General features: G+C 48.0%; 13 protein-coding genes, 1 long non-coding RNA gene and 1 other non-coding gene across 16 annotated transcripts; 10 read left to right on the top strand and 5 right to left on the bottom strand.

Moving 5' to 3' along the window:
- Positions 1-1,119: 1,119 nt before the first annotated feature.
- LOC137893987 (plasma membrane calcium-transporting ATPase 1-like) lies at positions 1,120-12,557 on the bottom strand. The gene is made up of 21 exons (XM_068739442.1): positions 12,542-12,557; positions 11,436-11,728; positions 9,957-10,154; positions 9,392-9,649; positions 8,892-9,017; positions 8,113-8,322; positions 7,954-7,980; positions 6,468-6,611; positions 6,152-6,366; positions 5,705-5,947; positions 5,065-5,306; positions 4,758-4,995; positions 4,477-4,656; positions 4,164-4,251; positions 3,868-3,974; positions 3,206-3,397; positions 2,789-3,002; positions 2,400-2,611; positions 2,219-2,326; positions 1,881-2,069; positions 1,120-1,503 (listed from the first exon to the last, which is right to left on the bottom strand). The coding sequence occupies exons 2-21, from the start codon at positions 11,629-11,631 to the stop codon at positions 1,120-1,122; spliced, it is 3,771 nt and encodes a 1,256-aa protein (XP_068595543.1). The 5' UTR covers positions 11,632-11,728; positions 12,542-12,557.
- A 1,196-nt stretch (positions 12,558-13,753) lies between these two features.
- On the top strand, positions 13,754-19,862 carry deaf1 (DEAF1 transcription factor). Its single transcript, XM_068739966.1, has 13 exons — positions 13,754-13,916; positions 14,813-14,910; positions 15,446-15,575; positions 15,772-15,921; positions 16,066-16,205; positions 16,295-16,360; positions 16,595-16,639; positions 16,894-17,017; positions 17,198-17,329; positions 17,725-18,032; positions 18,119-18,214; positions 19,021-19,110; positions 19,345-19,862. Exons 1-13 carry the CDS (start codon positions 13,754-13,756, stop codon positions 19,438-19,440), a joined length of 1,638 nt encoding a protein of 545 aa, XP_068596067.1. The 3' UTR covers positions 19,441-19,862.
- Positions 19,863-20,440: 578 nt separating this feature from the next.
- LOC137893932 (D(4) dopamine receptor-like) lies at positions 20,441-25,476 on the bottom strand. The gene is made up of 4 exons (XM_068739385.1): positions 25,240-25,476; positions 24,100-24,212; positions 21,607-22,196; positions 20,441-20,655 (listed from the first exon to the last, which is right to left on the bottom strand). The coding sequence occupies exons 1-4, from the start codon at positions 25,474-25,476 to the stop codon at positions 20,441-20,443; spliced, it is 1,155 nt and encodes a 384-aa protein (XP_068595486.1).
- Positions 25,477-26,731: 1,255 nt separating this feature from the next.
- LOC137894359 (uncharacterized) lies at positions 26,732-27,738 on the bottom strand. Its single transcript, XR_011105478.1, has 4 exons — positions 27,684-27,738; positions 27,323-27,381; positions 26,979-27,241; positions 26,732-26,857 (listed from the first exon to the last, which is right to left on the bottom strand). It is a non-coding gene; the product is annotated as an uncharacterized lncRNA (long non-coding RNA).
- Positions 27,739-27,832: 94 nt separating this feature from the next.
- Positions 27,833-34,879, top strand: LOC137893838 (GRAM domain-containing protein 4-like). Its single transcript, XM_068739277.1, has 21 exons — positions 27,833-27,996; positions 28,536-28,715; positions 29,001-29,097; positions 29,483-29,603; positions 29,703-29,764; positions 29,869-29,880; positions 29,970-30,102; positions 30,207-30,232; positions 30,519-30,610; positions 30,811-30,902; positions 31,063-31,111; positions 31,222-31,293; positions 31,369-31,412; positions 31,509-31,618; positions 31,726-31,880; positions 32,188-32,205; positions 32,658-32,805; positions 33,065-33,158; positions 33,296-33,386; positions 33,517-33,585; positions 34,028-34,879. Exons 2-21 carry the CDS (start codon positions 28,551-28,553, stop codon positions 34,133-34,135), a joined length of 1,758 nt encoding a protein of 585 aa, XP_068595378.1. The 5' UTR covers positions 27,833-27,996; positions 28,536-28,550; the 3' UTR covers positions 34,136-34,879.
- A 1,670-nt stretch (positions 34,880-36,549) lies between these two features.
- On the top strand, positions 36,550-46,312 carry ticrr (TopBP1-interacting, checkpoint, and replication regulator). The gene is made up of 21 exons (XM_068739691.1): positions 36,550-37,224; positions 37,444-37,657; positions 37,877-38,115; positions 38,208-38,451; positions 38,557-38,699; positions 38,812-38,932; positions 39,052-39,255; positions 39,341-39,486; positions 39,725-39,825; positions 39,914-40,007; positions 40,118-40,200; positions 40,314-40,547; positions 40,679-40,766; positions 40,868-40,940; positions 41,047-41,178; positions 41,317-41,407; positions 41,994-42,052; positions 42,264-42,538; positions 42,764-44,804; positions 45,063-45,191; positions 46,194-46,312. The coding sequence occupies exons 1-21, from the start codon at positions 36,550-36,552 to the stop codon at positions 46,310-46,312; spliced, it is 5,505 nt and encodes a 1,834-aa protein (XP_068595792.1).
- Positions 46,313-47,525: 1,213 nt separating this feature from the next.
- On the top strand, positions 47,526-51,806 carry LOC137894158 (creatine kinase U-type, mitochondrial-like). The gene is made up of 9 exons (XM_068739633.1): positions 47,526-47,665; positions 47,901-48,099; positions 48,757-48,852; positions 48,961-49,182; positions 49,353-49,438; positions 50,607-50,730; positions 50,879-51,013; positions 51,348-51,473; positions 51,693-51,806. Exons 1-9 carry the CDS (start codon positions 47,526-47,528, stop codon positions 51,804-51,806), a joined length of 1,242 nt encoding a protein of 413 aa, XP_068595734.1.
- A 1,604-nt stretch (positions 51,807-53,410) lies between these two features.
- pdia3 (protein disulfide isomerase family A, member 3) lies at positions 53,411-58,625 on the top strand. The gene is made up of 13 exons (XM_068739015.1): positions 53,411-53,721; positions 54,615-54,693; positions 54,805-54,922; positions 55,050-55,157; positions 55,231-55,357; positions 55,456-55,572; positions 56,475-56,600; positions 56,695-56,874; positions 57,134-57,236; positions 57,415-57,543; positions 57,663-57,742; positions 57,921-57,978; positions 58,071-58,625. Exons 1-13 carry the CDS (start codon positions 53,588-53,590, stop codon positions 58,191-58,193), a joined length of 1,482 nt encoding a protein of 493 aa, XP_068595116.1. The 5' UTR covers positions 53,411-53,587; the 3' UTR covers positions 58,194-58,625.
- An 815-nt stretch (positions 58,626-59,440) lies between these two features.
- Positions 59,441-61,940, top strand: LOC137894134 (interferon-stimulated gene 20 kDa protein-like). The gene is made up of 4 exons (XM_068739607.1): positions 59,441-59,469; positions 60,001-60,564; positions 60,685-60,885; positions 61,148-61,940. Exons 2-4 carry the CDS (start codon positions 60,064-60,066, stop codon positions 61,346-61,348), a joined length of 903 nt encoding a protein of 300 aa, XP_068595708.1. The 5' UTR covers positions 59,441-59,469; positions 60,001-60,063; the 3' UTR covers positions 61,349-61,940.
- A 1,549-nt stretch (positions 61,941-63,489) lies between these two features.
- On the top strand, positions 63,490-65,884 carry rlbp1b (retinaldehyde binding protein 1b). Its single transcript, XM_068739017.1, has 7 exons — positions 63,490-63,501; positions 63,998-64,126; positions 64,246-64,450; positions 64,683-64,861; positions 64,952-65,110; positions 65,211-65,321; positions 65,554-65,884. The coding sequence occupies exons 1-7, from the start codon at positions 63,490-63,492 to the stop codon at positions 65,680-65,682; spliced, it is 924 nt and encodes a 307-aa protein (XP_068595118.1). The 3' UTR covers positions 65,683-65,884.
- Positions 65,885-66,042: 158 nt separating this feature from the next.
- On the bottom strand, positions 66,043-69,871 carry LOC137893991 (monoacylglycerol lipase ABHD2-like). The gene is made up of 9 exons (XM_068739448.1): positions 69,663-69,871; positions 69,362-69,537; positions 69,007-69,174; positions 68,677-68,860; positions 68,495-68,587; positions 68,319-68,420; positions 68,171-68,240; positions 67,736-67,820; positions 66,043-67,152 (listed from the first exon to the last, which is right to left on the bottom strand). Exons 1-9 carry the CDS (start codon positions 69,869-69,871, stop codon positions 66,944-66,946), a joined length of 1,296 nt encoding a protein of 431 aa, XP_068595549.1. The 3' UTR covers positions 66,043-66,943.
- A 3,324-nt stretch (positions 69,872-73,195) lies between these two features.
- On the top strand, positions 73,196-85,662 carry mfge8b (milk fat globule EGF and factor V/VIII domain containing b). Of its 2 annotated transcripts, none has more exons than XM_068739101.1 (11): positions 73,196-73,275; positions 77,752-77,874; positions 77,960-78,091; positions 78,414-78,446; positions 81,114-81,227; positions 81,316-81,497; positions 81,753-81,908; positions 82,013-82,157; positions 82,806-82,990; positions 83,071-83,226; positions 83,392-85,662. In XM_068739101.1, exons 1-11 carry the CDS (start codon positions 73,206-73,208, stop codon positions 83,533-83,535), a joined length of 1,440 nt encoding a protein of 479 aa, XP_068595202.1. In that variant the 5' UTR covers positions 73,196-73,205; the 3' UTR covers positions 83,536-85,662. The 2 variants fall into 2 exon arrangements, with proteins under 2 accessions (XP_068595202.1, XP_068595200.1); XM_068739099.1 differs by having other exon boundaries at positions 82,788-82,990.
- A 4,336-nt stretch (positions 85,663-89,998) lies between these two features.
- On the top strand, positions 89,999-91,824 carry LOC137894488 (hyaluronan and proteoglycan link protein 1-like). The gene is made up of 4 exons (XM_068739965.1): positions 89,999-90,125; positions 90,619-91,014; positions 91,124-91,426; positions 91,541-91,824. Exons 1-4 carry the CDS (start codon positions 89,999-90,001, stop codon positions 91,822-91,824), a joined length of 1,110 nt encoding a protein of 369 aa, XP_068596066.1.
- A 3,263-nt stretch (positions 91,825-95,087) lies between these two features.
- Positions 95,088-102,631, bottom strand: LOC137893825 (aggrecan core protein-like). The gene is made up of 20 exons (XM_068739264.1): positions 102,559-102,631; positions 101,746-102,141; positions 101,397-101,571; positions 100,956-101,083; positions 100,585-100,878; positions 100,233-100,481; positions 99,676-99,850; positions 99,430-99,557; positions 99,026-99,319; positions 98,854-98,943; positions 98,449-98,523; positions 98,230-98,337; positions 97,608-98,090; positions 96,726-97,535; positions 96,525-96,638; positions 96,287-96,445; positions 96,043-96,125; positions 95,819-95,963; positions 95,368-95,550; positions 95,088-95,179 (listed from the first exon to the last, which is right to left on the bottom strand). The coding sequence occupies exons 1-20, from the start codon at positions 102,629-102,631 to the stop codon at positions 95,088-95,090; spliced, it is 4,254 nt and encodes a 1,417-aa protein (XP_068595365.1).
- Positions 102,632-108,016: 5,385 nt separating this feature from the next.
- Positions 108,017-108,088, top strand: trnae-uuc (transfer RNA glutamic acid (anticodon UUC)). Its single transcript has one exon. It is a non-coding gene; the product is annotated as a tRNA-Glu (tRNA).
- The last annotated feature ends 7,177 nt before the right edge of the window (positions 108,089-115,265 follow it).

Below are 115,265 nucleotides of genomic sequence, written 5' to 3'. Positions count from 1 at the left end.
GAGAACCTGGCGATGCTACGTTAGCTCCTGCTAACCGCACTAACCGCGAGGCTGCGTTTCTGAGGCCACAAACTATCTTAAATCAAACGACCGACGCGCCCCTAACTGTGTTCCTGAGCTCACGGGGAGAATATGATGATAGAAACGACTACAAACCTCAAGTTTATCCAAGAAGTCACGAATGTGTTCTCTTTCGCCGTCAGAACGAAACGAGAAAAACACAGCACCCAGGAACATTTCAAATCTCCCGTTCCGCTGGACACGTGGCTCAGACACACGCTGCTATTGGTCACAAGCCAGTGACGAAACAGTGAACAGACATGTGGGGATTGTAGTCCTTAAGACTAAATAAATGTTCACATTCACATATAGGCATTTATAAATGTATATATTGTATATGTATATATATATAGTATACACAATGGAATATATATACATACATCATGAAGGGCAGCTTGAATAGATTTACTATCTGACTTATTGTTGAGCCATTAGATGTGACATTATCTCAATGAGTTACAATCTTATAATAAAATAAAACATTTTACACGGACGAATGCATTTGTATTTACGTATATAGAAAAAGTCAGTCCAACTGTCATGAGCTGTACTACAACTTGATATGTGACAAACATCATGCTCCAGAAGTTGTTTTAATAATTGTAATAAAATCCAATGTCAGACATTTATTTTGACACTTTTCTGTCTACAAATACACCATCTGTAAGCAGCCCCCCCCCCCAAGTTAAAGATGACTGACTAAACATTCCAGTCACAGATTAGTTAAACCTCAACACAAACTAGTCTGAACTCATCACTGTCATCTCATGTTAGCTCGTTTGCTGAAGTCACACAGAGATCTGGCTACAACATGACATGAATATTTACATGTCATTATTGATTATTGATCGGTCACCTCACGGACACTCTTCACCTAAACAACTGCAGAGTTCATGTCTATTAAAGAAAAGAAGCAAACACCAGTCTGTGTGAACACCTGGCAACGTTTCTAAAAACCAACAGGTGAGTTCCCAACAGGAACCAGTCAGAACCCGTCTGTTTGAAGAGTGTTTTTGTTCTGTCCAGGAACACCTGACCATCAGGTCAGAGGCCGGGGCTTCAGAGTGAGGTCTCCAGGCTGTGCAGGGGGCTCCCGGGACACGGCGGCAACCCCGCTGAGTTGGACAGGACCAGCCCGGGCCTGGAGGCGTCCTTATGCAGCGGGAAGATGCAGTCCGTGGCGTTGTTGTTCTGGTTGGGGGAGGATGGGTGAGGCGGCGGGTTGGACAATCCAGTCGGCTGTGGCAGAATGAAGATGGCGTTGCGTTGGGTGGGGGCGTCGTCCTCACCCTCCACCTCATCTATGAGTGGTATCTGATTGTCAGAGTCCTCGATGCGGAACTCCGGGTGGCTCATGAAGTTGTGGATGGAGCTCCGGGCTTCAGCCGTCTCCAGGCCTTCGTAGGGGGACACGCTGTCCCTGAAGGCGTTGACGACGCGAATCTGAGACACGAAAAGGAACGAGATCAGGGTTTCATTTTTTTCATGTTATTCTCATTTGTGTCCTCCGCAACGATGGGCCAAATATAGCGTTTGATATAAATGTGTAGGAGGACATACATCATAAGAATGATTTTAATGCTAAAAATAAAAACAAAAACGGTGTGGGGGTCCCCGCTATCTTCAGACACCCCTGTATAGGATTGTGAATTTTTATAAACTTGTAACATTTATCAAGTGTTTTTCACTACAGGTAAACTGTTTTATGAAAAAAATCTTGAAATCATTAGTTCAGATTTATTCTTATTCATATAAATAGACGTAGAAAGGCTCATGCTCAAGTCAGAATGAAGATCACAAAGAAGATCAAAGCCCTTTACCTGTGTCTGGATACGGTTCAGGCCACGGCACCACAGCACATGGCCCCTCTTCAGCTCCATCTCAGCATGGTCGATCTCATCCATGTCCTTCATCTCCTCCAGCTCCTCCTCGGGGATCTCCTCCCGCTGCGTGCCGTGACCCGCCGTCTTCAGGAACTTCAGCCAGCTCGCGGGGACGCTGGACATCAGCTGAGAGAGGAACCAACACAAACGCTACACTCATGTCCCGAAGGTTTAGAGGGTTTTATTATCATCTAGTATCGTCAGTATCAACTTCGCTTTCTGTTTCACTTCCTGTCCACTGTCCACTGCTATAACAAAGGACAAACGCGTTTCACCTGTCCCCATAGGAGGCTGCCCAGGCCAAAGAAAGCGCACCACAGCCACTGCTCGATGGTCAGACCCACGCAGCTGAACGGTTTCCCACCAAACTGCACGATGAAGATCTACAGAAAGAGAAGTGACACCAGAAGTGTTTTGGTCTCATTTTGCCGTGCAGGTGTGATGACTGCCTCATACCTGTATGAGGAAGGTTCCCAGGACGATGGTGCAGAAAATGGGGTTGTTGAAGACGCCATCAAAGATGTTTCTCTCGCCATGAATCTTGCGAGCGTTGAGCTCGTTAAAGATCTGCATCAGGACGAATGTGTTGAACACGATGGTGTAATGCTCGGAGGGCGGGCCGTGGAGGGGGGCGTTCCTGCCGCTGTCGATGTCAAACATCTTCTCACCTGTGAGTGGAAGACTTAATCACTACTGAGTAAAAGACTTTTCAACAGATAACGACTTTCTCCAGCCAAAGTTCCTCTTCCTGTTTATTCTCAGCGCTCTGATTCTGGTTTCACGTGGATCCAGAATTAAAAACACAAAAAGGTGTGAGACCATGGAGCCGTGGTGCATTCACTGACCAACGAAGAGCAGGGTGAAGATCACAGTCAGCTGGTAGACTCCGTGACCCAGGATGTTCTTCATCATGTTGCGAGAAATGAGCGGCTTTTTCCGCCCATAGGGGTTCCGGAGCAGCAAGGCCTCTGTCGGAGGCTCCGTGGCCAGGGCCAGCGACGCGAAGGTGTCCATGATGAGGTTGACCCATAACATCTGCACGGCTTTCAGAGGAGAGTCCTGGAAGCGCACACACACACACACACACACACTGGCTTTGATGGGCTCCTAAAACATACATTCACACATCTTTACAAATGAAATGGTTCTCAATTTGTGATTTGCGTGTGTGCGACTGGGATGAAACCCGACAACACTCCAGACTGAACTGAAGCTGAGACGTGACTCTGTTCCTGCGGCTGGCAGCGGCCGGCGGGCCTCACCTGCGTGATGCAGGCTCCTGTGAAGGCCACGATGACGGCGACCACATTGACAGTGAGCTGGAACTGCAGGAACTTGGAGATGCTGTCGTAGACGTTCCTGCCCCACATCACGGCCTTCACGATGCTGCTGAAGTTATCGTCAGTTAAGATGATGTCAGAAGCCTCCTTCGCCACATCCGTCCCTGCAATGCCCTGCAAAGCGCAGCATGTAAGCTAGCTTCCATAAATGTTACGCTGAACCCAACCCCTGAGCCTCGGTCTGGACCAGGACTGATCTCTGGAGGTGGGCCCTGAGACGAACCAACGTCCTGTCCTGGTGCACCAACTCCACCAGGACAGGACATTGGTACACGTTAACGGGTGGATGGCTCCATCTGTAAAAACACAGGGCAGTGGTTCCGTGATGACAATGGGTGTCAAGTGTGACAGGAAAGGTCACCGTCGCCTTTTCTGACTTCATTAGTTTTGTCCAAACACATCGTACACACCGTTATTGTGTATTCATATCTTTGTTCCCTGAAGTCCGACCCTGGCACCTCCGTCAGAGTGACGTCACATAGTCTGAACGTGATCATGTGAGCGATGTGTTGTCAGGCCATGAGTTAAGGACGTTAACTCATGGCCAGAAGGAGTTGTTTAATGATATCAGTGAAGTTCGTTACCATTGCAAAGCCAACATCTGCTTTCTTCAGGGCAGGACCATCATTTGTTCCATCCCCTGTTACCGCGACAACCTGCCTCTGCTCCAACACAGTGCTGTCGATGATACCTGAGATGATGGCACAGAGACACACAACTGAGAGACACATATTGACCCAACGAAGACAGGTATGCTCTGAATGTGATCGCCTTAGGATGCGTGATTATCACCTTTATTTTATTTTAATTTGTTTTTTTTTGGGGGGGTATTATTTTTACCCTCTTTAAACAGTATAGTTCTCCAATCACTGGCTCTTACCTTTAACCAGAGTGTGTTTGTCAGTTGGCGACGACCTGGCGAGGACTCTCAGCTTTGGCCAAATCTTATCAATGCGTTCTTGCTCAATCTGGAGGAGGAGGAAAGATATAAATATGATGTCATAAATATGAAGTCATAAATTCAGTTCAGCGTCTAGCATGAAGTAGTACTGTAAGAGTAAAGAAGTGGTCGGGCTCAAGAGATTCAAAGTGATGATGACATTAAATATTCTTTGATGGCCAGAATGTGAATGTGATGTCTTCAGGTCCATGCGACGGACTTTGCCGCCTTTCCGTCCAGACATTTCTCTGACCTCCCCCAGCTCATTACGGATGCGTCGGTTGAACTCTTTGCCCTCCATACACAGGAAGTCATCCCCAGGTTGCAGGATGCCACATTTGGTGGCGATAGCCCGGGCAGTGTTGACGTTGTCTCCGGTCACCATGCGGACAGTGATGCCGGCCCTTTGACACTTTCTGATGGCTTCTGGTACCTGATGAGGACACCAGAGAAAACATGTCAGTGACACATGATGATGCTTCCTGACTACATTTTCAATGAGCCTGGTTGCCTCCTTGTGTGTTGCGGTACCACCTCAGGACGGACAGGATCTTCAATGCCAACGACGGCGATGCAGGTGAGGCCAGTGAGGATGTGGGCTTCATCATCCCAGTTAGGCTCTTCCTCAGTGGTCGGGAAGTCTCTGTAGGCAAGGCAGATGGTCCTCAGCCCCTCTGATGCCATCGGCTCAATCACCGTCTTCACCAGATCGTCTCGGTCCCGCGGTTTGAAGACTTTGTCCTCACCGCTGGCCATCAGGATCTTACAGCACCTGCAGGCAGGATTTACAGGTTGTGACTTTGATCCGAGTCGGGAGCTGCGTGAGCTGCTGTAAACCTACTTCCTGAGCAGGATCTCAGAGGCCCCTTTGCTGAACATTCGATAGCTGCCATCGTGGTTTTTGATCACGGTGCTCATGGACTTTCTCACAGAGTTGAAGGTGTAGACCTTGAAGAGTTTCTCCTCTGGCAATTCATTGCGAATGGTCTGGTAGTCCCGGCGCAGCTCAAGGGAGAGTCCCAGTAAGGCACATTCCGTCTTGTTCCCAACCTGGCGAGGAAGCCCACCCTCTTTCTCCGGAGGCTGCAGGAAGCAGAGGAACAGCCAGGTAATACCTGCTTGCTGTTCCTAGATCAAAGATCATTCTGCGCAGCTCGGGTTAGCTGGAAAATCAGCCCTTCCTTTAGATCACTTTGTGGTGTGTCCAATAGCAGGTGAGACGAGTGAGTTGGGTTTAGTCTTCTATTGACAGACTAGATAATTGGGTTAGGGTTAGAGTTTTTATATTCTTTATGTCAAAAATGCTTCAAACACTGAAACTGTTTTCATCTCATTTACTCTCATCACCTGCCGGACCGATTTATCTCCCCTGTGTTCTGAAAGCAGAGACCAGATGAGTCCTGACCCGCGGTGGCGGTTCTCCAAACCAACATGTTACACTCCCAGAGCTTCCTGAATGGATGACTATTCTCACAGCTCACCATAATCTTGGTGGTGTAGGCGCAGTTGACCGCTATGCCCACGTCGAGCAGGTCCAGGATCTTGGCAGGAATCAGGTCCCGCTCCGGAACCTTTTTGTAGTAGCGCCCTGCAATGTGGGCCTGCACCACTCTCATGCGGTTCATGGTGAGCGTGCCCGTTTTGTCGGAGCAGATGGCGGTGGCGTTGCCCATTGTCTCACAGGCATCCAGGTGGCGGACAAGGTTGTTGTCCTTCATCATTTTCTGAAAAGAGTTAGGAACTTTTTTTATCATCAGACATTTAAAGCAGCAACAGATTGATCCGGGCTTGTTCAGACGGGGCTCCCGAGGTTCCCCCCCACTGCTCCAACAATTAACAAGACCATACCGCATAAAACAAAGGTAAATGTTAGGAAATGATAGGATCACTGTGGAAAAGTCAGGATGTGTGACGCTGTACAAACACACCTTGACTGAATAGGCTAGTGAGATGGTGACGGCCAGAGGAAGACCTTCAGGCACGGCCACCACCAGCACCGTCACGCCGATGATGAAGAACTTGACCAGGAACTGCCCGTATATGGGTACACACTCGGCAGTCCAGGATACTCCCTGAATCCAGAAGGTATCTATCAGGAAGCGAGTGATGAGGATGATGACAGTGAGAGCTGACATGAACAGACCTGAAGACAGAGACGGATGGAGACAGAGGCAGCTTAGACCGGTCTGGACATGCACTTGTTAAGCAGCCCTGCCTCAGAGAATTAGCAATAAAGTTTTGAACCTGCTTTGCCGATTTGAACGGCCAGCTTGGTTAGCTTCCCCTGGAGGACAGACTTTTCCTTCTTTGGGAGGCTTTTCTTCTTCTCTGGTCCTCCGTCCTCGTTGAGTGGCTGCATCTCCACAATAGCGCCGTCCTTGTTATTTCCTACAGAGGATGACAGAAAGTCAGTAAAATGTCCAGGTGAAAGGCACCAGTCAAAGAAAAGCCAGGATGAGGGGACAAGGTGGTCGATAGCAGCGAGCTATTTCACATTAAACGGTGGAAGCAGGTATAATATACAACTATAATGAGTAACCATGGCAACCCAAAAAGCAAGTTACACCATCCTATATATGCTATAGCACATTGTTGAGTCCTATATGAGCCGCTGTTCCAGTGTGTGTGTGTGTGTGTGTTACTTCTATAAGGTTAAAGAGCTCCAAACTACACTACTCATCGCCTTTGCTGCTCTGGATCCTCACAGCACAGGTAACCACACTACAAAAATAACCAATCGCCCCTGGTGCTCCGTGACACCGGGAGGGGCGTTTGTGTGTGACGCTGATCCCAGCTCAGTAAAGAGGCTATTAGTGGACAGGCAGCAGCAGCAGGCAGGAGAAGAAAGCAGCTGCCGAGCTTAAGGTCCATAATCTGCTTGGTCCTAATCACCATCAACAAAATCAGGAGCGCCTGCTGCTGCCGGTCAACCACAGAGACGCTCTGAACCAAGACGGACCAGCAGGAACTGCCGTGAGACACTGGGACCCAAGCCGGAGCCTGGAACATCTGGAGAAGAGGAACGCACGGGTCCCGGATGCTGTTCGTTTAATACCACTATCCGCCAGCATCTGGTTAATAAACTGGGCCCACTGGGTTTGAACACACCACTTCAAAACTGGATCCTTGCCTTTGTGGCAGACAGACGGGTGGGGAACAACACCACACTGCTCAGCACTGGTTCTCCCCAGGGCTGCGTCTGGAGCCCCCTGCTATACACTTTCATGACACGTGACTGCTGTGCAACATTTGGCAGCAATCACTATTAATTATGCAGACGGCACTACAGTGGAGGACCAGGAATTGGTTTCAGGAAGAAGAGCCCCCCCCCCCCCTGCACGGTTCTGTGAGAGCTTCTTCCCAACTGCCATCAGACTTTTAAATAATTCATCTCTGGAATAAGGCACGCAGAATCCCTTCTCTCAGGAATATCCTTTTAGTGCAGTTCTGGTTTATGCGCAATTATTTTACCACTCCTCTATTTACTATATTGATATTTATATTGCAGTTTTAAACCATTTCCCTTTTATGTTTTACCATTTCACTTATTGCTTTGACTGCTAAGATGTTTTTATATTTCTTGTTTTTTATTAACGGCCGAGGAAACGTACTTTGGCTCGGCACTGTATCCGTTGGACGGTGTCTGAATGACAATAAAGCAAATCTAGAATCTGAAACCAGTCAGTCCTGGTCACTGGGCAGGTCATAAAGGACACAACGCTGACCTCACCTTTCTTGCCTTTGTCATCTTTTTTACCTGACGATGAAAAACAAAAAGCAGGTGTCAGTCATAAATAAATGGCGTGCCATCACGATCCTTGCACCTTACATGGCAACATGCGTGCGCCAATAACAGCATCACTGCCAAGCGACTCAGATGAGAGTTTACTTTTCTTCTCTTTCTTCTCTCTCTTTTTCTGCTCCTCTTTCTTCTTCTCTTTGTCTTTCCTCCTCTTGTCTTTCTCAGCCTTGTTCTTGTTCTTGTCCTTGCCGTCTCCTTCCTCGCCAGCCCCCAGTAGCTTGAAGATGATTCCGGTCTGAGAGTTCACGCCCACAGCAGTGACCAGCATCTTACCAGAACCCTCCATGACATGGGTCCCTGTTAAGAAAGAGAGCCTCAAAGTGGGCGGGGGGTCATGTGACTACGGCACCAAGCAAAGACAGCACTATACAGATATACAGATATAGATCAGAGACGTGCGGGCAGGGGAGGCAGAGGCATTATGTGCTTGCAGTGTAACATATAAAGGCTTTCTTCTTCTTCTAACCACTGCGCCACTGTACTGATCACCTACTACTAAATTAATTCCTTCCTGGACAAGTTCAACAAGGGACCACAAACCCTAACCCTAGCCTCCCATTACAGTCCCCACAGCACATGTTTCTGGACATGGGAGGAACCCGGAGAACCGGGATAGAACCCGCAAACGCCACACAGAAAGGTCCAAGGAGGATTTCAACCCAGGACCTTCTTGCTGTGGGGCAACATCTCATCTCTACCCAATAATCAATACTAGATAGAGATAGCCGCATACTTTTTTTTTGTTTGTTTTTTTTACAAATTGATTACAGGTGAACGAGTCTGATTGAAGAGCACACATGGGCTGGTCCCGGAGCTGCAGGTCACTCTGGACTCATCTGCCATTTGAGGTGAGTAGAGTCGAGTACCTGAAAGCAACACGGGGTCTCTGTTCAGACTCTTCCTCACGTGGTCCGACTCGCCGGTCAGAGAGCTCTCGTCAATCTTCAGATCGTTGCCCTGGATCAGGATTCCATCCGCTGGGAGGAGGTCGCCTGGAAACGCAGAGAGATGGTCATTCCTCCTTCACACCTTGACTGCAGGTGGAAAACATCAGCGAGCAGCAGACGTTAGGCGTTATGAACACCAACCCTGCTTTTATCACCTTCTAACTGCAATCAACAAACGGGAATATAAAGACGATCACCAGGAGACCGTTTGGAATCCCTGATCGGAAACTGACATCATTCCTCTGTGGCCTTCAAAATAACTTTTAAGCAGTCCCTCAGAACCATAACGGTCCATAAAGTAAATCTTAAACACGCAGGACGCAAACGAAGAAGTAAAGCTCCGATCATGACCAGAGTCTCCTCCAATCGATGCGCTCCCCACCATTAGTGCCTCCTCTTCCTCCTCTTCCTCCTCTTACCATACTTGACTTGTGCAACGTCTCCCACGACGATCTCGGACACTTTGATTTGGATGGTCTGCCCCGCTCGCACCACGGAGAACTTCTGCTCCTGCTCGATGCGGCTCTGGAGGCCACGGAACTGCTTCTCTTTGCTCCAGTCGTTGAAGGCCGTCACCAGGACGACGCACACCACCGACAGCAAGATGGCGGCGCCTTCGATCCATCCGGTCTCTGCATCGCCCTCCTCGTCCAGGCTGCCGACGGCACTGCCGCAGTCTGAGCAGAGACGGCAGAGATGCCTTTACTCAAATACGCGTGTGGATGCGCGGTAAACCCTGCTTCTCAACCTGTTCAGCCTGAAGGGATGTGACCTCTGACCTCCGTGTGCAGGAGGCCGAACCTATTTAATCTGGGGTGATAAAAACAGATCTCTGTTCTCAGGATTTATTAAAGCAGGTCGGTAATCTGTTGGAAAAGACAGCGCTGACTGAAAACTAGTGGGCTGGGCGTTAAAACAGAGACCCGGCAGAACATCAGAGACCTTTTCCTTTTCATACACCAGGTAGAGATGTTTGACACTCACTCTGTCTGCCAGCGTCCGGCGGCCTGTAGAACGAAAGGCCGAGGGAGATGATGGCGGCCACCTCCAGGATGATGAGCGTCACGTCCTGCAGGGCCTCCCACACTAACTGCAAAAACGTTTTTGGCTTTTTAGGAGGGATGAGGTTCTGTCCAAACTCCCTTTGTCTCCGGTCGATGTCCTCCGTGGCTCCATCTAACCCTGCAGCATCGGACACAAAGACAGAATCAGTGACGTGTCCTCCGTTTGGCGTCTTGACTACGTCACAGCACTCGATGATTGATCCATCTGCCACCGCTAAACATGAAAGTCAATCACTATTTTAAGACGCTTCGCTGTCACATCTTCAGAAACTCAAGCATTTGCTCAAACTCAGAAGTGTATTTTAAATCCGAGAGAAACAGACACCCTTAGGTCCTTTTGCCCTGTGCCCCCCCCCCCCGGTTATTGATCTCAGTCAGCAGCAAGCAGGAAGTAAGTGTCGGCTCCTCCACCTCCACCTGTTGAGCTGCTTCCTTTATGTTCTTTAACGTGAAAAACAACCGAGCAACAGATCCAGTCAGGAATTAGACAAAGACCAAAAAGGAACTGGACGCACCGTTTTTTGTTTAATCTGGGTTTTACAGGCCGAACCGCTGATCTGTGTTTTATTTCAAATTCACTATAAACAAATCCAACATCGGATTAGGTGGCGAGGCTCGGAGAAACATTTGAGGCAATCTTCAATGAGCTGAATTTGAGGCAGGGATTATCATGGCGGTGCGTTCGTGTCCCTGCGGGAGCGTGGCGCTGGAAGCAGGCAGCAGGACACGCGGCTGAAGCTGACCCGAACGTGGAACAGGATTCTGAGCAGGATTTCCTGTCTGAAAATGAAAATCAGATCCTTCATTGCTTCCAGGTGAGTGGGATCACATCCCCCAGCGGTCAGACACACACACACACACACTGATTTAAAGATATGCTGACATTTTATCTGCCAACAGGAGTCGGAAGCGCTGAAGGTGTTTACTGACAGAAAGCCGACGGCATGCATTAATGATGAGCAGGTAAATGTCAGAGTGCAGACTTCTGCTCCGACACGCTAGAGGCTGACATTCGGTTCCGTAGGTTCCAGGAGTCGTTCTAACCATTTGGAGTTTATCAGAGAGTCCATTGTTATGCACCGAACACACACACACACACACACACACACACACGTGCAGCCCCGTGTTCTTCTCTTTAACTCCTCCTCCGATCACCTGAAAGAGGACACACCCTCCCAGGCGGCCCTGAATGCCACTCACGCATTAGTGATTGCCATGTTACTCAATATTCCAGTCATTTAGGCGTTTTTTCTCTTTACTCGAGGCTGACGCCGCCTCCCTCCAAAATCCACTGAACGTTTTCATTCTTTTCTGCAAACAATGGTTTGATCTGAGAGGAAGGGTCCATTTTCACGATGCAGCCACGAACATAAACAAACAAACAAACAAACACATTCACCTTCCACGGGCGACGTTCCCAGTCTGGCACACATTCCGCCGACGTCTCCGTATGACTCCTGGATCCTGGCGGCAGCCTCGGCTCCTCTCAGCTCCATTAACAAGCGCAGCTCCTGCAGCGAGCCGCTGGACTCCGCCTCGTGGTTGGCCTCGCCACGTCGGCCATGTTTGGAGCCACCAGAAGAGTTGCCGGCCATGTCTGCGTCCCCTGGGACTCGACGGGGGACTCCCCCAAAAAGCAGCGACTCAGAGGGCAGCCCAGGTTGTAGAGCTGGTCTGACGGGGACTTAGAGACTGTTGGGGGGGGGGCACCACACAGGAAAAAACTTTATTTTCACTGATAATAGAACCGAACAGTTGGATCAATGACATTAGTTTGTGGTGGAAGGGTTCTAATTGCTGTATTGATTATATGATCTGGGCTATATGATGATGGAAAAGCACAGGTTCAATTCAGTTCTGGATCTTTTTCTAAATCAGCTTTCATGTATTTGACAATTGAAACCCGAGTCTTGCTAAGAGGAGGCAGGAAGATGTGTTGTGTGTGAATAAATATCTCTTCCATCATCCAAACCGACCCAGCTCCGCCTGAGAACCAGCGAGTATACCGCCCCACATCAGGCGGGTCCAGGTCCTGAGCCCCAAAAAGAACAGCCGGGACCCGACAGGCCCCCCCCCCCCCCTCCAGGGATATTCTAATCCTGAGACCGCTATAGAGTCTGGTGCTCACTGGTGTGGGAACCGAAAGCCTTTATGTTTGTTCTTCAAAAGGTGCCAACCTCTGTGCCTTTAGCTGTAATCTGTCAATCAGTCATCCCAGGCTTAATCTGAGCAAAGGAGAAACAGCCTGAAGGCCGAAGGAGAGAGAGAAGCGCTGAACACAAGTCGCCACCACAAACTTGATGAACGTCCAGAACATAAAAGGCTTCAGTTCACGCTAAAAACCTGCACATGTAAGAGAAGGAGCCGAGATAAGACAAATCTCCACCGGCCTCCAGTGGAGGAATAATCCCAGCAGGACAGGAAGACGTGCAAACTGTCTGTGGGAAAAGACGGATTCACTGCCTCAGAGGCAGAGACAGGTCTGAGCAGAAAGGCTTTACTTACAGAAGCTTCCCCCATCGCCTCCCGTTAGCGGTCCGATTCCTCCGGCAGCTCCGGGACCAGCCCATAACCCGGCCACAGCTCCTGGACCACGGCCCACAGACCCGCTCCAACAACTCCAGCTCACAGCCAGAACCAGTCCGCTTTCAGAACCCTCGGTCCGAGCTTCAGCGAGCGTTCGGCCACAGGTAACGCTCCATGAGAGGGAAAGAACAGGAGCAGTAAATGATTATCTGTGGAAAGCCTCGCTTAATCTAATTAACAATCTGTGGCTTCGGTGAGGAGCAGAGAGGAGGCTGCAGCTCCTCCTGCTGGGAGTAAAACCACCGGCTGCTGCTGCTGACGGGGACGCAGAACCGCCCCGGAGAACAGCACCCACTTTACGCCCCCCCCCCGCCCCGCAGGCTGACGTCAGGTCACGCTCTCACAGGTGGATTACAGCCACAGGAGGATTAAGGGAGCACACACGGAAAAACAGGCGATGGAGCCGTTCACATTTACATCACGCTGAGACGGCGTGACCTTTGACCCCGTGGGTTCTGTCTGGGTTCTCCAGCTTTGCTCCCACCACCAAAAACATGCATCTTAGGTCCAGGTCGTTATTATAAATGATAATTAGTTCTTAATTAATGTAGCTGGTTGGATAAAATAAATGAAGGGTCGCCCATGACGACCAACAATGAGCATGTCAGCATCAGAACCGGACCACGGATCAGTGGATCAGCCGGTGAAATGACACTGTGTGGAAAAGGATGCTGAGGATGGAGCTGCCAGGTATAGAGAGGAGGAAACCCAGAGAGGGAGGAGAAGGTGTTGACCCCTAAAATGAGGAGGACAACAACAACAACAACATATTTCAAAAACAATAATAAATGTTCTGCAGTTCAGATAATCGAACGATAATCAGAATGCTCTGTGTTTCTGCCTCCTGTAACGTTCCCGTTGCTTCAGATCATTTCGTGTTCTTTCGTATTCTTTCGGCAGTCTCCGCCCTCGCCTTTCCGACTGATAAACCGAGAGCCCGAACAGTCTCCGGAGGTGTTCGCGTCTTTCGCTGCGGTTTCCCGTCATTTGTTATTATCGTTCGTAAACGCTGTTGATTTTTGTAGCTCGTCGGTTCCGTATTCGGAGTGCTTCGCTGGTTCGTGCCAACTCGGCTGTTTTCGGAACCCGCTCTGCCTCGTTCACGTTCGGGTCTTCTCGTTCTCTGGCGGAATGGACGAAGCCGAGCTCGGTGAACCGCCCATCGGCACGCCGCCGGTGACTGACTCGGATACCGAGTCGGAGTCCGAAGTCACGACGATGGCCGATCCGGAAAACATCGGCATCGGAGCCGAGTCCTTGCCGAACACTCACGAGGCTGAAGCGGAATTTGCAGGCAAGGCGGGCTTTAGCTAGCAAGCAGGCCGCTAAGGGAGAGCGCGATGATAACGCATGTACGGAAGAACACCGGCGCCCGGTGACTCCTCTGTTACCGGTGGCGTTCAGCCGGTAACGACAGTCACGCAGGACATGCACAGTTCTTCAATAAATCTGCATTCACCGCTTATGACGGTCATATTGGACTGAGAATCCTGCTGCCGAACTCTGTTCAATGTATGTGGAAGTTAACGATTCATAGCCTATCGATAGAATAAAGCCGATGCTTAATGCGGTTCTTGTATTGGATCTGATAAGTTAACACGTTTTCAAAATTTCGGCTATTAAGGACATCAAAAATAAACTTTGCTTTAGTAGAATTCCAACTTTAGTGTTCGTCTCCCCTGCTAGCCCGGCGCACGATTTCAGATAGCTTAGTGTCAAAAGGCCATGTTTTGGTCACATGATGTATTTTAATCTAAGCGTGTGTGTGTGCATTTCGAAACGTAAAGAAAGACGTCATTTAAGTTAATCAATACGACGTATTGATTCAGTTAACTACGAAATTGTAGGTAAATTGTTCGTGTCAATTCCCCAACTGGCCACAGTGTGTCGCCAGATAGAAACGCAGTGACATCATGCCCTTTCATAATTAAATACATTAAAAATAATACATTTCTGCTTATGTTGTATTTGTTTGATGATAAATTCTGAATAGTGGAGTTATGACAAATGGCATTTCACCACTGAGCGTCTCGGGGCATCAGCTAAACCGTCCTTCCAGGATCTGACTTAAACACAGATTGTGGTTAATTGCCCCCCCCCCCCCCCCCCCCCCCTTGTGCACTGTGGTATTAAACTCTGATTCAGAACATAAATGACTTGAAGATGACTAAATATGTTGTGTTTGATCAGAGGTGACGACTGTGACGATGGGAGACGTTCAAGCTGCAGAGGACAATGTTTTTACCACAACCGTTGCTACATCGGGAAGCCTACCGGAGCACGTGCTGGTAGGTCAGCACGCGGCGATGGGCCGTCACGCTACTTGCTGCACATGCTCAGTGTTGCTCTGTGCTGTCAGATCGGATCCGAAGTCGGCTTCACTGGTTTCATTCCGGACCTCAATCCTTCAAATTTGAGCCTGTGTTTCAGCCGCAGCCGCAGAGCGCTGTCGGTTCTGCTTTCAGCCAGAGTCTGCTGCAGATTACATTCAGTAAAAGCAAACCTGGGCTTCACGTTTCTGGGGGCAAACGGAATGCAAATCACAGACAGAGAGAGAGAGACCGTCTGGAATAACCACCTGAGGGTGAGCAGAAGAAACCCGTTTGGCTCGGTCCAGTCTCCATCTGGTTCCTTTCAACACTGGTGGGGCGGCAGCAGCTCAGTCCACAAGGACCGGATGGTGGCCGGTTCACCTCCCGCTGACACGCCCTAGAGCAAGGCACCGAACCCCACCAGTGGCTGCTGGGGCGCTGCCACGAGGCCGGCCATCACTCCACCATCTCTACATTAATGTGTGTGTGTGTGTGTGTGTGTCTGTCACAGAGCGGGAGGACCACCCTTCAGCTGGGTGAAGGTCTCGGCACCCAGAAGGCCACTTTGATCGTCGTTCACACTGATGGTAGCATCGTAGAGGCTGCTGGCCTGAAGTCTGCCACCGCTGCCATTACATCAGGTGTGTGCGTGTGTGTGTGTGTGTGTGTGTGTGTGTGTGTGTGTGTCTTTATGATTTTAATGGATCATAAAGTTAAGCTAGTTAATCCCCTAACAGCCTTAAAAAAGCGCTAAATTAGCTTGATGCAGGAAAAGCAGGTCTATTAGCGTGTTAACCGCATGTGTCTGTTTGATTCATCCTCCGGGGCGTCTCTAAGGCCCACAGAACCCACCCACCCGGCTGAGTGCCCCCCAGGACAAAGGTGCTGCTTCCAAATACAACTGGGACCCCTCGGTCTACAACAACGAGTTACCGATCCGCTGCAGGAACATAAGCGGGGTCCTCCACAAGAGTCGCCTGGGCTCAGGTGATCACACCTGCACTGAGGGGCGGGGCAAGGGCACCAGATTACCCGTTTACCGTGGCGACAGACCAGCGGCAGTATCTCAGGCGGCTGCTGCTCCAGGGTCGTGAGCGTGACTCGTTTCCACTCGCACCGTGTCGTGTTCAGGTGGTAAAGGTCGCTGCATCAGACACAACCAGCAGTGGTTCGCGCCCACGGAGTTCGAGGCTCTGGCAGGAAGAGCGAGCAGCAAAGACTGGAAGAGGAGCATCCGATACGCCGGCAGACCCCTGCTGTGCCTCGTACAGGTCCCACCGCCCTCCCCCCCTCTGCATCGTTACACCACACCGACACGCCGCGCATCGGGTTGTAACGAACGTTGTGTGTGTGTGTGCAGGAGCACATCCTGAACCCCCACGCCGCCTCCTGCACCTGCTCTGCCTGCTGCGACGACCTGACGGGGGTGAGTCAGCAAGGGGCGGATCAATAGTCACTTCGTCAGCTAGTTATCATCGATAGCGGAAGAAACATCCGCTACCAGTGAGAGTTTTAGGAGCCGGCTTCGTTCGCGTGTTTGTCCACGCGATGCGTCGCCGATAAGTCCGGATGGCGTTTCATAAAAGGACGGATCATTTTTTGCCGGTTTAAATACCATAATTTGTTGACGTGTAACGTCCTTTGTGTTTGTCTCGTTCAGTGTCCGAAGGAAAGCAACTCTGTGGTGCCAGAAAACATCAATATGGTACGTAACCGTGACAACCGGAATGACATGTCTGGTGTCAGATCATCCGTGGAACACGTTGGACCCGGCACCACAACACGTGTTTGACCATCGGCTGGCTGAAACCTGAACCTCCCATCAACATTTGATATTGATGGGGCGTCGTCTCCACCTCTGGAGACTCTGAATGTCAGACTTGAGTTTTGAACCCAGGTCTAGGGACAGGAAGCGGGTCGTCTGACTTCTGTCTTCTTTCTGTGTTCTGCCCGCTGAAGACCGGTCCGGTCCGCCTGTTTGTTCCATACAAGAGACGGAAGAAGGACAACGAACCCCCGGCCACGCCTCCCAAAAAGCAGCTCCCTGTCACCAAGAGCATCACGCTGGCCCCCGGGACCACGTGTACGTCAGGTGACCTCCGGCCGGCGCCTGATTGGAGGAGCAGTGCAGCAGTAAAAACAATGCTTGTTCAGAGCGCCGCTCTTCCTCCCTTGACCTTTGACACCTCTAACTAGCATTCAGTGTCGGATCGATGAGACGATCTGTCTGTCCCAACCTGAAACCTTTGTCCTCCTTCCACAGTCAGAGTCTCTCCATCAGGACAGTTCACCTCCTCCAGCACCTTGACCTTTGACCGGACTCCGCCCAGCGATGCCGCCGCCGCCGTCATCTCAGAAGGCACGCCGCCGAGCGAAGTGTTCGCCAGCACAGCAGGTAGCATCCGTCAGCTGTCTTCAGTGATCCGGTCCAGTGGATCGGAGAGCCAGGGGTTCTGTGGGTTCTGGGTCCGTTCCAATTCTGCTGCAGTTTTAGGAAACTATTGGGAGCAAATAAAAATATATGAATAAAAGCTGAGTCACAAAAGTTTCAGGTCGAAGTTCAAGGTCATTTAGGTGAAACTTTCAAATCGCTGAAGCGATCAGAAGCCTGCCGTTCTGATCAATAATATCTTTTAGATACCCTTTAAGAGCATCTTGATGGCAGTGTCGTTTTTTTTTTTTTGGGACCATCTCCATACGAAAGGTCACAGTGGAGGCGGAGTTTGGATCTGTGAACAAACGGAACCGGCTCCAGAACCGGAACCAACAGAATGTCTTTTCCTGTCTCAGTCCTCACAGCTCTGCCGGCGCTGGCGCTGGCTGTGACTCCTCAGCTGGTCCAGGGGAAGAACGACACAGTGGCCTCCGCCTCGGTGAGGCTGATGAGTGGGCTGGAGGTGGGCCCGGTGGGGGGCGTGGGCCCGGTGGGGGGCGGGGGCCCGGCGGTTCATGATGCGCAGAAGAACACCTGGCTGTACCTGGAGGAGCTGGCGAACACCCTCCTGAGCAACGTCCAGCAGCTGAAGGTTCTGATCGAACAGGCCAAGAACTCTCCAGGAGATGTGAACAGGGTCAAAGGTCAGCGGGCCAGGAAGGAGGTGAGAACTAGACCAACAGCATTAAATCAGGAGAAAAACTCCTCCTCGTGGTTAATGTGTGTGTGTGTGTGTGTGTGTGTGTCCAGTGTTTCAGTCAGACGTTTCAGAATCAGGTGACGTTTCAGCAGGTGGACGACTTGGAGGCCAAGAGGGGCTCTGAGTTAACTGAGATTATCATCAATGTAGGAAACACACATACACCCGCACACACACCCACACACACACACAGATCATTTGCATCAGACTGTAGATCAGGGGTGTCAAACTCATTTTCTCCAAGGGCCACATGTAAACCGTAACACAGTAAAAATGTAACTAAATGTAATGTCATTTAATGTAAAATAAATGTAACTACTCCTTAACATGCTGTTAAATAACTATTTATCATTTTATTTAATTCTTTAGCCACCTTTTTAAAGGTTGTAACTTTAAAATTGTTAGAGATAAAGCCATACTGTAAATGAGAAAAATCATAAGTATGAACCAAAGTTTGTGATGGGAATAAATTAACACATCTAGTAATGTGGAAAAGTTCCATTCAAATGCAATCATCACGCAGGAACAAAGATAATCGATACAAAATCAAAGCAAAACCAAAAAGCCACCACCTTGTCTTGTCATGGACATGCACAAACCAAAACAACCAACCGAAGTGGGCAAGATAAAGAACATTACCGAGTCAACGCCGCGGAAAAGATGTCACTTTCAGGATCAGCACTGGACAGCTCCATATCCTATATCCTATGGAGCTGTCCAGTGCTGATCCTGAGCGCCATATGTAACCAACATGCTGGAAAAAACAAAAAAGTTCAAATAACTTTCAATAGTCACCACCAGCAGATTATTAATTTCCTGACTGCAGCTTGTTGCTATTGTTATATAAGTTTAATAACGGTCAACTCAGCAGATTCCTCTAGTGGCTGCTGCATGAACTGCGCAACATTTTAACATTTAAAGAGTCGCTCTGTGTTCTGACTCGGTTCTGCAGCAGATGTGTGTGAACTGTGGTCGGATGGCGATGAGCGAGTGTACGGGTTGCCACAAGGTCAACTATTGCTCCACCTTCTGTCAGAGGAAGGTAAGGCTCTTCATCGATCGTCCGTTCTCAAGATAACTCAGGTTCATCTAATAAATGAACCTTTTCTCTCTAGTCTTAATCTAATCTATCTGAAGATGAGGATGAATGCAAATCAGAAAATCCGTCATGATCAGTTTCCGGCTGCTTCAGACCCCGTGGTCGTCTCTGGTGTGATCAATAAGTGATAATCAGCTTCCACTGACTCATCGGTATCCATTTTTCTTTGCTTTGCAGGACTGGAAGTATCATCAGCACACCTGCTGTCAGTCAGCAGGGGGTGTGGCTGGTCAGGAGGAGGAGCCAGTGTTGTCCATGGACAAGGTGAAATGAGGAGGCGGTGAGGTCATCAGACAGGAAGTACTTCTGGAAGCGAGGGGGAGGAGCTTCTCCTGCTGGAACTGGAACTGCGAACATTTCCCTCCAGAACCAAAGGATCTCCTGAGACTGATTGTAAGAACCCGCTATCTGCAGACGGCCGCTGGACATTTGTCCCCACACCCACTCGTCTGCACAGGAAGGAGGGACCGTCGTTTAATTAACTACCAGTTTATCCTCCGCTCGACAAGAGGATGGTCAAAAAGGTTACTTTCAGAATTGATTGATCTGTCGCTTGTTTCCTCTTTAGTTCCTGCTTTATTTAATGAGTTACCTGAATGAGGTGTTTCATGTTTGTCCGTCCAGGTGTGTCCGTCCAGGTGTGTCTCTTATCTCTTTATTTTATGCTGGATTAGTTTTAAGACCTTTGAACTTTCAACAGAAATAAAAAAAAAAAGTAAGATTCTGTTAACCCTGCCCCTGTCCAGTACTTTCACGTGAGCTGTCTGCTGTGATGGTGTCTGTTATTTTAAAGATTAGAAATCTGGAGGTCAAAGGTCGCAGTGATTGTAGGCGAACCCTGCTGCTGGGTGAAGGTGTTCAGTCTTCCACATTTATTGTCCAACATGCAGGAAAGTCGCATTTAATTTGTCCTCAGCGACGTTGGACATGAATAATTAGGCATGCAGCAGTGGTCCCGCCTCCAGCTCCACCCCAAGTCCCACCTCCTGCTCCAGCTCCACCCCTAGTTTTACCTCCAGCAACACCCCCACATATGCACGTATGTTTGGTTCTTTAATTCAGAACAATAAACGCAAACACAAACAGTTTTTTGTAAAAAAAATTATTTGCTAAAAGATGAAATGTACAAAACGAGTTCTTGTATCTGATCTGGAGCTGAAGAGTATTCACAGCAAACGTGAAGCTCAAACAGCGGCGATGATGTCGCACCGCGGCCTCCATGACAGGGGCGGAGCCTCCGTCAGCTGCTGCTCATTCAAAGGCCGCGTCCTCCTCAGGTTCTTCTGGAACAGCAGCGATGCAAGAACTTTCTGAAAAAGTTTCTGAACTCGGTGTTGAAGACGGTGTAGATGACGGGGTTGAGGGCGCTGTTGACGTAGCCGAGCCACGTCACCACGCTCATCAGCGCCGGCGGGACGTGGCAGTCCCGACAGCGGGCCTGTGTCGTGTGGAGGACAAAGAAAGGAGTCCAGCAGAACAGGAAGGCACCTGCAGGAGGAGAGGAAGGAGAACCAGCGTCGACGTTGAGTCGGAAACAACCAAGAAGCGGGCCTGAATGTGACACGATCCAGAAAACACAACGGAGACACAAACAAAGACGTCCGTCATCTCGTTTTAGAATCCGGTCTGCTTGTTAATTTACCATCTCAACACGTCCTGATGTCCCTGCCAGCCGTCGGACAAACATGGGATCAGTTTGGACAGGGACGACAGGTGGGGCGGGTCACCGGTGGACCTGCTCGGTGTTTCACGCCGTTAATGTCTGCTCGCCGGCTGCAGTGGGTGGGCGTTCCCGACGTTCCCTCACACCGACTGATTCCGTAACGAGAGGATTTCAGACTAAGGAGCTGCAGGACCAGCAGGTCCAATGCTGGCCGCCATTAATAAGTCGACCTTGTCCAACACGTGTGTCCGTGGCGGTGAGGCGTTCAGGTACCTGCAGCGTTTGGTGGATGGATAACCTTTTAATTAAGCCTGTCCTACTTGTAAAATGACTTTAAATATTAACTTTAATAACTATCGTCCCCTCAGACCAAATATTGCATCCGTGCTGTCGAAACTTCAGCTGTTCTTTTAGTGCGAGGAGGATTTTAATGAGAGACTGGAGGCGACAAGCAAAGCTTTATTTTGTCCTTCAAAAGGTTCTCAGTCGTCCTTCAAGATATGACCTGCTGCTATTCTCAAACATTTACTGGGTCACCTCGTTCCCCGGTTCAGCAGTTTGGGATCATTTTCAGGAGGGTCGGAATGTTTGGTTTGAGCTGCTCCGGTGTGGATTGATCCAGATTCAATGTCCCTGCAGAGACGGACAGTTCTGGGATATAAATACAAACGGCACCTCTTCTTCACCTTCACCTGTCTGCAGGTCCGTGGAGTAAGCTTCAGTGCCCACCTGATCCAGTGTGTGTGTGTGTGGGGGGGGGGGGGGCATCAACTCACCCACAACGACAGGAAGCACCCTCATGGCCTTCCTCTCGCGGCTGTTGATCTTTGCCCTCTTCTTCCGGTGAGGGTCCGGGTTGAACTTGATCTCTGCGAAACCGACCACCGGCACGGGGCTGTCCTTGAACTCCGGCAGGGGAAAGGGGCGGTCTGGGGACGGGAAGGTGGACAGCTCGTCCCGGGTGTCCGTCTGTTCGCCCTCTATGATCGGCGGCAGCGGCGGCGGGAGCGAGGCCAGCAGCGGCAGCGCCGCGGGGGCCTCCTGCAGCTTGCGGCAGGCCTGGATGCTGCTCTTCAGCTTGGCTTTACGCGCCTCCTCCCAGCGCCTCAGGCCACGGAACATCCCGCAGTACAGCAGCAGCATGATGGGGCAGGGAATGAAGAAGGAGCACACGGACGAGTACAGCACGTAGTCGTCGTTCTCCAGTTTACACTCTCTGGGGTCTCGGCCCGGAACGTCGTTCACGCCGAACATGACGGGAGACGCCACCGCCAGGGCCAGGATCCAGGTGGCCGACAGCAGAACCGTCTGCCGCAGGTCCACGTGCCGCCTGTTGTAGTTGAGAGGGATTAACACGGCGATGAACCTGCAAGAGAGAGTTCACGATGAGCTGCACCGAACAAACTGGGACATCAGACAGCAGGACTGGTGGACTGGTCCGTTGGGACTCAAAGTCCAGACTGGTACTGATCCTGCTGGCCTGCAGATGTGATGGATCTACAACCCCTGGAACAAAGGATGGCATCAACGCCGTGTCTGCTCGGTGAAGCAGCCCTTCAAGGTGTGGAACTCTTCATACCTGCAGACGATCAGCACATTTAATCTGAACACCGAGGTGTTTACGACGGACCTGCAAATTGCTGGGGGGGTTGAATGATTCCATATTTTTCTCTCTGAACTAAAACAGAATTGTGACTGACTAGAACATCCATCCTTTCTTTCATTCATTCATTCCAGGTTGGGTTGGATGAATGGACATCCTCCAGGACTGATCGTGCTTGTTGGTCTGATTTTCTTGATGAACAATGAATTTTCACTAAAATGTCAAATTCCAGACTCCAGAATGAAAATCCAAAATTCAGTGTCTCACAAAAGTCAGAATATCGTGCAAAGCTTCAATATTGAAGGCGCCCGGTGCCACGCTCTAATCAGCTATAGTTAACCCAATTAAATGGTCTCGCAGTCTAGTTCTGCAGGCGACACAATCACGGGGACGACTGCTGACTTGACGGTTGTCCGAAAGACGACCATTGACACCTGGCACAAGGAGGGCGAGACACAGAAGGTCATAGCTAAAGAGGCTGGCTGTTCACGGAGCTAACGGAGGGAGAATAGTCAACCATTATTCAAACATAATAAAGAGCCCCCCCCCTGGGCGGTCCTGTACAGTAACCCATCAAGCAATGACGGCGGGCCATCCGTCAGAGGGACCAGCATGTCCCCCGCCGCCCTCTGGTCAGCAGCAGCAGGACTCTGAAGACTTTCAGGATCTCTTTTCTGCTCAGTCTGCTGAAGTATTCAGGCTCGGTCATCCAGTTAAACCTGGAAAGAGCTTCAGATCATCACCATCAGTCCGCGTTAGCCTCATTGCCTCCATCAGTCTCTGATGTAATCACATTTTCTCGAGTTGGGACATCAAATTTGAGGAACAAGGCTGGATTTTTCAGCTCGGATTTTCATCCTTCAACATCAGCCAGGAGTTCAAATAATCACATCAGGTTAAACTAATGAGCGCAGAGTCGAGCAGGCAGTTTCATCACAGCAGACGTATCCTCCGACTGAAGCTTAAATTGTTCCGTCTGCTCTTATTTTTCATCTTTTACAGGAAACACAGAAAAGGTCGAGGTAATATTTCCACATCAGAGCGAACAGCGGCGTGACTGTCTGACCCAGGTGACCTTCAGGTAGTCTCGTGTTCTCCTGACCGGCTGCTCAGGGTTCCGCCTCGATTAATCGTCTGCTTTTCTGAATGACCCTCAGCTGAAGCCAATTAAAGCTGCGGTTTACGACACAGAACTGTGAGTTATGGCTGCCCTTTGACCTCTTCCTGCACGCAGGAGGAACTTCTGGGTTTGTTTGCTGCAGAGATACATCTGAATAATTTGCATTTTGTGTTCTGAATTAAACTTTCTCTCTTGAAACTCTTTCTGCCTCAGATCAAGGCATTAAAGCTGCAGGGATTCAGGGCCGGACGATGAAGACTATTGTCTTCCTCTAGTATTAACTTTCATCCAGCTTCCGGGTCACGGGTGTTGCTGCAGCCAACCCCAGCTTTTATATGGGCGAGAGGCGGGGTACACGCCGGAAGCATCACACCAAATGTCGGCCAACGGGGGGGTTTCATTTAATGGTGAAATGGTTTAGCGATGGGGTCTTCAGAACGTTAAGTTAAGGACCAGCTGTACTTGAAACTCCAGTCCAGCAGTCAGGCAGACGTCTACTGACGGAAACACAGCACCGCGTACCTGTACAGGTGAGCGTGCACTGACCTGTCGATGCTGATGGCACAGAGGTTAAAGATGGAGGCGGTGCAGAGCATCACGTCCATGGTCATCAGTCCGTCGCACACGGTGGTGCCGAGGGTCCACACGCCGTCCTGGAACTGAAGAGTGGGAAAAGCTCAGTATAAATAAAAGTCCAATAAAGAAGGGGATAAAGACATTGCCCAGACACCCCATTGTCCAAACACCCCATTGTCCAGACACCTCATTGTCCAGACACTCCATTGTCCAGACTATCCGGCTGGTGACTGTGCAACACTCATTCTCTTCAAATAGTGTGTAGCTAAACCCCGGCCAGACACTGAAGAAGATAACTGGTTCTCTGAAGCCTTTCATGAAGCTTTGAGAACGCTAGAGAACATTTCCTTGCTGCTAGAGAACATTTCCTTGCTGCTGAAGAACACGTATTTCCTGCTAAAGAACATTTCCTTCCTGCTAGAGGACATTTCCTTCCTGTGAGAGAACATTTCCTTCCTGTGAGAGAACATTTCCTTCCTGCTGGAGAACATGTATTTCCTACTAGAGAACATTTCCTTCCTGCTGGAGAACATGTATTTCCTGCTAGAGAACATTTCCTTCCTGTGAGAGAACATTTCCTCCCTGCTGGAGAACATGTATTTCCTGCTAGAGAACATTTCCTTCCTGTGAGAGAACATTTCCTTCCATACAGCAATACGGGAAAAACAGGTATGCCATATATCACCCGTCATCGTAGCATGACAGAGTGGCAAATAAATCTGAACTAATGATTTCAAGAACAATTTCATAAAACAATTTACCTGTAGCAAAACATACTCGATGCATTTTCCAAGTTTATAAAAATTCATAATACCATTCTACTTCCATTCTACGTTTCTGGCTCATATTTGCTTTTCTTTTTATCATTCGTTATTGTGTGAAAACTCTTGACAGGGATCTTTCCACGCATCCACGCAGTAGGACTCCCGTGGGATCTGCTCGTGTGTTCCCTATGGGGAGTTCACTCAGCATGCAGTTACCTGCGGGACTCACCTGCGGGACTCACCTGCGGGACTCACCTGCGGGACTCACCTGCGGGACTCACCTGCGGGTCTCACCTGCGGGACTCACCTGCGGGTCTCACTTGTGGGACTCACCTGCGGGACTCACCTCGGAATAAACGAAGAGCGGCAGCACGAGCACCGCGAGCATCAGGTCCGCCACCGCCAGGCTGAAGATGAAGTAGTTGGTGGTGGTCTTCAGCGCCTTCTCCGTCAGCACGCTCAGACACACCAGCAGGTTCCCGCAGGTGATCACCACGATCAGCAGCACGCCGAGCACCAGGGCCGGCAGGTCGCGTTCCGTCGTGGCCGTCTCCGCGGCCGCCGCGCTCACGTTGACAACCATCCCCCCCCCCCGCCCCCCAACCCGCTCCTCCGGTCCCCGCCGTCCCGGTCCGAGCCGCAGCAGCTCGGCCAGCGGGCTCTCATCAACACGATGGACTCCGGTCTCCGTTCTGTGGTCTCATTATGGTCGCACGGAGACTCTGCGCAGAGCTCCGGGGTTCTCCGGTGCGCACTTTACGCGTCAAACACGATGGAAACGGGTGAAGTTGGGTCTCATTTACAGAATGACATCATTTTCACGCTTGTCATTAAATAATAACATGATGGAGTTTTACTTTAGATTGTTATCGAGAACATTACGCAAAAAGATAGCCCACAACGTGTGTGGGGGGTCTTCTAGAGAACTTAAATCCTCCAATCGATTAAAAGTTGATCCATGTTTCCTCGAGTCAGCGCTCGGGTTGCGTGGTGAAGCGCGCCAGAGCGTCTCAGCCACTGGGTGCGTGGATCTGCGCGTGTTTTCGGCTCCCGGGGTTTACCTGCAGATTGGAGGAGCACCGGGGCCAAATTAGACAATAAAGCCGCTTATCAGAGCTCTGTGTCCACGGCGTCCTTCAGTCCTTGAGCTCCTGCAGGACATCCACCCGTCCGTTCAGCTCTCTCTCTCTCTCTCTCTCTCCCTCTCTCTCTCTCATTGCTCTCGCTCTCTCTCTTATCCCTCTGTGTCTCTTTCGTTCTCCCCCCCTCTCTCCGTTGTATTCCCCTTCCAAGTCATTTTTTGTGGCCCCCTAGAGCTGCGTGCAGACATTAGTTTTAGTAAAATGCTGCATCTCCCACACATGTTCTTAACCCACATTTGTTGGTTGTTCTGCAGTTCTGCCCCTCTCAACTGTGACAAAAGAGTTTTGAACAAAGTTAATGCCATAACTTGTGTTGGATGATGTTTTTGCTGATCGCCATATGTAGCCGGCTACACATGGTGCTCAGGATCAGCACTGGACAGCTCCATAGGTAGTCAGATCGGGACAGTTCGGTCGTCAGACATTTAGGACGCACCAACCCACATTAATGGAAAGATTCTGCTCATTAATCGAGGCTTAACTTTCATATTGTTTGATCTGTAATAATCTATGATTTGATCACTTGATTTGACTGATTGCTTTGATTTCACTGAGCATGTTTTCATTGCATGGACGCGGTGGAAGTGTTCATCAGGATGTTACAAATATGTTTTAAATAACCGAAACCACACACGATGTACTCCGGGGCTTATTAAAAAGAAACTTCAAATAAGAAAAACATCTTTAATGAAAGAAACGCCGTGAAGGAGTTCAGCAGAAATGAGACGCTGCTTTGTAAGAACACCGACCAACCAGACGCCGCCGCGCCGCCGTGGTCCATCAGTGAATCCGTTTCTCCTTCAACGCTGCATCGTGAGGCTTCTATCCACAGGAACACACATTTCCTCTCATCAATAACGTGATCAGATCTCAGAGGTCTGGGCTGTAATCATTACACACATCTATTTTAAAACGGCAAATGATTTAATAAGAGGATTATTACATTTTAAGGCTGGCTTTCCTCCGATGCAAGTCATGTGACATCCTGGAGGCCGCTCAAGCCTTTACCGAGCAGAAAGTGAGGTCGGCGCTGGGACATGATGGGCCCCCCGTGGGGCCCCGGCCAGGCAGCACGCCTCGTCCACGCGTATCCCGTGCGACCGTAGAGTCCTCACGGCGGCGCCACAGCTTTCCCTGCCGCCGTGGAACGTCACCGGGACAATGCTGAGGGGGCTGTCGAACACGCCGAACCTCTGCCGAGAAGATCTGGAGGAAAGAAAACATCCTTTAAACGTCTCAGAGTTACAGAAGGTTTGAGCGGACGACAGCGTCTCCACAGAACATTACTCTGAGCTGCTCTGATGGACAGGACACCATCTGCTGGTCCATCAGCGACGAGAGCACACCTGGACAAAAGATTGGGACGATTCATTTCAATTTTATTGATGTAGCGCCAGACCACAACAGGAAGTGATCTCGAGGCACTTTACAGGTGTAGCAGGGAAAGACAGAACCCAACTTGACCCACAAGAGCAAGAACTTTGGAGACGGAGGAAAGGGAAAAACTTCCCTTTAACAGGCAGAAACCTTGGACAGAACCTGTCCAAGGTAGAACATTTATTTCAAAATAAAACACTCAAGGTTCTATCCCGCTTTGATCTAGTGAGCAGTGAAGCTCCAAACGACATGCGACATGAAGCCGCCTGACCTCTTCCGGATGTCTGCCGCATCTCGAGACGGTCCATCTGTTTGTGTTTACTCCGTGTTGGGCGTTCCCTTTAAGAGCGCAGTTTGATGACGTCACTTCCTTGTTTGTCTAGCCACAGGCGCCCACGCCCACAGTAGCGAGAGGAGCCCCGGCCCGCTTTGAGGCGCGTTCGGGACAGTTCGCTTCGGCTTCCTGCTCCAGGTGAGACGCGTCTTCCCTGCTGGCCTCGCCTTGCCGTCCGGGTGTGTCTCAACCTGCACGCTGCGGACGTGGACGCTGGTCCGGCTCAGGTGCGAGTCGGGAGCAGAGGTAGGTTTTGACGAAGCCACTCCTTTAAATGTTTAAAATGTAAAGGCTCAAAGGGAATGACGCAAGCAGTTTGAGACGCAGCGTTCCCCGGAGGCAGGTGAGGACACCTGGGCTGGAGGACTCGCGATGTCCCGCCTCGGTGTCCGAGGGAGTCCAAGGATGTGTTGTCTCCCTGGAGTGGACCGTAATCCAGGTCTGGGAGGGAGGGGTCGCTACCTGAGAGGGTTCGGGACGGGACCGGGATGATCCAGATCTGTCGCCGTGGTGAAATCATACTGTTGTTGATCAACAATAAATAACCGATTGTAAACATCATCCCAAATAGCAGGAGCAGAACGAGGTAATCCTCCTTGACTGATCCGGACTGAACATCCTTGTTTACACAGGTTCAACAGCACATACAGGAAGTGTCCGGCTTCGGTGTGGAAGCTCAGCTGGGATGTCTCGTGCCAGTTACGAACGTATAATCGATACGCTGCTGTTTCTCTTCTCCTCTTCTCTTCCCATCTCTCCATCTCCGCCCCTCGGTCCCGTTCCAGGTAGACACCACGCCACGCCATGTCGTCCATGCGGAAGCATCTGGACAGGATCCGATTCCGGGGCCAGAAACGGGACGAGTTCCTCGATCTGGCCGAGTCGCCCAACACGTCCGACACGGAATGCGCGGAGGAGGCCGCGATCAACCCGGGCACCTCCGCCAGAGAGTCGGAGGAGAGGAGCGAGGTGGACGGCGAGCTGCAGCGTGACGCTCAGGTACCAGAGACACCTGATCCGTGACGGGTCCTCCTTGGAGTCGACTGAATTCTGTCCGAAGTTCAGGCTTCGCGGAGCCCGAGCAGTGACGCAGGGCGTTGGGCTTTTGTCTTTTTGGGCCTCCGTGGCGTCTGGATTGATGACGAGACGTGGAACATTTGGTGTGAGGTCCATTGTAATGTGATTACAGGACATGCCTGTCACCTTCATGTCACTCATTCTGCTGTTGTCCGTCATGGTTTCTGTTTGACCCAGCCCGGTCCGGGACCGTTCTCTGCCGATGAGCCACGCACGGATCTCAATGAGGTCAAAGGTCACCTAGAAATCGCCTTATTGGAGAACCACTACCTACGTGAGTATTCTGGCGGGACCTGCAGCCTAACGTTTCATTGAAAGGGCATGAAATACACGTCCGAAGCGAAGCAGAACCCGGACGGAACCTCCCCAGCGCTTTGCTTTCTCCGATCTCTTTTGACCTTTCATTTGTGTGATTGTAAGGTTTAGCTCTGAAACACAAACGCAGAGCTTCACCGATTGGTGGAAACAGAAGGAGCGCTTGTTGCTCCTGGGTTGTCCTCGGTGTCCGGACACATTAGAACAGGGGACGGATGTCTGTGAGCTAGAGGAAGACGGACAAACATCCACTGGGACCCCGCCCATCCCACCTGTCAGAACCTCATCGCTGGACAAAACAATACAATTTAATTTAATTGACTTTAATTGAACTCCTGTTTCAGAGGAGGAGCTGAGGAAACTTAGAGAGGAGTCCAATATGGAAGCGCTGAAACAGGAGCTGGAGAAGGAGCGCGGCAGAAGCGCCGAGCTTGAGCAGAAGATCCGTGACATCTCGAGGGGCAGGTGTGTGTTTGATGAAAACCGATGCGATTGGCTGCTTTGAGACACGAGGCGAGCAGCTTAGTGTTCATTGGCTGTTTCTGTCTGTTGATCACATCACAGCTTTGAAGACTCGCCTCCTCCGAAGCCTAAACCCTCACCTCCACCTGCAGACGGCAGTGCAGGTGAGCTGCACTCGCCTACTTGCAGCAGCGAGGTTTCAGATACGAAGCTACAGTAACAACTCACACCTTCTTTCAACCTCCCCATAATATCCCCCTATATTAAGGTAAAGAGGCGGGTCTCCATCCCACACACAGGACGTGTTTGGGAGAGAGCCTGAAGCTGCAGGTGCATCTCAACCTGTCTTTGCTTCTCTTCTGTTCCCAGACAAACAGAAGGACGCTCCGTCCGACAGCCTCCTGAAAAGGATTTACAATCGCTGTGCCGTTTATGTCGAGGACTTTCGCTTCCAACCGGAGGTGCAAACGGTGGAAACAGAGGAGCCGCTGAGCGCCAAGAGGTGAGGAGGCCGGTGTCCGGCCGTCCGAGCTCGGCGAGCTGACACCGTTCAGGACACGCCCCGGCATGTTCACAGTAAACACAGGTGTGGTTTCTCATCCACAGGTTGACTGAAAACATGAGACGACTCAGTGAGTGTTTCCGGCCCATCAGAACCTCATGAGAACTTGAGTTATTTTTCAGAGATCTAAGGCAGTGTGGGGCACAGCTAGGATGGAAGGAACGCGTCTATCAGAGGACATTAAGCTTCTGAAGGGACTATTTCTATAATCAGGCTCCTGGACCTAAAGTACAGGGTGTCCACTTACTTCTGGCCACCATGTGCCCCTGCTGAAACGGCTTGTGCAGTTTTTTAAGATGGTTTCTCTGTGAAGTAGAAATTGCTGCTCTGTGATTGGTCTGTTGTTGCATTCCCAGAACGAGGATTCAAACCCGTGACCAACTTCAAGAGGAACCTCTCTGCCTTATCCCGCTGGTACTCCGTCTACACGTCTGCCATTGCCTTCATTGTGAGTCCACACACAGAACCGGGTCGCCGAGGTGACGTGTTATTCTTCCTATTGGACTTCCTCCAGCCTGTGTGCAGATGAGAAGGAAAAGGAACACATAGTGTAGTATATAATACGCTGTGTGTATACGTTGCCGTTTTTCCATGTTTCAGATGTTTCTTCTTTTCATTCATTTTCGTGTGTGTGTGTGTGTGCCACAGGTTTACATGTATGCAGCCTGGTACGGCTGGGTCATCCCCATGTTCCTTTTCCTCGCCCTCCTTCGCCTTTCCTTAAATTTCCTCATTGCCAGGTCAGTGGAAGCCCCGCCCACTCTGTCAGCCAGGTAGAATCAGAATTCTACCTGGCCACAAGATGAGTCTGATTGGCTGACGGTTTGGTTTTAAGTCTTTGCCACGACTTGTGAGTGAAATTACCTGACCTTGTATGTTCCCATGATGCACTGCTCTCAGAGGGTGGAGGATCCAGTGGAGCATCGTACCTGAAGTCGCAGAGCCTGTGGTGAGTCTTCCTTCACGGCATCGATTGTGTTTGCTCTTCATCTCAACACCAAACGGACCCATGGACGGGGACGTGAATGGGCTCGGGTCTTTGTGTCCTCTGTCTTCCAGGAGCCCCCTAAAGAGGATCTGACTGTGTCTGAGAAGTTTCAGCTGGTTCTGGACGTTGCACAGAAAGCTCAGGTGAGACACGCCCCGCCCCGCCCCGCCCCGCTATCGTTTCATAACAGCTCCTTTTGTTCTTCATTGTTTTCTCAGAATCTGTTTGGGAGGATGGCAAACATCCTGGAGAAGATTAAGAAGTGAGTTTGTTTGCACATAAATGAGGATAGAGAGAACAGATACTCTTAAACAGGGTGTGCGTGTGCACGTGTGTGTGTGTGTGTGTGCGTGCGCAGTCTGTTTATGTGGGTGCATCCGGAGTTGACTCGGAAGCTCTACGTCGGTCTGCTGGTGGCCTTCGTCTCCTCCTGCCTACTGCCATACAAACTGCTGGGATTCATCATAGGTACACACACAGACGCGCACACACACACACACACACACACATCAAGATAACGGTTTACCTCATAAAATCTCTCGCCTCCTCCTCCTCCTCCTCTTCCTCCTCCTCAGGGATGTACGCTGGAATAAAGTTCTTCATCATTGACTTCATCTTTAAGAGCTGCCCCAAACTGAGGCAGCGTTACGACACCCCCTACATCATCTGGACCAATTTGCCCACCGACCTGCAGCTGAAGGAGCGCAGCAGCACCACAATGAGCAGACGGGTCAGTAGAACCTCCAAGTAGAACCTCCAAGTAGAACCGCTAGTTTCAGCGTTTTTGGATTTTCAGGCTTTTCCAAAGTTTGCGACATAAAATGTGATCAAATGTTCTGATGTGGCGCACAAGCAAAAACCCCAGGAGGTCCAGTCCACTGGTTCTGGACCGACCCGGAGGTCCGCTTCACTCGGGGTCGAAGCAGCAGGTTCTGGCTTCAGCATCAGTACCGACTGGGTCGGTGCGTTACAGGTTCTGACTGGGCCCTGGAGCTGGTCCGGTCTGTCTCTCAGGTGTCTGTTGTTGTTTCTCTCAGCTGTCGGAGTGTGAGCAGGTAGGATTCTGGCATGCGTGCGTGTGTGTGTGTGCGTGTGTGTGAGTGTAGAGGTCGGTGGTGTGTACCGTAGTTTAAGATTACGTCAGTGAATCAGCTGCTGTTATTAGTGATAAGTTAGTTATGAGATATCCCAGAACCAGTAAACGCCTCGTGCTGCTCTAATGCTCGCCACGCGCCGTGTGATTGGACCATAGCTGAAGTCACATGGTTCCGCTTCATGGTGGGTCACGCAGCGTCCGGGGAGAGCGTCGTGGCTGGATCGGCCGCTCCCATCCGACCATCAGCCGGGTCAGAAACCTGAGTCCATCACTGATGCAAACTGAGGTGGCTGATAGTGGCTGGATGCTAAAGGCAGAACCCTTTGTCCGTTACCGGGTTGTTCTCTGTCTGCTCTGTAATGTGCGTCTGACTTTCATCTCCCTCCCCCCCCCCCCCCCCCCCCCGGTTAGGTTCCTGCCACTTTGGGTCGAGGCAGCCTGAGTGCAGCAGCTCCTCTGGGCTCGGGCCGGGACGAAGACGGAGGACGATGCTACAGCACCAAGAGAGGAGCTTTTCACGAGGTCTTCAACCTGCCAGAGAGCGAGCCCCCCCTGACAGGTCGGGCGGAGCTGCAGACCACACCCACTGTCACAGCTGCCTTTAGCGTGTTTGGGTGTCTGACTAACAGTGAACCAATGAGCTGTTAGATTGTGGCTGTCAAAGGCATGACCTCTAGAGGGACGTTCACCTCCAAGCAGACGCCACCTGTATCCGGAGCCGTTCAGTCCACCGGACTGCTCAGTGCTGATTGGCTGCCGCCGGTCTGTGGAGACGTACAATGGAAGCTAACGGCGGCTTGCGTTGTGTTTCCTGTCAGTGTGTGAGAACGGCTGGCGCTGCTGCCTCATCAACAGAGACAGGAAGACACCGACAGACTACATCCGTAACGGCGTCCTCTACGTCACCGAGCAGTAAGTCTCCGCCTCCATCCCACCACGCTCGCTGCACAACAGAGACGATGGAGCTTGGTTCTGGACCTGCTCTGTGACCAAACGGTGATCGGCTGACGAGTCCGACTGAGTGACACCTGAACCCGCTGTCTCCTCAGCCATCTGTGTTTTGAGAGCTCCAGCTCCAGGTCTGGGTCCTCCAAGAGGAACAAAGTCATCCAACTCTCCGACATCACTGACATCCAGAAGGTAGGCAGAGCGCCCTGGGCGACCCGACCCGACCCGACCCGAACGGGATAGTTCAGAACATTTTGATTTTTGATCTGATCTATGCAGATGATGTGAATTCCGATGCATTCTTCTTCTCTCTCCATTACAGTACAAAGTTCTGTCTGTGCTGCCTGGATCTGGGATGGGCATCTCCATAGCAACACCATCCACCCAAAAGGTGCCAGCATGAGCCTCTGATTTAATGTTCAGGATCTGACTGTAAAGAAGACGGGACATTTCACCAGATAAAAAGATGACAATTCTTAGAATTTAAATGTCTGGCTTCTGGCCTTTAAACCGGACTCAAACTGGCAATAATTCTGGTTCTGGTTCTGGTTCCGGTGGTGGGCAGAGAGCATGTGGGAAGACACTTATTCAAATGGACTCAAATGTCATTTCCTCAAACTAGAAGCTTTTATGTGGTGAGGAGAAGTGAGCACCAGTACAGCGTACCTGTACCTGTACCTGTACCTGTACCTCTGGTCCTACGGGTACGGGTACGGCTATGCCCTCCTGCAGGAGCCAGCAGCGTGAAGGTTGCAGCAGGATGGGGGCTGTGTTTTCCACCACAGATTGTGAAGCTGCTAATGAACATTGCGTTGCTCATTTGTGTGTTGCAGCCGATGGTGTTTGGTGCAATGCTGCACAGAGACGAGGCCTTCGACGCCATCACCAGTCAGCACATGAAGATCAACGCCATGGCCGCCGCCTCCAGCCCGGACACGTAGCGACACCGGAGCTAAACGGCTAAATGTCTGTTCTTTACTGAACGCTCCATCGCAGCGGTCAGTGGGTGTCGCAATACAAATCACCTCCATGAGTAAAGAGCAGCTAAAAAGAGCCTCGTCTGTCCTGCTGCAGTAAAATGGACGTTTCTACACCAGAACTTCCTGCACCAATGTTTCACATTAAAAGTCTTCCAGCCACCCGTCGCTGCCTGCTGCGCTCTTAATGTGAAACATTTGCTGGGAAGCCTCACGGTTTCGTTGTGCGATGGATCGTTGGTTTTGGTTGCCCGGCTGGGTCATTGGAAATGGCCGCTTTTGACCGAAGGGCGAAACACGGCGTCGCCCCGGTGTCAATCTGTGCTCTGATCGGGATGAAGACGGAACGTCTAAAGTTCTGCTCTACATCCCAGCAGAACATTAACCATCACACATGTAAAGCTTTAGAAGGTTCTTCTGATAGAATCGGAACTCGCTGCTTCTTTTCTGTTGCTGCCACATTATTCTGCCTCTTTTTGTTAATGCCGTTTTTTTTTAACGCCATGGTGCCTCATGCGGTGGTGTTTTAATGGCTTTTACTTCCTGTTCTTTCTGGTTCCTCAGGTTTCTGAATGTTTGCATAAATGCTGTGAATATTTCTGTTCACATTTAGCCATTTTATAGGTGTACTTGTTTCACCTTAATCAATAATCACTGTTTAAATGAAATGTTTTTTTTTTTTTTACTGAAGTAAAAATGGAACACAAACACAGAAGATCTTTTGTTTTTGTTGTTGAAGGTGTGCTCACCTGAAGGTGAACTCGGATAACTTCATCCAGCGGCACTAAATTAAATCCCCAGGTTCGTTTGGACAGATCACCACGTTGGCCCTAATTGCATTTTGAGAAATCTATTGACATTCATAGAAAACAACGCACAATGACAGCAACAACAAACAAGTCATGGTTGGTTGGATGGAGCAGAAGGGCTTGTCTTCCAATCAATGGCCGCTTCAGGACTGGTTGAACTCACCTTAGATGGGAGGGGCTGACAGCGACAACTGATTCCAGTTGTTCGACTCATCACATGAGATTGAGACAATCGATGTGATGAAGAGACATTTAACGGCCTTAGTTGCTGGACGATCACCTTTAAACTAGGAAACCATGAGACCTCTCTCTCATTCTTGTTTTGCTCCCCCAGGCAGAGTTTACTCTAATCATCTCACTCCTGTTGTGTCAAATGTGAACTTTAACCCCTGGCAAAGATCATCAGTACTGAGTGACCATGAGATAACAAACAGTGTTATCTCATGGTCAGCATACAACAGCGTGTGACCTGTATCATGGACTCGTGACTCAGGGCCTGCCGTCTGATAGGGCAGAGAAAGAAAAGTGGAACATTCAGAGCATCGCTGCTGTAGAAAAGAGGTGGTTAAGATGCAGAACAGGAGCCGACCTCCATTTAGGTCTTCCTGTGTTCTCCTCTTGTCATCTTTTGTGGTTTGACATCCAGCACTAAAGAGAAAGACTTCCCTGTCCGTGTGCTCTGACAAATGATCTGAACAAATTAGAAATGGGCTCCAACGTAATAATAATGTTTACTTCAAGGATTTTTAACAAGTTTTTGATGAAGACAGTGACAGTAATACCTGTTGTTTAATACCAGCTTAATAAATCAATTTAGTCTTGCAAGATTTATTATTGATTACTATTTATTTTTTTTATTTTACCAAAATAGGTCATCTGTATTCCAGCAATTTTACTGCAAAAACATATTCGGAACAGTTCAATATTTTGAATCTGATACCTTGACTGTATTTTTATTTATTTATCCATGTCGTAAATAATTTTATATTCATAATTTCTATCGCTAAGACTTACATCCCCACGTACAGAACGGTACTACTTATTTTTCCCGTTTTCAAATGACTAGTAACGTCGTGACGTACGTAACGCTGATGAGTTGATTGAAAGCGCATTCGCCCAATGAGATATTGCCATGAGGCGCGTGACTTATTTTGGACCAATCGTGTTATTATTTCCGGAAATCTACCCAATCACAGAGAAGAGGAAAGCTCTCACACAAGGCGCGCGAACGGTCAAGCAGAAAATGGCGTCAAAGCAAGAGTCGGGCTATTTGAAAACAAAGTAATTTAAACCATTGATTAGTTTGGATATTAACTAAGCAGTTTAGTTCCATTCAAATAACCGCGAAGTGGATTTGTAAGTACATTAACAATCGTCGCTGCTATGACAAGCTAATGTTAGCCGGACAACCTAGAAGCATCGTCCTAATGTTTGCGTCCCTGTGCTCACACACGATGAACAAACCTTCAGGAACTTGTCAAGTCACTGACGGCGGACTTGAAGGTCGAGCGCGTCCGATGGCTTACCGGTGAGTTAACGGGACGGGCCCCGGACGTCGCTGTGGACGGTATGGCTTTGCACAACTTGGTTTTCATAGTAGATGTGGATTATAGAGATCACGAGTCCGGAGAGGACCTGGACGTCAGGAATCATTTCGTAAAACGAGGAATATTGCAGGTTCTGCTGCATTTCAGCTGTCGATATGGGTTTGACAAAGTGCGCTGGGGTTATAAATTCTTCCGTACCCGGACTGGTCGCGATTCCAGGATCATATCGAGAGGTTCGGACTTTAAGGAACTTCGCCCCAAGCCGTTTGAGGATTTTGAAGCTGCGTTTGAAGCCCGGTTTGACCTGAAGGATGATCGTCAGCTTCCCCACCAGAAGCATCTGCCCAGTAAATCTGTTTCAGTCCAGAACGCCCTCAAGGAAGCCCTTCTGGACTTCCAGTGGGACAGGCCTGACATCACTTCTCCTACTAAATTGTCCCTGAGGCCCAGAACGTCGAGCCGAGCCGGAACCTTAAGTGTTTCGCAGGAGGAGGATAGTTCAAGCAACGGGAGAAATCTGGTGTTTGTTGTGTCGGAGTGTCCGCGGTCCAGGACGGAACTTGTGGATTATCTCTTGTTGGGAAGCTGTGAGCTGCCTGCAGATGTGACGGAACACGTGATATCCAGGGGCCTTCGCGAGATCTTGGTCCATCGGCAGGTTACGCTGCACTGGATGGACCGTAAATCGCACGTCCAGGTGAGAATAGCTGCGCAGGTTGGAAAACAAATCATGCGTGAGATGTAGACGTGTGTCTTTGTTTAACTGAGACAAATGTGTGAATATTCAAAGAGAAAAAACAATTAAAAAAAAAGCAGAAACATCAGGAATTCTGCTTCAGGGCAATTCAAGTCTTTGATTTGGCTCTGACGTAATGAGCTGTTTCTGGGATGAACATTTTGTTTCTCCTCCTTGCAGGTCACGAGGAGCGAGGATCATCTCGGCTTCGAGAGGTTGTCCGAGGTCTTATCGCAGACGGGCGGCAGAGTGATCCCCAGCGTCGCACTGCAACAGCTCCGTTGCCCCCGAGAAGGTTTTGCATTGCAGGCCAGCATCGGATACCTGCTGTCTTCTGCAAAGCTCTACCGCCTTGCTTTTCCTGTCCTGGGGGGGGTTCTGCGGTGGGAGCAAGGTTGGTAAAAGATTTGAAATGAACTCCGTTTGTCATCTGTTACATTTCTAAACTACGGGACAGGTCCGGGTTTGTGTCCTCTCGCTCTCGAATAAAAGTAAACTCGATGCACAATTGGACATTCGGAACGTCAAACGTTCTAAACAAAGAAAGTGAAGCTCGCGAGGCGTGAAACTGAATGTTTCTTATGTGTGTGATGTCATCCGCCACCCGTCCCAGCTGATGTGACACGGAGCTGTGGCATCACGGTGCAGCCGTTGTCACGCAGGCAGAGGCTTCTCCCAGAGTCTGTGCGCGTGTGTCTCAAAGGAGTCCTGCTGGGCCGGGACGCGTCGTCGCTAACGCAAGCCCCCACCGAGGTGTGGGCGCTCCAGAGCGCCGGCGGCGGCGGCGGCACGCAGGATGTTGCCGCCTTCCAGCGACTCCTGATGGAACTGTCTGCCCACGCGCTGCACATGGTGAGCCGAGCTCCGGTCACACGGTCCAGCTGTCCCCAGAATTCTATCATGGAAGGTTCACCCTTTTTCCTGCCTTTGCCTCGTTTGCCCAGCTTTCTGAGGTGAGTGACGGCGGCGCGGTGAGCACCGCCGTCCTCTCTCCCCTGTCGCGATCGACGGCGCTGCTCACCGTTCTCCAGCCGGGAATCGCTCGGCGTGAACGCGAGCTCCTGATCGGCAAAAGCATCGCCCCCGCCACGGCGGGAAACGCCGCTGACCTGCCAGATGTTGTCGGCGGCGTTCTGGGGGTAGCGGATGACGCCATGGAGGAACACGACGAGAATGGGATAGTTGATGGTAATCGAGGCTGTGCGGCTAAACGTATCCTAAACGTAGCCGAGTGTGTTTCGGAGCCATTTTGTTTTTGCCCAGCTGATTATTGCTGATTGCTACATTCCTCAGGTCAGCCGGAGCATCACGACGTTCCTGAGTGGGCTCAGCAAGAAGTCAGCCGTTGCCCGCCGGCCGGAGCTGCGTTGGAGAGCTGGTTCCCTCAGTCCGATCGGGCGGGAGCGAGTTCCCGCTTAATGGAGCTAATGAGGCAAGTAGAAATGAGATCTTTAGCGCCTTTGTGTCCAGAATCGTAACAATACTTCAACAAAGTACCCTAAACTCCATCTTGGCACGAAATGCTGTCTTCTTTTTTCGGTCAGGGAGCTGCATGCGGCGCCAGAGCGGGTCGAGGACGACGAGTCGTCCGCCCGTCAGCAGGAGTTGATCAGTGGTCTGGCTGAGTTGTATCAAACGTCCCACGGTGCAGAGAAGAGGGGCAAAAAACGTACCAAAGCTTCTTCTCGCTTTCTGTGGCACTTTGAAATTCCATCTGCAGCGACATCCAAGCAAAGCAGCCTCTCGTTGAAGTTTTTCCTCTTCTCGTTTCCCGTCCTCCGTCGACAGGTGGAGCCCAGCGTACGCCCGTCAAACAAAAGATGAGAACCATGAGCCGCTCTCTGCAAATGTTGAACGTGGCACGGTTGAATGTCAAAGCCCAGAAGAGCCAGAGCGATGCTGAGCCCTCGTTGGTGGAGGGCAAAGGCCGAGACAGGAAGGGAAAGAGACGCTCCAGTGGGCGGGGCAAATCTGAAGGAGCCGAACCCTTCAGTAAGTAAAATGTCAAACTACGCTGAATGGTCGTCCGACGCTACCTTAGTTGTTGTAGCAAACGAAGTCGTGTTCCTCTGCTCAGACTTCTCCAGTGAGGCTGAGCTGCTGACCCATCTGAAGTCCGGTTATGAGGAGACGCTGTCAAAGAGAGGCTTGTCCCTCGTCTCTGATGTCCAGCAGCTCCTGTCCGCTGTGAAAACCTTCCTCATGGCAGAATCAGACCTGGAGGTGAGGGACGCTGAAGCGCTGAACGTATTTAAGACTCTAAATGGGCCCACTGACGTGTTTCTGTCTGTTGGCGAGGAGGTCGTGCTGCAAAGTGTCTCAGTCGGTCGATTTCAGTCCTGCGGCCTCATATTCCGGAAGAATCCACAAGATGCTGAAAAACCGCTTCATTTAAGGATGATTAAATATCTTTGGTTCATTCCGTGGTGAATTCGCACGTCTGTAATTTTCTTTTTTTCAGGTGAAAGCGTCTCAGTTTGTCCAGCGGCACCTCCTCAAGAGCAGCAAATCAATCAGGCAGCTCTACAGCTCGGCCGATGACGGCGACGGCAAAGTCAGGGAGTGAGTGCTGGCAACCTTTTACCTTGGACCAGTCAAATGTGAAGCTGAGCGCAGCGTGTGTATCAGTAACCCTGGTTACCACCGACAGGTGTCAGCTTCAGGTGATGCTGAGGCTGGAGCTGTGCAGACTTTTCTCTTCGGGACATCCGGGATCACCGGATGTCGATCGGATGGCCGAGGAGGTGAGTTCCTCCCGTTGAAGGAACTCCACGCTGCTGAGACTGATCTCCTGCTGGATGGAGCTGCAGAACAACAGCCGAGCCGATAAATTCTCACCGCTCTTGTTTGTCAGGTAGCGGAAATGCTCAGGATAATCTCCCTGACCAAAGATCCAGGTTGCCTCGCACGCTTCCTTCAGGAGGAGGTCCTCGCAGGGTGAGAACCAGAGATAGGGGGCGCTTTGTTGCTGGAAGAAGCGATGGCGCGGTTTAAAGCTGACAAGCAAAGTTAAACATTAACGTTTCTGTCTCTGCTTGTTCCTGCATCAGGTTCCTGGCTGCCATCCCCAGAATCCTGGCAGACATCTATCACAGTCTGGGCACCCAGGTCCCCGAGGAGCTGGTGGCCGTCCTGCCCGCCGACTTCTTCAGCGACGAGTCGGTCGCCAGGGACAGCGTCTCTCCGTCGGCCTCCTCCCCTCTGCCCGCCACACACAGCCTGCTGTCAGACGGAGGAGGCGGCGGCCTGCAGGACCTGCGGAATCGCTCGGCCAGCAAGAGGAGGTGAGCCGGAGGTGGAATTAAATTAGACCAGACACTTGAGTGGATTTTTAGTTTTAGAGAGATGATTTATAGGCAAGTATGTAATTTGTGTGTGTGTAATATTTAGGCTTTTGTTTCTCCTGTCTTTTCAGGAGTGGGATGCTGACTCGTCATCGCAGTATGAATGAGTCCTCACAGAGTCTCCGCCAAATAGAGATGCCCAGCAAGACGACAAGAGCTGTAAGATTACCTTTTTAGAAACCTTTATCATAATACCGGTACTCATTTCAGATGAGCTAAGCAAGTTTTTCCTGCTTTATCGTGTGTTTTTTTTTTTATAGTCCAAATCAAAGGTCTGCCCTGCTTTGGACAAACCTGTCGGAGAACCACAACCCCAGAAACGAGAAGCTCAAGGTGTGCTCACGCACACACGACTCTTTCAGATCCGTCTGCTGAATGGGAATCGAAACCTCTGTTGGCTTGAAAGTACTAAATACAGACTGTTCTAATTGATCCTCAGAGGTGACGAAGGTGAGGAGAAACTTGTTCAACCAAGAGATCCTGTCGCCGTCAAAGAAAGCCAGGCTGCAACGGAGCAAGTCTGGGTCCGCCGCGGACGGACCGAAACGCAAGAGAGCTCTGGAGTCTGAGGGTGAAGGAGGTTGTTTTGTTCAAACAGCAGAGGAGGGCGAGCGAAAAGGAGCCTTATGCGTCAGATGGTCCCTGTAGAATGACAGAAACGTCTGTGCTTACATTTCAGGTCATCTCAAAGAAAATAGTTCTTTCTCAGAGAGGCACAAACTCCTAACAAAGAAAGTGTGTGAAACGCCTCTTCACAAGCAAGTGTCCAGTCGCCTCCTCCACCGGCAGAAGATGGGAAGGTTTGTTTGTGTTAGAATTCTGACGTTCGTCCACAGCAACAAGTTCAGCGTTCAATACTTGCATTGATCAGAAAAGTGTTCTTACTGTTATTTGATGTGTTAACTTACAGCTCTTTATATGGACCCGATTTAATTACATTTTCTAATTATTCGGAGATTGACAACAGAACACAGCAATACTCCCCCTGGTGGTGGAAACTAAGTGTTTCAGGCAGCACCGAGGACGAGTCGCAGATACAGCAGAATGTAAATGGATGGACTGCGTCTGTTAAAAACAATAAATGACTTTATAAAACTACTTTCAGTTATAAATCAAGCTTTTGATCTGCCACAATAATGTAATGAATTTAAATGGCAATGCCTCAAGTTGACGGCTTTTCTCAGCAATCTTTTGGTGAGATTAATTAATTACAGATGATAATTAATCTCTCACATCTTGTAATCTCTTGACAGCAATGATTTTGAGAAGCTTTCCGGTTCATGTTTGGGTTTCTATTTGCATAGCTGGAGAGTCCCGTGCTGTGGCTCAGCATTGTAAAATAAAAATAATCTTTCTGGGTTTTTTATTGTAATAATTATTTTTCAGGAGATCTGTCCCAAACGAGGAGTGTGTTGTCGAGGAGTCGCCATTCAAACCTGCAGAAGGTACGGTTACAATCATTTCAACATATTTCTACATACGCGTGTATCTTCCAATAGCCTCTAATAAAATAAAAATAAACTCATGTTTAAATAACATTTGTAACATGTTTCCTGCTGCTTTTATTGGTATATTTGAAATAAATATTTTTGTAGTTTTCTTGGACATTTAGAAATATTCACAATGCCTTTTTTTGGGTGTGGGGGGGGGTTGTAGCAGTCCTGAGAAGGAGCCCAAGGATAAACGAGCTTGCCAGGAGACACACTTTCTACTCAAGTTCTCAACCTCGCTCACGCAACCTGGAGAGGGCGCTCTCCTCATCCCAGCTTTCTGTCTGCGGCGGCAAAACGAGTGGGACGAAGGTGAAAGGGCTTCAGTGTCCCATGCGTCTGCTTTTTGGGGCTGCAGTTTCCCCTGGTTGTCCTCCTGAACGGGACGATGCAACCAGGCCCACCGGATCACGGCTCTCCACCGGCTCCAGTGTCTTTGAGGTGAGTTTTCTTTCCGATAACGTTCATCAAATCCATCGCAGGCATTGTTGGCTGTGCTACCAAGACATTATTAGCATCCTCAAATAAGTACCCCGCCCCCCACACCCCGCATTTAATGAATTGACTCGATGCCCATGAACACATTTAACTTGTTTTTATTACCACAAATTGACCAAAGAACGGTTATTGCAGAGATAGCAACTGTTTTTCTTTGTTTTTTTCCAGAGTCCAAGTAAAACACCGGAAAGATCACCCAGCGGACGATGGAATGCCGTCCATGGCCCGTCTCTCCGAAGCCCTGGGACCCCAAAAAGCAGCCCCTCATCGAGGATGCGTGTTGCAGAGAGCCCTGGAGCAGGCAGCTCTCAAGAACTCGCTATGACTCTTAGAGGCAGTCCGTTCAGATCTCCGGCCAGAAGGGCCCTTGTGGTAGAGACGCCGATGAAGCAAAGCCCTGTGAGGAGTCCACTGAAGGGAATCCTTAAGACTCCAGTAAAGGCCTCTGTCCAGTGTTTCTCCTCCCCTGGATCGCAACTGCTCAATAGCCCAATTTCCAGGGTGGCCAAGAAGAGTGTCACCTGGTCTCCGTCCCCTCAGGGATGTGGATTGAATAGAAATGCACTCAAAGTGTCGTTGTCTCCGAGACAAGAGCAAGCGCCAGATACTCTCTGCAGTCCCCGAAAAGGCACAAATACGAAAAGAGATATTTTCAAGACACCTGAAAAGTTTTGCCAAGAAAGCCCAGGAAGGGAAACTGCAAATAGTCTTATTTTGACCCCCGAAAAGCCTCGGAGCTCCTCTGGAAAATGTGGCAGCGGGGCAAAAACGCCTCTAAGAAGTGTTCATCCACTGGAAATGCTTCTTGCACCGGTCGCATCACCTCCAAAAAGTCGCCCGTCACCCAAACCTGATCCTACAGCCAGGACACCGAGTCCCAATCACCAAATGATCACTCGTTCTGGAAGAACTCCAGGCAAACGTTCCGGCATGTCTTCCCCACGTAGACCGGTATCTGCGCCAGGAGGAGGTGCGGCTGTTTCAGAAGGATCGGTCATTCCAGTGACGTCTCCGAGAGGGAGGAGGTCCGGTCGGGCTGTGGGACGCGCCAGACGTGGTTTGAGGTCGCGGTCTGGTGAGAGCGTTGCCTTCGGACTGGGAACGGCAGCTGCTGACGAGGTGATCACGCAAGGGGAGGCGGACGCCGAATCCTCCCAGTCTGAGAAGGACTCGTCACAGCGCACGTCTGCGTCAACCGACGACGAGAGCGTGGACATCGTGGACGCCGCAGTCGTGAAGACGCAGTTCAGTGGAGGTCTCAAGATGAACATTAGCTTTTCGCGGAAGCCCTCGCAATCCAATGGAGACTTTTTGCAGAACGCCGCGTCCGTTAAACCACTCGTGCCGCCGGGCCGGAGCTACAGCTTCCGGCAAACCCCGGACCGCCAGCAGAGGGAGGCCGCGGCCCGTTTGGGATACGGGGACGATTCCCCTCGATTTTCCGGTCCCCGGGGCCCAGCGAGACTTTGTCTGCAAAAGGATACGGCTTCTTCGAACTTGACTTATCAAGTGGAAATGGAGATGCAGACGTCGGGACTTCCTAAGCTCAAAATCAAACGCACCGATTCGATGAACGCGGGTGAAGTGACCTCAGGAGGTCAGAGCCCCTTGGTTTGTGTGAAACCCCTTCAGCTGGAGAGCTCTTTGTTTTCTAAGCACAGAGATCCCGGCTGTGTCTCTCCGTCTCTTTGTGTTCACGCCACCCCTGCCAGGAACACGCCTGGAAAAGGGGGAGGCGTCCAAACATACATCTGCCAGTCGTACACCCCGACACGTCTCCCTGCAGGAATGATGTCTCCAGTGGCCACCGCAGACATCATTTCTCTGAGTCCTTCTCCTCAAAGTGTCGGCAAAGTCACCCCGGATAACTTCAGCAGCTGGCCTCGGCGGAAGAGACCTCAGACCGGAGCGGTTTCAGTGAAGGACCGCGGCCTGAAGGGGGAGCCGTTGCTGCTGGAGCTCTCTGAGGAAGCTGAGCTGGGAGTCAGCCGATTGCAGGATGCCGAGGATGCAGACGAGACTTCAAGCAACAAAGCTGAAGTATCCGCGTCGACGTGGTCGCCCTCTGCTGGACCAGAGGCGTCTCCACGCTCGCCCGTGGAAGACTTTTACTGGATGGAGAGGCTGGCCCAGCAGACCGGCTGTGCTGAGCCTCAGACGGCAGAAGAAGAAAGCAGCCAGCCCGCTGTAAAAGGAGACGTCAAGTCGTGTAAGCTGGTGGTGACAGAATCATCTTTACTCTTGTGTTCCAAGCGTTTTTAATTTTATATATATAGTGTAAAGAAAGAATAAGTCACACATGAAGCTCAGAATCAAATATAATGCTTATTAAAGTTATTTAATGTGTGACTTTGGGCCTGTTGCTAAACTTTAAACTATAGTTTAAAGCAGATGTTTTCCTTAAAATGATTGCATGAAGTGAAAGAAGAAAACCTTAATCTCGCCACTGTTTTCCGCGCTGTGACAGGGGCGACCCCCCCCAGCTCGAGCACGAGGAAGCCGCTGACAGTGAGCGGGATTCTGGCCCTCACTCGGTCTCCGTTGTTGTTCAAAGGCAAGCCGGGCTCTTCCAGCAAGAGGATGGCGAAGTTCAATGGTAAGACGTACGTATGTATAATCTGATCGATTATATAATAAAGAATTTAAAACTGTTAAATTTATCTTGTAGATGGGATCATTTCAGTTTACTAGATTGTTAGTAGTTAAGTAATATATTAGCGCAGGTCGAATGATCAGCGTTCTGTACTTAATCAGTCAGATGGAAATCTTCCATTTGAATCCGGTTTATGAAAGTAAATATTAGTATTTATTTTACCAGGACTGGAAACATCCTGCTGGCTGCAAAGATCTGACTCTGAATGCGGTCACAACTATTAAGGGTTTTTAGTTTCGGCCCATCGTTTCAGTGAAGTTTGGTTTTCGACTCTTTTATCGGCATTTTCTATCATACAATCAGCAATGTGGGATTATTCCGAACCGTAATTCAACCGTAATCAATGGATGGTCCCCTGAGGACCGAAGGTTCTGCACCAGCGTTCAGAGTAAACTTGTTTCGGGCTGTTAGAGGAAGTTCATCAAAACATTCAAGATGGCGGCCGCAAGAAAGATCAGGACGAGAAAAGACGTAGATTTGCGTGAAGCTGCTTCCAAAGTACGAAAACGAGGATAAATGCCTTCGAATGAGAAGTTCTAGTGGGTCCGTAAATCTAAACGGAACCATCGTAGTGCTTCCTGTATTTATTGATTCACAGAGATCAAAATCGCGACTTAAAATTTAAGCCTCTGCTATTATTATTCGTGAATTCTCTTAATTTATTCCATAATATGGAATATGCTTTTCTATCTAGAACACGCTAAACGGACAAAACGAATCCACTTTTTCTTGATTATTGTTAAACAGGTCTGCCAGTGTATGAATCACACTCGACATTTAGGTCAAGATACGTTTTGGTGCATGTCCAGGGGGAAGAGAGAGAAGTTCCACAATATTTGACTTTTCCCCACCGGCCTTTTGAGTATTTTCTGTTTGTGCAGTTGAGTGATGCGGAGCTGGAAGTCAACACCCTGACAAAACTAACAGTGGTTCTGAACTTCATAGATGAGGCGGCGCCTGGAAGGAGGATGGAAGAGGATGGCGTGGAGCTGTCCCCGCTAAGCCTTCCGATGAGACGCTCGAACGCAGGGACGTCCTACAGCAGGAAGAGACTCCTCCAATGAGACTGTTGCCTTGCTCAGATGCATGCACTCTATGCCCCCCCCCCCCCTCGACAGATTTGACCCTGACATTTTTCTTGACCTTTGGATAGGATTTACCACCAGGATAAAATCTATACAGTTCTTCCAAGATGTTGTTATTATTGATGTTGATTTTATCGTTCAGATTCTGCTTTTAGCTTTCAGGAATTTTTTTTCAACATTGCAATCGGGAATTTCAGAATTTCAAAGCCCAACTTTTAAAGTCATGAATACTATTAATGTTATGTTAATTTATTTGTTCTTGCCATAAACCTGTTCTTAAGTGAAGCTCTAATAGGTGAGTTATATTGTATATATTATATTTTGACATGTTTTATGTAAATAAATACCAGTCTTCTGTGATGTTGGGTTTCTCCTTTCTCCCCTCAGTTCTTTTATTATATCACGTGTTGGAGGTGTTTATTCAATAAACAAAGCTGCTAAGGAAATACAGCGCTGGATTCTCCCACAGACGCGTTTAGCGGGACTGTAGGAGAGTCCCGATTGATCTACTCCGGCGGTGATCTTTATAGTGGGTGTAAAACACCCTCCTCCTGGGATGGGCACTGACTTATTCCCACCGTGTATCCGTTAACCCTATGTGATGCTTTATATGTGATTAATATATGTGTGTGTTTGCCACAGAGCGTTTGTGCAGCCTGTGTGTTGTGAGCGTGCATGCATTACTGAAATATCTATCGGTATTAAACAATCAAAATAATTTGATTTACTACCGGTAGGTTGTTCTGATGACGAGCAATGATTCGGTATCACTCCTGAGGATAAATCGACACACCTTTTAACTCATTGTCTGTTGAGATGCACAGAAGATTATTCCTGACTCCACCCCTTTATCCAGAGCCAGTCCATAAAAGCAAAAACGAGTGGTTTGTTCCTGACTCTATATTCAAACCTTCAAACTTTTAGTGCTAGTAGCAGTAGTAATACTACTAGTAATACTAGAAGTAGTAATGGTTAGAATTCGAAGAAAATGTCTTCAAAGAGGTATGTGCTTTTATTTTGGAGCGTTGCGTAATTTCCGGTCTACTTGTCTTCACCTGTGCGTCTTGGCGTCACACCTGTCATTATCCCATCAGACGGGTCCCAGCGCTCCCGTCCGGTTCTCCATCCCTCCCGGTGTTCGTGAACATTGTTTTTATTTTTATTTTTTACATTTTTAACGCAAGCAAAAACAATGGCGACCGGCTTCTCGAGAATCTTTTCCCGCCAACGTAACATAAGGATCCTGTCGTTCGTTGGAGGCTCGGTGGCGGCTGGACTCCTGCTCCACCGGGAATGCACCGGCGTCCCGGTCCGCAGAAGGTACCCGGCCAGGTAACGATGCCCGCCGGCTTGTGTGTCCATTAAAAAAAAAAAACACAAAATTGTTTGTGGTTTTTAGAAGTCAATAAGACAATTGGTGGTTTGATCAGCAATATGAATCACGAATGTTTGACAGCTATAGTTTAGGGTTCTGGAGAACCCAGTTCAAAGGAAGAGTTCTTTCCATTCAGAACCCGTTTGGTTCCACAGATCGTTGCAGGAATGTTTGCTCTTTGTATTCCTGCAGCGCCGAGTACCCCGACCTGAGCAGGCACGACAGCTACATGTCCAGCATCCTGACCCCCGCCATCTACGCCAGGCTGTGTGATAAAGCCACCCCCAACGGGTTCACGCTGGACCGGGCCATCCAGTCGGGCGTGGACAACCCTGGCCATCCCTTCGTCAAGGCCTGCGGCATTGTAGCCGGAGACGAGGAGTCGTATGAGGTCAGACTTTTTCAAACTGGCTGGGTGAAAAGGAAGGGACTCGAACATATCCAGGCCACCGGCTGTACTTCACAATGATAACGACAATCCAAACTGTTGTGATGCTCTCGGGTGGCGTTCAGTCGAGTCTCGGTGAAAGGTTGGCCTCTCGGGTGTTACCTAGCGACCACAGCGGACATTGGAAAAGTAACCAAACAAGTTAGAACTCCTTTATTGTCTTCTTCAGCATGTCCCACGTAGGCTTGCAAGTGGGAGCCGATTCCGTCTGATTATCGGTGGGAGCCGGGGGTCCGCTCTGTACAAGTCGCCAGGTCACCGTAAGAGCAGATTAAAGACAAACGAGTCTCATCAGCCACGTTCAGGAGAGATTAAACGCATGATGTGTTGCCAGGATGGGGTTTGGAGAACTTTTGTGTAATTACCATCCTAGAAACTGCCCCGAGGAAGAGGGAGTACGCACTTGTGTTCTTCCGTCGGCATTGACCTTGTGGTTAAGAGTAGTTCAACAAGTTGTACAACGGTCATTAAAAGTCATTAAATGTGAAGGAACACGTAATTAGATAGGGAATAGAAATCCACCTGTCCTTTTAGACAGGAAGTTCGTTCCTTGCTGCCCTTCGTGTTGTACTGTGACGTTTTCCTGCGGATCGGCCTCAGGTGTTTGCTGATCTGATGGACGCTGTCATCAAGGAGAGGCACAACGGCTACGATCCCCGCTCCATGACGCACTCCACCGACCAGGACGCCAGCAAGGTAACCAGAAAAGGTCCCAACCATCCTGCTTCCCCTTCCTTCATCGATTTGTGCATTTATCTGAAGGCTTCCCAGTGAGAGCGTTTCCACGCCTCGCCTTCGTTTCAGCTCCATTCGGGCCAGTTTGACGAGCGCTACGTGCTGACGTCCAGAGTCAGAACCGGCCGCAGCATCCGGGGGCTGAGCCTGCCTCCCACCTGCACCCGGGCGGAGCGCAGGGAGGTGGAGAGGGTGATGGTGGACGCCCTCGCCGGCATGAGGGACGACTTGGCCGGGAGGTATTACGGTCTCAGCCTGATGACGGACGAGGAGCAGCAGCAGCTCATCGATGTGAGCGATGGTTCTCCTCAGGACGCCGCCTTCCACGAGCATCACAGATCTTGAAGTTCGAGTCTCGCACTCGTTTCTCTGTCCGCGTGGTGACGCTGTCCTGCAGTCACTCAAAGCCACGGTTTGGCCCGTTGAGTAAATAAACTCCACCTGTCTGTGTTTTTGAACAGGACCACTTCCTCTTTGATAAGCCCGTGTCGCCTCTGCTGACGTGTGCCGGCATGGCTCGGGATTGGCCCGATGCCCGTGGCATCTGGTAAGTTGGGTTGAGAGTGTGATAACCCTAAAACCCCAACACAAAGCCATAACCCGGAAGCAAGATTAGAATGTCCGTGTGGACCTCCTGAGAGGTTTTAAACAAAGGAACCCCTCTCTCAGAGCCGATCTTGTTTTAGAACCCTGTTATCCACTTCACCTGATGCTGATGTTTCATAAAGCATTCCTGGGGCTTCACAGCGAAGCGTGTTGCAGCTTCTCCTGAAACGCCGAAGAAGGTGGGACTAAAACGTTTCTCTTAACTTGAAAGCTAAAAGTCTCCTTTTGAGCTCAAAAAACGCACCTCATTTGCATTTAGGTGAGAATGAAGTGACATAATTTATCGTTATGTATGTTTTTTTACATACAGTTTTGTTCTATAGCTTTCCAGCCTTGGACAATTACTTTCTCTATTTATTGATGACACCTGTATTGTGGCCTCACCTCCCAGTAAGAGAGGCTGTTTCTGATTGGTTCCTTCCCAGATGGTGAAGTTCTGCTTCTCTCTGCTACTTGAGCTTCAGGCTGACGATGATTTTATCTTGTCATTAAACCCGCAATAATTTCGGAGGCCCCTTTACCTGCAAGTGTTTTCTGCAGGTTGACTGTTTGTTCGTGTGGATTCAGGCAGATGTCAAAAATCAAACGGGACACAATTTTTTCAGTTGATTTAACAGAGCAGGTTCCAAACATTCCAGATCACACAGGTGAGACAGTACGTGGTGAAGATCACTATTACTCAGTCCGGTTCTATCGGCACACAAGATCTTCTTTTTTTGCAGTGTTAGATATATGAGTCAGTAACCGGAAAGCAAAAAGCCTCATTTGTTCTGTACGGCATGAAAAGTCTGCGACAGAAGGAGTTGGTCTGTTTGCTTAAAATAAGTCAGCAAGTCAAATAAACGAATGGGTGAGACAGTTGTTGTTACACGCACGGTAGTCACAATCACGTTATTTTATGTTCTGTGCAAAAATAAAGTCAGTGCTGATGGGGGGAACCGGTCAACCAGCCAAAATCAATCGGCTGCACCTTCCACCGGCCCCTCCTTGATGGCACGATGACTTCATTGCTCCCCCTCATCTCTTCTTTCAGGTCCACCGGCAGCTTTTTCTGCTCTACTTTTGTTCATTCTTATCCCGCTTCCCTCTCCAAACTCTTCCCTGTTAAGGTACAACAATGAAAAGACATTCCTGGTATGGATCAACGAGGAAGATCACAGCAGAGTCATCTCCATGGAGAAGGGAGGCAACATGAAGAGAGTCTTTGGCAGGTTTTGCAGAGGCCTCAAGGAGGTGAGCGATTGTGTCTGATGTCTGCGCCGTTCCTGCAGTGCGTCTCCAGGTGTTTGTTTCTGTTCACCAACACCCTCCTAGAGGTGGAGCTGCAGGCGTCTCACGCAATGGACATCATTTTGGTGAGAGATTATTGTGCTTCTCCCAGGTGGAGCGTCTGCTCCAGGGGAAAGGCTCCGAGTTCATGTGGAATGAGAGACTCGGGTACATCGCCACCTCCCCCGCCAATCTGGGCACGGGGCTCCGGGCCGGCGTCCATGTGAAGCTGCCCCTGCTGAGCAAGGTGACCCGAGTTTGTGCTAGTGAAGACGGACCACCGTCTCCTCCGGTCTTATTGTCGGTTCTTGTGGGCATGTTGGATATTGCTGTGCGTAACGCACGTCTTTGCTCCTCACTGTGATTCACTAATTGTGTGGTCTAACTGGAAAGGTGAGTGACTCCACCGGAGGGTGACGGATAATGTTTATTCATCCTCAGACATCTGGTGACCTTGAGATTAATTATCTCGCTGACCACTTTAATGTTTGTTTTAGTTTCCCTTTTACTAACCTACGTACTTCTGGTTCATTTCACTAGTATTACTAGTCATTACTAGTCAATAATGTCTCTCGTCCCAGGATCCCCGCTTCAGTAGGATCCTGCAGAACCTACGCCTGGAGAAGCGAGGCACCGGTGGGGTGGACACCGCTGCTGTGAACGATGTGTTCGACATATCCAACCTGGACCGCCTGGGACAGTCGGAGGTAGAGCATCCATGCTTGTAGTCCGACATGTTTGTAGTTCCTCCCACTGTCACACGCTGGGAGGAACCTGATTTATTATTTTCCTGTTCATGTCAGAATGTAAGATTTGATCCGTGGTTTTATATAGCTTATGCGCTAACGCTAGATGCTGATGAGAGCGGCGGGGGGGGGGGGGTCTTCCGTTTTACGTTCTGCTGATGGCCGTCATCCCTCACTCAGGTCCAGCTGGTGCAGGTCATGATCGATGGCGTCAACTACCTGATCGAGTGTGAGAAGAGACTGGAGAAAGGCCAGGACATCGAGGTGCCCCCACCCATCAAAACGTTCAAGTAGACACTAAACCTCACCTCACAATCCTCTGGGGGGCGCAGGCACTAATTCAACCAGTCGGATGTTGGTAGGGTGGTCTGCCCTTCTCTGCATCGCTCCTCAGCCCGCTAAACCCGGCTTCGGCCAACGTCTGACCCGCCTTGACGCATGTACCGCATACGGCTGCGTGTGGTGTGGTCATCACTATCACCGGGTGGTTGCTTAGCGACGCCGTCCACACCATTTACAGCTATTCGGCGATTGCTGCTTTTCACCCTCCTGAGTGGATGCGGATGCAAATGAACAGAGACCTGGTATGTTTGTTGGCACACCGGTGTCAAAGCGTAAGCAATGTCCTTCCACCGCACCGCTGAATGTCACCCTGTCGTGTATTTTATTAAAGATATTGAACAGCACCTGCTGTCTGTCTCGTTGCGTCGATGTTGGTTCTTAAAGTCTCTGCCACCAGCTTCTGAAACATGTCGAGATGATCTCACACTTCAGTTCAAACTGGGTTTTTATTATTTATTATTAACTATAAAAATGATCAGCTTAGAATGGACAGGGTTCCATTGAGGGAGAAGCATTCTGTCTTAGAGCGCCCTCTAGTGTTAGTTATTCGTAACAGCAGCTTTATTAAGAACCAAAAAGTTGATTGTGTTTACGTTTTCTTTAATAAGGAATTAAAGGACATTTAGTGCGGATTGTAATAAGAACCAACAGTCCATTTTAATGAAAGTAGCCTCTAAAATATTTTCTAATTGTTATCCTAACCTTATAAAGACTGTGGCCACTGTGGGTTTGGTCTGTAACACAAATGTGTTCATTGATGAAAAGCACATGATAAAGTAAAAAACCCAGATAGTCAAAGGAAACAAATCAGATCAGTGCCTCCTGTTTGTTATTAACTATTCGCCTCATATCAGCATGTATTTGTATTTATGTTTATCAGCTTCCTTCCTCCAACGTGGAAGCTGGTGCTGATGCCGAGTTAGTATTTCACTTGAGAACATTGGGAATTGTAAATGAATTCTGTGCCTGAAGGAACATTGCAAAATATGCATTAACTGTTAAAGGGATTTAAAATTAAACTAATTGATATAGTCTTCAAAAGTTGGAAATTGTGTTTGTGATTTGTAACAGTATCCTAATCCAAGTGATTAATTAATTAATCTGATAAATTAACAGATAAATCTATTATTTAAAAAATCCCATACTTGCATAACGTTGTGATTTCAGGAATTTGAATAAATAAATTTAAAATAATTAATAAGTGGATTACTTGAACTTTTACGGTTTACAGGAGATTTAAGAGTGATTATTGGGGTTTTTATTCATCCATGGGAAAGTCACGTGTGCGTCATCTCAAAAAATATAATTGATTGACGCATTTCAGTTTTTTTTATTCAATATAAAGACAGAGTTTTATTCAGCGAACCATTAACAAAATCACTTCCGCTCGTGAGAAGAGGGTAAAGTTTTGTTGAATTGTGATTGGTCCTGAGAAATGTCGGGTCGTGTTCGAGCGTGTTATTGGTCGATAGAAAGAGACTGACACATGTTTCGGACCAATAGGAGGCTGCCACACATTGTTAGGCTACGACTGCTGCCTGCCTGAATATTTTTAACCCCGCCTTCATCCCTTTCTCTTTCCATACAAGTGTGCGTTTGTCCCTGTCAGAAGAACACACCGCCTGGGTTTAGACGACACGGAGGAGCTGAATTTGTGGCCATCACGGACGCGGTTTGGCAGTCGGAGTTTTGTTTGAGGAATAAGTGAAGAGCTTTCGTTATACCGGCGCGCTATGTGGAAGCTAGTCTTTTTAGCCGCTCTCGCTGCGTCCACCGGGGCCAGTGATGTGCTGGAGTTCACGGATGACGATTTCGAAAGCGAAATCGGAAAATATGATCTCATTCTTGTGGAGTTTTTCGCACCTTGGTGAGTCTCCGGACGTGATGTGTACTTTATCAAGGTGAAATAAATGTGTGTAAAGTTAGAATAAGCTAAGGTTGGTGCTAGCTTAATTGCTATTTGGTGGACAGTTTAGCTACATATGACGTCAGCTTGCAAAACGTGAATGTATCGGGTGTTTTTTTTTAAGTCTTCAATTGATTATTATATAAAACGCACAACTTCACCTCTAACAATAAAAAAAAAAGCTTGCTAATGTCAAATTGTCTCATTCTCGGCGAGTGACCAAACGTTAGCATTTTAGCTAGAAGCGGAAAACCCATTCATATGTCTTGTTTATAAGTTGATGATTGACTTCCAAAGACGACCGCAGGTTGACGGTACATCAAGTGAAACGTTAAACATTGTTAGTTTAGTGCTGTAGCAGTCGGGAGTCATTTCCTATTGGAACTGCGTGCAAACAAGCGAGGCTACCAGGAAGTTAGGGGTGTGTCATTTTACTGTTGTAACAGTCTGATTGGCCAGTGAAGTTTCGGTGTACAACGATGATTGGTTTGAAGGAGCGGTGACGACGCATTACGCTGCCAAACGTGAATAAAATAGAGATTAAAAGTTAAACCTTAACCAACTTCATCTCTGTCTAAAATGGGGGGAAAAAAATAAAAATACCCCAAACTCCCTTATAACATTTTATGGATCGATAACATTTACTGATTGGCTAAGTTCTGTTTGATAATGAGAATCAGGACTACAAAGTAAAGTTTAAGTTGGGCTAACTTATTTTGCAGATCTTGATGAATTATTTTCACGTATCACATTCTAGTGTGACTCGCTGGATCCCTCCCCACGCTAAAGCCTCTGAGCGGATCATGTGTAATTTGTCCCTTTTGGCTGATCCGTCTCCTCCTCCTGTGCCTCAGGTGTGGCCACTGTAAGAAGCTAGCACCGGAGTACGAGAAGGCAGCTACCGGTCTGAAAGGAACTGCCTCACTGGCCAAGGTAGGGCATAACGCAGGCCGTTTAACGCTGTATTGTTTAGCTTAGCTTCCTGCACTCTTTGCTGCGATGCTCTCCATCCCTCTTTGTTCAGTGAATGACTTTGTCCTTCAGGTCGACTGCACTGCTAACACCAATACATGCACCAAATACGGTGTCACTGGCTACCCCACCTTGAAGGTCTTCAGAGACGGAACGTTGTCTAGTCCTTATGAGGGTCCCAGACAGGCTGGTATTTGCCTCTGATATAATTTTGAAGTTTATGCTTTTACATGTCTTGTCAGTCTCGGCTTCACCATGTATCTGCTCACGTCTCTTATCTCCTGCTCATTTCCTGCTTGCCTCTGGCTCCTTTTTAGATGGGATTGTCTCTTACTTGAAGAAGCAGGCTGGCCCAGCTTCTGTTTTGCTCGAGAATCCAGAGCGGTTTGAGAAATTCATCCGAAACGACGATGCGAGTGTTGTCGGTGAGCCAAGGTCTAAAATTCAGTCGTTACCTCGAACCCACGGCGGTCTGACCTTTATTTGTCTTTCCTCCAGGATTCTTTGCTGATAAGAGCGAGGCACAGAAGGAGTTCGTGAAGGCAGCCAACGCCTTGAGGGACGACTACCGCTTCGCCCACACCAACTCGGAGGCGCTCCTCCAGAGCCAAGGCATTGATGGAGAGTACGTCGCTTTGGCATCGTTCGCGAGAAGTCGGGATGATTTGAGGTCGCCCGCATTGATGCTGTTCGTGAAGTAGCATTACCTGTTTTGTTTTATAGGGGCATTGTCCTGTTCCGCCCACCACACCTCAGCAATAAATTTGAGGACGGCTCCGTGAAGTACAGCGAGGACAAATTCACCAGCAACAAAATCAAGAAGTTCATCCAGGACAACATGTGAGTCGATTATCCGTCCGTTTTCTCGTGGATGAGTCTCCGCTATCGCCGCTTTTCCACTTTGCATGTGACAGGAGTTGCTGGAGCCTATCCCAGAATCCCGGAATCATTCATCATCTTTATATTTAGCCAGCAGAAGTAATCAGAATACTTTAATAGTCCCATAGGGAAATTATAATGGCTCTATTTACACACAAAGAATTACAGTGGAAACTCGGTTCTCTAATGTTTGAAAACCGACACTTCCCATAAGAACTAATGGAAACCAGATGAATCCGTTCCTACGCACCGGATAAATGCTCATTTGCATGCATAGTTATATTAATATGTAATAATATGAAAAGCATAAATGTAAAATGGATCCAGTTCTGTATCATTTACACCCCGTTCTGATGGGATTTGTCATATAATGACTGGGTAACTGTCCTCCTGGGTTTTATTCCGTCTTTCTTTAGCTCGGCTTTCTTTAAAGTCTAAATCGTCGATTTAGACTTTAGCCTCGTGTCGGCGGGGTGTGGTCTAGTTTCACTCGTCTCACTAGTCGGTTTAATGCAAAGAACTGAGCAGCAGACTTTAATGGTCTATTTGATTTAATTCTATCTTTATCTCCATTGTAATGAAACTTTATTTAACCAACTGTTTATTTGTTTGAGCCTGAAGGGCCCCGTTACAAAGCGCTGTGAGTTTCCATCCCAGCCTGCTGCCCTCCGTGTGATGAGGGTTTCATTCGAACCATTGGTCAACGCAAAAGCAAAGAAGCTTGGCTTCCACATTCAGATGAAACATCCCCTCCCTGTTTCCCTGCAGTGGACCTTCATCACCGGATTACCTTCATCACCTACACAAACGTTAGTCTCGTTTTTATTCTGATTATTAAGCCTCGTGTTCTTTCTCCAACCCAGCTTTGGAATCTGCCCCGTCCTGACGACTGAGAACAGAGAGCAGCTGAGCGGTAAAGACCTGCTGGTGGCTTATTTCGATGTGGATTATTCCAAAAATCTCAAAGGCACCAACTACTGGAGGAACAGGTGCGGCGCCGGACGGACTTGAAGCTTCTTCCCCAGTTTGAGTCGATGGTTTTCCCTCCCGAACTGTGAAGCCTCACCCTGTCAATCTCTCCAGGGTGATGAAGGTGGCCAAGAGCTTCCTGGATGAGGGCAAGAAGCTGAACTTTGCCGTGGCCTGCAGGAAAGCGTTCCACAGTGACGTCGCCGACTTCGGTCTGAAAGACACCGATGGCGTGCCCGTGGTCGGGATGCGCACCGTCAAGGGACAGAAATACGCCATGACCGAGACGTTCTCGTGAGTCAAGCCGTGCTCGATCTCTCGTTCTGCAGGAAGACCGTCTGAAACGGACCAACGTCGCTGCTGTTATATCTCGGGAGTCTTGACGACTTAATTATCAGCAATGAATCGTAAAGATAGGCGGTTATTGAAAGTTTGTCGTGTTTATTAAAACGCTTTAAAAGAACAGACGGGCGGACGCTGTCCCGCTCGCGACGGCGAGATTCTCGACTAACGGACGTTCGCCGGTCGCCTGAACGCTGTGTTCTGCTGACAGGATGGACGCGCTGCAGAGTTTCCTGAAGGACTACTTTGCAGGCAGCTTGAAGCCCTACCTGAAGTCGGAGCCCGTCCCGGAGAGCAACGACGGCCCCGTCAAGGTGAGGCGCCGTTTAGTTTCCAGCGAGACCTCTGGAAGTTTTCAAGCGTGAGCTGCTGAGCCCGCAGAGCGAGAGCTTCCGTGTTTCAGCCCGGTTTGTTCTTCTTACTGCCGGCTTTCTGTAGACGTCCGTGTTTAGCGCTATAAACGAAGGGATTTGACCCGTTTTCGTCTTTCAGGTGGTGGTGGCTGAGAACTTCGATGAGATTGTCAACGACGACAGCAAAGACGTTCTGATCGAGTTCTACGCCCCGTGGTGCGGACACTGTAAGAGCCTGGAGCCCAAGTACAACGAGCTCGGGGAGAAGGTGAGCGACGAGTTCAGCGATTAGCTTCCGTTTTAATGCAGCGTTTAACTTCAGAGTAGGAAACGGAAGCCGTTTGATGACCTTGACCGACCCGGATAAAATGCTTGTTCTCTCCGCAGCTCGCCAATGATCCCAACGTTGTTCTTGCCAAAATGGACGCCACAGCCAATGACGTTCCAGCTGCATATCAAGTCAGCGGGTGAGTTCCTGTATCGGGTGGTTGTCGGTTCGGTGAGCTGAGGAGCGGGTGGAAGTGCTGCTGATAAATGTTTATTGCATAATCCTGATCAATTGGAGACATAAACTACTGGCTGAATGAAATGCTGGTCAATGGGGCCACAGATTCTGATCCGTGTCCATGACTTCTGCTCTTCCAGTTTTCCTACAATTTACTTCTCCCCGGCTGGAGGCAAGATGAACCCAAAGAAATACGAGGTGATTATCTGCTTGATCAGTTTTTAATAAACCAAAGCTTAGGTTTCCGTGTCCGTTCGACTCATCGCTCTGTCTCGCCGCTCGCCTTTCAGGGAGGGCGTGAGGTGAGCGACTTCATCTCCTACCTGAAGAGGGAGGCCACCAATCCCTTGGTGGTTCCAGAAGAAACCACCAAGAAGAAGAAGAAGAGGATCGAGGAGAAAGTCGACCTATAAAAGCTTCAAACGGGAACTCGCCACATCGCTGGGGAAGGGTCGGGGAAATCCATGCAAAGAAAGAACTGAATTATATTCCACTCTAAGTGAACTACCGAATGCTCTGATGCCAAGTCGCTAAGACTCGGATCTCCCTTGAGGTCGTTTGCTGCTCTGAAAACTGGGAGGTGGGAAAGGTGATGGTCAGGGCCTGCCCGATGCTTAAAATTAATTTTTTGGGAAGAGGACGAATTATGAAAAGCTGGGGTTCTAATTTTCGCCGTTCCTTCCACCACACCTCGGGCTGATGCACTTTGGTTCGACAGCAGTCTCCAGTCACCTGATGGGTTAATGGATGGTGGTGATGGCTTTTTGTTTTTTCCTTTTTTGTTACATGTCTTAGTTTTTGTACATTTGGAAGGATTGTGAAATAAAAAGGCCCACAAAACAAAATATTCGACTCCAAGAAATGTTTTTTATGCTTCCATCTTGGGCTGAAAGAGATCATTTATTAAATTGCAATAACTTAGTTTTAAAATCTCTGAACGTTTGGTGACAAATGGCGCCGTCTGCTAGACGAATTGTGATCGTAGACTCGAGCACAGCCAGACGTGCGGGTGGGTTAGTTACTAGTACCGATACCAAAGATCATGTAAAGAGATTAATCAGGGAACGCTGAACATTTTGCCCGAGAATTAAAGTATTTGTACAAAATCTGTCAAATCGGACATGTTAATGTATGAACACAGTGTAAATGTTTAATGGAGTGAAAACCGTCTGTCTGCTATGTATTTGGATATGACGAGGACAGTCAGGGCAATTCATCAAAAATGCTGGATAACTAAATAAATATAAATATTTATAGTTATTTGTCTTTAGTTTTTTTTTTTTTTTTTTTACAATATTATCAAGGGATTTTAATAGGCGCCAAATCATTTGTCATTTGTGCACTCCAATAGCAACCAGTATTTTGTTCTTGGATGTGTCTGCGATCGCTAAACCTGCAAGAAAACAAAAACAGAATATTTTTATTTTTATTAAGGTTCGCGTGATCTAAAGCAACTTGAGTTCAAAATATATTTTCTGCGTAACTAGTAGTGCTTGTTGCTGAAACCAATTTTTTTGAGCATTAATTCATCCAACCAGTAGGGGGCAGATCAGCAGACAAGGAGGAGTTGAGCACTTCCTTTAGAGCAGCGAGCGAGGAAGAAAATAACCAATCAGATGAAGAGTTGCGTGTCCAGACATGTCCAGAATCTCCACGTGCGAACAGTGAATGAAAGACTTTCCTCCGAAGGTAATGTTTAATTTATTGAATCTTCACGTCACTGATTTTGAAAACTTATTCCGACCTCGTTTTTTCCAGGATGATATTTTGTTGTATTTTGAGGTTGAGTGACGAAGTAAAAAACCAAAAAAACAGCGTCTTTTTTTACCACCGCCGAGGAGGTTCTGTTTTTGACGGCGTCTGTCCGTTAGCAGGATTACGGGAAAACGGCTGGATGGATCTTGATCTTGGTCTAATTTAGGCCCCATTAAATTCTGAGAGCGATCCGGATTCCCGTCTGGATACAAAAAACAATCTGGCTTTTCCCATTTACTTACAATGGAGGCGTTTTCAAATCCTGCTTTGTAAAATCTGAATTAAATTCACTCACCAAAAATCCCAGTCATAAAGGGGTCCGATATGAACCATCATGAAACGTGTCTTCTGGTTCTGATCCAGAATGAGGTCAGGAAAAATAAAATTGTAACATTAAAACCCATTTTTTGATTCAATAATTTCTCTCCTAATACTAACCAGGGTGTTCTTGTTTGATTTCCACAGGACGTTTTTAATATTTAAAGACAGCAAAACCGTCTGGCAGGAATAAAGCCGCCTCATGGAGCCATGGTGCTCCGCGTCATCGAGGGGACGAGAGCCGGGAAGACATCCCAAAAACCGCTGAACGGTGCCAACATGAAGAGGAAGATCAAGGCGACCCACAACGAACCATGTCCCGCCGACCATTTGGTCAAACGATGTAAATCCCGTGACGTTGGCGCGGCGAGCCCGAGCCCTCTGAAGTCAACGCCGGCCCTCGGAGACGGATGGGAGGAGGACAGCGGCTTCTCCTCGGAGGCCAGCCCTCCCGCCAGTGGGCGGAGTTCGCCGTGTGTCGGCTCGTGCTCCACCGCCGTGGTGGCTCTGGACTGCGAGATGGTGGGGACGGGACCCGGCGGGCGCTGCAGCGCTCTCGCCCGCTGCAGCGTCCTGGACTATCACGGCAACATACTGTACGACGAATACATCCGACCGTGTCGGCCCGTCACGGACTACAGGACTCGCTGGAGTGGCGTCCAGAAGCATCACCTGTGTCATGCCACGCCCTTCGCTCAGGCCCGGGAGGAGGTGCGGCGTAAATCATTCTCTAATTATCTCCTCTGTGTTTGAGTTTGACGTGTGTTAAACGGTCGCTATGGCGCCCCACATCCACCTAACGGCGTTTTCCTTTCCGCTTCTGTCCTGCAGATTCTCCGTATACTTGAAGGGAAAGTGGTCGTCGGCCACTCCGTCTGCAACGACTTCGATGCGCTGGATATGCTCCATCCAGCTCACATGGTCAGGGACACCGGCACGGCGCGTCTCCTCAGCCGATTGGCCGGTTTGCCCCCGAGGCGCTTCGCCTCGCTCAGACTTTTGGCCAGGAAGCTGCTGAACAGGAAGATACAGGTGAGTCTTCATCACGCCGGCTTCTCATTGAAAACCGAGCTTCGTGGCCGATGCCAGGCCTGCAGCAACATGATTCCTGACCACCGGGGGGCGTTCAGCGGTGAAATAACAGCCTTCCTCGTTTGAAGTGAATCAGAAGTTGATTACGGGCTGGTAATTCGCTGCTTAGGTTCCCGTCTGGGATGGTTTGTTGATGCAGCGACCGTGTTATTGCTGCTGCTGGTACTATTAGATTTAAGGGGTCTGTGTTTAAACTCTCCAGGCTGGGAAACGGGGTCACTGTTCGGTGGAGGACGCCCAGGCCGCCCTCGACCTCTACAAGCTGGCGGAGGGCGAGTGGGAGCAGGAGCTGCAGAACGAGCTGAGGGACGACGGCGGCCCGCCGGGGCCGAGCTTCGCCTCCTCGGATCACTACATGCAGGACGAGTACTGGCCGGATGATGTCGTAGCTGACAGACGATGATGGAAGCGGGACAGCTTGGAGTGAGTTCAGAAGATGATGAATGAAAAACATCCTGGAGGTTCAGACTTTGGCCTTATATCCACGGTCATTTATGAGCGGCTGTACTGGAACAGCTGGTTCTGCTGAGGTAGGATTATAAAGGTTAATGATTTGTGCCGACAGGGGTCGGACGGAAAAGACTTTCATTGTTGAATAAAGTTTGTGGTTCGACTCATGACAGGCGGAGTTTGAAGTTGATCCACTCTAATTTGACGGGTACAATTTGACTATAAATAGTGTAAGATCAGCTTTAGGTCACAGATGCATGAAGTTTTATGGAGAACATTTTTCATATTTGTGTTTTCCTCCAAGAAAACGTGCAAATAAACGCTATGAAGACACTCAGCAGTGGAGAAAGTTGCAGATTTTAAAATGTTTTTCACTTCCCGCAAGGAAAAGGCATTTTAAAAATGAGGCGATTTCCATGTTTGAACTGTTAACAGTTTCTTCCGTGTATGCGTGGCCTTAATGTTTACTATTGGAATCGTGTTGAATGGAAAACGTCTAATTTATTTACCTCTCATCCAAGCTGCTAAAGATGTTTGAATAAAAATGGGGAAAAAATGACGTTTCAACCTTTCATCCGAAAAAACGTTCTTAAGAACATAAAGGTGTGCAGGTCACATGGTGTAAAAGGGTGTTTGTTGGGTTTTAGATGCCTGAGCTCTAATACTGCTTTCCTATTGGTTGCTGTAAGTCACGTGGGGACCCCGGCTGAGAGGAGGGAACAGAGGACGCTATTGTTCCCCCAATCCATCTAACTTTGTTCCCCAAATCGCTTTACGGCGCAGATCAGGACACATTTCAGCAGGTTGGCATCCGACAGCGGCAGGAAAACGTGAGCCGGCGCTGAAAGAGACGACTTCCAAACATCACAGGAGGACAGCCGGTAACGGAACAGGACATTATGACCTCACCTCTGTGTCCAGAGTGTCTGACCTTGTTCGGTCGGACGAACTGATGGCCTGAGTGGCGATGCTGTGGAGGTGACGACCACGTGTCTCCTGTCACTACGGTCCGTGTGTGTGTGAGAGCTAATCTGGTCACCGGGTCCGTGATCAGTGAGATGAACGTGAGTTCACGAATGTTGTCTCAGAACCTTTCTCATACAATTTGCTGGATTAGATTTTGCAGTTGATGAAGAGGATTATTTGAAGGATGATCCGGGTGCTGCACGTTGGGCGATCCATTCTGCCTAAAAACATTTAAAGGAAAGAACAGAGTTCACGCTGGTCCCGGTCCGGTCAGAACCGTGACCATGTGAAAGCGAGCGTGATCACGTTGCACAAGTCAAACGGGATTCTGACGTCACAAAGGTCGCTTTTCATCCGACCAAGCCCCCCCAACCACTGCTCAACATTACATCACTGTCTGCATACGGCATGGAGGCACCTCCACCATCCACCTCCCCCGTCTCCACCCTCATTTTATGCTGATTGAAATGAAAAACTAGGCTGTTGGATGTAATCTGGTGTGACGACACTAATCCCAGCACTACAAATCCTCGGTCCGGTCCTCCTCGATCCACACGGACTCCTGGGACTCCCCGCCGGCACCTTCACATCAGGTAAGGCTCAGCCTCCTCCTCTAATGACGCATCTCTGCTTTAGTTGAACTGTTGTTCAATCTAAAGTTCTGGAGGTGTCGTTCAGTGAAGGGTTCTGCTCAGCAGGTGCATCATGGGATATTCTAAACCGCATTCCTGCTGCAGCTTTGTATTTATGCAAGAGGAGATTTTTTTAATTAATACAAATGCTATTTAAATACAAATTCTCATTGCGGGAAACCGACGGGAAGTAAAGCATCAGTTGACTTCAGACAGGAGTGCGTGTCTGTGAATAATGGTACACAAGACATTTGAGGATTAATTAACGATTAATTCCATCAGTTTCAGAATTTTGGTCAGTAAAATGCTTCTTTTAGATTTGTGGAGCTATTTGAATATTGCATCACAGTTTCTTGGGTAATTTATTCACGTTGTTTGATGTAAAACCTAAAAGCTTTAAGCCAGGTTTGATTCTTTTGTGTTATTTCATGTGAATCTCTCTCTGCCTTTCCTTCTTCTTCCAGACACCAGGAAGCTGAAGCAGAGAGCAGGAGCCATGGCCGTGGTTGTAAGTAGTCAAAGTGAACCTAACAACAGTTTGCGCGCGTTTCGGATGAACGGTTGAGTAAAACGCACACAAAGGTAGCGTGAACTCGGCTGCAGCTCAGCGTTCCTCAACGGCTCCATTGTTCCAGGTGCGAGCAGCAGCGGCTAATCTCTGATCCCTCGGGTCTGCGACCGGGCCTTTCCGGCACCCATGTGGAGGAGATTAATGAAACACTGAGGCCTATTGATTATGCTCCTGCAGCAGCGGTGGATAGGCCTTTTGTTTCATGTGGGTTAGATGCATTTCAAACCTCAGCCGAACCGTGTGAGAGAATTAAATCCACGTGGACGTTTATCCAAAGCAACGTGCAGGGGTGGGAAACGGCCGCAAGCAAACCGCGTGCAGCCTCCTTCTGGATGACAATCAGGTTTCCTGCCCCGTGACGCTCACCTGCTCAGGTGTGCTTCATGATGCACTGAATTTATATTCAACCGCGCAGCATCCTTGGTCTTTTCAGAGTGGAACTTACCGCATGGTGTCGGAGGAGGAGCAGGCTCTCCGGGCCAAGCTGGAGCGCCTCACGGTAGAGGACCACGGGCCGGTGTTTGGACCCTGCGCCAGCGTGCCGGACCACACCATGCAGAAGGTATTAGCCAGGGGGCATTAAACCACAACTAGGGCTGTGGCAGGTTGCAGGAACAACGCCCGTTATTTCTTCTCAGCCGTGTGACTGTTTTAACCAGTCCGGTGTGGCGCCCCCTACAGGCCAAGGACGAGCTGAACGAGACGGAGGAGAAGCGGGTGGCGGCCGTGAAGGACCTGAGAGGAATGATTAAGGAGAAGGCCGACGGAGGAGACAACCTGGCCAAAGGGGTCCAGGAAACGTTCGGGGACGGACCGGATGGCCTGCTGGTCCGCTTCATCCGGGCCAGGAAGTACGACGTTCCCAGAGCGTACGACCTCATGAAGGGTGCGTCAGGAAGGTTTGAAGAGCCATGAATCTACAGATCTGCATGAATACGGCATGAAAGACCTCCGATCCCGCCTTCACCTGCTCCGGACAGCTGTTTTTCTTGCCCCCTTTCCATCATCATCCCTTTACAAAATGATATTTCCAATCACTTCTTGATTCTCTAAAACAAAAAAAAGCCCAACTTACATCCTGATGGGGTGTAATAATCCGTCCCGTTGTTTCTACGCAGGCTACGTGCGTTTCAGGAAGGATTACCCCGAGCTGTTTGAGAATCTGACCCCGGAGGCCGTGCGCAGCACCATCGAGGCCGGATACCCCGGCATCCTGCCCAGCAGGGACAAGTACGGCCGCGTGGTTCTGCTCTTCAACATCGAGAACTGGGACTACGAGGAGATCACCTTTGATGAGGTCAGTGATTCCGGGAGGCCTCGTGTCCCCCCCCAATGATGATTTTCTTAGAAATGGCAGCAGCGTTTACATCGAGCGGTGTGCGTTCAGATCCTGCGGGCCTACTGCGTGATCCTGGAGAAGCTGCTGGAGAACGACGAGACTCAGATCAACGGGTTCTGCATCATCGAGAACTTCAAGGGCTTCACCATGCAGCAGGCGTCCGGAATCAAACCCACCGAGCTCAAGAAGATGGTGGACATGCTGCAGGTGACGAATGAATGAATGAAAACGGGGCTTTGAAGGGAAGTGGTGATGCTCACTCTTCTGTTTCTACCCAACCCAAGCCATGCCACCGTCTCTCTTCCAGGATTCCTTCCCCGCCCGTTTCAAAGCGGTGCACTTCATTCACCAGCCCTGGTACTTCACCACCACCTACAACGTGGTCAAGCCCCTCATGAAGAGCAAGCTGCTGGAGCGAGTGAGTTGGACAACAGTCGAACGTCCATCTTCATCACGCGGGCGGGTTTTAACGGTCGCTGCAGGCGTGACACCGCTTGATTCCCACAAAACGAGATCCTTTTTTGCAATTCTTTACATACTTTATTTCAGAAATATTTGGTTGTGTTGAGACTGCAACACTCTCTAAGCGTCAGTGCTAAAAATACCCACGGTCTCAAACGCCTCGAATGGCTGCTGCTCTTTTGCTGCAGGTCTTCGTCCACGGAGACGAGCAGGAAAACTATTACAAGGAGTTTGACGCCGACATCCTTCCAGCTGAGTTTGATGGAAAAGCTCCCAAATACGATGGCAAAGCCACGGCAGCCAAGCTGTTCGACTGAGCCCCGCCCTAGCCCCACCCACATACTTTCAAGTCTTTTAATGACAACCTTACGATAAGAAATCTGGTCTGAACGCTGGCTCTTCTGTGCTTTGTTCAGACCACGTCTCACCCAGTTAGTTTAACACTGGCAGGCTCCAGCACTTAGTCTCCCCCCGCCTTCCCCTCCTGATATTCCAAGTGTCTGTCTCTCACGTGTTTTTTTTTTTTAGATGATCCCTCTATGAATCAGTTTACCATCTGCTACCTGGTGCACCAATAAGAATGCCAATAAATGTACAATAAACTGTATATAAATATGTTGTTTCACAAATCCCATTTTTGTGTTCTCCTGCAGAGGCGACAATAACCATGTGTGAAAACATATTTATTCATCAGGTTCCAGTACGACAAAGTGTCAGAGCAAAAGAGAATATTAGTTCAACTCTGGTAAGACACATTCAACCTCGCGGAGTGAAAGGAATCCTAAAAATATTAAGGTGCCACAAAGCGGGCCGGGTTTCAGACGCGACATATTGCACACCCAGGCGCAAAGCTTGAAGGGAATTAAGTTGCTGAGATGTGACTTTAATAAGATAACCAGGGTGGAGCTCGACATTCAGAGGCCAGAATAAACCCGTTCTGCATGGACAGAACTATTGGAGCGCTTGGTTTGTTCAGTGTCGACAAGGAGTGGCTGTAAACGGTTTACCGGCTCAGCCATGCTTATTCCTCTCGTCCCGGATTGTCAAATTCTCCAAAGCAAAAAATGTTGGTAGCAATAATCTGAGCAGCATTTAGGAGAATTAAACCACGTCGGCATGGTCGTGCTGCGACGCACCGGTTCTAAGGTAGCTCGGAGAAACTGGAGCGGGACAAGCACACCGTCTGCGGGACAGACGGCAAAGACTTGTGTCCCTGGGTTTCAGAACTCTTAAAAACCTCTTTTTCCAGATTCTTATTAAGGCACTTAAATTTGTTCTCCAAACTTAAGGACCACATTCTTGAACAAATGTGGGCCGTGAGGTGGATTTCAACCTAATGTTTCAGGTTTTAATACTGAAAACACACAAACAAAAATATTGTCCAGTTTTTATATTTCAACTAAAGGTTTGATTTGTAAGAAACTGCAGGATTTATGTGCAAAAACAAAAAGGAGCTACTTTTATTTTACATATTTGATTTGTCTCAGCAGGCAGGTCAAAGGTCATCGGTTAACCGGAGGAAGGAACATTTCGTTAACCCCAGAGATACTTTCTAAACTGGTTAAGTTAAGATCGCTGTTAGAGGGGCGCGTGTGTGCCCGAGTGCCGGTGGACTCCAGGTAGGCGTTCAGGTACTGGCCGAGACACCCGATGACAGATGGCGTCTGCGTACTCCACGATGGCCTTGTCCATCCAGGTGAGGGGATGAGGGAACAGCACGGACCCCTCAAAGAAGCCCATGTGACCGCCATGATGGGTCAGGGCAAATATCACGTTGGGCATCTTTCCTACGGACAGAAGGAGGAGGAGTCTAAGTGTTGTGACCGACCACGCCTTCAGCGCCTACCTGTGAACATTCAGCTCCCTGCTAGCGCTGCCGCCGTAGCCTCATCCCTCCGCTAAGCCCTACAGTAATCACATTACATCCTGCTACTGAGTTACTGAGGAAGTCCGTTTGTCCTTGTGTCGACGGATGGTTGGAATTCTGACGTTCACTTCCCGCTGGTTTACAGACGTGGGTCAGTGGGTGTGACAGACGGAGGCGGGACACAACACAGTCTAACAACCCAGGCGGATCGCATGGCCCTAAAAAATTCAACAACGCCGTCTGTGGCGGCCGGCGCGGAAGCAGACAGGCGAGACGAGACTTCATCAACACTTGAGACTCCGGCTCCAGGGGGGACGGGGAAGCGGACCGATCTAGATCGGATCAGTGTGAAGGTTCCCTGTTGTTGTCGCCGTCTTCTAGGAAACCCATAAAACATTCAAAAGAAACGCACCAGGCGATGAGAAGCCCGTGATGCACGCGGCGACGACTAAAACGCTCCTTTCTGCACTTGTAGTTATTTTCCGCTGGCTGTAAACACAAACCTGCGAGTGCGCGCGGGATGGCCAGCAGCGAGTGGTGGACCAGGGGGTCGTCCGAGGAGTTTATCAGGAGGACGGGCACGGAGATCTGGGTGAGAACAAATGCCGGTTACACCGGGACAGGCTGCGCGAGACGCTCCAAGCTAGCGTGCTATTTAATGCGCTGATTCTGTTTGTGACCACAAAACAAAAAGGAAAAAAAAATAATCACATGATGCAGTAGTCATGACAACAGCACATGATGCAGTAGTCATGACAACTGCGTGGTTACGTATTTCCCAACATGAAGCAGTGAAGTGGGAGCAAGATCAGTATTTGTATTAATTTAGCTCATTCACAGAGCTTGCAGGCTATTAGCTTAGCTTAGCTCAAGACTGAACAGAGGGGAAGCCGACATGTGAAGGCCTTCAAGCGCAGCTCGTCCGAACGTCGACTCACGTTCTGGATGCAGTGAACGCAGCTCTCCTCCTCGTAGTACTCCGTCACCGAGCTGTAGCCGTGAAATTTTCTGCAGTACAAATTGGCCAATCGATCAGCGGCAGAGCCGGCAGGTGAATGGTGTTCATGGTTTAAACCCGAGGCTCACCTCATGATGCTGTCGTCGATCTGCGCCACCGACGTGGCGGCGTGCAGCCTGCTGAGGTCTGCGTCGCCGATACGACTGGAGTCCATGTCGAGAAAACTCCGACTGTTGACAAGAAGAAGAAAAGAAATCAGGACGGGAGGCCTCGGCGCCGTACTGAAACGAGCGGCGTTTTAAACCTGTGTGACAGGATGAGCTTCTTCATCCTGTCCGCCAACACCAGGTTGTAGAGCCTCCTGCACTGATCCCACTGGAGGAATGTTTCCTGGGCCCTGCAGGAGGACAGATTCAGAACGCGGGCTCAGACCGGAACACCAGTCGCTCTGGGGCTGGCTCCATCCCGCTCCTTCATCCAACCCACCTGAGGGCGCAGTAGCCCTGACAGACGCTGACACAGCACAGCACTTGGTTCTGGTTCTGTCGGTTCTCGCCCAGGAATTTGCAGACGATGTTTCCCCCCAGGCTGAATCCCACGGCCACCAGCAGCGTCTGGGGGAAAGCTCGTTTGACGGAGCCCACCATGGCGGCGTACTCCCAGGTACAGCCTGAAGGACAGGAAGACGTTGGAAGAGCTCCTCTTATCCAATTCTCTTTGCATTTTTCCATCTTTCTCTGATCTGGAACCTCGGTTTGCAGGTTTTCTTTTCTCTACTGTCACCTGTAATCACCCCCCCCCCGTTTCCCTCGTTACCGTAGGTGAACATGCGCGGCGAGGTGAGCTCCACGTCGGGTAGGGCTCCCAGGTGGTTCAGGACGGCGCAGCGGTAACCTTGCCGCTGGGAGTGATCCACAAAGGTCCGAATGTAATTCTTCTCGCTATGGTTACCGATGCCGGGGCAGATTACCATGGTAACGTCATCTGACACACAAACAAAAGCAAACACATGCACAGATTCAGGGTGGAGCCATACGCCTGTGTGTGTGTGTGTGAGAAACGGAGGTCCTGCGTCCAGGTTGATTTAATCGGCGGCTGAAATGCTTCGTCCTCCGGCTTGCGTTTACCGGAGGAACGGCTGGTTCAAGCCAGACCAGCGTTCGTGTCTCACCTCCTGTTCTGTGGTCTCCAAGCGCTTCAAAGAGGTCAAAGGTCGCCGTGGCCCCATCGTGCATTTGGAGATACTTGCGGACCCCACAAGGCGTCGGCGTGTCGACACGGCCCATCTTGGCATACAGGATGGTCTGGAGATGGCCGCTCTTTCCCCACAGCAATGGAGGGACGTATCTGAAGAGACGACGAGATCCACTTCAAACCAGGAAGCTCAGTGACCCAACAGAACCCACAGCAGGATTCTTCAGAATCCAATTTAGATCAGGAACTTCTTGGGCTAGGGAACAACCGGCACCTACTCTTTGGTCAACATCGGGCAGGATTTGAGGAGGTAGCGGCTGAGTGGCGTGTCCAGGGATGTGACCTGTGGCGGCGCCGTGGTACTGTTGAGGTTCAGACAGCGGATGATGACGTAGAGGACGGCCGCCACCGCCGCCAACTTCATGCCATCAAACATGGCGGGCAGCTCCGGGCCGAAGGAACTCATGTCGCCGTCCTCAAAGGTCATCGTGGATGCAGGGCAGAACCTGAGGGCCGCAAAGCACCATTAGAAACGGACATGAAACAGAAAATAAAAACAGAAACCGAGCGAATTCATATGTTAAATATAGTTTTCATCAAATAGCATTTGATCTATTTTCTGCTGTTTTTTTTGTTTTTTTTTTATAGATTTGTGCATGACAAATTATTTTCCACTTGTTTTTGGTTGTGGCATGGATGTCGTGTGACGTCAGTTACACTTTATCACAGTCGGAAGAGGGTGATCCTGCAACATGATGCAAAACATTCCGTCTTTCATTCCACATTCTCCAGGAAAACTCGCAGAGAGGTCTTTCTGGGCGCTTTGCATAAAAGGACTTTCGGAAGGACGAAGGACTTTCAACGGAAACAAGACCGCAAGGGCTTTTTTGAAATGCTCCTCCTAGACAGGATGCTTGACTTTATTTGTACTGTAATACATGCTACTGTGTGACTGTACTTGTACTCTAACATTCTATCTAATAAATATATTCATTCATTCATTCAGCATAAAGAAATATACCCGGTATTAATACAATAAAAAACACTTTTACCCACCTTAACTGCGTGATTTGGAAGGAGCTCCAGTCGAGTTCTGAAAACACGCAGTTCACGCCTTTTTTCCGACTTCCTGGATTCAGGGCCTCCAGAAAATCATGAACAAATAAGACCGTAAGGCGGACAGACCGGACTAAATCCCGGGGCGTTGCGTTCCGGTTAGCGTTACATAAAGTTTGTCACTTCAGGAAAAACTGGTCGGGTCAAGTCAAAGGTTCGAACGAGCACGAACAGACATTATAGAAGGAGTGCGATGGTCTTTCGTCATTCAAATTACATTTTAAAACTCGCTGTAGTTCTTTCCGAAGTGTGCCCATGCTCTGCTCGGCTCCGCCCGGAGTTGAGTTCGATCCGGACTCCGTCTGTGTTTACAGCGAAGGGGCTGACTTGACCGTAGCGGAGCTGCGGATGCGTTCAAGTGTTGGTTTCATGCTCCGACAATTTGGTAAACACGTTGCAAACACGTCCACCTATGAAAATAACGGCGTGTATTGTACTTTATTCTTGTAGATATACACATGAATAAATCATAATAGATTCAGGGTTTGATTATTTTCTCTTATTCTTATCTAGATATTGGGTTATTTAGAATAGTCGATCTGGTGAATTACAATAATCCGACAGGTCGTAAAGCAGCGAAGAGCGTTTAGTTTCCTTCCGCCCGGTTTACAGTAATAACGCAGCGCTCTCTTCCCCTTTTGTACAACTTTTTAGATCAGGAACGTTTTTAAATCTGCATGTCTAATGACACTCAAATGTCAAACAGATCTATTTACAAAAAGTAATAATAACACACAGACATTCTCCCAAAATAATCGCCACACGTGCGTGATTTATAAATTCTTACCCAAAATCTTGTAAAAAGTTTACAATGAGTTGAAATAGAAAGCCAGAAATGTAAATACGATTATTTTATTTAACAAGTAAAATGTCAACCTCAACGCCTGCAGGTGCTTTTTTACATTTATTTTTAAATGTTTAAATCGTGATTCATTCATAACCGAAATGAGTGACGGCAGCTATTCATTCAATGTCATTTTTGTAAACGATTTTGTCAGCCCGTCGTCCATTGAGTTACCGATTCCACCGCTGGAGGGCGCCATCCACTCAGGGACAAGACACTCAACTGCGTTCTATCAGTCAGAGGTTTATTACATATCCATTAATATATCTTATTGATGACATGACCACCGTGTTTATGTCTTTGAAGATATTATGAAGAGACAGCAAAGTTCTCATTCTGTTATTAAACAGAGGTTAATTCTCACTTATTTTTCCAGACGAAAGATTTCAAAAGACTTTAAGGAACATAATCCTGTTTTTGTGTGAGAGACTGAAATAAAAACTCACAGATACAAGCTGCAGATTTGGGCATTTTATGATACATTTCTTGAGTATCTTTTGAGGAGGTTTGAGTTTACAGGATTATGCTCGTACTCCACACCAAGGATTAAGATCAAACAGGCTTCTGTCTCGATGAAGTTCCATCCAAACATCACACGACCCTCAACGCAGGGGAGGATATCCAGGTTGAGTTCCTGAAAAACACGAGGCAAGGCAAAGGTTTGGTATGGCATAGTTTCAAGACTGAATGACCATGAGAAGGAAATCACGAATCCAAGCATGGGCATGTGATCAGAATGGACAGCAAAACAGCCAATCAGATAAACTGGAGATTAATTAAAGCTGAATTTAAATCACTTTCCCTTGTTACTAGGCTACATAAGGGTGCATTTATTATCACCAATCATCATATTCACTTAGGATGTGTGCCTCTTGTTGTATTGAATCTGCTTTTTGTCTCCTAAATTTAGAGGAGAATGAAAGATTACTGATAAAACATCTTCATCCACAGAAGAGGAGTGAGGTGAAAGCTTGAAGGGCTTCTCTACAAGTCACTCTCGTTATCAACAATTCTTTGCCTCACACCCACGCGTTCCGAGAGCACAAAAAAATCAACTCTGACCCATCGCTGGAACTCCACTCAAGAAACACCCACGAAGGAAGCAGATTTCCACCACAAAACCATCAGCATTAATGTGTATTTCACAAGAGGAATTCATGCATGGTACCTTCATTTTCCCTGAAATCATAAAAAAAAAAGGAATTTGTAAAAGGAAATTCAATTATGGCTTAAAGATGCATTGATGGGGCCAATTATTACAATTACTATGTCGTTTGAACGATAAGGTAAAAAGAAAAGCGAGAGAAAAGATGAACGACTTTGTTATCTCGTTCAAACGACATAGTCCAGTCAAAACTATTTTCTCAACACTGTCACTTCTACGCTTCCGTAAATTACTCACCTGTTTGATTGAAATGAACAGAGAAAAAAACATTATTAGAATTAACCTGATGCTGTAAACCCCATTAAAATGTAAACATATATTTAATGAAAATAAAACTTTTTTTATTGTCTTGTATGGCGTTGTTAGTATACAGTATATATATAAGTTCTCCCACGAACCAGTACACGCATTAAAAACAAACAATCCTCTGCTTGGAGTCGAAGTCGGCGCTCTTGTTTACCTTTTTCATTCACACAGCGAGAAGAAGGGGGCGGAGTTACGATTGTACCCCATGTCTCCGATTGGCTAGGAGCTGAGGCGCACTTGCTCTTGTTCCCGCCCCCTTCCCTTGAAGTCGCACAACGAGCGCTCGGCACGCTGGAAGCGGCGTTGAAGGGAGTCGCAGGACGCTAAAGGTCTTTACGTCCGTCTAAAGAACGAACTATAGCTGAATAATTACCGACCAAAACGGCAGCGATGAAGAAGAAGGCACGTTTTTGCCTCTGGCTGCAACTCGTCTCTGCCTGTCTGGTGTTTGGGGTGAACGGTACGTTGCCTTTACGTGCTTATTTACCGTCTTTTACCATCCCGTGCTGCTTTATGTTTACGGTAAAGTTCCTATTTCTCCGCTTTTATCAGATTTACTCCGCGGAAGTGTGTTAGCTAATTTGCTGGATGCCGCTGTCGTTCTTTTTTTACTGATTAAATATGTACGAAATGTGGGGACTTTATCTTTTCTTTGCACAAGTGGCAGTTCATTCGTCAGACTACTGGGGCGGAGGTCAAATTGACAAGACGTGCAGCAACATGTGAAATAAAGCGTATTGCATGCTGTTTTCGTTTTTTTATTTTTTTATTTTTAAACAACTAATTTGGTATCGAACCCGGCTGCTTGTTTTTCCACGTTTTGGAGAACGTAACAGAGGCGCCTAAGGGCGTTGTTGTACCCCTTTTAAGGAGCGTCCCTCCTAGTTATTCTAGAGAGCAGGGTTGACCTCGTGCCAATGGCGGTTGGCTTTGTTGACATTGTTGACATTTCCATGCTTTCATGTCCTGCTAAAGGACACAAGCAGAGTGTCCCTGTTGGGATATTGAGTTTTCCATTTATCATTTTCTACACATTGGAGAAGTGAGTTCATGACCTGAGTTGGTGTTCTGCAATTTTCTTGTCGGAGGAAACGTGAATTTTGACTATTTTGAATCGCTAGGTGGTCCAGCTGTTGATGTGGTCTTACAGGAAGGACCTTTAGCGATCTGGGCTCACTATCTAATGTTCCTGTATTCATTGATCCATTTAAAAATGATTCCTTAAAGCAAATGGGATGTCAGGGTTCACATTCAACCTAAATTAGTTTATTCTCTTTATGCCATAATAGCTGGCAAGACCATACCTGTTGTATTTCTCAACATCCTGTCTGAATTTTATGTCATATTTAAATGCATTGTTAACAAGTCCACTGCTGGCTGCAGATGCTATTGTGACATTTTCAAAGAATCATGAGAGACTTATTTAATTCAGAGACTAAAGCAGACTCTGGACCGGTTAAAATTAGTAATTGTTTTCTTTCTTCAAACACAAGATGGCCGGTATAGATGAATACCCAAATAAAACATCTGGTTTAACTTGGATTCGGACTGCATTGCCAGTCCTTTTCCTAAACCGTCCTTCTATTGGCCTTGCATGACTGACTCACTGTCCAACCCCCTCGCTGAAATAACATTTCATGCAGCCCGGGCAGATGCACGCATCCAAACATGTTTGTTCCTTGATGCTCAGAGACACGACGGCTGTAGAGACCTGGGTGTGGTTGCAACGGCCACAATGTTGAGTCACTTTTCCACATGCAGCTGCCAACATGGACTTGCTGGTGAATTTCTCATGTACAAAGAGCACACTAAAACCTTTCCATGCTGTCAGGGATTTTGGGGGGTGGGGGGTGGGACTTGTTGCTGCTGCGTCATGCAAAAATGTTTACGGGGCAGAAAAAGTTCAGCCCGTTTTATATTTATTTTACCTGATTAGACTCAACTCGGCGGGTTGGAGCTCGCTTGACCCATCGCTCTGCCGCTGATGGGATTGGAGTGGAAAATGGCGTTCCGTATCAGTCTTTTCTCACAACGGGACCACTTTGGGTATCCAAGTGAACTGGGGCTAAATATAGCCAGACACTGGGCCAATGGCACAGCAGGAGTGTGTGTGTGGAGTTTGTGGAAGCATTAGGCAGGTATATAAATACATTTCCTTGAGGGTGTAAAAAGAGGTTTAAGAGGCTCTTATCCGTAGTTACTCTGCAGCAGTGGGATCATACGGCGATGTTTATTTAGCCTTGCCCTAAATCCTAAATCCTTACCCTTCTCATTTGAGTATTTCTTCATCTTAATAATATTCTTGAAGTTTCAGAAGACTTTCTTCAATGTTGTTCTTGTAAACATCCTTGAGGTTAGGTTGGAGATGTAGAAGTTGGTGATAGTTAGATTAGTTGTTCTGTTGACGCAATAAATCCTTGAATTGGATAATATATACAGTATATATCAAAAGTAGGATGGGGACATCATGACATTTTATTAAAACAGTCAAAATGCTTATGCAGGTTTTAAATGTTAGAAATTATGTTGTCATTTGAAGTAAACTGAATGTCTTTGAGTTTGGATTGTTGGCTGGACAGAGAATTTTGTTTGATTGGAATATTTTCCACATTTCCTCCTGACCTGAAGAGACTCTTCTCTTCAGGTCACCCTCTTCTTCATCACTGATGACTTTATACTTTTGCCCACCAGGATGAGACCGGCTCTGTTTCTTCCACTGTACATTTTAAATAGCATCCTTTATCAATGTTTCATTACAATATGGACCATCTTCTAATTTTGGCCGCTGTGCTAGTATCTGCTGCCCCACTTTCCAATCTGCCACATTGAATATTTTACGCGCTGTCATGCGAGCTGAAGGCTGAGCCACAGATGAAGATGGTAGCTGCAAAGAGGAAGCTTTATGTACACAAATCTTTGTTTATATGATCAGAAACACAAACGTGAAATGCAGACTCAAAGGCTCAGGCTGCTGATCTGTTTCCATCCCTCATCTATTTCTGTTACAGGACCCAGGAGAGAAGCTTGTTCTTAATGGTGCGTGACGTTTGAGTGTATTTTTAGTATATTGAACTGTTTTTATATATTTTTGGAGCAGCAGCAGAGTCCTGGAGATGCACGTGGACATTACAGCAGCTCGCCTGCAGCTCCAGTCCTGCTGCTCTGGCGTTTACTCGTGTCTGTGTTGCTCAGCATTTCAGTTTGGTAGAGACGGATCATCAGACAGGAGGACCTTCCTCTTGCTTCGACCGTCAAACAAATCCTTTAACAGCTGAGCGCGTGTGAGAGATGCCTCCATGTGTTCTCGGCTTTCTGGAACACTGAGTTTCCACACTTGCCTTCCAGCCTATATGCGTGGCAGAGCAGCAGAGTGTTTATGTTCACGGGCCCGTGGATAATTGGATGAGACTCTCACATTCACATGAATGCATTTGTCAGCCTTTGCACAGGTGAAGTGAACGGAGTCACAAACTTGGAATTGGATTTGTTAAGTCTGCTGAGCTGTGAATGCACAAAGATTCATTTGTGTCTTGTCTCCTGGTCTTAATGTGGTCGCGGGTCAGGTGCGTTGACTCAGTCTGCTGATTGATCCTCTCGGCAGCGGCCGATTAACTACTATTGACTCCTCCTCCTGTGAGTCTCCTACCGAAAACACGTGCGACATGTGTTACGCTATCAGTTATTTATTTACAAGATAAAAACAGCATTTCATTGGTGCTAAATTCAGCAAATCCTTTTAAGGCGTGAGGTTTTCTTAAAGCCACGCGTACACAAAGTCAAACTTCTGCAGAATCTCATACACATTCTCTTTAGTGGGTCTCATGATGGGATTCTGGCTCCGGCCGCTCTGTGTTTCTCTTCTGGTATTTGTGGAATCAGGGGAAATGCACAGACCATGACTCATATGGAGGGAGAAAAGCACAATGCCCTGTAGGAATGGTGTGACCCACAGTCATGACTCTACATAGTTCCTTAGTGTTGCTGTACTTTGCATCCAACGACATCCAGCCAGTCAGGTAGCGTGAATTTAATGCAACCCCTGAGATTTCTGTTGCCCCCGAAGCGCGATAGAATTAAATGGATTCCTGTCTGTTGTACTAAAAGCAACAAAAGGATATTTAAAGAGATTTAATAGTAACACTGCTGGTTCTGTCGATACAGGTTTCAACCGAAACGGCAAGTTTAAGACCCTCAGATTGTTCCGTCAAAGTATTCTTGGAATGCGATTTATTCAGGATTATCGTTTCTCAGCTCCAAGAGGATTTCCTGAAGGGAGCCATCTGCCAAAGTCGGGAGGGAGGCTGTCTTCCTGCCCAAAGATAAACAGACTGCTAGCACATCCTTATCTAAAAAGATAATGGCAGTCCCATGTGCTGTGAAAGCACTCGAAGGCCATGGCGCAGGATACAGCACTGGTATGACTGGGTGTCTGTTCAGTGAATAATCAGCCGTCTCATTCTCCCTTCATTCCCTTTGATGTGACATAAAACAACTCTTTCCTACTGGACCGTAAATCGGAGCTCACTTCGTCGTCCTGCCGTGGAAAACGACTACGTATCACCTGATTGGTTTTCCCACCAGCCACTGTGATTTCCCTGGTTCCCAGAGAGCCGGTGGAACCGTCGGCTTCAGGCAGCTTTGAATCCGCTGGAAGCTTCCAGACTAGTGACGGCGCGTTTACTCAGCTGTTTGTGCCGTCACATCTGAGCTGCAGCAGCTTGTTTACTCCTGCAGGAACAACTCCACCACTTCCATACTATGCGCTGGTTTTAACAGTATTTCTCAGTTCTGGCATCTTTTTGCCTGAAAACTCAGGTGAGGCCTTCGCAGTGTCCTTTTTGGAACGGTAACCATCTGGTTCCATAAGAGCCAGCAGTAAGCCATAAGTGTTGTTGACTACACTGTGGTAGTTACCTTGCCCCCCCCTCCCCTCCAGGTGACTACTGTGAGGTGAACATGTGCAGTAATGGCGGAACCTGTGTGACCGGGGCCGGAGCTCCGTTCGTCTGTATCTGCCCAGATGGCTTCTCTGGAGAAACCTGCAACGAGGCCGAGACCGGTAACCCCCCCCCCTCTGAGAAACGGGCAGCCATAGCGGTTAATTATCACAAAGTTCTTAACCCCTCCTTCTTCTCTTCCTAAAGGGCTCTGCATTCCCAACCCCTGCAAGAACGATGGCGACTGTGAAGTGACCGCTCAGTCCCGCCGAGGGGACGTCTTTAGCGAGTACGTCTGCAAGTGCCCGCCAGGCTTTGAGGGCGTCCACTGCCAGAACAGTGAGTCTGTGCCCCTTTCTATTTCAGCCTTTATATAATCCTTTTCATTGCGCTGTTTGTCTTGTAGCGGTCTGTTGAGGTTGATGCGTGTCAGGCGAACCCGGCGCACTGTCTGCTGGCGTGAGGCCGGCCAGCAGACAGGCAGCTGTCGTCGTGACAACTTCATTTGCCCGTCACTCTGATTGGACTAAACTGTCGGTTCAATCGGGGTCAGCCTTGGAGAGGAGAGCGTGTGCTGTGTGAAAAGGCCGCAAGGCAATAGGCTAAAGACTGTGTAGCCTCCTTTTATCTTGTTTTTGATCGTGTGTGCTTTTTATCATAGGTGTCCAAGGGGCAGATTTAATTTCACAAACAGGTAACGATGGAAATGAGACTGGAGAAATGACAGAATGAGTGTGCGCTTGAGGTTTTGCTCTATGGTCTCTCTTCCTCCCTGAATCTAGGTGTTTTGTTTTGCCTGCATGTTTAACGCGAGGAACGACATACATGCACGACGTGCACCTACATGAGTCACGATGAGGGTTTTCTTAAACAGAAAATGTTCTGCGCTTTAAAAATGTTCCACATTCATATGATAACCTTGTGGACACTGGGACGCTGATCTGCTGTAGCATGCATGCTAGCTGGCGTTCTGGCTGTCAAGCTGAAACACAATGGCGTTCACTCATCTAACCTCTGTGATGCTGTAACTCCAACTCCTCAGCCCATGTTTACGCTCCAGCAACTCATGATCTTTTAACAAGTACACCCAAGTGTTTCCCATCTGCGTCTTATTTACCCCTAAAAACCACAAATCACAGCTCATCAGAACTCAGACATTCACCGGTCCCCTCGGAAGGCGCTTCAAGCCGAGCTGCCAGATTTAGAGCTCTCATTTACACTAATTAGATGCCTGAAGGATAATGACGAGGGAAGTTTATTGGACCATGTTAGTTCCGCCCAGCTGCCGATGGCCGTGTTGTGACAGCTTAAAAGGGCCTTAATGCGGGGGTGTTAAGGTGTGAGGCTCACGACAGGCGGCTTTTATGGAGACGGAGAACGGGTGACGTGACAGAGTCTGCTCCTACGTCCTGATGCAGAATGCGTACTGTAGCTTGCTGTGAATAGAAAAATAGAATGTAATAAAACCGCCGGTCAGTCACGAAAAAGTAGAAGTAAAAACAAAGAACATGTAGTTCATATATCACGGCTGAATAAACGTCTCATTCAAGGTCTAAAACTCCAAAGAGACATAGAAAGAGCAAGAAAATCTCTAATGAGGGGAAAATAGAATCCTGCTCATCCCACAAGAACAACCACACACAGCTCATGACCTCATATAAACACACACACACGCGCACACATCCCTCGCGCCAGCCAAGCCAACAGAAAGGGGCGCTCCACGCTGAGCGCTCGCAACGTCAGTGCTGCTACTGTTGCCGGGCGGAAAACTGAACGTGGAGGCGGAACGGCGAATTAAATCTGCCCTCCTGACAATGTCACACCGAGTCCTCAGGTCTGTCTGCTGCACTTCTGACTATCCTGTCAAATTGGCCTGAAAGCCTGCGTGGCTTCCAGGAAAGGTGTTTGTGTGTGTCTGTGTGTGTGTTTGTGCGTGCTCACGTCAGCAGGCAGGCACCCATGCCCCCTGTTGATTCGGGCTGCGTGTCTGTTTAATGTGCAGATTTCTTTCTGTTTGCATTAAGACGCCGCGTCGTTAGCTGAGCTAATTGGTTCCCAGGAATCTCGACGTGGTCTTAAGCCGTTTCAGATGAGTTGATCAGAGGGCGTGTCCATAAACGGATCAATCACAGATCGGAGCCATGGTGTCTAAGTCAAGTTAAATTACAGGACAACTCGTTTTTGAACAGCACTGAGGACATGAAGACATGCGTAATCATTTTCATTTCTCTGAATGAAAGCAGAAACAAAACGCACCTGCACCATAGATGTATAAATATAGATTATGCCAGATTTAGACCAAGTATTGCACTTTAAAGAACCAAGTTTATCTACCTGATGTCGACATGCCTTCACTTTTACTTATGCGTTCTGTAAATACATTTTATAGCCGCAAAAGTTTCATCTCATGGCAGAGATGTGATTCAGAGTTATTCTGGGTGTTTCCACGGAAAGGAAGTTACACATCTGGAAACCCTTCAGCCGTTTATATTCAATAACGTTATTATGGTCATATCTGCGACCGTAACGCCCTCGTCGGTTGCTCTGCCATGGCAACAGCGAGTGGTGATTTAAAAACGCAGTCTGTAATTTCCTTACGTCGGCTCATCATCGGTTGGTGGACGAGACTAACTTTTCTACTCTGCTACAGCATCACGACAAATGTGTGTGATTGGCGTAAGGTTGGCGTTCTATTTTACCACCGAATTTAATCTGGATCGGATCCAGGATGACGTTGGGGAAAAAATATAACATTTTAACATTAAAACACATTTATGGATTAAAAAATCAGTTACAAATACACATCAACTCTGATTCACTTTGACTTTTCGTGGTTGGTGTATAAAGATACCAAGAACAATCTAGAACCTTTTGGTGCTGATCCAGATCACCATGTGGACGGTGTAGATCCAGTTAGGAGGGGAACGAGCTGCTTGGGGGAGGTCTGTGCTCTGAGCGCTTTTCTTCTCCATTTAACCTGCAGACTGAGCTAGATGGATAGTTTCGGTGATGTCGCCATCAAGAGGCCATACAGAGAATTGCAAGGGAATCGATCCCAATCCAACGAAGTGGCTTTAAATGCGGCTCAATGTTTTTTAAGGCACATAATCAGGACATGTACCAACATCCCTGAATGCTCACCTATAAGTTCTAACTTTAAAATCATCCTTTTCTTATTTAATCACATGCAGCGGCCCGCAGTCAACGCAATGGATGTCCGAAGCTTCTCTCTTCCAGTCTTTGCTGCATGATTCTCCACAACTCTAAAGCTTTGCGCGTTGTCCTCACCCACGCTTCTAGCTGTGATCTGTCAGAATGGCTGCTCACGGTTGACTAATAGAAGTGGGATTGATCTGTCCAGATGTGAACGACTGCACCGGCCAACCGTGTGAGAACGGCGGCGCCTGCCGGGACCTGGAAGGAGATTTCAAATGCCACTGCCCGTCCCCGTACGTGGGCAAACGCTGCCAACTGCGTAAGTGAAATACTTCACCTTTTATTTTAATTGTTAGGTCAGTGTTTGTAAAATTTGTCGCTGATGTCGGCCCGCCTCTTCCCGACAGGCTGCATTTCTCTGCTCGGTCTGGAAGGGGGCGGCATTGCCGAGTCCCAAATCTCAGCCTCATCGGTCCGTTACAGCCTGCTGGGTCTGCAGCGCTGGGGGCCCGAACTCGTGCGCCTCCACAACAAGGGGCTGGTGAACGCCTGGAGCGCTGCGGCGCACGACAAGAACCCATGGATAGAGGCGAGACGCGCGCATCCATGTGCTGAAAGGAACCCGACATGCTAAGGGCTAAATTCAACATGTACCAGCCTATAAAAGCCTGTCTCGCTGCCATTAGTTATTACATACGTTATTACATACATGTGTCAAACAGAGAGGAATCCTATTTCTTTTTACAGTTTTCTCATCGGGTGCTTTAGTTTTGTTTGTCTTTAATTTGCCATCCTTCTGAGAAAGGAAATCAACATTAATGTCAGCCGTCTTTAACTATTTCAGATCAACACGCAAAGAACGATGCGCTTCACGGGCATCGTGACGCAGGGTGCGAGCCGCATCGGAACGGCCGAGTTCGTCAAGACTTTCAAGGTGGCGTCGAGTCTGGACGGGAGGACATACACCATGTACAGGACAGACGGAGACAGGAAGGACCATGTAAGGACAAGTAGAGGAAACCGAGTCGGGTTTTGAACTGATCGTTCCTCTGGAACGGGGTTCATGTTTGTGACGGCTGGTTTGCATATTCCTCCCGTCTGCAGGTATTTGTTGGGAACGTGGACAACGACGGCACCAAGATCAACCTGTTTGACCCGCCGATCATCGGCCAATACATCCGCATCGTCCCCGCGGTGTGCCGCATGGCCTGCACCCTGCGCATGGAGCTGGTGGGCTGCGAGCTCAACGGTAAGCCGGCGCGCTCGCCGTCGGCGTTCAGCACGCTGATGTTTGTTGGAGCTTTCAAAACGTTTAAGTTCCAGGTGGGAAAGATGATCAGCCGATATTTTATTGTTGAATCCATATTTAGCTGTGATGTTTAACCACTCGTTTATTTTAGCCCTCAGTGATTGATCATTTTTCAAATGATTTTACTTTAAGGATTAATATTTGAATGCAGATGTGTATTTATCACCAGAGTGATGGTTGACGGACGGGCTGCACGTCGGATGATTTTGATTCAGAGACTAAACATTCAAAATCTTTTTTTTTTTTTTTTTTGATAAATGTGTTGTCGGGTTCTTTTCTGTCTTCTCTATTCCAGCGCGTTGCTCTTCATATTAATGTCCCTTTCATGTAAAGCCAGTTTGAAGACCTTGAGCGTCCTTCTGTCTCAGCCGTCTCCTTTATGAGATCACTGTCTGCTCTTCATCACTGTCTGCTCTGCTTCTGCTCTGGCCCTCCACATCGTCGTATCACGTCTGCTTGCGGCTCCGCTTGTCTTCCATGTCTCTTCCATATCTATCATGCGCTCTTTGTTCTTTTCCATTCCTCTTTTTGTCTCGTCCTCCGTCTTTCTTCCTGCTCTCACCTCCACAGTGTATTCAAACACTTCAGGTTGTTCAGAGCCGATGGGAATGAAGTCCCGGCTGGTGTCTAACCGCCAGATCACGGCCTCCAGCACCTTCCGCACCTGGGGCATCGAGGCCTTCACCTGGCACCCCCACTACGCCCGTCTGGACAAACAGGGCAAGACCAACGCCTGGACCGCCGCCACCAACAACCGGTCCGAGTGGCTGCAGGTAGGACGCGTTGGACGTGAGTTCCTCATCGCTCTTGGCTGGTCTGTGTGTGTAAAGCGAAGCTGCTGCTGTGTCTCCAGGTGGACCTGGGGTCTCCCAAGAAGATCACAGGAATCATCACACAGGGGGCAAAAGACTTCGGAAGCATCCAGTTTGTCACAGCCTTCAAAGTGGCGCACAGTAACGACGGGCGGGCCTGGACCACCGTGATGGACGAGAACACAAAGACCGACAAGGTAAAGTAATGTGCAACACAATAAAGGCGTGAACGAGCTACCGCTAAGGAAGCCTGCAGTCTGGAAGACGCCAGTGTTTTTAGTTCGCTCAGCTATCGAGCATCGTAAAGAACGCTGCTCTCCGGCTACCATCTGTGTTTCCATTGGCTCATTTTCTCCGTGCAGATTTTCCCGGGCAACGCCGACAACAACATTCACAAAAAGAACATCTTGGAGCCGCCGTTCTACGGCCGATACGTCCGCATCCTGCCGTGGGAGTGGCACGAGCGCATCACCCTGCGAATCGAGCTGCTTGGCTGTGACGAGTAACGCCGCCCTGGACCTGCCCCCCCCCCCCCAATCCCGCTCCTCCTTTCTCTACCTCCTCTCCCTTTCCCTCCTCATCCCTCCATCTGTTCTCCCACCTGACCGACACCCGCACTGTCTTGCTGTCATCCCTAGGGGGCAGCAAACCGCAGAGTAGCCTGCCCAGTGTCAGACGTCTGTGCTACCCTGATCCTAGATCAGTTCTAGGAACCTTTAACCCCAACAGCTGGTGATAATGGGTCACTCATTCATGTCCACTCCAGACGCGCAGTGGATGAGTTTCCTTTCCTGCACTTATCATGATCATCTGATCCGTGTCTCAGTTTAGTGGGAAAACCAGAGAGTTTCAAAACAATTTTCAAGCTAATTTTCTGTATTTTTGTTTTAGTTGACACCTTAAACTTTAAGGTGTCGTTTCTCTGCATTGGTTTGGACTCTTAAAATCCTCCTGGTCATGTTTGACCTGCTTGAGAATTGAAACATGATTCTGTCTTTTACAGAAGAGCAATCTATGTACACAAATCCTCATTTTTAAATGTGTACAAAAGCATTTCCAGACTGAGCTCCTTCTTTCTTTGTGGGACTTCTCCTGGAGTCCTTGGGCCAAATCGTTGCAGTTCGGCCATCCCGTGCCAAATGCCCTTGGATTATTGTTTAGAAATGATACACACAATGTGTTCTTGTCCGTCTGTGTGGGACGGTCGACGGCGAACCCTCCAGTCATTCAGTTCAGCGACTGCGATCCCAGAGCAGATGGGCAGGACGTTAAAAACGTGGGACAAAAACAGTCTCCGCTCCCGGTGGAGTAAACGGAAAAAGAAAGTTCAATGCCCTCACTGAAAGGAGTAATTGCTCAGTGGGATTATTGGGTCCTTAAAACACAGAGGTAAAAAAAAAAAGTTTAAGTGAGAAGCTTTTCTCAATTCCTTCATTACTCGTTCAGAAAATGTGACGTTTCCCGTGACGAGTGATCCGGCGTTCCAACGGCTGCTGCTGCAGACGTATTTCAGGGTTCGTCTTGTGGTTTACTTAAAGTGTTTGTAGTGAACAGGTTCTAGATTCTAGTGATTCTGATAGATAGATAGATAGATAGATAGATAGATAGATTCTGATTATTTCACCTTTAGCAGGCCATCACACATGGAAGCAACACGTCCAAAACGCATCTGCTGCTGTGAGTTATCCTCAGAGACCAGCAGCATTCAAGTTCAGATTCAGTAATGGTAGTTAAGACGGACGTGAGCAGCAGCAGACCTGACACGCGTGACACGTGTCGTCTCAGGTGCAGGTCTGCACCGGTTCTGGTCTGCACCGGTTCTGGTCTGCACCGGTACACGTCTGCAATCCTGTCGACTTGTTGCTCATTCACTCGCTCAGCCTCACAGCTTCGTTTTATGGCACTTTGATGTTTGTGTTTTGATATTTGAAATATCAATAAAGCAAAATTTACAAGTGTTAGATGAAGATGCTTAAAGGAACCGATAGTTTAGCTGCTTTGATGGTTTGACATTTATCTCCATGTTGGGCGTTAATGTTTGTAGACGGTCTGTCCAGTCCAACATCGAGCCTGCAGTGGAATGCGTGACCCGTTCCGCCATAGTTCTGCTTCTGCTGCCCCCCCCCCCCCCCCGCTATAGTAGTCTAAATCTTTCCATCCCATCAATTATGAATTATGGGCTTGTGCAATATGGTCCTGTGTTAATTTTGATAACATTAATTAAAGTCCTTTTTAAAAATGCATGAGGGGATAGCGGTGCGCTGACAGGCTAACGGTGGGGTATTGATTATTGATGCAGACGGTTCCGGTCGCCCGTTATCTATGCGTGCATTTTATCGACCTGTTCAGAATTCAACCTTTTTAACTCTCGATGATGTGGTTTCATTATTTTTTTTAGGTGTTCATCCACATTTGAATTCATGTTAATATTTAGCTTCCCTGCTTTTCAGTTTTTCTATGACTGATGTGTTTTTGTCGCCATGAGCTCGTTTCTTGCTGACTGTTGACCTCAGAGAATTTAAACTGGGTTTGGAATTTTGTTTTTTTTATTCCAGTGTTGCGTTTCTAAGAGGATTCCTTCCATGTTTTGCCTTTGTACCTTCTAAAATGAAGAAATAAAGATTTTAAAAAGACTATTTGTTAGACTCTAAATGCTTTGGATGAATAACACCTGGGTAGTTCTGCGTCCAAATGACTGCACCTCCACGGGTCGGCTCCGGGCTCCCGTATTTGGGTTCTGGTGGAACAGCTGGGCCACATGAAGCTGAAGCAGGAAAACTGGCCCTGAGTTTTGAGCAGGAAAGGATCCACTCCCGGGAAAACAACTTGTAATTTAACTTTCAGTGTGTTTAGTCGGTGCTGAACTCTTCAGGGAGCAATGAGAAGGCTGGAAATTGTAGCTTTGATTATTACAGCTCATTTTAGCCTCCTCCTTTTTAAACAGAGCCTCAGAGTTCCTCTCTAATCATTTCAGACTCCACTCTCTCTCTCTCTCCTCAGAGCTCTACTCGTTTATTCCCTGGGTCCGAACGTGGCTGCAGAAATGACACCCTTCCAGCACAGCATTCAGCCAGCAGTTCACCGGGGCGGCTGGTATGTGGGACGCCTGGGCCAAAACCTTTCATCTGTGTGTTTGGGAAGAGCTGGTCTGGTCACTTCAAACACACTGGGAGATAAAGGTCTGGGGACGAGCAGGAATTAAGAAATGATCATGAGAAAGTCACTGATATTTGATAACAGTTGCTAATTAGCTCTAATCACAAAGTACAGGTAAATCAACTAAATATTTTTAGATATTTCAAGTTTGAAAGTTTATTCTAATCCATTGTTGAATGTTCAGATATTTCCTCATAAGTGGAACCTTTGAACTGCTTTAGAAAATCTTCAGAGAAGTGAAAATTCAAACACGAGCATGTCTGTCTGGAACAATTTGGTGCAACGGCTGCAGCCAAAAAGGAAATCCCAGGAAGACATTTTTGAAGTCATCAGACTCCTGAAGCAAGTTTTAGGCGGGACAGAGAGGCGATAGATTGGGAGGGAACAACTGAGCTTTGAAAGAATTCACGGTATCAGTCAGTGGGCCTGGACCCGACCCAATGAGTTCACCGGCATGGAGCGACCCGCTTCGGCCAAACCACATTTGACGAGATGTTGATCCAGGATCTGGGATTTCTGTCATTTGGGTCTTTTAGCTGTGAATGTAGCATTGATGCTAGAAGGTTCTCAAGTTGAAGTTCAAATGTGGTTGTTACCAGTTTCTGGTAATAATCAATACTGATGATTTGTCAGATGTGACTCTGCGACTCTTTTAAGCTGAACAGTATCAAACCTGCTTACTACAGGTAGATAGTGTCTTTTGCATTGTGCAGAGCCTGTTTAATGTCCGATTTGAGCCAATGCAACTTAATATCCCTAAAAAGAAGAACTATGCGAATAACTAAGTACGCTAACCCTCCTTGATTGCCGACCGCAGTAGTGATTTTAAAATGGAACCGTAGTCGTCCCGCTCGTCTCCCACGGTCTCTGGGACATTTTTAAGCATGCCATTAGATCGGCGTAAAAGATGGGAAGATCTCTACAAATACTGCCGCTGGGTTTTCGGTTACTGTGGCTAAAAGACGTTTCATTTTACCAGTCACATTTTTCAGTGTTTCTGTATTTGATAAATGTCACAGTAATAATATTAAACAATGAAAGGACGGAACGACCTTCTGACTCCTGATAAATACATCAATCTGATTGCCGAGTTCAATTTCAGTCTAGATTACGGTTTGCCAGGAGCAGAGCCTGATCCCGTTATCGGTACAACGCAGAATATTGTCGTCTTTATGCGTTTAAAGATGGATGGAGTGTCTGCTGCGTTTAGGTTTTTGGTTCAGGGTAAGGAGTCCCTGTTCTCTGGCCTCCTCCCACCTCCAAAAACATGCAGTTTAGATGTGTGATCACTTCAAATTGTCTGTAGGTGTGAGCGTGTGCGTGAATAGTTGTCTGTGACGAGCTGCATGGAGTCTCATCCTGGGTGTTCCCCACCTTTCACCTGTAGCGAGCTGGGATAGGCTTCAGCGACACCCGCGACCCGCAGGGTGGATGAAGCGGATGTAGATGACTGAGGTCGTCTCGTCTGGAAGAGGATGGATGAATGGTCGGTTGGTTGGTAAGGGGGCCAATCCTAGCTGCAGCCGGGTCGCTACGCGGGGCTGACAGAGAGAGAGATCCCCTTGACCATCCACCCCCCTGCCCATAGCGTCACCAACCCCTGTTTCCATGATCGAGGAGAAGACGCACCCTCTGCACGGAAAGGCCACCATATCCGGATTCAAACCCAGAACCCATGAGACCTCATGAGTTCGGAAGCAGGGCCATGCCAGATCCAGCGGTTGCTGGGTGGATGTCAGAGAAGGTTGCGATCCGGATCGTGGTGTCCTTCTCAAGTCATGATATTTTGTTAGATTACCGTACACTGATTTGCTTTGAAATTACTCTGAGATCTTAGTTAGTTCAAACTGACGGGTGAAGTCCTGGCGCTGTTATGGCAAGGTGTGCAAAAGCTAAGCAGCAGCACCAAGGAGGTTCTGGTTCTGACACCGTTCGTGTGTCTGTTAGCAGGATTACAGAAAAAGCGCTGGATGGATCTCGATGTAAAAAGATCTGAAGGTGGGTCTTGGTCTAACTTGGATCCCGTTAAATTCTGAGAGTGATCCGGTTTCCTGTCTGGATATAAAAATATCTGGATTTTCACATTTACTCATAATCTAGGCTTTTTCAAAACATTCTGAATTGTTAAATATGCATTCAATTCAGTCACCAAAAAGGGGGTCCGATGTCTTCAAAATGTCTTCTGGATCTGGTCCAGAATGAGGTCTGGAAAAAATATGACATTTACCATTAACACACATTTATGGATTCAAGAATCAGTTAAAAATACACATCAACTCTGATTCACTTTGACCTTTCATGGTTGGTGTATAAAGATACCAAGAACAATCTAGAACCTTTTGGTGCTGATCCAGATCACCACGTAGATCCAGGGATTTTTAAATACAGGACTGGGTTGTTTGGTTGGTGACTCATTCATGTATTGTGCCTTGGCGGCGGTTTGTGCTTTCCGAGTGCTTTTCTCGTCGTTCCTGGGTTCAGGGTCAGCCTGCACAGCGTTAGAGCACACTGAGAGCTGACTTTGAACTTATGCCAGAGGCAGAGGGCAGTTTATTTCATTGTGTCAAAATATGCATGTTAATTAAACTGTTTTGTAACTTATCTTAAAAGATAAATAGCTGGCACAGGTTTTGGTTTATGATCGATTGTATTAATATATATATATATATATATTAATATATATAAGTAACATGCATTGAAGGTTTAAAGTTGTGCACACCTTAAACTGTTGCTTCATATTTTAGTTCAGACAGATTGTCTGTGAGCTTTAGTGTTTGTTTGGAGTCACATTTACCATTTAAATATATATTTGAGGGCTGATGAAGACTTTTAAACTGGAGTGAAACTGATCTGTGTGAAGTCTTATTAATAATTGACCTGTACATTTTGTGACATAATTAAATTAAATTTCACCATGTTGCTGTAATCCAATCTGTTATGTGTGCCAGTTAATTTATTGTTTGATACATCCAGTCATTATAAAAACCTTTAACATTAGACTGCAGTTTATTTGACTGTATTTATTTGTAAAGCGCACCTGATTATAAGGTACTACATCAATGAACGGGTCTATTTTCATACATAAGGCACATTAAGCGAAACAAAACTTTATTCAACTCAGCTCAAACTCGCTGTCTCGTCGTGTGACGTCACGGCGCGCCAGCTGGAAGAAGGTGCGGAGAGCGGAGCGGCGGCAGAGAGTGAGGAGGACATGAAGCAGAAACACACCTGATCTGTGGGTGAGTCGTTTCAAACAGGGCTTTAAACTTTGGGTTATTAGGCGCAAATTAAGTATATTCTATGATGCGCTCAAGTTTATTACCATGCATAGTTTTAAAAATGTACATATATTGCAGTTTTAAGCCGTGAAAATATTTGTTCTTGAAGAAATGTGTAGAAGAATTGATAAATAAATAGTCTGTGTTCAGAGTCATTTGATTTGAAGGCATCAACCTTTTATTAATTTTCTCCCATATTTCCTCGGTGGAGTCTTCAATTCAATTTTACCTCTATAGCACCAGATCATAACAGGAAGTTATCTCAAGGCACTTTACAGTGTAGCAGGGAAAGACAGAACCCAATCTTGTATTTAAATGTATTTAATTAGACGTTTTACACAAGCCGGATTTTGCAAAAGTTGCATAAATTAGAGCAGTTGTATAAAAATGAAAAAATAAACATTTATTTTTGGGGGGGGCAGAAGTTTCCATGAAGACCTTATTTTCCAAAGATTAGCGTGTTTGACGATTACGTCATGGTGCGGGCTTTAAAGGCTTTATTACTTTATTGTGACCCTTGCGCAGAGGTCGCGTCATGGTGGATCTGCTGCGCCCCCTGCTGGCCGCCTGCCTGTACCTGCTGGTGCTGCCCGGCGGCCACGGTGACAGCCACAACAGCGTCTACTACACGAAAGTCGACAAGACGATGATTCCAGAGGCCTGTGAGTGCGTGTGTGAGCGGAAGACAGAGTGTTATAATATTTTATTTTTGTTCTGTTTGACACTGACCATTTATCTCCTCTTCATCTACGCCCAAACTTCTTCTTCACTCCATCTCTCACATCTCTGCAAACATCGTCGTCCACAGAGACTGCGTCGACCTGTCCATTGCTGTATGAAAATAACCTGTATTTTGTTTCTTTTAATTATTTTATTCATAAAAACAAAATGGTGAGACTAACAAGACCTGGAGGTCAAATTTGACAGATAGAAATTACTACTCAATCTTCATGCCTTTAAATTGGGGGCAGGTTGGTCTAAATAAGAAGATGGTTCATTTGGGTTTACGTTTGAGTTTTTTTTTCTTCTCGCTCCTTCTCTCTCATGTTGATATTTTAAAAGAAAAATGTTTTACTCTGTTTGTAGAAGTTGACACTTCATTCTAAATATGACGATATCAGATTCTGATTCTATTGCTTGACCCGTTTTATCTAGTCTCTTCCAGTATCGTTAACCTCCGTGTGAAATCACAGAAAAAGCTCGTGTGGGCTAAGAGTGGAAACAACGTCACCATTCCCTGTAACTACACTGACCTTCCCGAGCTCACCACGGAGCGCGAGGTCACGGTCAAATGGTCCTGGAATCCCGCCGCCAGCCAAGCTGACGATGTCCCTGTAGATGCCACGAGGGGAGTGACGGTCATAGTTGTCATGGGTGAAAAGAAACGTGCCAACAAGAGGTTCCGGGGCCGCGTGCGTCTCAGACACTCGACGCCACGTGACCTGTCTCTGATCATCAGTCCCCTGCAGGTCGACGACATTGGCAGGTACCGCTGTGAGGTGATTTATGGTCTGGAGGATGATAGCGTGGCGGTGGACCTGCGGCTGCAGAGTGAGTAGTCCTTGCAGCACGTGCACTGATTCCCTCTGGGCCCCATCCTAATGCCACAAACATAATAATGATCTAAGCCTGCTACAATCCGCTTGTCCGTCCCGTGCAGGTTTGGTGTTTCCCTACAGCTCCAAGAGTGGACGCTACAACTTCACCTTCTCAGGGGCCCAAACGGCTTGCGAGGAGCAGGACGCCAGTCTGGCGACGCCTGAGCAGCTCAACTTTGCGTGGGAGGAGGGGCTAAACTGGTGTAATGCAGGTTGGTTGTCTGACGGCTCAGTGCGATACCCAATCAGAGGCTCATGTGACCAATGTGGGGGCAAGGACACCAAAAAAGGTGTAAGAAGTTACGGGACGAAAGATCCCGTCAACGACTTCTACGATGCCTTCTGCTTCACCGACTCCACCGCAGGTCAGTAAGGAAACTCCCACACGAATCAGCCAGCGCCTCGTGAGCTGGTCATTGGTTTCCGCTGAGTCATGGCTGATCAGCGTCCATCTTTGTTTGACTTCTCTCCCACTTCAGGCTCGGTTTACTTGTACAAAAACACGTCGAAGCTCAACTTCACAGAAGCAGTCCAGGCTTGTGTTCGCGACGGCAGTCAAATCGCCAAAGTGGCCCAGTTGTACATGGCCTGGAAGGTGACGGGGCTCGACAAGTGCGCCGCCGGCTGGTTGCATGACCGGAGTGTCCGCTATCCTATCACCAAGGGCCCGCTTAAATGCGGCTCATCAGAACCAGGCGTGCTCAGCTTTAGCTTCCCCCTTCTGAACGAAACATTCCGCGCGTACTGTCATCGGCAGACTTGAATCAAGCGCTCCTTTTGATTAATCACTTTCATCACTCTGAAACTCCTCAACGTACACACGACCGCCGCTCGTCCACTGTATCCAATATAAGCTACTTGTCCTCAGACATGGCCATGCTTTCTGGCCACATGTATGTGGACCTTATTCCAAACCCAGTAGCTAAACTCCACCCTTCTTCCAGAACTGTGGGGACGATAAGGCCTCGTTGTAGCTGGTACTCCAGTTTGCCCTGAACGGGGTTGCGTTCAGGACTCTCTGCAGACCCGTCCTCCTCCTGTCACGTCTAAGAATCCTTCAGTTGTTTCTGGTGCTAATTTGATCCGTGCCACTCGGGGGAAATGTGTTAAAAAGACCTTCAGATTCAAATCAGCTCAGTCCTTCATCTATCCTCTCTTTAGTTAGACGTTTTCATTGTCTTTAGGAAGCGATGGATGTCGAACGTTCAAATGTTCAGCCTCCTGTGCACGCAGTCACCTCGATGGACAAACACCTCGATTGCTGGAGGAGTGGTTTTTTGTTCCAATTTTTCCAATTAAATACACCTTTCCCTGTCCACTCTAAAACCCACGTGCCCCATTTTATCTAACACAACGGATCTTGGCTCTGCTCTGAGATGGAGAAAGCAGAAGTTACGAGTGACTGTCTGTTTTGTAGAATTTAAACCACTGTGGAAGACGGAACAGTATTTCACTACATGAAAGTACCTGTTTTTTGTTTTCATGATATATGTCTATGTAATATGACTGTAGTACAGTATCTTTGACAAATAAATAAGATCTCTACTGTAAAAATGCTTCCGCGCCGCAAGTGCATGCCCGAACCTTCCCAATCTAAACCAATCATTTTCCGAGCCTCTAGAATAGATTAAACCCCATGTGGCAGGAGGTCATTCCGACGACCTCAGATGAGAACACGCTCACTTATAACGTAATCAGAAACACTTCCTCCGATGCGTTCCGGTTCTCCTCCGGCGCCGGTTGGTTCGCTCTCAGTGCTCACTTCACAGTCCAAACGGGAATGCCGGGATCGGGAGGTGAGATGGGTCAGTGAGCCGCACAAGCCAGCCGCTGTATGCAAACAGCGTCCTTCTGTCTGAACGCTGCGCCCGAGAGCGCACAGAAGTCCCAGGATTAATGAACACATCCCACACGCACACACACACACACACACACACCAAGGAGATCTGTTGATGTGATGAAGGTGAGCGCTGTGGAGGCTGATGAAGGAGCTATTTATTTACCGAGTGTTTTTTTTTTTCACTCTTGGATTCCACAAGAGGGTTAAAAACAAACTAAATGCCGGGTTTGTTCCTCCGGCTCCACACAGCTGCCCTCCGAATCTAACGGCTTCAGGGTGAGATGATGTTTCCAGACAAGAGCCGTTAATTAAACATGTCGACGTCTGCCTGGTGAAAAGGGACAGAAAATCACTTGGCAGAGACGATGATTCCAAGTTTTATTGGGAAGGATTTGGGATTAAACAAAGTCACAATAGCGTTGGTTTACAGTCTGATTTGTGAAACATCCCATAAATAATGTCGCAATTCATTTCTGTGTTCTAATAGATTCACACCAGAGAATCCAAATTGATTGAACTCATATCTTTGTCTAAACACTCTATTGTGTTGTCAGGCTGTGTGTTTGTGTCGCTGTTTTGGTGTGTCCCTCATCTTCCTCCTCTTCCTCTTGCTTCTCATCCTTTTTTTTCTCTCTCAATAGTTATCTAATATTTTCACAGCTTGCGCTCTTTGAAATTGTTCCAGTTCTCAAGTTTCAAGAATCATATTTTTGTTGATTAGACATTTATCACAAGCAAAAAAAAAAGAAAGATCAAAAATGGAGTTGAATATAGAAATCTATTTGTGTCCTCTGTTCATCTGGCTGTCGGCCAGTCACGTCGAATCGATAAGCAGCTCATAACGGCAACTTAGCAGATAATTCAACTAGAAAATCAATAAACAGATGGATGACGAGTTAATCAAATATTTGACAGATCCTGCTGTTCAGAGAACTGTAGAGAGGATATTTACAATATTCATCTATTGAGCTAAAACTGAATCCCAGAACCCGTTTGGACCCGGTACCAACATCCATCCTGGGTGAGAATTTAGGGCCAAGCAACAATGACGGTTTTTCTCAAATATTTCCTGTCAAAAAACTATTTTCATTCATTAATTTTGATGCAAACATTGAAAGCCGCATGTGGGTGTGAGCTGTCCTCCTCAGGACGGATGTTAATATCCTGTCTGAACAGGCCGTTCTAAAAGCGTGACCCCCCCACTTGAGACGGTGCCAAACAGAGGTCACAAATGTCCACCCCAACCTTGCATCTTCTGCAAAAGGAGGTGGACACCTGCCCCCTCCCCCAGGAGGCTCATCCCGGCAGAAATCCTGCCGTCCTTCGTTTTTATTTCTGTTTATTTGTTATTTTATTATTATTATTAATGGTGGACGATGGATTCAGATGGTCAATACAGAAGTGACTGAAAACTCCCAAAGTGCGTAAGTGTTTGAATCCAGGTGACTTTAACTTGTGACAGGACAATTTAGCATCTGGAAAGATGACTGCGTTCTGTTCTTTTCCCTCTGATTTTAATTCTAATATTTAAATACAACGGAACCTAATTATCCTCATGCCGTTGCCCGGTCAGAGTAACGTGAACCGCCGTTTGGAGGCGTCACAAGGAAGACGCCTGAGTATCACCGTCCTCGCCTCGATGCGAGAAATGATTCGTTTCACCGGTCTGAATTACATAATTGGCTTAGCCGAAAAGTGGAAAATAAAAGGTAAGATAAAATTTTAAAAAGCCCACTGAGAAACACAGATCTAGAAAAATACTCTACAATATAGCAAAAGTCTATGGACCAATATATTTTTACTTCCAGCTGCGATCGGAAGCAGTTACTGGGCCGTTTGGACCTTGTGTGTCATTCTAAGGCCTTGTGTATCACGAGTCGAGCGTTGCTTGAGCGTCTGCCGTCTTGACAACTGACCGGGGAACGTTTCATCTTGTGTGAGAGAATCCTGCTTTAAATTGGACGGTATAAATATATAGAATCCTGCTTCTAACGCGTGCAGAGAGACACTCAAAGGTGAAAACCAACGATCGGTAACACTGCTACTTTCTAAATGTGCTTTCGTGTGTGTGTGTGTATGTACATGGCAGGGAATACTATCTTTTTGGTCGGGAATTTGCATTGGTGTCCACGCTTCTTTGCAAGAGGGGTCCTTTGTGGCTCTGTTGTATGTCCTTTCATTCCCGCTCAGAGCAGCTTCCTCTGTTCCCGTTGGCTTCCCGGTGCTTTACTCCTTCTCCTGAGGGCTCTTTTGTGTAGCCTGCTGCCGTCGGCGCCGGCTGGGGGAGAAAAGGTAAGCATACTGATGACATCATGGAAACACGAGTCGCCGGAAGACTTGTAAGTTATCCTGAACTAAATGTTCTGTTTGTTCACCAATCTTTTTTTCTTATTTTATTAAACCATTCCTGGTTCTACTTTGTTTTGGTTGTTCTCGACGAATCCGTATGCGAGCTCGCGTTCTCACCTTCTGTACATTCCACTTGTGGTTCCTCCCACTGCCCATTTGCCATACAGCGTATCACAGACAGGTGGCGCTGTGTGTAGCCTGCCTCACACTGGTACCGGACTATAGAGTTGACGACATAGCGCTCTCTGCTGCCGCCCATCAGCCGCCCGTTCTCCACCTCAGGCGGAGCGTCACACATGACTGCAAACAAGAACACATGGCAGGTTGAATTAGCTAGGTAATTTCTGTGTTCGTTTATTACTAGTTTATAAATTGGCACGCCAAGTTACAGTAAAGTGAATTTGGCCCAGATTATCGTCAACATAGCCTATTTGCATCTGCGTTTTGACTGGGATTATTCCCAGTAACTTGTTGACTTCGTATATTCCAGATCCCGTCAAAATGATCCAACTATTAAAAAGAAATTCCCTACAATCCGTTCTTTGCAGTCACAATCCGGTACACCTACCGGGTCCAGCCTTGCATGTGAAGGGAAGGTGGTAGTTACACGGCACGTCATTCCACTGCCCGCCCTCGTGCCAGATCATCACCACACAATCCTCCCCAGAGTTGAAGTAGTTATCTGGCTGGTTGGGCCTCCAGTTCTCAAAGGTCTGCCGAAATTACCAATAGGATCAATAAATTCATCACAAAGCCGGGCATTCCGGAGAGCTGCCACGGAGTCGGACTCACCAAAGGACTGCTGTCTGTCCAGCGGAACTCATTCTGCACGTCTTTGTCGTTGAGTCCAATCCACTGGTAGTCCTGACCGTTGGCTGCAACAAAACGAGACGTTAACAAAGACGTAACACGCCATCCTTATCCTGGGCGCGTTACGATAAGGCACGGATAAGGGTTCATCTGGTTCATCTGGTCTGACGCCGGCTTCTCTGAGGACCTACAGAAGAGAGTGACTACTACACACATGTTGACTTACAGTTGACAAACTGTTGCTCCTCCTGGGAGCTGATGCTGACCAGGTGGGCGTTGACTTCCTTACAGCGCTGCTCGGCCTCAGACCAGGTGTCTCTCTCCGCAAAGTGGAGGTAGCAGCTGCCCCCGAACTCCAGCCAGCCCTCGGCACAGCCTTGCACAGCTACACACACAAACGTGCACGTCACAACACGCTCGTTAAGAAATCTAAACGCATTCGCCATGGCTGTTTGGCGACTCACGAGTCGAGCAGTCTACGCCGGTGAAGCCATCAGGACACTGACATACAGCCAGAACTCCCTGCACAGAGCAGGAGCCGGACCTGCAGGGGTTTGGATCACAGGGATTGGTGGAGGCTGAAAGAGCGAGAAGGTATAATGTTGGTTGATTAGTTCCATCCCTTCTGTTCGGCTGCGGCTAAGAGAACATCAAAAGCCACGGACCTTCCACTACTCGAGGCTGCTCCACCACGGCGGGGGTTTCTAAAGACACTGACGGGGCAGTGGGTGCGTTGGTGTAGGCTGCGTCCGGAGCCACTTCATAGACCGGCCGGCCGGCACGGCCTTCCTGATCCTCCTCTCCAAGCCCTGACTGGCCAAGACCGTCGGTGTATTCGGTGTAAGTAACGTGATATTCAGGCGACGGAGCGAAAGAAAGCTCGGCAGTTTCATGAGGGGCCCCGCTTCCTGAGAGATGGTCCGAATTGCCGCTGAATTCCTGATGGATCCCTGATCCGCTTCCTCCTCCACTCACCTCCACAACCCCACGGCCCTGTTCTGGGTGGCGTATCAGTGGGGGTACAGTCACTTCCATCATGTCGCCGTCTGTTAGGTAGATGACGTCACCGCTCTGATGGAAAGAGTCCCCGGAGGCAGAACCGCTGCCTGAGACGCCGGAGGGAAAACCACTTGGAAGTCCACTGGGGAACCCTGATCCATATGGGCGATATCCAGACACCTCCTGTTCTCCGGATGGCTGGACTGTTAGATCCGTCCCAATGTGGTCGATAAACGAGATGCCAGAAAATCCATCAAGGTCAGATCCAGACTCATCTCCAGATAATCCTTCAAAGCCTGATCCGGATATATCTCCAGAAAATCCTCCAATGCCTGATCCGGATATATCTCCAGACAATCCTTCAAAGCCTGATCCGGGTATATCTCCAGAAAATCCTCCAATGCCTAATCCGGATATATCTCCAGAAAATCCTCCAATGCCTGATCCGGATATATCTCCAGAAAATCCTCCAATGCCTGATCCGGATATATCTCCAGAAAGTCCTCCAATGCCTGATCCGGATATATCTCCAGACAATCCTTCAAAGCCTGATCCGGATATATCTCCAGATCCGGATTCCAAGAAAGCCCCACTAGAATCGGTGCCTCCCTGGCTTAACTCTTGTTCGGTTTGGGATTTGGACATGTCCACCAACTTCCCTTCCACCATGATGATCACAGAGTCTTCACCACTACCGCTGATGTCTCCACTTCCACTGGGAATACCGGAGCCTGATACAAGGAAACCGGAGTGTTGCCAGTCCGGTCCCTCCCCAGATGCAGAGGCACTACCCGATTCTCCGGATGTGAAGAAGACAGCGCTTCCCCCTTCTCCCTCCTGTGGACCTCCAGAGGCCGATCCCTCTCCGGAGAAGACATCAACATGTCCGCTGAAGATGACTTCCTGTCCTGACCCGGAGGCGTCACCGCTGGCGCTGAAGGCGCTGGACTCCCCGGACTCCCCGGACTCCCCGCCGGCTGAATGATCTGCTGATCCGGAGCCTGACACATCATCAGGGAGTGAAGGTTGCACTAGGGGAAGCATTAAGAACAGTCGATCAGATCTTTGTTATGTCCCATGGCACTTGAACCTAGCATCATTAAAATAATAGAATTGTGGCCATGTTTGCAGAAAAGACTTTGGTCATTCTGTTATGTCCAGATGTCTTACCGGTAGGAACAGCTCCGTCCGTTACGATGGTCGTCTTATTGATTAGCTCCTCCAGTTCAGTAATGTTTATGCTGCCTTCAGGTTCCGTGTAGGTTACGGACGTCCCAACTAAAAGAATCAAGCAAAGAAAACTAAGCTGAAGAATATTTGAAATATTACAATCATACAAAACGGTGGCAACAAGGCTATAAGAAACTATTCTTGATGTGTCAGTCTTACCTGTGGGAGCGAACTGATCAACTGTGACGGTGGTCTTATTGATTACATCCTCTGTCACGATGGTTTCAATTCCAGCTGAGACAAAATGAAGGAATAAAGATCACTGGAAAGCCATCCGTTCATTTGTCAAATCTAGCGCTGCAATTTCAAATATTTTTTCTGACCTTCAGCTAATAATTTGAACTAACCAATACCAACATTTCATTTTAGAGCCTTCTTCGGATTATAATATGTTAGAAACCTTTAAGCATTCATCTTTTAATCGCAGCTTTATCAAAGTTGGTGGTAGCATTTAGGAGTCTCTGCGCTCTGTCTAGCAGTTTTCGGGTTATAGCTATATTCATGTGAAACCTGCACATATTGCTGCGTAATTCAAACACTTGAGGTTTCATGCAGCCGCCTTGCCTTCGGGAGCCACTTGATCGGTTCTTATTATCGTCTCCTTGATGACTTCTTCCGTCACGATGGTCACATTCATAGCGGTTTGGATTTCAGCTAAAATACACAAAACTATCTTCAGCATCACGTACTTCCTTCCGGTCAAATGGAAAATGTAAATGTAAAAACTCCTTCCTACCTTTAAAACAGTAGGCATCATAGCGCGAATGCTCGTCAGGATATCCGGTCTGGTTGGGGAAGGCGTAGATGATGTGGACCCCGACCTGACCGCCTCCGCAGTGGGACCTCGGGGTTGTGATGGGGTATCGGACGCTGCGGTCCATCAACCAGCCTGGGCGGCATTTGTCAAGGCCTTGATTCCAGGCGGCGTGTAGCTGGCCGGTGGAGGCCAGGGTGGTGTTGAGCTTCTGGCAGTGCTGCACAGCCTCGTCATAGGAGAAGCTGTCATAGTCACTGGTGAAGAAGACCTCACCTGAGAGAATGACAGAAGCATCCGCCACCATTCAGAAGAGTTCCAACATGTAGATATATAATCTAACTACTCGAACAATTTCATTATCAGTGTCTGAGGGGGATCCTCACCTCGCAGATGTTCCACATAACAAAATACGTCATAATTTTCACTAGCTGGTCTCAGGCCATAAGATCTGACTCCTGGGAGGAGGGGCAGGTTTCCAGCACAGTTATCTCTGGGGTGGACGATGGGATACCTGAGCAGGAGAGAGAGTGTTGCTACCTGAGTCCAAAATGGAATTCAAATTCCTAAACATTGGATCAGTTTCAAACAGGAAACTGATCAGGATACTTCTATTTCTTCCTCCAGCTCACCTGACGCTCTGGTCTCGGAGCCAACCAGCATCACATTGGTGGTAGCCTTTCTCAAAGGCTGCCTGCAGCTGCTGGGGGCTGGCGATGATCGCTCCGATACTCCGGCAGGCCTCTTCAGCCTCCGGAAAGGTCAGGGTGTACCGCCCGGTGATGGGTCGGTAGTGGAACACCACGCCTGGCAAGCAAGAAGGAGGGGGACGAATTGCAAAGCAAGACAAACGGAGGGTAAGTCACACTTTTCTGTTCAACTTCAATTCTCCCTTGTGAGTTTCTCTTGTGATAATTTTTAATTGATGTGGGGTTTGAATTTTAGCATAAATGTCTGTAGTATTCTGTTCAATAGAGTGACATAGATGAGTGGCAAAGGTCATTTGTTCAGGTTAACTCCTCAAACAAAAGTGTCTAAATACTCAAACAAGCTTTGTGGTGTTCGTGTTGCTTCCACATAACAATGCAACACCTATAACTACTCCAACCTTTCATCAAATGTCATCAAATGTTATTTTTTGTGCACTCAGAAGGTCTTTTTTTTGTCAGGTAGGACAGACCCATCTTACCTGTAGGACCCATTTCAGCATCTAACTCTATCAGTCCCGGTTCACGGCCCACAGGAGTCACTTTGGTGTACGTGTCTGTCACACTGGGTGGGATGGGCAATGGGAAGAGGGTGTCAATTTCTCCACCCACAATCTCCTCACCATCAGGTGGAGGGGTGAGGGTTGGGTACGCGCCAGGGGCAGGTGTAATGCGGACGATGTCCGGGAACGGGGTGGTCTTCATAGGCACGGCACCTTCATCGTCACCATCTAAAGGGGATAAAGATGGTAGTTGCTTAATATAATGGATCATTTTAAAGCCTTATTGATAACCCTGAAAGGTCTAATGTCCACGATGACGGGAGGGGTTTACCTAGGAAGCAGATGGCATCGTAGCGAGAGTCTGGATAGGGGTATCCGGTCTGGTTAGGGTGGAGGTAGATGGTTCTCACTCCTAGGAGCCCGCCTCCACACTGAGGCCTGGCGATATTGATTGGGTAGCGTACGCTCCTGTCCGCCAGCCAGCCAGCATTACAAACATCCATTCCCACCTTCCACGCCAGGTGAAGCTCTCCAGTGGTGGCGAGCCGAGCCCCGAGTTTGGTACACTGATCTCCTGCTTCGTAGAAGGTAAACTTCTCCACAGACATGGAATAGAAGACTCTGCCTGGAAGGAGAGATTACAGCACGGTGACGTGGCGCCCAGAGTCGTCTATGCAGGACAGACGTTTCATTGGGACGTACCTGACATTTTCTCAGCGAAACAGTAGACGTCATAGGTCTCGTTGACATCTCTGACACCATAGGTTCTCACGCCAGGGAAGTCCTCCTTGTCTCCATAGCAAGGCTCCCGCGGCTCCTGGATCGGGTACCTTCAGAGATCCATAGAGATATCAGTCAGCGGATGGACAGTCTTTCCTGATGGCACCTTGTCCTTTGTGATCAATATAAGGAGACGAGTTTGGATGGTTGGACACTACTACCTTTGGTGCCCTTGAGCAAGGCACCATACCCCCTAACTGCTCCAGGTGCGCCGATCATGGCGCACCTTCAGCCTATTCCCTCTCCGCATGCTAAGGCCCTGATGCATATTTATGCATGTGTGTGGTTGTACTAGGGTGTAAATCCAATTTTGTTGTGTGTTTGCAGTGTAAAGTGTGTACATATAAAGGCTTTCTCTTCTACCTAACTGTCTGGTCAGAGAGCCATCCAGCATCACATTGGTGGTATCCATCATCATAAGCAGCCTGGAGCTGTGCAGGAGTGGCGATGCTGGCGCTGTTCAGGACACAGGCCGCCTTGGCCTTCTCAAATGTCAGGGTGTAGCGGGTGGTGATGGCTCGGTAGTGGAACACGATCCCTGTGAGGTGCAGAAAGTGGGTGGATGACACGAGGAACAGTGATTGAATCTGAATAACTAACCTTTTCTTCAACATTTGTGTCATCAGTGTGGTATTGCAGTGGCTAATTCTACACTGATGGAGGTCTGATTACCACATGGTGAGTAAGAACGGTACAAGCTGCCGTAGCGTACCCTGAACCTGGATTTCCACAGAGTCATAGTTGTCCTCGATGCCGTGCATCACCTCGCAGCGGTAGGCACCAGAATCCCTGGACCTCAGCTCCGTCATCTCTATGGAGGCATCAGTCGGCACCAGTGGGTAGTTGATCATTGTCACTCTGTCCAAATACTCCAGCTCCACTTGAATTTTTCCCTCTGACGCCACCAGGATCGTAGTTACTTTCTCCTTAGTGACGTAGGTCCATTTGATGCGGTGGGAGAGCGGGGTGATGGTCGGGGCTCCGGGGTCGTTGACTGTGTTGTCATGGAAGTAGCATGGCACCACCACCTTGCTTCCCAGCAGAGGACGGAGCGGCATCTCCAAAGGGATGCTGACACGCAATGTCCCATCTAAGTCGAGGGAAAGTCCTGATTCATATGTTAGCTTTTATATACTATCCGACTGAGTACGTTTGGTCTTATATTTAAAATCCTGCCTCTCACTGGAAAAATCCTAATTTCAGGATAGTCGGACAGGCCATGAGGTAACCAATGAGTTTTCAGAAAAGTAAACTATAAAACATATACAAGCAAAATAATCAAATAAAATCTGACTTGGCCATTGGAGCAGCAGGATCATTTCTTAATTTCCAATCAGATAATAAATTATACAAGAAAAAATAATTAGAGCAACAAATAGCTTTAAATAATTAAATTGTAACCATATGAGTTGCCTGTTGTCTAATAGTCAGGTTCTCAAGAAATCATGGCATAAAGACAAAAACAAAAAGTGAAAATAAATCAAACAGTTCCTGCTGCAGCTTTTACCAGTCGGCAAACGCTTACCTTCATGATCTTCAAATGATTCCGTTGCCGAAATGAGGGGCAAGGACAAACAGAGCAGAAGCAGGGGGGTCATCGTTACCTGAAAGACAGCCAGTTGGGTGATGCTGGAGTCAAATATTTGATATTACATATTACATATTGATTAAGGACAGAGTCTGCTGAAAGCCTGTTTGATGTTTCCAGTGGTTTCTCCAAACCTGACGTTCCCCACCGATCACAAGCCGGATAAAACCAGGATTATCACAGAATAAACACACAACATATTGAAGGAATGTTAAGCAATATAAACCTCTTTACTAGGAGTGCTTGTTGAACAAACAGTGAAGTACGTTTTAGCATGAATGACGGGCTTATTATCGTTTCCTCCACCCCGGAATGCCAGAGTGTTTTTTCCCCCCAACTTCTGTATGCTTACATTCATATTCCGTGTTATCCAGGACACTCAGTGCATTTTGTTTCATTACGTCAGCCCCTTTAGCTAAAATGGAAAGAGCACGTCAAAAGTCTCTGGTATCACTTTCGAGTGTCGCACGTGTCCACCGAGGAATGAAAGCTCCTCTGTCTCTCACAGGAAATGTCTGTAGTACTAAAACAAATCCAGGCTGAAAGGGAGGGGCACGATTCATTCAAAGAGTTTTCATTTGTTGAAAAGCAATTTTTAAAAATGAAGGTTTAAAGGCTAATTTTCAACTCCTTTCAATATTTCATTGTGTGATGAAAATGGACATAAAATAAAATACATGCATCAATAATTTCTCAAAGTGATGTCCTTTGCGTATCTTTAAATGTGAGCCGTGAGGCAGCAGCGATTTGATGCATTTTCATGAAATCTGCCATTAATAGCCATATTTTCCTCAGCTGAAGAATGCCGATGTCCTTTTTGCCAAACACTGACGCCATTCTGCATGAATAATGATGTGACAGCGGCTTTGGATCACGCTCTGAATTCATCCATAGTCGGTTAAAATATTTGTCTTGCTTAAGTTCAAATTCATGCAGCGTTTTTGACAGCAGCCCCGGCTCTTCTGCTATGCTGCTAAATAGAGAATTTTTGCTTTTTAAGGGCTTGACTTTCCACCACGTCGAATCCCAACTGAATCCTCATTGTTGTGTGTTTACGAGCCCCAGAAGAGGCTGCAGCGAGCGGCCAACTCATTCCAACCGGCCACAAAATGACGTGAGCAACCAGTAAACCTGAGACACACACTCACAGAGCATTTACGCTGGCTGACCCGAGGCGGCGGGCGGCCTGCTGGAAGGCCACGACAGAGTTGGGATGTGCTTCCACTCGGTCGTTAGCATGCTCAGCGTTTCACAATTCCAGCGCGTACAGTACGACTTCTATTTGCCTTTCTGTCTAAGATTTGTCTGAGAGTGAATTTTGGCCCAGGTTGGGAGGAAACACAAAATAGCACACGGCGTACACAAACAGCGCGGCTATTTCATCCAGGAGTCACACACAACCGTCCATTTATCATCCGTCTGTGATGGAAAGTCTCACAATGACGTGTTGCGCCTCGTTTTGAGCTGCTTTTACGTGAGTCTCCTGATTTTCCTGGCTGCCTTGTGAGGCTTAAACTCAGCTTCTCTCATCTTTAATGGCACTTTACTGCATTTTAACCGTCCTCCAGTGGCTCTCCAACAACGACCTCACATGAACTTCTCCTTTAAGACTTTACTGATGCATGTGCTGCAAGAACACAGAAGAGAATTAGTGCAACAAGCCTTTTAGTCAACTTTTGAGATCATTGCTAGTGAAACCAATTATTTATTTCCAAATTCAAGGGTGCAATTGTTTTCCTGTGGTTATAATTTAGGTGCAACTGCGTCTCCGTTACATCGAATTGCCAGCAGCAAGAAAAAATCAGTCGATCCAATGACACTGCTAACTATAATTCCTTTTGCTGACCCCCAGTGGTTTGTTTCCCACCTTGCTGCGGGTGTGTCTCTAACATCAGAACCCGGGCCAGACTCGGGTCTGTGATTCAGGCAACAAAAGCACTTTGGTTAAGATTTAGGGGAAACATTAGATTTGATATATCAGTCTGTGATGCACGTTAGTCTACTTAACACTACAATGCCGTGGGCCTTCAATAATGAATCTAATCAGGAACACTCGTACTGTAACTCACAGCGGATTAACGCAAAGACGCCAACACCTCCACCTCCTCTGAGCCAATCACTGAGCAGCTCCTCGCCTCTCTTTAAATGCATCATTTACACTGTGGCCTCCTCATCGTGTGCGCGAGCGTCTGTGAGGAAGCATGTCAGTCCAGGTCAGTCGTCTCTCCACAGAGCACCCATTCAGGTGGAGGGGTGGCTGCTGCTCCCCTGCCCGGCCGCTGTGGTATGTTCCGCTCCCAGCTGAGGTGGTGGGTAATAAGGCCCAGGTCTGTTCCAGCAACGGTCAAGGGCCGGGCCTTGTGGGGGCGACCTCGCCAAGGTAAACACAAGGTGGGCAAACAGGGCAGCCCCACCACCACCACCTCCACCTCCCACTCACACTCAGTCTTCTCTGCACCTCCAGAGTCAGAACAGAGTTGACATTGATGCTGTGGGCGGACACAGGAACACAGAGCGACACACAGATCTGCAGAGGGACGTGTGGAACTGCACGTCTGATGTCCTGGTAAAGAACACATTAATGCTGTGTGTTTGAGAATACACACAGACAGCAGAGAGCTCAGCGTCCCGTTCTCAGATGCCTACCAATGCCCGGGCACATCTCCTCTAGCGGAAATCAAACGCACCCTTTTGGTAAAGGTTAAAGGTTACACGTGCCAAACAGGATAAAAGGTATTCACTCTGGCCGGACCCATTAAGTGTGCGCTTTATATTTGGGACATCTGAAAATTACAATTCACTGCATGACTCTGCACAGCCTGACGTTACCATAGTGACGAGACAACACTCTTGACTTATATTGTAATAAATGACACCGTTTTTCTATCTATCCATCCATCCATCCATCCTGCTGAAACAAGAATATTCAATGAATTCAGAGCTCGAGTAAAAACAAATCTCTAATCTGTTGAACTTTTCATACAAAGAAGCCGTCCTGAATGCAAACTGATCAATAAATATTATTAAGCTTCCTCTTCCACTTTTATATAACCAAGATTATATGTTTTAAGTTTAGAAGTGGAAATGACTAACGTTAATAAGTACAGGTAAATCAGAAAAACTTTCACAGTCACATGTCTCAGCATAAAACCCGACTGATTTCTCTTCCTGGGAGTCACAGCGGTTTGCTACCGATAAACACAATAACTGTCCCCAAATCACAGGCAGAAGAAACGCCAACCCGACCCCTGAAGCCGCTTCACGGTATTCCTGGTTAAGGACTCCGGTGGCGAGTTGCAAACGTACCGTTGATGCTCCAAAGCTCCCAGTGCCAGCAACTCCAGGGGCCTCTTGCTCCTGCCTGTGTTGGAGAGCAGAAAGAAGCTTTATTCAAACTCCACCACACATTTAGATGTTAGAGGGAGAGAGAGAGAGAGAGGGGGAGAGAGGGAGAGAGAGGTGCCGGTGGGTGAGGTCATTGCCCAGCCCTGAATGTCACAGTCAAATCACGGAATTAAGTAATGTCTTTATTTATTGAAATGCTCTTTGATACAGAAGATTATGTATAATCTACTTATTACAGTTCCAAAACTTAAGAAGATATTTACATTAGCAAATAGGTATTTATTCATGTTTCAGTATCAGTGAAGACAGTGAAATTAATTTTAGCAAATGAATAAATTAAAGGAGCATCAGCAGGCATCGCCACCTGGAGACGGACACCAGGCTGGAGATGAGTTTCTGAAATCAAGTCAAATTTTATTCCATTTGAGTCTTACATAAGTTAAATATTAGTTACATTTAAGATGAAACCATCTAAGAACAAACAATAGAGGTGCGCTTCTCTGTCGTTGGATGGGTTTGAACGAACTGGACGGTGCCAGGCAATTTAAATCGGATTAATTCATAAAATAATTCCAAAACTGTGGTGGATATTTTCCAGTAGATTTCCATGAGATTTACAGTCTTGTTGAATCAGACAGAGTCTGTAAAATTATTTAAAATGTAAATGTCAATAAATATACTGCGTGATTTTGTGTTTGCAAAGTAGTTGATTAAAACCCTAAAATGATGAAGTACATATATTTGTGTGTGTGTGTGTGTGTGTGTGTGTGCATATACAGGCTGCGTCTAAAGTCAAACATGCTAATGTTAGCCTGAGGTTGAGCCAAGGCGTGCCGGCCGTTCGTCTCCCGCCCGGCTCTATTCAAGCTTTAAATGCTGGCTGTGTGTTCGCTGCACTCGTTGACGCTCAGTCAGCGCCTGCACCTTCAAAGGGAAACACATTAACGGCTGATTTGCTCTAAATCGGTTCTTATTTGCAGACTTGATGTTGATTCGGCCTCTGCACGTGGATGAAATAGCAACATCGGGTTTGCTCGCCATCATTCATGGCCAACAGTGTTGCATGCTACGAGCAGTGACGCGGCCCACTTTGAGTGCTCCCATTGTTCACGCTATCTTCCTATTTAACCTTGACATTTCTTCTATCTGGAAGAAACTGTTGTTTCTTTCCAGATAGATACAGTCTGCACCTCTCGGCATATTTTAGACAAGGATATTTTATGAACGTTCTATAAATTCCCATCAGCCGGGGATATCAAAATGGAAAGTTGTTCAGTTCAAATGATGCTTTTTGGATCCAAAAATTGTCCAGCTGTATTTTAAATGAGCACAAACCGTGAGCTGCATGGTAACCCCGTCCCTACCCGTCATTTTTCAACACATGGAAACTACCACAAATAATTTACTTTCCGGCTTGACCTCAGACAGACTCTTCATTGCTCCGTAGCCCAGAAACGACACGTCAGACAAAGGAATATTATGTGGGCTGATTCGATGGAAGCGCCGCCGTTTTCCACATGTACAAGAGCTGCGTCTGACTCACAGCAGTTACTCATCCTCACATTAATGAACGGCCTATGAGAGGGAAGACCTGACGTTATGACTGCCATGTTGACTCAATTGGCGTTGAAGCCGCCCTTTATCCCAACTGGATTTACATTACACATGGAATATATGGAGATTCCCTTTTGTTCCAGAGTCACTTTATCCGAGACGAGCAGAAGGAGGCGCAAATACTCTTACTAATTCTATTAAGTCGAGGCAAAATACACGACAGTGAAACACTAAAACGTGTGATTTTATTTTTTACCTATTTGTATGAAGCGACAACACAAATAATGTGTTTGTGTGTGTGTGTGAGTGCAGGATTTTAAGTGAATGAAATACACATAATTTGAGTTATACTAAATATTTATCACCTGTGTCATCGCTGTTTTTGTTCATGGGTTATTAAGATTTCATCCCCACCCTCTGACATTTCCTTTGCTGCTCGATGAATCACGTGACGTCAGTGAAGTCGAGCGTGTTGATGTCATCGCCGCCCATCAGGTCCCATATGGTCTAGCGGTTAGGATTCCTGGTTTTCACCCAGGCGGTCCGGGTTTGACTCCCGGTATGGGAAATCATCATTGTCTCAACTGATCAGCTTGGATTGAGCAATCTAAGCTGATGGTGTCGTTGATCATACTGACCGTTCAAGCAAGTGCGTGTTTTATTACAATACCAAAGCCTCCGATAAGGGTAGCACGGTGATGTAGTGGTTAGCACTTAGCACTGTCACCTCACAGCAAGAAGGATTCCAGTTTCGAATCCTATCTGTGCGGAGTTTGTTCTCCGGTTTCTTCCCATCTCCAAAAACATGCGATTTAGGTCAATTGATTACTCTAAATTCTCTGTCGTGCCTGAATGGTTGTCTCTTTGTGGCCCCATGAAGCCACTGAAGGCTTTTATTCCAGGTTATCTTGAGACGACTAACATTTATCCTTATGTTTGACTGTGTGTGTGTTTCTGTCCCAGCCTGTTTTACGGCCACTGATTCCAGCTCATTTACAGTCCCTGTGAGTGCAGCCCGGACCGACACCCAGCGGCGTTCCAGAGTCCACCTGAAAGGCCTCTCAGAGCCGACGAGGGAGGTCAGCACAGAGGCGCTGGTGTTCCCCCCCTCCGCCCTCAAATCATCCAAATGTGAGCGGAGACAAACCGGAATGCTGCTGACACAGACGGTCCGGTGGGATGGAGTGGAACCAGACTGAGGCTTTTTCCTCAAGGTGACACATTTCAAGCTGAGGAAAAGTGCTGAGTCACCTGTTTCAGTTGAAAAACTGTTGCCGTTTGTGTTCACACACACACAACAGACGTATGTGTGTGTGGTGAATTCACCGATTAAATAAAACACATACGTGTTAATTGTAGCGAGAACGGCGGCACCGATCCGTCTCTGGCTCGGTTCGGAGAGAACTGGACTAAAATTAGATGCAGTGGCTTCGGATGTGTAGAAACACTAGAGTTTCTGTACACACAGGATTGTTCTGACACATACGTGGTGTTCCTATGAAGGCTGCTTGTCACACTGTGTGTGTGTGTGTGTGTGTGTGTGGTTGTGTTTGTGTGGTTCCTCCTCATAAGGCCTTCTTTCAACCAGCCCTGGCTCGGCATCTCGTCCTGCTATCCATGGACGAAAGTCGTGTGTGTGTGTGTGTGTGTGTTGGCAGCGTCTCTTTAGAAGTGAATGACTGCTTTATAGCTGTAGATGTGTAAATGGGCGGATGTACTGTACCATCCACACCGATAGCTCCAGTGAGCACGCTGGAAGAACACGGATAAGGAGACGTAAAGATTTGTGGAACTTCTTCCAGTGACACCGAATGGAGGATATATCCATGGCGATGACTTCCAGGGATGCTGGTTCCTAATACGTCTAAATTCTCACCACAACTGACATGCAGCTCATTTAGGCTTCAAGCATAAAAGGTATATGCTTGAAGCTTTAAATATAATTTGTGGTTTCGTTAAAAAAAAATAATGAGTCATGATAGATGTAAAAAAAAAAAAAAAAACTTCCTCTTTTGCAGAAAATCTTTGAGGAAAAGTATGCAAGAGAGGAATTGGTGAACCCATTCACCTTTCATCGGGGGCTGTGCACACTCTTCATCCATGGAAACTACATGAAGGAAAGTTTCCTGGGTTTTTTTTAGACATTCATTTGGGGTTAAGTCTAAGTTTGTCAGTGTACACATATCAACAAGCCTTCTCTATAGGCTGCTATGTTAATTTGCTGCTGTACTTGTACTCTAACATTCTATCTAATAAATATATTCATCATCATCACAAGCTTCATCTTGCAGCCACACTTTAAAACAGACCTTTTCACTTCTGTTTGCTCTGATGGGAATGTGACTCGTAGACACGGACGTTTTGCTCTGAATGCAAGATGATAGTGTGTCCTTTGATGCTTTACATCATTTCAAGCATTAAAAAAAAAGGGGATTGTGAAGTCAGGATAGGTGGTGAGCGAGTGAAGATGAGGAGGAGGAGGAGGCAGAGGTGGTCAGTTTTTTTTTTTTTTTTAGTGAACACTACTCCCTTGTGCCAAAGCACAGACTGACTTCTCATGTCCTGCTGGGTGATGGGCTTAGGGAGCGGCTCCACATTGGGTTGTCTGGCAGGGACCGGCGCTGGTCCGATGCTGGGAACGGCTCAATGGGAAGCAAAGGAAACTGTGGCATTAAGTGTATGCGAGGCTTGTTTCATACCTGGACTAACAGCATGTGCTTCCTGTGTGAGGTGCTAAAAAACTTCACCCAATGAAACATAAAGTCTGAATGTGCTGCATTCTATGACAAAATTCTGATTAAAATTTGTTGATATGTTTGCATTTACATGTAGCATGAATGTTTTACCAGGTAGTTCAGAGAAATCTCTTAATGATAAATGAAATGTCCATAAAAAAAAAAAAACTCATCCAGGTCGGCTTCTACACGGTCTAGCGGTTAGGATTCCTGGTAACCTTGAGACGTTCCCACTCACCGAGAAACTGCAACACTGCTGCAATGTGCGAGGTGATTTGCACACATTTTAAAACTCTTGAGGAGAAGTTTTCATTTTATTTCTATTCAGCCTCCACAGAATGCCTTGACTGGGTTTGCTGACGTCAAACAAAAAACAACTTTGTGATTCTCACATAGAAACATTCGGTTGTATCTTCAATCAGAAATATTCATGTAAAAAAAAGTAATTTTGGATCTACTGAGGAGGTCAAATAACTAAGACCTCCATCGGCCGTCGATGCGGGGACTGCTGCGATGCTCAATTTTAACCTCTAGGTGGCAGTGATGACGCAGCTTTGAAAGACTGTTTTTTTTTTAAAAAAAGAAAAAGTTTAGAAAAGGATGGAAGTTTGTACCGCTAGTGAATAATCACCAGCTTAAGACTTTATTTTACTATTTTTCTCAATCGTGTGTGGCACAAAAAACCCCACCGCTGAGCGTGGGTGCAGTACTCCAACTCTGTCGCTAGATGGCAGTAATGAGGTAGCATAAAAACAGCGTAGTTAAAAAAAAAAAAGAAAAAAGGCGAAGAAAAGGAAGGAAGCTAACAGCATCGGTTCAGGCTAATGAGCCGCGATGGCCGGGACGCGAACTTTAGCGTGTCTCACAACTTAGCCCAGAGTTCAAAGACCGAACCGGCGGCCGCATTCAGTCTCGTTCAGTTAGAGGAAGCCAGGATGTCAGCGGCGGACGGGCTTTAGCGGGTTTCCGCCGGTAAGTCACGTTTTGTCCCTTTCGGTCGCTGCTTGTAGAGGAAAGTTGTGTCTCTGAGTCCGGCTGGACGGACAGAAAGCCCGTCTCTGTGTCCGGCTGGACGGACAGAAAGCCCGTCTCTGAGTCCGGCTGGACGGACAGAAAGCCCGTCTCTGAGTCCGGCTGGACGGACAGAAAGCCCGTCTCTGTGTCCGGCTGGACGGACAGAAAGCCCGTCTCTGTGTCCGGCTGGACGGACAGAAAGCCTGTCTCTGAGTCCGGCTGGACGGACAGAAAGCCCGTCTCTGAGTCCGGCTGGAACTCTGATCCTTTCTAAGGATTTATTCTCTGCTGCTGAGGCGACTAATAAATAGTCCAATAACCGCCCGGAGGGAGAAATCAGAGACGAGTTCTGGTCTCTTACTGCCGTGCCGACGGCGGCTTGGTCTGATGACATCTCCGACCTTCTTTGAGGACATCCTAACTTTGTCCTGGTTAATGAATAACCCCCCCCACCGTCCCCTAATCGATGGACAGACTGTTTCCACCGGGTGTCCATGGAACCTCTGACTTGTCCTTTTTATCAGGCCAATAGGAGCTGATGACCTTCTGCCGGTCGTAAACGCGACTGGGCTTCCTGTCTGGCGGGTTCAAAGGTTGGGAGCCTTTTATTGGAGGCGTGTCGTTGATCTCTGGGCCGACGGATGACCGCTGGGTGATTCTCATCAAATCGAGATTTAGAAGGTGTCATCAAGCATAAGCATTTTTAACATGCCCTTGAATTTTTTATATATATATATAAGATTATGGGGTGAACTAACTAAAAAGTATATTTTAAGAATTAAAAAAAAAAACATTCCTGTATGTTTATCGACATTTTTTAGATAAAGTCCATAACAAATTATCATTACCGCAACAACATTACATGAAATATATGGTTAAAACTGTTTATTTTTGGCCATTGTTGCAGTAGACTATTATTACTCATGCTAAAACCTTTATATAACTCTGGAGAGATACATTTTAAAATGTTTGAATTTAATGTAATTTCCTATTAATTCTCATTACCGAAACATTTGTGAGGATTTACAATTGTTTTCATTTCATTTCACTTTCTAACCGCTTAATCCGCTATCGGGTCGCGGGCCAAGCTGGAGCCAATCCCAGCAGTCAATGGGCGAGAGGCAGGGGACACCCTGGACAAGCCGCCAGTTCATCGCAGGGCAACACAGAGACATACAACCAGCCACACACACACTCACACCTACGGGCAATTTAGTGTCACCAATCAGCCTAAGCTGCATGTCTTTGGTGGTGGGAGGGAGCCGGAGAACCCGGAGAGAACCCACGCAGACACGGGGAGAACATGCAAACTCCTCACAGAACGGCCACAAGCCGGAGACGAACCTGCGACCATCTTGCTGTGAGGCAACAGTGCTTACCACTGCGCCACCGAGCCGCCTGATTTACAATTGTGCTTATTTAATTAATTTTGTAAAAGATAACATACACATTTTGTATCGGTCGCTAAATAACTAGTGTTGTATAACTTGCCTGTATATTTTAAAACAAAATATGATAATATAATTATTACTTAATTTGTAAAACAAGACCAGGTTGCGGTAATGAAAGCCCGTCTCTGTGTCCGGCTGGACGGAGAGAAAGCCCGTCTCTGAGTCCGGCTGGACGGACAGAAAGCCCGTCTCTGAGTCCGGCTGGACGGAGAGAAAGCCCGTCTCTGAGTCCGGCTGGACGGACAGAAAGCCCGTCTCTGAGTCCGGCTGGACGGACAGAAAGCCCGTCTCTGAGTCCGGCTGGACGGACAGAAAGCCCGTCTCTGAGTCCGGCTGGACGGAGAGAAAGCCCGTCTCTGAGTCCGGCTGGACGGACAGAAAGCCCGTCTCTGAGTCCGGCTGGACGGAGAGAAAGCCCGTCTCTGAGTCCGGCTGGACGGACAGAAAGCCCGTCTCTGAAATTATATCTGGAGAGATAATAAAATAACTCCTTACCTGGTACCCATCTTGAATGTTACAGTCAAGATTGTTCCCTCCAACAAAATTCCTTGCAAATGTAAGTTTCTTGAGGGCTTAAACAATGAGAAAATGAGTCTTGGACACATTTTTATTCCTTGTTATTTTCACTAACTTTACTAATATTCTTCAAAGGCCACATGTCTCTTCACTGTAACTGTTTATAGTATAACATGTACTAAAGTTTATTCTTTTTTTATCTTCCTAGATTACTAATATTTCCATCTCATAGAACCCAAATCCAGTTATGGACGCGTTGCGGTAATGAGAATTTTACCCTTAAATGTAAAGAAAAACAACAAAATGTATCTTTATTATGGTAAATTTAAATCACGAGCAAATAGTACATTAAGGGATGTCTGTAATGGTATCCTTATTATTTTGATAGCATTACATTTTATACTCGAAATGCTTCATGCCACCTTGTTAATCGCCCAGCTGGGGATGTTTTTAATCAGTCGCTACGTTTATTCAAGCGTGTGATCGTTTAACTGAAGGTTTTGTCGGCCTTCAGGTCCTAATGACGGAACCATTAATAACTTAACAGCTAAAAATCACATCGAAAATGATCGTGAAACTGCAGCTGTAAAAGTCAAGAATAGGAATATTTCATTATTTGGCCGTACTGGAGCTATAAGATAATTGATCGATCAGATTTCCAGATGGAGGCTGTAGATGGGATTTTAATCTCCAGCCCTCTGGTTGGACATTGGAGACAGACGACGGACAGGACGGTCCCGGGTCCCAGGTGGATCTGAACCCGGACCTCCTCGCTGTCCTAACGTACGACATGCAGATTATGTCAGTCTGTTATTTAACTGCGTTCCTCTTGATTGGCCCGATGGGTTCGGGTTTGGGTTTGGGTTTGGGTTTGGGTTCAACCACTAGAGGTTATTTCCTGTGGAACTGTTGCTTCACACCAGGAGACCGCGTGACATGCAGAGTTGAACCAACAGCGGTTCGGAGCTGTGCGAATGAAGGCCAGGAATGTTACTCCCCTTTCATCCCGTCCCGGCGCCGGCAGAGCTCCCGGTTGAAAGCTATTTTCATCCGTCGGGTCGCGTGTTTTGCCGTCTGCTTGGGATTGGACTTTGATTGGTGTGACGCTTTGCAGACAGGTGTTCCTGAGGTCGCAGGCAGCGGTTTCGTGTTCCGTGACCCTGAAGCCGCCGCCTGTCACCGCTCACGATGACGACTTCTCCTTTGTGGCGCCGGCGGCTCCGCCCCCACGGCTCGTGTTTTGCACCCGGACAGAATATTCTGGGTTGGTCCTGACATTCCTGACAGAAAGTTCTCAACACAGGAAGAACACGTCCGCCATTCATCCACCAGAGACCTGCTGGCAGCCATTCAGAGGCTGCGTGTGGTATGGCGTGATACGATACACCCCCCCCCCCCCCCCCCGGGACCGCTTTTCCCCTTCCGTCGGCGGTTTGTTGTGGGTGGAGGGGGTCAGGGTGGCGCTGGAGTTACACCCACCCCGACCACGACTGTTTGTGGTCAAATACGTCGGCGGCGACTTTCTTTTTCTGGCTGGGCTTCATTTCACGCCTTGCTCGTGGGCTTTGGCTCAAGTTACTCGGGACTTGCGTAACAACTCTGTTTTGGTGTTGGGTCAGATGGGAGATAAACGCACACACACACACACACACACACGTAAATCTGTGCTATCTGGCGGCATGTCCTGATATGAGAACTGTCGGCGCCTGTCGTCTGGATTCTGATGGTGCTTCTGACGGCTGTTCGGTTACGCACATTTTTTTTCTTGACTGTAACTCAAGGCCGTTTCGAGGAATTTCGGCGCACGCTTCTGGGAGGAGCTACGACGAGGATGGGTTTAGAAGGCCGTTGTTGTGATGGCAGCAACTCTTTGTTCCACTTCCCAAAAACTATCTCCAGTTGGGTTCAGGGAGGAAGTCCGGTTGCAGAAACCCGCCCGGCGTTGCGTCGGCGTCTTGTGAAGTCTCTGCAGACGCCACGTGTTGCGTGACTTGTCAGATTGTTGTTCAGGAATCGTTTTAGTTACGCC

This window comes from Brachionichthys hirsutus, chromosome 5, assembly GCF_040956055.1.
Source record: "Brachionichthys hirsutus isolate HB-005 chromosome 5, CSIRO-AGI_Bhir_v1, whole genome shotgun sequence".
NCBI classification, from domain to species: domain Eukaryota; kingdom Metazoa; phylum Chordata; class Actinopteri; order Lophiiformes; family Brachionichthyidae; genus Brachionichthys; species Brachionichthys hirsutus.
The sequence above is the reverse complement of the archived record's forward strand: the minus strand, read 5'-3'. Positions and strand labels throughout refer to the sequence as shown.

Excerpts from the sequence above, each read along its gene's own strand:
- LOC137893987 (XM_068739442.1), bottom strand. The coding sequence starts at position 11,631 with ATGGCCGGCAACTCTTCTGGTGGCTCCAAACATGGCCGACGTGGCGAG. Across the intron at positions 9,650-9,956 it reads GCCGGACGCTGGCAGACAGA|ACTGCGGCAGTGCCGTCGGC; the intron begins GTGAGTGTCAAA and ends GTCTCTGCTCAG. Across the intron at positions 6,367-6,467 it reads CGTTCAAATCGGCAAAGCAG|GTCTGTTCATGTCAGCTCTC; the intron begins GTTCAAAACTTT and ends CTCTGTCTTCAG.
- deaf1 (XM_068739966.1), top strand. The coding sequence starts at position 13,754 with ATGGACGAAGCCGAGCTCGGTGAACCGCCCATCGGCACGCCGCCGGTG. Across the intron at positions 17,330-17,724 it reads AGTGTTCGCCAGCACAGCAG|TCCTCACAGCTCTGCCGGCG; the intron begins GTAGCATCCGTC and ends TTCCTGTCTCAG. Across the intron at positions 19,111-19,344 it reads CCACCTTCTGTCAGAGGAAG|GACTGGAAGTATCATCAGCA; the intron begins GTAAGGCTCTTC and ends TTTGCTTTGCAG.
- LOC137893932 (XM_068739385.1), bottom strand. The coding sequence starts at position 25,476 with ATGGTTGTCAACGTGAGCGCGGCGGCCGCGGAGACGGCCACGACGGAA. Across the intron at positions 24,213-25,239 it reads CGCTCTTCGTTTATTCCGAG|TTCCAGGACGGCGTGTGGAC; the intron begins GTGAGTCCCGCA and ends CCCACTCTTCAG. Across the intron at positions 20,656-21,606 it reads GGTGCTTCCTGTCGTTGTGG|GTGCCTTCCTGTTCTGCTGG; the intron begins GTGAGTTGATGC and ends CTCCTCCTGCAG.
- LOC137893838 (XM_068739277.1), top strand. The coding sequence starts at position 28,551 with ATGTCGTCCATGCGGAAGCATCTGGACAGGATCCGATTCCGGGGCCAG. Across the intron at positions 31,413-31,508 it reads ATCCTGGAGAAGATTAAGAA|TCTGTTTATGTGGGTGCATC; the intron begins GTGAGTTTGTTT and ends GTGCGTGCGCAG. Across the intron at positions 33,159-33,295 it reads GTCCTCTACGTCACCGAGCA|CCATCTGTGTTTTGAGAGCT; the intron begins GTAAGTCTCCGC and ends CTGTCTCCTCAG.
- ticrr (XM_068739691.1), top strand. The coding sequence starts at position 36,550 with ATGGCTTTGCACAACTTGGTTTTCATAGTAGATGTGGATTATAGAGAT. Across the intron at positions 38,700-38,811 it reads TAATGGAGCTAATGAGGCAA|CTGCATGCGGCGCCAGAGCG; the intron begins GTAGAAATGAGA and ends TCGGTCAGGGAG. Across the intron at positions 45,192-46,193 it reads GAGGATGGCGAAGTTCAATG|ATGAGGCGGCGCCTGGAAGG; the intron begins GTAAGACGTACG and ends TGAACTTCATAG.
- LOC137894158 (XM_068739633.1), top strand. The coding sequence starts at position 47,526 with ATGGCGACCGGCTTCTCGAGAATCTTTTCCCGCCAACGTAACATAAGG. Across the intron at positions 48,100-48,756 it reads GAGACGAGGAGTCGTATGAG|GTGTTTGCTGATCTGATGGA; the intron begins GTCAGACTTTTT and ends GATCGGCCTCAG. Across the intron at positions 48,853-48,960 it reads CCGACCAGGACGCCAGCAAG|CTCCATTCGGGCCAGTTTGA; the intron begins GTAACCAGAAAA and ends CCTTCGTTTCAG.
- pdia3 (XM_068739015.1), top strand. The coding sequence starts at position 53,588 with ATGTGGAAGCTAGTCTTTTTAGCCGCTCTCGCTGCGTCCACCGGGGCC. Across the intron at positions 54,694-54,804 it reads GAACTGCCTCACTGGCCAAG|GTCGACTGCACTGCTAACAC; the intron begins GTAGGGCATAAC and ends TTTGTCCTTCAG. Across the intron at positions 57,544-57,662 it reads ACAACGAGCTCGGGGAGAAG|CTCGCCAATGATCCCAACGT; the intron begins GTGAGCGACGAG and ends TTCTCTCCGCAG.
- LOC137894134 (XM_068739607.1), top strand. The coding sequence starts at position 60,064 with ATGGTGCTCCGCGTCATCGAGGGGACGAGAGCCGGGAAGACATCCCAA. Across the intron at positions 60,565-60,684 it reads TCGCTCAGGCCCGGGAGGAG|ATTCTCCGTATACTTGAAGG; the intron begins GTGCGGCGTAAA and ends TCTGTCCTGCAG. Across the intron at positions 60,886-61,147 it reads TGCTGAACAGGAAGATACAG|GCTGGGAAACGGGGTCACTG; the intron begins GTGAGTCTTCAT and ends TAAACTCTCCAG.
- rlbp1b (XM_068739017.1), top strand. Across the intron at positions 64,451-64,682 it reads AGCGTACGACCTCATGAAGG|GCTACGTGCGTTTCAGGAAG; the intron begins GTGCGTCAGGAA and ends GTTTCTACGCAG. Across the intron at positions 65,322-65,553 it reads AGAGCAAGCTGCTGGAGCGA|GTCTTCGTCCACGGAGACGA; the intron begins GTGAGTTGGACA and ends CTTTTGCTGCAG.
- LOC137893991 (XM_068739448.1), bottom strand. The coding sequence starts at position 69,871 with ATGACCTTTGAGGACGGCGACATGAGTTCCTTCGGCCCGGAGCTGCCC. Across the intron at positions 69,175-69,361 it reads TGGAGACCACAGAACAGGAG|ATGACGTTACCATGGTAATC; the intron begins GTGAGACACGAA and ends TTTGTGTGTCAG. Across the intron at positions 68,421-68,494 it reads AAGCTCATCCTGTCACACAG|TCGGAGTTTTCTCGACATGG; the intron begins GTTTAAAACGCC and ends TCTTGTCAACAG.
- mfge8b (XM_068739099.1), top strand. The coding sequence starts at position 73,206 with ATGAAGAAGAAGGCACGTTTTTGCCTCTGGCTGCAACTCGTCTCTGCC. Across the intron at positions 81,498-81,752 it reads ACAAGAACCCATGGATAGAG|ATCAACACGCAAAGAACGAT; the intron begins GCGAGACGCGCG and ends TAACTATTTCAG. Across the intron at positions 83,227-83,391 it reads AGAACACAAAGACCGACAAG|ATTTTCCCGGGCAACGCCGA; the intron begins GTAAAGTAATGT and ends TTCTCCGTGCAG.
- LOC137894488 (XM_068739965.1), top strand. The coding sequence starts at position 89,999 with ATGGTGGATCTGCTGCGCCCCCTGCTGGCCGCCTGCCTGTACCTGCTG. Across the intron at positions 91,015-91,123 it reads GGTGGACCTGCGGCTGCAGA|GTTTGGTGTTTCCCTACAGC; the intron begins GTGAGTAGTCCT and ends CGTCCCGTGCAG. Across the intron at positions 91,427-91,540 it reads CTTCACCGACTCCACCGCAG|GCTCGGTTTACTTGTACAAA; the intron begins GTCAGTAAGGAA and ends CTCCCACTTCAG.
- LOC137893825 (XM_068739264.1), bottom strand. The coding sequence starts at position 102,631 with ATGACCCCCCTGCTTCTGCTCTGTTTGTCCTTGCCCCTCATTTCGGCA. Across the intron at positions 96,446-96,524 it reads CGGCGTAGACTGCTCGACTC|CTGTGCAAGGCTGTGCCGAG; the intron begins GTGAGTCGCCAA and ends TTGTGTGTGTAG. Across the intron at positions 96,126-96,286 it reads GGAGCAACAGTTTGTCAACT|CCAACGGTCAGGACTACCAG; the intron begins GTAAGTCAACAT and ends GTTTTGTTGCAG.